General features: G+C 39.3%; 3 protein-coding genes across 3 annotated transcripts in view; 2 read left to right on the plus strand and 1 right to left on the minus strand.

Moving 5' to 3' along the window:
* Positions 1-11,492, plus strand: part of LOC139708738 (cytochrome c oxidase assembly protein COX18, mitochondrial-like) — a 12,403-nt gene extending 911 nt beyond the window's left edge. Inside the window, exons 2-6 of the mRNA XM_071620674.1 lie at positions 629-1,222; positions 4,738-4,888; positions 6,256-6,377; positions 9,856-9,963; positions 10,937-11,492. Coding sequence (XP_071476775.1) covers positions 629-1,222; positions 4,738-4,888; positions 6,256-6,377; positions 9,856-9,963; positions 10,937-11,113 — 1,152 coding nt within the window. The 3' untranslated portion in view covers positions 11,114-11,492. The remainder of the gene's footprint in view (positions 1-628; positions 1,223-4,737; positions 4,889-6,255; positions 6,378-9,855; positions 9,964-10,936) is intronic.
* Positions 11,493-40,002: 28,510 nt separating this feature from the next.
* LOC139709010 (monocarboxylate transporter 9-like) lies at positions 40,003-57,483 on the plus strand. Its single transcript, XM_071620981.1, has 7 exons — positions 40,003-40,313; positions 43,414-43,619; positions 45,700-45,996; positions 49,781-50,406; positions 52,723-52,948; positions 54,732-54,869; positions 57,197-57,483. Exons 1-7 carry the CDS (start codon positions 40,003-40,005, stop codon positions 57,481-57,483), a joined length of 2,091 nt encoding a protein of 696 aa, XP_071477082.1.
* Positions 57,484-79,894: 22,411 nt separating this feature from the next.
* On the minus strand, positions 79,895-103,793 carry LOC139709021 (galactose-3-O-sulfotransferase 2-like). Its single transcript, XM_071620992.1, has 4 exons — positions 103,729-103,793; positions 87,922-88,562; positions 83,400-83,639; positions 79,895-80,670 (listed from the first exon to the last, which is right to left on the minus strand). Exons 1-4 carry the CDS (start codon positions 103,791-103,793, stop codon positions 79,895-79,897), a joined length of 1,722 nt encoding a protein of 573 aa, XP_071477093.1.
* Positions 103,794-144,179: the final 40,386 nt, after the last annotated feature.

Raw genomic sequence — 144,179 nt, forward strand, 5'->3', positions numbered from 1 at the left:
ATAACACATATCAAATGGGCTCTTCTAACATATCTAAATGTTGCAAAGATAGCACACGTGCAGGAAAAGTGTGAACTGACAAAAGAGGCTCTGAAGCACAGGGTCTATTCAAGTGTTCAATCTTTACCAAGCCGTGCTATCTGTGCTATGAATGCGACAAAAAAAAAAAATGCAAAAACACAAAAAAAAACCAGGATGTAAACTACAGGAGGAACAGCAATGAAGAGTTATCAGATTAAGTTGAAATTGAGCATGCTTTAGTAACACATTCTGTCCATTATCCTTCCTAAAGTTATTTGAGTTGAAAGTGAAGAGTGTGTACAGGGTTTTTAAGAAATACAAAGGGGACTCATAAGGACACACTAATCACACTATTCTAATGAAAAAACATTTAAGATAAACTGCCAAAAAAAACCACACACTTTCATGTTCGTTTTATGATCCCAAATTTTAGCATGATGTAGAAGAAGACTTGATCTTTCAGGAAAATTTGAAAAAGTCATAGGTTGACCCATTTCACCTATTTTCAATCCTCGCACAAAATCAGTGCATGCAACTTTTTGTTTGTTTTGTGATGCACAGTTACATTTAAAAAAAAAAAATCTCTTTTGAACTACTCTATCTGCAGTTGTCATGTATAACGAGAAGCAGGTTTGCCGTGTATTCCCAGCTGACGAGGTCATGTGCTGCGTGTCGACAAAAAGGGAGGAACGTCGACCACCAGGTCAAGAACAGTATTGGAACACATTCTCATGTCAAAGTAGCTTGGCATGCTCTAGAACACACTAAATGTGGTATTAAGAGTGGTCTACCGCCCTTTTATCGCTCAGCACTTCTGGGATGCACCAGCACAGGACTGTTACAAAGTTCGAGGGGCTCTCTTTACCTCGAGCAGGTTGCTGCATTTTCAATTGGAGTATCCGTCTCCGAGGGGAACACAATGTACATCCCAACACCGACGGAGAAGTGTTATGAGTTCCTGGAATACATCCATGATACTGCAGGGCTACCGTGGTGGCTCACCATCCTTGCCACGACACTGCTCTTCCGTGGTGCCATCGTGTTCCCGTTCACCGTCTGGCAGCAACGCATTCTGGCACGGATAGAAAATGCGCAGCCGCTGATCAATGCCTATGTGGAGCAGATCAAACAGCAGTTGGCAATCATGGCCAAGGAAGAGGGTTGGTCCCAGCGGAAGATGGCCAAAGCTTTCAGTAATGAGGTGAGGTCAAACTATTTCCTGTGCAAACAGTTTGAGCTTTTAGAAGGGAGCAGTAGTAGTAAATACTACAATTATGCATATTTCTCTCTCTTTAAATCAAGCATCAAATCAGATCAGCAAATCTGCAAGCAGCTTGAGCTAAAGGGATCAATAATCGAAAGCATCACAGTTACGCGTATATCTCTCTTTAAATTATACATCAAATCAGATTAGCAAATCAGCTCTTTCAATATGTAAGCTCCTTTACTAGCCCAGTAGGACAACCTGGAAATGTGGTGAGTTATCATGCTGTCCTCTGCAGTATGAAGCAAAGCTCTAAACTTACTGTGTTTAGGTCATGTAATGGAAATGTTACATGTGATGGAACCACAAAGAGGTATGCTAATTATTTTTCGTCCCACTTGTGGCAAAATGCAAACTAGTGCGAATCATATTATCCCACATGTGCACGCACATACACACACAAAAAACAAACAAACAAACAAACAAAACACCTATTTCAAAGAAGGCAAAAGATTATACAAACAATACAATCGTACCTTTTTTTTTATGGGTTAGTCTGGCTGACAAGCATTTTCAGCAAATGGTATCATCCAGGTACATTGCCCCATATGGAAAGAGATACACTTGTCTGGACAAACAAATACTGTAAACGTGGAAATTTTCGCGGATTTCGCGCTACGTTCGGCTAGCGCGAATTCAAAAACGCGCGAATATATCTTCACAATTTTCTATGCACATTTTGAACGGGATAAATTGTGTGCACTTCATCGATGATACTGCTACGTAGTACAATGTACAGGCATGTTTACGCTACTAGTACTGTGCGAAGAGACGATAGATTGCTGTGTACTGTAGCATGTATGTGTGCACCGCACGCACCGATGCTACATTCCCCCGTGACTACGGTACTACAGTCACAGCTGTACTACGTATTTGAGTGCTTGTACTCGCAGTCGAGCCGCTCGCTACGTCGCTTGTCGTACGCTGGCATAGCAAGCTATGTAGCAGAGGCTTTGGATGAAAGAAGTGAATGTGTACTACCGTAAAGTAACCTGCTGCGGAGCGCGAATTTAAGAACCCGCGAATACGTTTTCGAGCCGCTCAGCGCGAAAAATTAATCGCGCGAAAATATTGACGTTTACAGTATCTGGTTTACAGATTTTAAATGCTAGCCAACTCTGCTCTATGAGAACGCTTAATCGCAATTGTACATGTCCGTTTGGAATATGATCTGGTAATCCCCATACTACAAAGATTTTGCGAAAACAAAGGCCACAAAATAATAGTTATTGATATCTGACAAAGTTTGTTTTTTAGCTCACCTGAGCCAAAGGCTCAAGTGAGCTATTGCGATCGCCCTTCGTCCGGCGTCCGTCGTGCGTCGTGCGTCGTCCGTCGTCCGTCGTCCGTCGTCCGTCGTCCGTCGTCCGTCGTCCGTCGTGCGTAAACTTTTTACATTTTCATCTTCTTCTTGAAAACCCCATGACCGATTTTCATCAAACTTGGCAGGTAGCATCCCTAGGGGGTTAGGAACTCAATTTGTTAAAATGGGCACCATGCCCCACCCAGGGGGCCCCCAGGGGGGCCCAAACCCCCCAAAATTAAGGAATCTGTAAAAATCTTCTTCTCTAGAACCAGAAGTGATAGAGCGAAGTTAATACTATGAGTTAGTACATTGATGACTGTAGTTTCAAGTTTGTTCATGGCAGAATCAGGGGTGCCCCCCTTGGGACCCAGGGGAGGGGGGTGGGGAAGGGTTCTAATGGGGCCTAAATTGTACATTTTCATCTTCTTCTTGAGAACTCCATGACCCATTTTCACCAAACTTGGCAGGTAGCATCCCTAGGGGGTTAGGAACTCCATTTGTTAAAATGGGCACCATGACCCACCCAGGGGGCCCCCAGGGGGCCCAAACCCCCCAAAATTAAGGAATCCGCAAAAACCTTCTTCTCTAGAACCAGAAGTGATAGAGCTAGGTTAATACTATGAGTTAGCACATTGATGACTGTAGTTTCAAGTTTGTTCATGGCAGAATCAGGGGTGCCCCCCTTGGGACCCAGGGGGGGGGGGGGGTGGGGGTGAGGAGGGGTCCTAATGGGGCCTAAATTGTACATTTTTATCTTCTTCTTGAGAACCCCATGACCCATTTTCACCAAACTTGGCAGGTAGCATTCCTAGGGGGTTAGGATCTCAATTTGTTAAAATGGGCACCATGCCCCGCCCAGGGGGCCCCCAGGGGGCCCAAACCCCCCAAATGAAGGAATCTTTAAAAATCTTCTCTAGAATCAGAAGTTATAGAGCTGAGATAATACTATGAGTGAGTACATTAATGACTGTAGTTTCAAGTTTGTTCATAGGAGATCCAGGGGTGCCCCTCTTGGGGGTAGGGGGGAGGGGGTGGTTGGAAGGGTCCAAATGGGGGCCTGAATTGTACATTTTCATCTTCTTCCTGAAAACCTCATGATGGATTTTTGTCAAACTTGGCAGGTAGCATCCCTAGGTGGTCAGGATCTCAATTTATCAAACTGGGCACCATGCCCCACCCAGAGGGCCCCAGGGGGCCCCAATTCCCCCAAATTAAGGAATCTTGAAAAATTGGACCCTTATTGTACATTTTCATCTTCCACTTGAGAATGCCTCGTCAAATTTTGGTAGAGCTGTGAATAATTTAGATTAGTGACTGCGTGAAAGGTGAACTTGCGATACTCAGGTGAGCACTAGACCCGCGGGTCTCTTGTTTAGTATAGATATGAGGTGTAGGTTATTCACTATCAGAATGGCACTGGTGTTTAATTTCAAGCAATGCACAGAGATTTGACATCAGCTCAAAAAACTGATATGTCCAAATTCACTCAAAAGTTATTTGTATAGAATATTTGAAATGAGGTCTTTTATATATATGCATGTATATATTCAGTGTTGATATTAATTGTTTTCATGAACATTTTTCTAAAATTTTTCATCAGCTAACAAGCAAAAAACCAAAACAAAACAAAACAAAAAAAGGCCTTCAGCGGCAGTTTTCTGATACAACTTCTAGGGTTAATCGGCTTGAAAGCAAAAACAATAAAAGCTTAACAACATTTTGCTGGTGCCACTTCCAGGGTTAAAAAGTGAAAGACCCCAGGTTGTTAGACCTTATGTATTCCTATGTATTATATTTAAAAAGAGGGGAAAAAAAAGAAGATGGTTGCACCAGACCTGATATGGGTCCATTCCCCTCCCCCTTGACCTCCTGTATTACTTGTGATCAAGGGGTTTGTTTCATGAAAGTCTTGTGAGAGACTTTTGCTCATACATGAAAGGCTCACTTCTTTCTCTTTTTTCTCATAAACACACTTACAAGATATGTCATGAAATGGATTTGAAAGTTTCTTATAGCTATCCATGAGCGACTTTGGCCATTTTGAGATTCATTTAAAGAATTTTATGTGATGAATTCATGAAATAGGGCCCACATCCAGTAAGTGACTGCGACTGACAAATTGCTTTAAACCCTTTTGCTGACGCAGGTGCGACTGGTGGTGTCCAACATTCATTTTCGGAATCGCTGCAGCTCCCACAAGCTGACATACCTCCCGTTCTGGCAAGCAGGCATCTGGCTCTCCATGACAACGGCCATTGGGCAGATGACTGGAAAGCAACCTGACTTATTTTCCACAGGTGCAGCATCACTTACAAGGCATAGTTTAGATAATCTTTCACCTATCCCGAACACAGAGTAAGGAAGATAATTTATTATTTATTTTTTGTGTGTGCAAAGAATAGAAATTGTTCCTTTCAGAAGCAGTGAGAATCCTCACATGAAAATCATTTCCTACATCAGAAGACACATTCACTAAGTGAAGTATATTGTACTTTCGTTAATGCTTCATCCAAGAAAAAGTGAATGAATAAGTGAATGAAGAACTATAAGTGTCATTGACAGATCATGCATGACCTGTGATTTTTTAATTGTTTCTTTGAGGCTCATACGTGCCTTTGAAGTCCAGTCACAACATGAGAAAATAATTTCCAGTATTTCTTGGCTTTGTTCACACTCTATTAATATGACTGCAGGCTAGTATAGATAGGAAGAGACATTGATTAGTGCTATCCATGAGTGCAATAGTATTGTGTATCATTGCTATCACAGCATGATCACTGATATACAAATAAAAAAACAATACCTGTTCTGTTAATGATGCTCACCCAGCATTGTCAAATATCACATTTTGTCACTTGCACAGTCGTTCAGTTTAAAGGACAAGCCCACCTTCATAGGCATGTGGATTGAGTGAATGGAGCAACATTAGTAGAACACATTGGTGAGAGTTTGAGTAAAATTGGACAACCCATTCAAAAGTTATGAATTTTTGAAGTTTCTGCTCACTTACTGCTGGATGAGAAGACTACTACAGCTTGTGATGTCACATGTGTACAACAATATAAAGAACATGTAAAGAAAATGCAGCATATTCTCACTTTTCTCGTACAATAAAAGAACACTTGACTTGCCTCTTTCAGAGGGCAGGGGGAATAATATTACCCTTAACATACATCAGTGACAGAGTTAGGAAATGTGCACTTAAAAAAAAAATTGTGAAATTCTCTTTACATTTTCCTTATATCATTGTACAAATGTGACATCATAGACTGAAGTAGTCTTCCTCATCCAGCAGTGACTGCACAGATAACTTAAAAATCCATAACTTTTGAATGGATTGTCTGATTTTCCCAAGACTTTCACTTGTGTGTTCTAATAATATTGCTGCATCCACTTAATCCACATGTATATGAAGGTATATTGTCCTTTAAATTATAGATACCAATCTTACATACAAGTAGCTATAGCATTTCTAAGAAAAAAAAATGTTGGTTTTAAAAGCAGGGTATGTAGTTGGGTAACAGCTTTACCATAATAGTGTTACATGTTGCAAGTATGCAAATGTGATTGAATGCAGTGAAGGACTTTGGTTGAAATTAGGTAATGCTAGCTGCTCATTGTGTGTCACTACGAATACCTCCTTGTGATACCCTTATCAAACCAGAATTGGACATAGATGTTCTACCGGCATTGGCCACAGAGGGCGTGCTCTGGTTCACGGATCTCATGCAGACAGACATGGCTCTTGCTGTCTTACTGGGCATCGTCAACATCACTTTAGTTGAGGTATGGCAAGTCTTGTGATGACATTTTGAAGTGATGTGACCTTATTATACTATTACAGGGAGAAAACTGCTGTCGAGTTGAAATACACTTAAATCATTATGGGGTGGGGGTGGAATAAAGGAAAAATCTCTATGGCTAAATATTATTTAGTCATCAAGAGAAAGATATCAGGATTTGCTATTGTCCACATTATATGATAGCTTGCCACTGCTACTACACATTAAACCATTAGAATAAAAAAGAAAATATACAAATTATCATACTTATACACCTGTACTTATATTTCCTATGCAATGGCCATCTACACTTACAGTGAAAAAAAAAAAAGCTTTTAATAAATTCTAAACATTTACATGTGGGGGAATGTTCTTTTCTGTCATTAGTTTGTGTTTTTCTTCTTTGAAGTTTAAAGAAATCCATAGTTTTCTCTCATTGATTTCCACTGAGGACTGGAAAGGGATGATGTCAGCTCAATACCTTTTTACAGGCAGTATATGACAGCTCCTATATCTTTCTGATATACGATTTTAGTGAGCGGATAGATGTGGTGCTACTTAGCATAGGTTCATATTGTGAGCAAATTGGTCCTTCCTTGAATACCCGGGCTGCTGGGTCTTTAGAATTCCCCCAAAATTGCCCGCTGAAACAATATTGCCATCTGTAAAACTTTGTCCAAGGAATGTATAACCACCAACACATTTTGAGGTGGTACATGCCATCAGATTTTCAAACATGTCATTTCTACAAGTTCTTGCCCATCGTGTGAAGCTGATATTGCACATTATCAAGGTGTACTGTAGACCTATTTGGAGACTAATGCGATATAGTGGAGGCATACCAGCTGCCATAGCAGTATGATAACCTGCTTCTAAACAATTTCAAAAGCTGTTAAGCCTCAATTCTCTCGGAAAGCAGCTTTTTCATTGTGTTACCAAAAATATTTACATATAGAGAGAGAATCACAAACAGTTGCATTTAGAGAGGAGCCAGAAACCTAGCTATTATGATAATATTTGCGCTTATGGAGGGGGTTCGTACGTATAAGTGAGCTACATTATTTTATTGTGCCTTTTTTCTTTGCTATCTTGACTCCAATCAATCTCAAGTATCATTTACAATATTTTTTTTGTGTGTGTTAAGTACTGGCATGAAGAGGCCTTGAGAATCATTTTGAAGGTATTTTTAGCACAATAACCAAATCTACATCTCCCTCATTTTATGGTCATTTCAAGCACAACTTAAGCGCTAATCATCATGTCGATCTGATGCCCTTTTTGTCCTTGAAAGATGTAGTTGTTTTAGATACATCGGGTAGCACTCTACACGCTATGTTGTATGTGAACACAATCATTAGGTTACTGGTTTCTTAACCTGTTGAGGACAAGTTCCGAGTATACAGTCAAACCTGTCTATAGCGGCCACCCAAGGGAAACGGAAATAGTGGCCATTATAGACAGGTGGCTGCTATAGACAGGTTATCCAACTATATGTGTGAATTGCCTATACATGTGCACGTACATGTATTATTGTTGTATACATCTATAAGTACTTAGTGTACATGTGCAGGGCTCGACACTAACGGTGGCCCGGTGGCCCGGGGCCACCAAAATTGAAAGTCGGGCCACCAAATTTCCAAAAAGGGCAAATTTGGTGGCCCGCCTCGGGCCACCAAAATTTTTTGAAAAGTACGTCAATTAATTCGTAACTTTTTGCGCCGGAAATTAGCAGTTATATTTGTTTAAAGGATGGATGAAAAGGACTGAATGAGTGCCTGAGAGTGAGTGTTGCGAGTTTGTTGAGGTTTATTTATGAGTAGATGTATGTCCAACTTCCAATTCTTACTACGACTGGATAAATCTTAGATATTTGACTCATTAAAAAAAACAGGACTTTTAATGTTTTTTAATTGGTTTTTTTTTTCGGGGCCACCAAATTTTTCTCTCGGGCCACCAAAAATTTGAAATTGAGGATTTCGGTGGCCCAGTCGGGCCACCAAACAAAAAAGTTAGTGTCGAGCCCTGATGTAGGCTACATGCATACGTATGCACATGTGTGTTTCATGCATTGAACAATGCCCTTGTTTATGAAATTGTGCACAGTAGCATATTATACAGTCGTGAAGAAGGCTTAACACTAGCGCATTATTATGACTGAATAATTGATGAATGCAGCGGTGGTGATCACTTAACGTTGCCCATGAAAAACTGGAACAGCCACAAATCAGAAAAACACGCTGAGTTTCTCGTAGTGTTGGTATCTTATCCAAGTTACGTCTCTATTTACCAAAAGAAACCTTAATTACTCTGTATAATGCCATAGTTATGCCTCATTTAATGCACTGTAATGTAGCTTGGGGAAATACTTATAAGACTCATATAGATAAGTTGATTGTTCTTCAGAAAAAAGCTGTAAGGTATATTACAAATTCAAACTATAGAAGTCCAAGTGTGCCATTGTTTATTCAACTTCATATTTTGCCATTTGAAAAATTAGTTATCTTGAGTTGCTTGATTTTTATGTTTAAGACACAAGGTGATCCAAAATCTTTCATGAAGGATGCGTTTGTGTTAAATTCTACCGTTCATGCTTATAATACGCGTAAAAGTAATCTCATTCATCAACCCTTTGTAAGAACTCAAACTGCCCAAAATTCATTTGTATATGTTTGTATTAGAGAATGGAATAATTTGCCGTTGAGAATTAGGTCAGCCTCAACACTATCCAACTTTAAACGTACATGTCGCATTTATCTTGAGGGAAATTTGTAAAACAAGAATTGATCAGGGAAGCTGAATTTAAAAGTATAGTAAAATCTAAAGTATCTTTCTGCAATTTCATGTGAACTACATGTATGTGCATGAGCGTTTTTGTGACACGTGTTTGTGTGATTGAATGTGTGTGTGTGTGTGTGTGTGTGTGTGCTTCTGTTGCATCTGTCCTTGTGTTGCATCTGTCCTATGTAAATATGTTACTATTATACTTCTTGTTAATATGTTTAAAACTTTAGTATGTTTTGTTTTATATGTTTATCCGGGACCCCTTTTTTTTTACAAGCTCTGCTTCTTTTGGGGTCCCAAACCATTCATTATTCTTAATGCTGTATCTTTTTGTAAAATGTCAAATGTTCAATGAATTGGTTAGATAAACTTGAACTTGAACTGAACTCTGTGGCCGCTATAGACAGGTTAGAATCTACCGCGGGAAACAAAATTTGTGGCCGCTGGCCACGTTAGACAGGTGGCCGCTATACACAGAGTCTTTAATAACAGGGCCTTTCTCTCGGGGGGATTTTTCAGTGGCAGCTATAGAGAGGTGGCCGCTAGAGATAGGTGGCCCCCAAGGCAGGTTTGACTGTATTCAGGCAAGTGTCTATGGGAAATTTGTGTTGTAGTAAAAAAAATCAGCCCATCCTCAATGGGTTAAAAGAGTGAACTCTAGGCTGTGTGATGTTCCTGATGATGTACTCTTTTCTCTTCAGCTGTCGGCTCTTAGAAGAGGACCACTCACACGTACTCAGCACTATCTGCAGAATGTTTTCAGGGTTGTAGCCGTCGGGTCTATACCAGCAGCTGCTCTGATGCCGGCTGTGAGTTTCACTTGAGATTTGTCCACCATATAGCCACCAGTTGTGGAATTTGTACACTGTTCATGTAATGCAGCCCAAAAGTGAACTGAGCAATTTTCTGTGCTGTTTTCAGTATTCTTTTGTTTCTTATGCTGTTCTGTCATTTCCCTTTAATGGCTGATTTCATTTTCCGACTTTTTTTCTTTTCTTTTTTTTTCGTGGGGGGGGGGGGGGGAGTTGGGGGAATGATTGTTTTTTTAGAAAATTGATGTGACTACCAATGCGCTTACTTCAAATATGAAAGGCTCAGTAATGGCCTGTGCGAATACATACCTGTAACACAACAGTTACACATTACACATAGCAGGTTCAGTTACTGCACAGAGAATAGCAGGTAGTTAATTTTGTTTTAGAGAAAATGAAAAAAAAAAAATCAAAAAGAAAACAAAATATATTCAATGGAATATGAGTTTTCAAGACAGACATCAGAGTTGGATTCTCTTTTATTGTAGTTGAAAAAAAGATACTGTTACGACTGTCATATTAAAAGAAACCCCTTTTTGTGTTGTGTCATGGTTTTTGTGTGTTTGTGTGTGTGTGTGTGTGTGCATATTATGTGCAGTGGAAAATTCGGAACATTTCTAATGCTTTTAAAAGATTAAGGTTTGCCCTTTGTAGCCTTCAGTTTCGTTAGTAATTCTATGGATTGTTTTAAGCTGGGGAGAAACGCAGTTTTGATCCTTCAGGATAAAACCATGTCATTATGTTTGTTTGAAGTTGCCTCAGTTCAATATTATGATGTAGATAATTGTAGTGGATGAATGGAGTGCAGTTCTAAATCTAGTTCTGTATTAATGCCTTGTGGGGTCAGGATGTGGTGATTTAAGTTATGACAGGTCAAAGAGGCTATAGGCATAGGCACTCATTTTGAGTAGTGGAATGAAGCAGCCAAAAGTAAGTTAAATACAAATTCATTGTTTTCCATCCACTGCAGGCTGTGAGCTTTTACTGGTTGGTATCCAGTACCATTGGTCTCGGACAGTTGGCCCTCCTGAGAACACCAGCCATCCGGCGCGCTGTCGGCATCCCGCATGCCCCGAGCGAGATGAAGCACCCCCTCCAGGAGATGCAAACTGCACTGAAGGCCAAGTACGCCAAGAAAGCCTTCTGAGGATAAAATGACACGATCACAGCGAATGTCGTCTGGCATGAAAGGACAGTGAAGAAAGTCCGGACCGAATCAAGAGTGCGTGTGTAGAGTGTAGTCACCTCAACTCCACCGGCTCTTTTGATACTCTTTCTAACTCCTGTGACTACAAGATGAGATTGTGAATAGATCTAGATACCATTGAAAACTATGGCAACGTGATGTTTGATGGTTCTGTGATGTTATCAGGGTTGAGTGAAAAAAAAAAATGGAAGTGAGTCTGACTTTTGACATCCTGAAGGTGACCTCTTAAGATATTCAAAATTAAGGCACCTGTGTGGAGTGGTGTTGTCCAGCCCTTGGTGTTGGCGGACATTGCATGCATGGATTTGTCAGTGGCGGATCAAGGGAGGACCGCAACCGGCGCACGCCCCCCCCCTTTATTTTTTGTTGAAACAAAAGAAATAAAGAGAAAAAAATGGGGGAGGGTTGCGTGCGCCCCCCCCCTTTAATTTTGTAAACGCGCCCACTCTTTATGGAATTCCTGGATCCGCCCCTGTTTGTGGCCATGGCTAATTATGATGCTGTTTATAATTGCCAATGAGGACCAGTGGCAAAGTTACTTGTATGATGTACCCTAAAATTGGATATTTTTGCGCTGGTTTCTGATTGCACGAAAATTTCAACACAGCGAAAATGTCCATGTTTACAGTGTTGTGTGTAGTGCTATGGCTTCAAGGTCGTCGATCCTTATTCATCTTTGGAAAACTTACTGCAGCTATTTGACTGTTTCATCAAATAATTGGTGATAATTTCTTGCAAGTTGCATCGTGAGAGATGTGTGCATGGAATCGGTAGGGGAAGGGTGGGGAGGGGGAGGGGGTTGCCCCTCGGTGCGATCTCTTGCACTCCCTTGATACAGTGCACTCCCGTTATAACGAACACGGTTATAACGAAATTCCGGTTATAACGAAGTAAAAATTTGGGCTGCAATGACATCCACTCTATGTATTTCTATTGTTTATTTGTTCGGTTATAACGAAATTCCGATATAACGAAAGAAAACTGCCGGTCCCGAGGACTTCGTTATAACGGGAGTCCACTGTATAGTGAATTGACACAGACAGAGTAAGGACAATGATGCTGATTATAAGTATTTACTTTGCTGCACTTCTATGACTTCCATCAACTAAAAACTTGGTCGGGCTTGGAGCTTTCCATAAAAGGTTTCTTGACCTTTTCATAGTGCTGCTTACTGGTAACACTGAGTTATGTGGCTGTACTGGGTAAGGGTCAAAACATTGTCACTGTGATTCATATTGTTAAATTGAGAGACCCATAGAAATGAATCCCAACATGAAATGGCTCCATTGCAGCTCATAGAAGAGATGAAGATCTATCTCTGATTATGCATGCTGTATGGTTTGTTACACTTCATGAGGCACTGAGGCTCAGATTTACCGACAATTATAGGTCCAGTATTTATCACCATTGTTAGCAAACTTTCTTACTACAGTGCATTGTGATTGAAATGGGTAAGATTGTTTTATGAGGGTGCTTTAGTGTATGTTGCTAGGTGAGGCTGCAGAGATTTTAATACAAGTACCATGCATAAAATGTTAATTGCTTCTAATGGGAAGAAAATCTATGAAAGAATGATACCCTATATCATGTGTGAGGGATGATTCTCATTGTCTTATATGACCCCCCAAAAAAGAAAGAAAATAAGTTGTGACACGGGTTCAAATTCCTGGGTTGTTCCTTCTCTGTAATTTGGTGTTCATAATGATAGTTATCAAATGTACATCTTATTCATGGAGAGGGACAGCAAAAGAAAGTCTCTGTAACTACACTCACTCCACAAAACAAAAATTCCCTTAATTATTTCTTGTTGTCATCATTGATGTTAATGATTATTGATACTGAAATGATGACAACAATGATTGTATGTACAAGGAATCACTGTGCAAGAAAAGTCATTCATTTCACAATTGATGAAGTAAGATGAAGTACATATTCCCACACGTCTTGCATTTGACCATTTTATGATCTTGTTGATGCATTAAATCTCAATTTGCAAATAATCACATGGAAGCAGATCAGTTTTTCTTCAGTTTGCAGTGGTATGTGTATTAACCTCATCTTGATAATGGCAAGTATACACCGTTACATTTGACACAAGTGGGACTTGAGGTATGCTCTATTATGGTTCAGTCAGAAGAATTTATCTGAAATCTTCACATCCACGTTCAAACGCAGACGAGAATGAAGGAGAGTACATGTGAGTATTATTCTGTTTTTAGAGTCTTGGCTACAACTCTTGTATGATGTCTTTCAACTTTAAGGGAAATTGTACCCCAAGTGAATGTGTGGATTCAGTGAACGCTCTTATGTTAGTACCGTGTAGAAACATTCTGTGAAGTTTAAGGGAAATGGACAATCCGTTCAAGTTACAAATTTGAAGAAAAAAAACAACAACCAAACATTCAATTAAAACAAAAAAAAATCGAAATGCCATCAATGAGAATTGAGAAAGCTACCACAATTTATGTCACAGTATGGGAATAATAAAAATATGAATAGAATTAAATAGAGTATATTCAATATTCCCAGCATAGAGCGCACTTAACCTTTCTCTTTTTAGAACACAGGAGGAATAAGGTTATAATTACCCGCAACATATGTCTGGAACAAATTAAGAGAGTGTGCTTTTCTGAAACTGTAAAGAATTAAGTGAATCCGTGTAAAATTTGTTTAGGGACAATTCCTTTTCGAAAGCAAATGCAGGAAAATTATTTGAGATGGCTTCCATTCTTCAATTGTCAATCAGGGTGCTGTCAACCCCTTGAAGACGAGTCCCAAGAATGCTCGGGCAGGTGTCTATGGGAAATGCGTGGTATACACTTTAGCAAAAATCAGTCCGTCCTCGATGGGTTTTGAGTTCGGTACTAGTGCATAAAGTCGAGCCCCTTCCTCGACGGTCAGATATAAAGCTATTTTTACCACAATACTTGATTCCAAACACTGATGTGATCCTTGGAAGAGCACTCAAGCTTAGATAATAGATCTTATGATTTACTTATAGTGAATGCCTTGAATACCTCATAGCAGATCTACCCCGGGGGCTTGCCCTGTTAATGACCTCCATTTCAGGTCCCAGGAGAGGGTATTACTAATTGTTATTGCTCTCTTACTGAATTTCAACGTTATATGGGAGTGAGAATTACCAGTCATTCACAGTCTTTTGATGTTTTAACTCTATTTTAACTGATTGACCCCCCCCCCCCCCCTCGACATTTCGCGCCGCGATTCCGTAACGCTCATAGATTTTGCCGCGTTGTTTCATGACTTTTTCATTGAAGTCTCCCGCATATGTTGAGACCAAATTTGCGACGTCCGGGTACACTGTTCTGAAGTTACGCAATGTTTTGCATATGCGTGTCAGCCCAAAAACAGCTCAAATTCATGATTTCGTGTGCAAATCCAATGCAAATTGTTTCTTTTTTAATTGATATAAATTAGATTATTTCAACTTTTGAACATTGAAATTAATCAATTCTAATGTAGATAAGCTTGAAAAAGTGCCTGCAACAAATTTTGGCAAAAAAAACAATAGAAAACAAAAGGTCAAAACACAATAGAATACATAAGAAATTAACAAAACAAAAAACAAAAGAAACTGATTTTGATTGCACTATTTTTTTCAAGAAAATTGTTTGATGCATCTTGAACTCTGACACAAAAATTTAGCAATCCTTCATTCATTTTGATGGAGTTATAGGTGAAAATATGATTTCATGCATAAATTTGCATAATTGCTTTATTAAGAAAAATAAAATCAACATTTTTCTATTGTATGACCCAACGGCGTAAATCCGTACTGAGGAGTGGGGCGATGATCGGCGATAGTCACCATCACCACAATTACAAGCCCATAACCGGACCGGCGCAGCCCTTGGGGGGGGGGGGGGGGGGGGGAAGCTTGCCCCCCCCCCCCCCCCCCCCCACACACACACACACACACTTTATGTACAGGGATCAATGTCCCACTCTTTTCCATGCAAAGTGGGAGGGTAGTGGCAGCAAAAATATGAAGACTTTTTGTTCTTGTTTTTGTTTGTTTGTTTGTTTGTTTGTTTTTGGTTGTCAGCCGACTTTCGGCGGGAAATCGGACCTTAAAAGTATGAAGACTTTTTTGTTGTTGTTTCTCTTGTCTTGTGTTGTTCTTTCTTCTTGACTGACAGGCGATTTTGACACCCCTCCCCCCCCCCCCTTTCAAAAACGTAGCGCAGCCCTGAATAATGGCCAAATAAATTCAATAAAATGCTAATATGGATATCCATTTCTTTGTATGTAATAACGCAGTGGATATTTTCCTGTAGTTATTGATTGTATTCTTCAATTTTTTTGATTTAAGTCAATAAAGCAATCATCCCAGGGGCATCGTTCCGTTTTAATGATGGGGGGTGGGGGAGGGACTTTGAGTTTAAATATCTGTGCGAGGGAGCGGAGCGGCCTAGCGGTTGGAGGGTGTGGGAGGGGGGTATTCCACACGAGGAAAATTTGACATTTTCAGACCTGAAATTCAGCGATCTGGTGCACACTTTTGGTGAGATTTGGGATTTTTTCCTATCATAAAACAAGTAAGAAAAAGAAATATTCATAGATAATTGAATGACTACATGGTGGTATTTCAGCTCTTGGTCCGCCTGTGCGACATCACTCTGAAGGCCTACTAAATAGTGGGCCTATCACCGGCGTAGCCAGGATTTGATCTTCGGGGGGGGGGGGGGGGGGTTAGATGCGAGGGAGCGATGCGAGCAAGGGGGGAGGGTGTGGGAGGGGGCTTTCCCCCTCCCACAGTGAGAACTTTTTGCATATTGATGTTGTAAATGGTGCAATTTGATGCATTTTTTTGCGTGTTTTATCGACTTGAAACAGTCCAACATGTTTAAGGTATAGCAGTACATTTTATGTATTATTATTGAACAATATTTTGCCTAAAATAAAATCATGAACGCGATCATGAATTTTGACATTGTACAGTCCCAAAACGGCTGTTTGTAGCTATATTTTTTCGCTTAGGAAATTAAGGGGGTGGGGCGCACCGGGCGCAACTGCTGGCAATTACTGGCAGCAACATCAGGAGAATGACGTAACGATTAAATGCGAGCGAGCGAAGCGAGTGAGCTTGAAAATTTTGACATTTTACGGTCCCAAAACTGCCGTTTGTAGCTTTTTTTTTTTCGCTTTGAAAATTAAGGGGGGGGGCGCACCGGGCACAACTGCTGGCAATTACTGGCAGCAACATCAGGATCGAGAATGGCATGACGATTAAACAATGTTAAATACGAGCGAGCGAAGCAAGCGAGCTTGAAAATTTTGACATTGTACAGTCCAAAAACGGCTGTTTGTAGATATATTTTTTTGCTCTGGAAATTGGGGGGGGGGGGGGGGGGTGGGGGAGCACCGGGCGCAACTGCTAGCAATTACTGGCAGGAACATCAGGAGAATGACATAACGATTAAATGCGAGCGAGCGAAGCGAGTGAGCTTGAAAATCTTGACATTTACGGTCCAAAACTGCCGTTTGTAGCTTTTTTTTTCGCTTTGAAAATTAAGGGGGGGGGGGCGCACCGGGCACAACTGCTGGCAATTACTGGCAGCAACATCAGGAGAATGGCATGACGATTAAACAATGTTAAATACGAGCGAGATTTGGGATTTTTTCGTATCATAAAACAAGTAAGAAAAAGAAATATTCATAGATAATTGAATGACTACATGGTGGTATTTCAGCTCTTGGTCCGCCTGTGCGACATCACTCTGAAGGCCTACTAAATAGTGGGGCCTATCACCGGCGTAGCCAGGATTTGATCTTCGGGGGGTGGGGGGGAGCGGTTACATGCGAGGGAGCGATGCGAGCAAGGGGGAGGGTGTGGGAGGGGGCTTTCCCCCTCCCACAGTGAGAACTTTTTGCATATTGATGTTGTAAATGGTGCAATTTGATGCATTTTTTGCGTGTTTTATCGACTTGAAACAGTCCAACATGTTTAAGGTATAGCAGTACATTTTATGTATTATTATTGAACAATATTTTGCCAAAAATAAATCATGAACGCGATCATGAATTTTGACATTGTACAGTCCCAAAACGGCTGTTTGTAGCTATATTTTTTCGCTTAGGAAATTAAGGGGGTGGGGCGCACCGGGCGCAACTGCTGGCAATTACTGGCAGCAACATCAGGAGAATGACGTAACGATTAAATTCGAGCGAGCGAAGCGAGTGAGCTTGAAATTTTGACATTTTACGGTCCCAAAACTGCCGTTTGTAGCTTTTTTTTTCGCTTTGAAAATTAAGGGGGGGGGGCGGCGCACCGGGCACAACTGCTGGCAATTACTGGCAGCAACATCAGAATGGCATGACGATTAAACAATGTTAAATACGAGCGAGCGAAGCAAGCGAGCTTGAAAATTTTGACATTGTACAGTCCAAAAACGGCTGTTTGTAGATATATTTTTTTTTGCTCTGGAAATTGAGGGGGTGGGGGAGCACCGGGCGCAACTGCTAGCAATTACTGGCAGGAACATCAGGAGAATGACATAACGATTAAATGCGAGCGAGCGAAGCGAGCGAGCTTGAAATTGTAGACATTTTACTGTCCAAAAACTGCCGTTTGTAGCTATATTTTTCGCTTTGAAAATTAAGGGGGTGGGGGAGGCGCACCGGGCGCAATTGCTGGCAATTACCCGGCAGCAACATCGGGAGAATGGCATGACGGTTAATGCGAGCGAGCGAAGCAAGCGAGCTTGAAAATTTGGACATTATACAGTCCAAAAACGGCCGTTTGTAGCTATATTTTTTCGCTTAGGAAATTAAGGGGGTGGGGGCGCCGGGCGCAACTGCTGGCAATTACTGGCAGCAACAACAGGAGAATGACATAACGATTAAATGCGAGCGAGCGGGGCGAGCTAGCTTGAAAATGTTGACATTTTACAGTCCAAAAACTGTTGTTTATATAGCTATATTTTTTAGCTTTGAAAATTAAGGGGGGCGCACCGGGCGCAACTGCTGGCAATTACCCGGCAGCAACATCAGGAGAATGGCATGACGATTAAATGCGAACTAGCGAAGCAAGCGAGCTTGAAAATTTGGACATTGTACAGTGTAAAAACGGCCGTTTATAGCTACATTTTTTCGCTTAGGAAATTAGGGGGTGGGCGCACTGGGCGCAACTGCTGGCAATTACTGGCAGCAACATCAAGAGAATGACATAATAATGACCGGCGACAACGGTTTCAGGCAAAAGTCGGGAATTTTGAAAATTCATTTTTTCATTGAATCACGTTGCCCATTTCCTAAGCTTTACATTGATATAAAACACTTGTATTTTCCGGTACTGTAAGTGGTCATATAAAGCGAAATATAACGCACTTTTTGATTTGTTGGCCTGACAAAATTGCGAGAAAACGGGCTTTGAAGATTTCCCTCATGCTCAAAAACAATGCCCATCGGCGATGCGAGGTGAGAATCACCCATCCGTACAATGGTGCCAATCGAGATTAAGCTCTGCCTCTAGCAACCATAGCGGCTTCTGATTGGCTCTCTGAGAGAGTCAAATTTCCCGGGCACCGGGCACCGGGCACCGGGCACCGGGCAGTGCATGGAGCCGAATGCACAATGCGTTTTGCTCGGGTTTGTTTACCAGTACGTCTTTCAAGATGGCGGGCACGATAATTACAAGCTGCTGGTTGCATGTGTATGGTGCACGTATTACTCAATGGCATCCACACGCTATGCCTGTGTGTATACGTCACGGGAGCGGGTTGCACTTTCCACATCTTCCCTTACGAAAAAGTCCTGTGGTACTCCTGTGGTAATTACCACAGGACGGTACCACAGGACAGTACCACAGGAATTGTCCTGTGGTATTTTGGGACATACCACAGGACAGTACCACAGGAATTCCTGTGGTATTTTGGGACGTACCACAGGGCAGTACCACAGGAAAGTACCACAGGACCGGTACCACAGAACAGTACCACAGAACAGTACCACAGGAATTCCTGTGGTATTTTGGGACGTACCACAGGGCAGTACCAAAGGAATTCCTGTGGTATTTTGGGACGTACCACAGGGCAGTACCACAGGACTAGTACCACAGAACAGTACCACAGGAACTGTCCTGTGGTATTTTGGGACAATACCACAGAACAGTACCACAGGAACTGTCCTGTGGTATTTTGGGACAATACCACAGGACAGTACCACAGGTCGATCATTACCACACAGCATTACCACAGGGCAGTACCACACAGCATTTCCATGGCACCACAGGAGAGTACCACACAGGATAGATCGAAAAAAAAAAAAATCTGGGAGAATTTTAGCCACATATCAAGGAGTATTCCTGATAGGTGAGTGATGGATTTCAGGACAAACATGGCCCTACTTAATAACCTGTCCTACTCCTAACATATAACCTCAAACGAGAGTCTAATGGCCAAGTGCCTATCTAGTCCTATAATAGATCTATAACTATTCCTAGGTAGCCATCGACCGTATCAGTACATATATATATGGCCGTCTATCCGTAAAGCATTAAGGCATGGTTACTAACTCGATTATGCTTTATTATCAAGATATGAAATTACACTTTCATAACAATATCTATGATATTGGGAATAACATAACATAATTAGGCAATCTTTCATAAAGTTCAAAGTAAGTTCCATCATTAATACTTTGACTTTTTAAGTCATATATGTATTTTCTAAAATCTAGAGTGCTTTTTATGAATATTCATGAGCTATGTAAAAATTTGTACCACAGGAGTACCACAGGAGTACCACAGAAGTCCTTATAAAATTTCTCATGCTTTACATCAGCACTTTCACTAAATAGGTAATACTGTAGGAGTATAGGACAGGATAAGTAATGGCAAATCAATTGCTATGATTCACAGCATAACTCATCTATCAGTTAATTGAGGAATATTAATATGTGCTTTTTTGTTTGTATTTTTGTTATAAATTTCAGTTGATTCTGCCTTACAATTTTCCTGTGTGGTACTCCTGTGTGGTACTGCTGTTTGATATTCTCCTGATGTGATAGTCCTCTGGTATAAAATGTTAAGAAAAAAAAAAGAATATCCTGTAGCATTTTTCTGTGGTACTTACGAATTATAATTTGCTGTGTGGTACTTCTGTGTGGAATAGCACAATATTATGATTTTCTTGTGGGATTTTGGACAGTTCCTGTGGTACTCTCCTGTGGTATACATAAAAAATTACCACAGGAATTCCTTTCGTACTGTCCTGTGGTACGTCCCAAAATTCCACAGGACAATTCGTGTGGTACTGTCCTGTGGTACGTCCCAAAATACCACAGGACAAGTCATGTGGTACTGTCCTGTGGTACTATCCTGTGGTACTTTCCTGTGGTACTGTCCTGTGGTACTGCCCTGTGGTACTGTCCTGTGGTACGTCCCAAAATACCACAGGACAAGTCGTGTGGTACTGTCCTGTGGTACTGCCCTGTGGTACTGTCCTGTGGTACGTCCCAAAATACCACAGGACAATTCCTGTGGTACTGTCCTGTGGTATGTCCCAAAATACCACAGGACAAGTCGTGTGGTACTGTCCTGTGGTACTGTCCTGTGGTACTGCCCTGTGGTACGTCCCAAAATACCACAGGACAATTCCTGTGGTACTGTCCTGTGGTATGCCCCAAAATACCACAGGACAAGTCGTGTGGTACTGTCCTGTGGTACTATCCTGTGGTACTTTCCTGTGGTACTGTCCTGTGGTACTGCCCTGTGGTACTGTCCTGTGGTACGTCCCAAAATACCACAGGAAAAGTAGTGAGGTACTGTCCTGTGGTAATATCCTGTGGTACTGTCCTGTGGTACGTCCCAAAATACCACAGGACAATTCCTGAGGTACTGTCCTGTGGTATGTCCCAAAATACCACAGGACAAGTCGTGTGGTACTGTCCTGTGGTACTATCCTGTGGTACTTTCCTGTGGTACTGCCCTGTGGTACTGTCCTGTGGTACGTCCCAAAATACCACAGGACAAGTCGTGTGGTACTGTCCTGTGGTACTATCCTGTGGTACTTTCCTGTGGTACTGCCCTGTGGTATTGTCCTGTGGTACTGCCCTGTGGTACTGTCCTGTGGTACGTCCCAAAATACCACAGGACAAGTCGTGAGGTACTGTCCTGTGGTAGTATCCTGTGGTACTGTCCTGTGGTACTGTCCTGTGGTACGTCCCAAAATACCACAGGACAATTCCTGTGGTACTGTCCTGTGGTATGTCCCAAAATACCACAGGACAAGTCGTGTGGTACTGTCCTGTGGTACTATCCTGTGGTACTTTACTGTGATACTGCCCTGTCGTACTGTCCTGTGGTACATCCCAAAATACCACAGGACAAGTCGTGTGGTACTATCCTGTGGTACTTTCCTCTGGCACTGTCCTGTGGTACGTCCCAAAATAACACAGGACAATTTGTATGTATACTGTCTTGTGGTACTTTCCTGTGGTAATGTCCTGTGGTACTGCCCTGTGGTACATCCCAGAGTACCACACGAGCCTGTGACACAGTACCACACAGTTTCTGTGTTAACATATATTTGTGTGGTACATTGTGTGGTACCAACCAGTACCACAGGGAGTACCACATGAGCCTGTAAAACAGTACCACACAGTTCCTGTGGTAACATTTATTTATGTGGTACATTGTGTGGTACTGACAAGTACTACAGGGAGTACCCTACAAGCCTGTGGTACAGTACCACACAGTTCCTGTGGTAACATTACAAGTGTGTGGTACATTGTGTGGTACCGACAAGTACCACAGGGAGTACCACAGGACTTTTTTGTTAGGGTTTACAAATCACGTTTTCATAGCGGTTGATTTGTCTAGTAAATTTCGTCATTGGGACCCTTTCGAAGGCAGAAACATGAAAAGGGTCACGCTTCCTTTTTTTTTTCAAGCCGTGAATGTGTTGCATTGTGCGGTAAAGCAAGCAAACAAACGAACAAACAAACAAACACGACTTTACTTAGTTTGGTGCAATTTTGACGTTTACTACAGTGTATTATTTGAATACTGGTCATTTATGACCACTCCTTTTCTCTCTTCTGCTGTCTTTTTGAGTCAACCTACTGTCATATTTACTACAAACACAATTAAAAAGTCAGTTTCCGATTGTATGTTGCACGATTTGTGTGGCGATTTGTCACTCTGATTACGCTTAAACTATGTTCCCTATCGTATCTATTTTTCACGTTAGTGTTGCCTAGCGTTGCTGTTCACTTTTTGTTTCACTTCCGTTGTTGAACATTGCGGTAGAAAAGCTCGGATAGAAAGCCAAACGAAGAGCATACACTAAAAGACTGAGCGTACTGATATGAATTGTAGCAACAACAATGGAGCATGCATGCGTGGACAAAACGTTTCCGACACGCTGCGAGGCGTATCGCCGAAAGCCGAATTATGTAAATGTGTGCGACGCACTATCCAATCGCACGCGAGATGCCTCGCCGCAGCAACACTGGGCATAGTGGCGCGGCGTTCGAAAGAAGATCGAAACTGACGAGTGCGATCCAACATAGGGTGTTTAAAATTCCATTTTTTGGTAGGAAAAACTTAGTGTTATGCTGTGAAATTTAGTGTAGATGTACAAAACATATCAAAGATTTAATTTCTGAAAAACCCAAAATCGACCAAAATAATGGTCAAAATCTTTGTACCCCGCCTAGGAGGGAATTTGCTTTTGCTACTTTTGCCTGAAACCGTTGTCGCGGGTCACATATAACAATTAAATGCGAGCGAGCGGAGCGAGCGAGCTTGAAAATTTTGACATTTTACAGTCCAAAAACTGCCGTTTTTAGCTATACTTTTTTCGCTTTGGAAATTAAGGGATGGGGGCGCACCGGGCGCAACTGCTGGTAATTACTGGCAGCAACATCAGGAGAGCCGCGAGCTAGCTTGAAAATTTTACAGTCCTAAAACTGCCGTTTGTAGCTACATTTTTTCGCTTTGGAAATTAAGGGGGAGCCAGGTGTGCTCCCCCCGCCCCCCCCCCCCCCCCCCGATCTGCCACTGGTAGTCAAGGGTGTCGGTTTATGTTCATGCTTGGGGGAGGTATGACCAGCGAGGTGGCGTCGAAGTGACCAAGCGGGGGAAGGATGTCCAAAATCTGCACTTTAGAGCATCCCCTTATTGTTTGTGTTTGTGTGTGTGCGTGTTTTATGTGCATGAAAAAGTTAGGAAATAGCCCAGGTCAAGTGTTATTATTGACAATGCAAGACATTTTGATATAGACAAGTATGTAAAGCAACACTGCAAAATCATTGATCTAGCTTTGATTGTTTGATATAACGAAGCGTAAGGTACAAAGGTGTACATATACATTACATTGCGCAACATTACAATTGCAGCGACTCTTTTTTTTTTGCCGTTCGGATCGATGTTCTGAGTACACTGCGCACATCCAACCAGGAATCACGCTGAATCACAATCTTTTGTCGGCTCCGGGCTTTTTGAACAATGTTTTACAGTATATACCACTTTAATTATGGTTAAAAGAAAGAAAAATATCTTATTTCTTTGATCACCCTTTCATGTCGATTTGAAAAGCAGTTTACTAAACCCTTGAATTACCATTTTGGTTAGTCTTTATTTTTTACCAGCGGATGGGGGGGGGGGGGCACATGCCCCTGCATACGAAGGTGCTTTTGCATTTTTAGAATTCAGATGAAAATATCTCATAAACACATTTATGATGTAGTTTGGGAAAATTTCAATCCTAGAAGTGTATACTATTTTTTAGGGGGGGGGGGACCCTCCGTTAATTGAAAGTATCTAGATATCTCCTCCCACCCTAGGAACATTTGCATTTCTTTAAACTGAAGAAACAGACCTGGTGCACACTTTAGACGAAACATTTTGAAATCTGTCAATCTATAAATCATGATCCACCAATAGTCAATGCCATGCATTGAAATCTCGCTCTTTAGGCGCCGTTAGAAATGACATGGTGATCAAAATTCAACACATCCAGCATCTATCCATGTGAGACGTACCATGATGTCGCTTATTCGCGCGTTTATCTGACAAACAAAAGCATTGGCAAGCTATAATTGAATGCGTGTATCGTGAAGCCATCGCACCCAGGATCCTCAGATCATGGAGCTACCAATTGGTAGCTCCATGCTCAGATAATACTAGTACTGTACTTAGCAGGCTTCTATCGAGATAACTGAATCAACACCGTTTTATGCGCAGCCAGGAGCTACCGTATACTCATGGCATCATTTCGCATTGTGGTTGCAGCCTGCACAGCCCTGGTTGTAGTCACACGTGTCATGCGCAAAGTTGATAAGCAATCTAGCATGATCATAGAGCTGTATAATCATGATCCACCAATAGTCAATGCCATGCATTGAAATCTCGCTCTTTAGGCGCCGTTTAATGGTGATCAAAATTCAACACACCCAGCATCTATCCATGTGAGACGTACCATGATGTCGCTTATTCGCGCGTTTATCTGACAAACAAAAGCATTGGCAAGCTATAATTGAATGCGTGTATCGTGAAGCCATCGCACCCAGGATCCTCAGGCAATACTAGTACTGTACTTAGCAGGCTTCTATCGAGATAACTGAATCAACACCGTTTTATGCGCAGCCAGGAGCTACCGTATACTAATGGCATCAACAGTTACTGTGTCAATCTGTGGCGTTCTTCCCCAGATATTATGTTTGAACAGTCGCAAACTGACTACCAATATCCATTTCTACACGATATAGGTGGTGTCATCCAGTGCGGTAAGTCAGTGTAGATTTTAGGAGCGAACTGCTTCATTAGTGCAAAAGCATAGTAGGCCTACCAGCGTCGAAACAGATTGATTGTACATCTTTAGCATATTCCAAATCATATCTCAAGTGACTTTAAAGGCAATGAGTCAGAAAAATATAAGAATTGGTGTGTCATAAAAAATTAGTATTGTATATAGTAATAAGCCTTTATGGGAGTTTGATTTCCAGTTTTTCCCAAACCGGCGGTGAACTATAAGTCGGAATAACAAAGTACTAAATTTAAGGTGATAGTGTCATCACCTCTAACGTTATGCCTTGAGCAGCTGTGTGCAGTTTTGTGTTGTTTTCTTTCGTGTGTACATAAATATGTTTGAGTCTGTGTGGTGTGTAAATTTTCTCTGTTTTTTAATCAAAACTGAATAAGATGTTTAATTTATTCTGAATTATCATTGTTTTGTAATAATTATAACCTATCAAGAATGACTTCTAGGGGAAAGCGCTTGCAGGTGGTGAAAACATCAACCAAACACATTTTTAATGCTATTTATGCAATAAACCATGATGGAGGTACTGCCATCATGACTGTCGTCTTTAAGTGTCATGAAAGTATAACTTCTTATTTTTGGTCAAATTGTTATGAAACTGTCATCAATTCTTCTTGTCTTTTTTGGTGCATTGTACGGAGAGACATAAGATTGGCACCCGCAACAAATTATATTGATTCGATCTTAGTTTCTCCAAGGACTTAGGTTTAGGTTTGTGAGAGGGCTTTTACGTTTAATTTAAAGTGATGATTAAAGATTAGAGTGAGAGCTATGTTCATAGGTAGAATTTATGTTTGACTTAGTGTGCAGATATTTCACGGGAGCAGGTGTCTCAGGAGCAAATATCCTGGGACCATTATATACAGATAAGTTTGTCCTTTAAATTACGCAGAGAAAGACTTCCACTAAATTCCGGTAATGAGTCCTGATAGATAATTTCAAAAAGATCTGTGGAAATGGCGAGGTAAAAGCGTTGAGGATGGGGACATGAGCTGAAAACCAGCTGCAAAGAGATAACAAGAAATAGGCGCTCCTACGAGCTCGGAAACATGAAAAATGTCAGTCAGTAGGCCTATACATTCAAGAGTTGCATTGATGGAGAACACAACACGAAGGGGCACACTCATACAACGCATGAAGTCTCATTAATCGTCAGTAGGCCCTATTAATAGGCACATCTTGCATTGCACCCTATCCACATTATTATAGTCACTGCTTTCCACGCTTACCCCCTCAAGCAGTTTTTTTTTTTTCTCACAAAGTTGTAAGACTCAAATTCATCACGTGATTCCTGTTACATTCACTGTTACTTGCTATATGCTTAAGTATAGCGATGGATTAGATTTGACTGTCAGGAGCGATTATTATATATTTTCATGCCATTTGCGCTTTCGTTTCGTTTCGGGTTTTTTAATGTCAATATTATAATCATTTTGGGTGGTGCCGATGTTTCAGGGGAGGATGGCAACTGAATATCCTCAGCGTCACTCTCGGCAGAGATCCATTCCTCATCCGAACAATAATCTGCAAAGTGCTTGGACTTGCATTGATCCTCTTCATCTGCTGACATACACAATAAACGTCGAGCAAAGGAATATTCTTTTTTTTTTTTCACTAGACTTGTTTATCTCCTGATGGGGACGTTCGCTCACAACGGAAACGAAGAGCACTTTATAGAACCATAAAGATATTATATTCCTTAGTATTAGTGGCTTTGCTCACACTGACAAAAGATCGCGAAGTTCACGATCGCGATCTTTAAAGCTCGAAGTTTTGCCAGGGTGATCGCGAACTTCTCACGAAACTTTCCACGGATATTTGAACGCTCGCAACTAAAATCAACGCAAAGGTTGTCACGTGACCACTCCACCACTTGTTTTGCGGCATCGATAAATGGTTTTCTGGCGGTGCCTCAATGTGATGCACCTGTGTGCATTGTTACCTCACTATCATTAGAGTTTCGAAGGTGAGCTAACAACCACGAGGTCATTCAGGTCAAGCCCAGGGGAACGAACTCAAAAGTAAGCAATACCTCTCCGAGTTTGCCTGAAGGTCAACCTCAGATTCAACATTTGCTATAACAAAGTACTTGTGTGTGTGTGTGTGTGTGTGTGTGTGTGTGTGTGTGTGCGTGTGTGCGTGTGTGTGTAGTAGTAGTAGTAGTAGCAGTAATTGTAGTAGTAGTAGTAGTAGTAATAGTAGTCTGATAGATAGAGTCTAGCCAAGTAGGCCTAATGTTTTCGAACGTTTTTTTTTTCTCTCTCTCTTTTAGACATAAAGTAAAATATTATGTGCTTTTACGTGCTCTTATCATTATTTTGTATAATTCATTGATATTACCTTATTTAACATATTGTGTGGTTGTTTGGGGAAATTGTACTCAGTCTAAAGTAGATGCATTGATAAAGTTGCAGAAGAAAGCAGTTTATATTTGCACATTCAACCCCTTTATTTAAAAAGTTGAATATTTTTAATTTTCACAATCTATTTTTATATTATACAGCAATAATTGTATTTCTGCATTTTCAGAATCTTTTACCTCCTGATATTTCTCAAATGTTTGGCGTAAATAACAGCATCAATCATTATGATACTCGTAACAGTAATTTATTTCATATGTTTAAGGTTAATACAACTTTTGTTTAAAAATCTATCCGTTTTAATCTCCCTGTTGTTTGGAATTCTTTGTGATATACGCTGTCAAAAATATTTAAAGATGTTTAAAAAACTCTAAGAAAGTACTTTCTTGACAAATACTGAACCATATCTTTTCTCTGCGCATTTTCATATGATTGTTACACCTATATGTTTTTGTTTTGTTGCTTTATTCTTGTCTCGAAATTGCGAAAATATCAGCGTGCCTCCATATTCTTGCACTCATACATACCTGAAAGAACTTATTTCATACAAGGCTTCAAGACTTTCTCTGCGTTTATAGTTCTCTTTTTCATTTCCATGAACTGTTTGATATGGCAAATATGTTAATCTAATTTTGTTTGTCTGTATAATGTCATTTCAATTGTTTTCGTGTGTTTTGTACCACCGATCTTTTTATTCGAATGAATAAACGAAACGAAACGAAACGAAACAAGAAGAACTGACACAAGATTTGTAATAATTCTTCCGGTAAATTTATGTTATTAACACCGAATTTGTAAAAATAATTCAAGTAAATTTGTGTTCTTCCAACCTACCCTAAGCTCTTACAAGTAAACCCTTTTTATCAACGCTATAAAACTCAGTGCAGCACGGTTTGTTCTGGCATGGAAACCTTCAGTCCCGTTTTGCGGCCTGGTGCATCACAGTTCACTCTAACCAAGGAGGTATCACGATGCCTCTTGCAGTGACGTGAAACTCACAACTCACGACGTGGTCCACTACGATGACACCCATGGCTTTGGCAACATTCTGCTGCAAATTGAGGTTCACTTTATTATAGACAGCACTGCTGTGCAAACTTTAGAATTAGAACTGGATTAGAATTGGAATGGGGACATCATTATTCACCTTTCAGAAGAGAGGAGGAGTGACACGTTTAAATTACTTTGTTTCTGTTTCAGTACAGGATGTAAATTCGAGGGATCAATTAAAACTAAAAATAAAAGTCGTTTTTCAATATCCAGCCATACTGAGAGTAATATAGGTTTTCCCGGTCAATTTCATACTTTTGTCACTCAAATTCATTAATGTGCATTCAAATTCACGCAGCGCACGCACGCGAAAATATTCGGGCATTCAAATTCAGAATCCGAGCGATCAATTTCATTTATGGGCGTTCTATTTCGTGTTCGTGAAATCAAATTCACGATTGGGCATTCAATTTCAAAATGCGAGCACCGACTTTCCTACTCGTGCATTCAAATTCATGCGATAGTCACGTGATAGTCCCAATGAGCTTGTTTGGAGCGTTCAAATTCATTTCTAGGCGATCAAGTTCCTACTTCGGGCAATCAATTTAACGAGGAAAATGGAGTAGACTTTTAAGAAAGGGAAAAGGGCCAACACAACCAACAAAGGCTTGCATATACGGTGATTATGGTTGTTTACAGGTTCTACATTGTTCTCTGTTCATGTATTCTTTGTTTTTCATCTCAATAAATTTCAAATTGCAATGTCCAATCAGCAGTGCATCCAAACAACACAGCGACTAGTAATCATATTTCTTGGTGATACTGCATGCTGACAATGCCCCAACACCAACCACATAATCATGATAACGACAATTCATCAATTTAAAGACAAACTGACACACAATGATCTCACATAGTCCCGCAAAAGTAAATCAATAAGACAGCAATACACAACAAACAATACGTATAAAATGTTTAAGTATCAGTTTCAATATAATCGAAATTGTTGTTTTTTTTCCTCGAAAGTGTCAAACAACCCTCCGTATTATGCTCGTCTGTGGGCCTATACAGCGCCTAATTTTTGTTTGTTTGTTTCGTTTTCCATCAAACAAGATGGCTGGATAACCCATATTCAGCTGCAAAAGCTGGTCTTCCATAATGTGGGGTCAAGTTTGATGTTCTGCTCTTTGCGATGAATAAATAAAGTGGGATCTTTTACGTGCATGAGTGGTGACTCTCTTACACATGGGACCTCCAATGTCCAATCCGAGGGACATGTGCCTGTATATTCCTATTTGCTAAGCGCGAGTTCAAAATTGTCAATGAACAGGTGGACCTCTACTGCAAAATAATAATCATCATAAATCTCAATATATTCAAAGCCAAATGAGAGACACATGCATACACGACCCCAAACTAACTATATTCAGGACTTCTTTTAAATTGAATGCAATTATTTGGAACATGGTTGCCTATTCACGAATTTGAATGACCGACGAGATTCCGTCGCCAGCTTGACATGAATTTGACTGCTCATTGATGAAATGCGTGCTCCTCTCTTAAATATGAATGCTCCGATAGTGAATTTGAATGTTCCGATAGTGAATTTGAATGCTCCGATAGTGAATTTGAATGCTTCGACAGTGAATTCGAATGCTCGGATAGTGAATTCAAATGACCGGATTTTGAATTTGATTGCTGATTCAGTGCTGCGAGAGTGGAATGCGTGAAATCGAATGCTCGGAATAGGAACTTGAATGACAAAAGTATGAAATTGACCGGGAAAACCTATGCAAAAATACTGAGAGGTAGGCCCCCTATATGCAAAAATACAAGAAATCATTAATTTGAAAAAATGGAATACTACTAGAGACTTTGCTGTAGATGAGATGCCCTCGCTTCTCCTTTAGTTTTCATTTCATATCCGAAGAAAGTATATACAATATGACATTTGCATATAAACTAGGCAAACTTTGCATGCTTGACTGTGTATGCCTTAAAGGGACTGTACAGTAGGCCTACTGATTGAGGTGGGGATTCATGTTTTGAACATTCTTAAGTGAGATAATGAGAAACCTTTTGAAAGCAACTGGTTAAAAAGAAAAATAAAGGAAGCACTTTGGATCAGAAGGGTCAGTCCAGCTCTCAACAGAGACTCGTGCTATACCCTTTCACCAATCTATGGTCCAGTGATTAACAAAGACAGGCAACGGCAGCAAGACAACACTCCACTGCATAAGGCTTGAGAAAGTCCTCAGGAGCAGGACGAAAGCTTGCCCTTTACAATCCAAGGTTGGTTGAAGCTCAGTCATTTAATTTAATGAGAAACCTCTTATGAAATGTGAAAGAGCATTTAATTTCATGAAGGATTCAACGTTTATTTGATGAAAATTGGTTTTCAAATTGCTAAGATATCCAAAATGTGATGATAATAAAAGGCGACAGGCCACAACTTTATTAGAATCTCTTTGTTTCACCTTGTTTTTGTATATCTCAGCCATTTCAAAACCGATTTTCATCAAATAAACTTTTGATACCCCCTTAGAATTGCATGCTCTTTGACATCTCATAGAGTGGTTTCTACACTGCAAAAAGTCCTGTGTTAAATATGAAACACCGAGCTGGTGTTAAATTTCCGGTGCTCATTCATGGTGTTAGATTAACACCTCCGGGTGTCATTTCAAAATGAAAAATTGTTTTTTTTTTTGATAGTTTCTTAGTTACTGAATTTCTTGTTAATTCTGAACTTCAACAAGACGATGAAGATTTTTCCGGTAAAGTTCTTGATTTTTTGAAAAAATGTGTAAACAAATCTACACCACAGTAACACCAGTTGGTGTGGTCTCCTATTGAAGCTGGACGGGTATTAAACCATTGAAATTAACACCGACAATATCAAATCAACACCATGCAGTGTCATTAATGAATTAACTCCAGCGCAGTGTCAAAAATAACACCAGCTACAGTGTCAAATTAACACCACGAAGTGCCAGGTGAACACTTTTTAACACCATCACAATACATTTTCTACACCTGTGGGTGTGGTCCTCTATTGAAGATTGATTGGTGTTAGATTTAACACCCATGGTGTTAAATCTAACACCGATGTTTTTACAGTGTAATATCTCGCAAAACGTTAAAAGCTAAATCCTCACCTCCACCAGAACTGTACACACCCTTTAAATTTGCATTGCCTTTAATTTACATTTCGTTTAAGTTCATATTTACCACTAACAAACGACTACCTTTTAACCCTCCTTGCACAAAAAAAAAAATCATTCATTTCAGCATAATACACAAAATGTTATATTCTTCATGAACTTACCCTGAATGAAAAACGAAAATAGAGGTCAAAAAATGCATTTATCTTAATTGTTGTGGTCTTTGACCTTTGCGCTTTCTCACCCCAGTTAGTTCAGGCTACTAATTGATGATTTAGTGCTACTCTCCTTGCCAGATAAAATTACAATTTGACATATCTGTAAAGCTCCAGTAGTGTCTGGATATATTTTTTCATCCTATTTGCAAATTTACAATGACATCTAACCTTTTATCGTTATCATATTCATGCAAATTATACAATTTGTTATATTGCTGGAACAGGGTTTTGCCCTTTAGAGCTGTGTCCTTTACCTTTGTTCTGTCACCCTCAACATTTACTACAAATTACTGTTTATTCTTGCTACCCCATAGACAACTGGACATTTCTAGATGCAGGGAAAGCTGAAAATTTTCTTTTGAAGGATTTTCAAATAATGGGAAATAACATGGCTGCTTCGCGGAGGTCTTCACTCTCCGAGCACAGCTTTCTTGTTTTAATGCACTGCAATGCTTAATTCTCCAAAGGGAGGTGAACTTCCCTGATTCTCCAGCATGTGGACACTTCTAGTGAACTGATTACTTGGCCAAAATGTGAGAGAACAATTCTTTCTGCTGTGAATCAACAGACCAAAAAGGTTGCATAAAATAATCTTGAGTGAGGATTACTTGACGAAGGATAAGAAAGTTATGTACACATAATGCTATGTGAGTGTGTGCGTATATACGCATATATGCATGGGTCTATAGCCGATTCCTATGCCTATACTACCAGTATGAAGCAGCTGCAAAATCCATCGAAGTTAGTTGTGCATTCAGTCATGAGGCCTTGAGGTCTTAAAGGAAAGTATCACCCCAAGCCCGACTTGACTTTAAGATCAAGATCAATCAAAGCGGAGCTGTGTGAAAGGGTCCTGGAAATCAAGATAACAAAACTGAAGCTTTCGACGTTACAGAATTTTCAGGATCTTCTTGGTTAACGAGAAAGAAGTAATGAGAATGTTAGCTAACATGATGTGCGCAAAGTATAGATGATTTGATAAAGTCATTGACAAGTGTAAACTATCAATAGGTTCGTGGATCTTATATCGTATATGATATACAGTACTATATATATTATTGAGAGAGAGAGAGAGAGAGAGAGAGAGAGACAGGCAGAGAAGGAGAAAAGAGATTATGCAGGTACATAGACAGGGATGTATATACATGTATATATATTGTAGCAAAATGATATCTATTTTGTGTAGTGTGTGGTGCATTTCATTTGGAATTCGTGCGAAATCATTATTGGGGAGAAACCATTCATGCGGCGAAATGTGTTCATAGCAATTCAGTAACACAAGTCGTGGTTACTTTGTGCTGATTTATACATGTAACAAGCTATGCATTCTAAAAGAGTGTTTGAATTGTTCCTTTAAGTCAGTCTTCTGTATTGATGATTATTCGTCAATTAGTGGTTTTTGTGGAGATTCAGATAGTGATAAAAAATATGGATAATAAGTGCAGCGATAATTCCTACAGTTCAAAGTTTTGTTACAGAGGTTTGACACATACATTTAACATTGTGTGTGTGTATATACGTGTGTATACAGGTTGGCAAGATGACACATTTTAGACAATTAACGTTGATTAATTAGTAAACATGATCAGTTATGGGACTGAAAATAGTGTTGATGTTTGATTTAAATAATTCTAATCAAACTATGAAGAGTTTAAAGGGATAAATTAACTTTGTGTAAAAATAAAGAAAGAATAAAGGAAATTTTAGGGGAAATTGATAACCATGCTCATAATGATTACGCACAAGTAATATAAACAACCTCATGCTTATATAAAGTACCTGCATCTCTTTTGCAGGATTAGGCAGATGACATTATTTCTGGAACCCTGTCCCCTTTTACTTCCTTTGTAAATACACTGTATATCACTTGTAAATATTAAAGGAAATGTCATTATTTTTTTTTGTAAGTAATTACTGTAGTAGAAATAGCATAGGTTTTGTAATTGAATTTAAAGGTATATTTGAATAATTATATTTTTTGGAGCAAATTGCCCACCCGGCAGAGAGTTCCAATAAATCTAAAACAACAACAACAACAGAGCAAAGTCCCCTGTCATGTCTTTGTAACAGACATGCATGCTATTCATGCCCTCAGTGCTTAGCAGTTGAGAAGAGAGACTGATCCTCGCTCGGGATAGTATTGTCTTTCTGTATTGTGCTCGGTACGAAGGCGCTGCACTGTGGCGACCACCACTGGCTTCTTTTTATGTTCCTATTTCGTGTTCTGTCTTTCACTCTTTGTTGACTAAGTTGTGGATTTGTGTCTTAAAGGGGAAGGCTAGTAACTGATCAGTGGGAATCAGTGGAAATGCTGGGAGATGATTGTTCCAATCCTTATGGGATTCATTCAAGAGTTCATTGTATATCTATTGTTGTGTGAAAATGATTTGCTTCAGAACGGTCTCATATTCAAGTAATGTGCAGTTTAATGCTTCCAGGTTAGCGTCCCTGGTCAGTGACGGAGCATTAATCTGCACATTACTTGAATATGAGACCGTTCTGAAGCAAATCATTTGCACACAACAATAGATATACAATGAACTCTTGAATGAATCCCATAAGGATTGGAACAATCATCTCCCAGCATTTCCACTGATCAGTTACTAGCCTTCCCCTTTAACTGTTGACAAAATGGGAACTGTATCATCAAGACCTAGCTGGATGCTGTTTCTGGTGAAAATTTTGCTCATTTTCGAAGTTTTTTACAACCACGAACTGTCTCCCGAGTGAGGACGACCACGCCCATGGAACACGGATTTCGTTCACACGGGCGGAGCTCTTGTCCTACCGCCCATCGGAAGCGGCCAGCAATCCGAGCGGTTTCGAGAGCTTTCCGCGGGAGATTAACAATGGGTGGTGCAATAACTGGTCAGTAAGGCTGCGTTCAACATCAGAAGTATACTATTCGGGTATTCGGGCTCGTTTTTCGAGGGCACGCGAATAGCTTGAATCGAACGATAGGATTTCCTCACACCGGTTCACATAAGAGGGCACTATTCGAAAGTACCGAATACCTGCGAAAAGTATAGCAAAGTGGGAATCGAGCTTGTTCGATTTTCTTGCAGCGTATACCATCCCTCGTTTATGAAATAATGACAATTTTGGTCTGGATTTGCCCGTTATCAAAAATAAGCATTGTAGATTGACATTCTGATGCAGTTTAGAAATTGTTCATAAGATTTGCTGCGATGTAGCAGGAGGAAGAAATCCTCACTACATGGGATGGTGAGTTGACGGTGCGGGTGATGGTGTATTCGGTGCTCGAATAGCGAATAGCGAATACCGAATTGCGAATACCGAATACCAAATACTTCTATGTGAACGCAGCCTAAAGGATAAAGTATGTACTCCGGATTATGAGCTGCTTATAGTAGGTCTTCGTCCATTTTATTTACCAAGGGAACTCCATCAAATTTTTGTGTGTGTTGTATATGTCCCACCACAGGGCAACGTGAAAGTGGCAAGTGAGCAAATAGCGGCCAAGGTCAACGAACTTGAAAACTCATCTCCAGACTCAGCTAAAATCATATTGGGTGATTTTAACAAATGTAACCTGCATTCTACACTGCCATCATTCACTCAATATGTACAAGGAAATACGCGAAACGATGCCTTACTTGATCTGTGCTACTTACGCGTTTAAAGCCAGTATTTGCCCCCATGCAACTTGGGAAATCTGACCACTACAATATTCTTCTGCGGCCACTACCGTACAAAACTTAAAAGGAGTAAACCGGTGACTGGCGAACGAGATGTTTGGAGCCCAGATGCCATAGAGGAACTGCGCGCCAGCCTCGAATGTACTGACTGGGATGTCCTGCTCGACAGTGCAGATTCCGTGGAAGAGAAGGTTTCCGTTGTCAACAGCTACATCCTCTTCTGTGTTCGCTCCATTGTTCCTGTAAAGAAATTTAAAATCTATCCTAACAATAAACCATGGATCACTAAGGAATTAAAGGAACTCTTGAAGCAGAAACGTGTTGCTTTCTCATATGGAAATGGACCTTTACTGAAAGAGGTACAGAGTAAGATTGAGAAGCAGATACGTGTATGCAAAGCTGATTATAAGAAGAAATTGGAATATGATTTTCAAAAATGTGATGCAAAAGCAGCCTGGAAGAAGATGCAAAACATAACAGGATATAAGAAAGGACAGAGTAGTATTCAGGTAGATGAGAACTTTGTGAAGGCCGTGTCACACCATATTTCATTGCGTGCGACTTGCAAAGAACAATTTTGACTACCCGGAGGTCCCCGTAGATATCCGCACATGACAGTACCTAACATGTATCTCAAAAGTAGTCGCTCGGAGGTGCGCACGCATATTTTTTTACCCGCAACCGTGTTTAGGCCCTGTCACACCTTTCCGGGCAAGCTACTCGGGCTTGTTACGTGTAGGGATTTTCTAGCATACCGGACATTCCTGAGGGCGGAAAAGGATTTGTGCGAGTCAGCGCATGTGTCTTACTTGCTGGACGCGGTATACTTGCGAGTATAGTGTGTGACCTTTGTACCAGTCGCGGGGGGGGGGGGGGGGGGACGCTGACAACTTAGTGAAGGAATTCCTCTAATGGAATGGCTGAAATCTCACAGAATTTCATTATCTTGGCTGCATACGGGACTGCAAAGTACCTGCGTGGGAATTGCCTGGGAAGTACTGCCGCTAAGGGTCTCCTACTGGCGTTCTGCGTGGACCTCTACGGGCATTCCCGCCATTCACGCGGAAAAAGTTTTGGTCATGCTCAAAACTTGGATGCGGTTAAATTGGACTTGCGTGAGCACCTCCGGGCAACTACGCGCTAGATACTGTCGGGTGCGGACCAACTGCGGAGAGCTCCTTGGAGTAAATTTGTTTCCCCGCAAGTCAAGCCGCAGAAGTTCCCCCGTACGGTATGACAAGGCATGAATGAAAATTGCAAACATTCTTGTACGCCCGCTGAAAATCTTCTACGTGCTGGAAACTACCTCCTCGCAACAAGCCCGCATTATGGTGTGACACGGCCTTTAATGAGCTATGTGAATTTTATAGCAGATTTGATACTCATGACTTTTCAGCCGAAAATGTTTCTTTACTGGAATTGTTGCAAATCAAAATCAATGAATCAGAAGAGATATTATCATTTGATGTTCAAGATGTTCGTAATCTGTTTGCTAAGGTCAAAGTCAGCAAATCTAGTGGCCCTGATGGAATTTCAAACAGGATTCTTAAAACATGTAGTCAACAACTGGCTGAGGTTTTTCGAGACATTTTCCAGCTGTGTGTGGACACTGGTTTCATTCCGCAACTGTGGAAATCGTCAACCATCATTCCGATTCCCAAATCAAGTAAACCCTCGGAGTTGAATCATTATCGGCCTGTTGCCCTTACATCCTGTGTAATGAAATGTTTTGAGAAACTTTTGGTTAAAGCCCTCAAGGTTTATACTGGCAATGTTGACCCTGCTCAATTTGCCTACCTAACAAACAGAAGTGTCGATGATGCTGTTCTTGTCTTCTTGCAAAATGTATTTCAACACTTGGAAACCCCAAAGGCATTTGTGAGAGCTGTATTTATTGACTTTTCAAGCGCATTTAACACCATAGTCCCACACAAGCTGGCTGGATATCTGCTTCATCTCAATGTTAACCCCCAACTTGTTAGGATCATTTTCAACTTTCTTGTTAACAGGCGACAATGGGTAAAGTGCAATGGGATATCTTCCATTAAGAAACCCACTAGTATTGGAGCACCACAAGGCTGTGTACTATCTCCAATTCTTTTTTCCCTCTACACCAGTGAAAGTAGCTCGCTATTCACAAACTGCTCTGTCATCAAATATGCAGACGACACTGTAATAAGTGGTTTCTTAAGACACGAGTCACATGATTACTTCAATGAAGTTCAAAGCTTTGTTGATTGGTGTGACAGGTCTCATTTGATGCTTAATGTTCAGAAGACAAAGGAAATGATTTTTGACTTCCGCCGTTCCCCTCAACCTCATGACCCTCTGATTATCCATGGGCACCGGGAATAGAGCAGGTACATGATTACAAATACTTGGGGACAAAGATTGATGATAAACTGAACTGGAATGTTAACACACAGGTCATAGCAGGGAAAGCAAAGATGTACTTCTTAAGGAAGTTAAATGACTTTTGGGTAGACAATACCATTCTTGTACTTTTCAATCGCAGTTTGATACAAAGTATTGTGACCTTTAACCTTGTCTGCTTTTGTGGTAATTTATCCAAGGAAAATTTGAAAAAAAAAAACTGGAAAGAGTAAGGAAGGTTGCTCAACGAATCACTCACACAGACTTACCTACGGTTACTGAACTGTATGAGAAGCAAGTCTGGTCCAAGCTTCAAAGAATCATGCATGATTTCTCACATCCCCTTAATCATCTATTTAAGTATAACCGGTCAGGCATTCGTTTGGGTGATGCTAAAACAGTACGTTCTAGATTCAGACAGTCTTTTGTTCCGAATGCCATTCACATCTTCAATGGTTCTGTTAAACGGTAAAGGATATGTCTTTGCATGTACCCGGTACTTCCTGCTAATATTCTTCTCTCTATCAGTACTTCTTTTCCTGATTTCTCTTACTCTACTCTACAAATTCTGTTGTTCTCGGGTACTTGTGTGACTCTGGTTCCTTAGCTTTCAATGTTATTCTGGTATTCCTTTTCCATGCTGGTGATATTGTTAATTGCATGGTCAAATGATTTTAACCTGTTCGGTTGATTGTTTGTGGAACCACTGATGAGGTGCACTGGTTCTCGTTCAATATTCTGTTTTGTTAATTCCAATAGCCCATCTGTTTTGATAGATTTGAACTTGAATCTGGAAAGTTTGTTATGATACGGTATTTATATTGTACAAATGCCTTTTATGATAATTATGTTGCATGTGTGCCCGCACGTGTATTTCTTTGGAAGCTCTCAACCCTTTTCTTCTATCTTCTGTTTTCCTCTCTCTCTCTCTCTCTCTCTCTCTCTCTCTCTCTTTCTTTCCTCTCTTGGTTCCTACTAGTGGGAGCATCACATGCAGTGTGCTACATGTATATGGCGATTGTGCCTTATTATTGTTTTTCACCGTTGAACTATAAGGCTGTTTCGTGAATGACGTTAGAATGTTATTCATTCATGCATTTCAACTGCATGTACATTGTATGCTGCATTCTTTGTGAGTTTTGATAAACATCTCTCTTGAGGGGACTACTCCTTTCTTCCCTTTCCCCATTTCTCTTCTTTCCCTCGGATCCTGTGCTCTTTTCTTCATGGTTCATGCTTTTTCTGGGCACTTATTGAGTGCAACTAATGCAATATTATTATTATAGGATAACACTGTTGTATTGACAGGTTTTCAAGACAGCTCATCATGTATAAGCATGCAATTCTATGTGCTTTTATCGAGATGTCTCATTATGCAAGTTATTTACAGCCCTTTATGAATTGACTAATGAATCTTGCGTAAGGCATATCACATTGTATGTGTGCCCACTTATTTAGGCAGCTTTTCCTGGAAATCCCTCCCCCCTCCCGTTTGTCTTCTGCTTCCTTCCCTCTATCTTTTCTATTTTGCTTCCTGGGCACACATGGACTGTGATTTACTTTTGCATTATGCAGCATTCATTGTTGCACTCTGCTATTTTATTGGAATGATCACGGAATGATCACGGAATGTGTGCATGCATATTTGCATAACAACACTGTATTACAATGTGTGCCCATGGGGGCAGCTGTTCTGTGGAACCCTCTCCATCCTTTTCCACCTCTATTCTTTTCTTCTTATTCCTACTCTTTTTGGGCACACATGTGACATGTGATCCCTGGGTTCTGTATAATGTACATTATGTACATCACACATGTTTCACTTCCAACAACATATTAGGGCCTGTGCAATTTTGTATTTATGACTTTGCATTTTTGATATACGGTATATTTGTCATAGTCAGCCGTCAGCATGTTGGAAAGATTCAATGCATCAATAGTATATTTTAATGTCCTACTGTTATAGTCTCAAACATACCTTTTCATTTCATTAGTATTTCACTTTAATTAGTTATAATATACCGTTTGATGATGTGTCGAATTGTTAATTGATTATCATGTATTTATATGTGCATGCGCATTTATATGTGATCTGTTTGTTATTCTTGTCGTGTTATGCTCTGTTATCTTGCCAGTGGAGGAAGATTTTCTGTATTTTTAAAATCAGACAATAAATGATTGAATCTTGAGTTCTGAATGTGAGTATGTACACACTATGCCTGTAAATAAACAAGTTTTGATGCATTCGTGTTCAATGTAAAATAAGCATTGGTTGGAATGAATGCTGGTGAGACTAGGATGGCAACAACCGGTGGTTCTGGACCAGAAGACAACTCATCCAGCAGCCTTTGCGAGCATTCTCGAGCGGGTTTTGCTGCACCGTGGGATAACTGAGTATCTGGACGGACGTCGGAGAACGAAGTTCAGTACTTTGGAAGGAACAAGTGCGTCAGCCGTACTTCCAGAATGGACGTCGGAGAACGAAGTACAGTACTTTGGAAATGAAAAGTACAAACGACGCACTTCCAGGGCGAACGTCGGAGGACGACGTACTCTAGAAACGACGTCGGGAGTGAGAGTGAAAATTCACTTGTCAGTGTGTTGGGTGAATAACAGATGTGAGAAGTGAGAATGTGCCTTTGAATCAGATGGTGTGAAGTGCAAGGTGTAGACTGGTGACGTACAAGTGGTGGGAAACTTACGGTCTTATCCTCTTCATAGAGTGATCGTATATTTCGATCAAACAGACGGTCGGCTCGGTCTGCATAAGTGCCAAGGCCCCGTTGTTCGCTACATATATATATATATATATATATATATATATATATATATATATATATATATATATATAACTTCAGGAAAACTGTCCCTGTTTTATACCACGTATACTCCAATTCTGTTCAGTTTAGACTTTGATATTATTTCCAATATCAGTAATACAATAGTACAGGAAGTGAATGTAATACATCTATAATTAACATTCAAAAAGAACAAGAAGCAAAGGCATGACCTATTACACTATTTGAACAAAACTGTAGTGTTATTGGAAAAGAGATAATAGAATCAAGCTTGTTGATAATGGGTCATGTGATCCAAAGTACCATGCATTTCGAAAACCGTGGAGTGTGAGACTCTAATGTAATAGCCAGTGAGGTGAGAAGAAAACCTCCCTGGTGTAAAGGATACATATTATTATCAGGAAGTTATTGATCTATTGTGCGGCAGTAGAAATGCAAACCTCTCTCCATTCCTATTTCGAGTTGTAATGACAAGATATCTGTACCGGTATTTTTTCATGAAGTAAGATCAAATCAGCATGTCGCGTCAAACGCAACAGATAGCCGTATTTTACCTATAACTGGATACCTTTCTTTTCCTGAAACATGATGACCGAAAGGTCCTATTGGGCACGAATGAAAAGATATGCGTATACTTTGAAATGAAACCCAAATATAGCCGCCATGTTGGCTGAGAGAATGCAATGATATTTGTTGAACACATCACAGAAGTTCGAAGAACATTGAACCATCCATTGAAAAGTTATTAATGTTTAAGATTGCGGTGCAGCCATCGCTGGATAAGAAGACTACTACAGATCCTGGCGTCATGTATTTGTATCAACGATGGTAAAGGAAACATTAAGAGAATTCCTCAAAAATGTTTAGTTTTTATGAAATGCACACATTTCCTTGACTTGCCACTGACTTTATGTTAAAGGTAATGAGTATTCCCAGCTTTTTGAAAGAGGCGAGTCAAGCACTCTTTTATAATGTTAGAAAAATGAACACTAGATATGTTAAATTTTCTTTGAATACTTCACATCGTTTTCCATACGTGACGTCAAGGTTGCAGTCTTCTCATTATGCGATGGAATGGCTACACCAGCATTTTACACTTAATAAATTTTCGATTGTCCGATATTCCTCAAACTCCGCTGATGTGTTCAACTAATATTTGTGCATTCCCTCAATCCACATGATCATTACATCTAGATCAAAATCTCCTTTAATGAGCCACATGATGCTTTAGAAACACTCCGGACTAATGGTTGGCGAATGAAAGCTAAAGCTAAAAAAACACCTTGTCCAGTGTGCCTCGATCAGCAATGTTTAGGATGTATTACACCCATTGATTGGAGAGTGAAATGTCACTGATGTGGGGGGGGGGGGGGTGGGGAGGGTTATCACAATATTGGCGTATAATCAGTGGTCAATTCAATATCAGAAATGGGGCGGGTGGCGTGTGGATCATCAAACCTTCACGGATAGCACAGCAATTAAAGCTCAGAAAACGGAGCGTTTTAATCTCTGTGCATGTTGGGATGTTATAGGTTTGCCATATAAATGATGATAGGCTTAATGTCATAGGATGTAAACATATCAAATCCCTTTTTTATTGGAAAAAAAATCACTAACTTTGGGATTTCCAATACGCCGTTAGCTGTCAGGGGCGAAAGAAAAGAGAGATGATAATGTAACGTCTAGATACACAAAAGAAATCCCGAGCAAAGGTAAAACAAAAGCCTCATTGGATAGTGTCATTTTTTTCTCGCTGTGGCCATGAACTTCGAAACAAAAGGGGAAAAAGAGAGAAAGAAAGAAAAAAAAAGTATAATACATCAGGCTGCTCTTTTGTGAGTAAAGGCACATAGTTGGGGCAGGTACCCCGCCCCCGCTTACTGTTTCGTAAAACCTGGCGTCCACTAGGGCGTGAACAAGACGCTAGTCTGCATTCATCAGGCAACCTTTCTTGAAAGATGTGTTTGAAGCTCCTTGAAGATTCGCTGCATTCCTAAAGATGTCCGGGCGTTTCCGCAACCTTAATTGCGTGCATGTGTGTGTGTGCGTGTGCGTGCGTTTGTGTGTGCATGTGTGTGTGTGTGTGTGTTTGTTCGTATTGGAGAGAATGTAAGTTTTATGATTGTTTTATACAGGCAAAGCTCGAAGTCCTTTCTTGAATGATGAGAACGAATAAAAGAAAAGCAATCAAATAAATAACAACATACTCTAATCGCTTAACCATGGTTGATTAAATGTTATCTTTAAACTGCTTTTTTAATATTATGAATAATGTGTTGTGTGTGGACTGGCAAGTGAGTAGTTCAGTAGTGGTACACTTCATTCACTCATACGTCACCAGAACAACACATAAACTACGCAAGAATGGTTTACTGCTCTATAGTGTCGAACCACATTTGGAGAAAAAAAAATAATGTTACGCTTTGCCATTTTTTTCGACATTCGCGATTTTCGCCACTCATTTAACTTGTATATTGAGGAGTGTCACCGAACTGCACACGCTTTATTTACACCGCACAAGTGCCTATCTAGCCTGTTTGCAAATCATTATGGTGACATTTTGCTTTAATGGGGGAGGGGGGAGGCAGGCATCAGTCACTGTCAGTCCGATGACTACACCGTTCCCAAAGGATATTCGTGTTCCCTTCCCCTCGCTTAATCGATAGAGTATGATACTACCACGCGTGCGTTGACAAGGGCACGTATAGTCAGGGCATGGAGCTATATACTATAGAGAAGAGTATAGTAGCTCCATGATTAGAATCTTGACTCGCTCGGATTTCCACTATCATCGAGGTATTATAAAGTTAGTAAACATGACGTTTGGTCAACCGAGGACATCATTGTTTCTGTATCGAGTGCTTATCAAGTATTTGTCTTTATACCTTTTATAGGTGGGCACAACGGAACCGACAGGTTGAGATGAGATCAGCAGCAGCAGACAGGAGAGGGGTCTGCGGGTGCCGCCGCCAACTGTGGGGCTGGGTGGTCACGGGAGCCTCTTTCCTATTATTCGTCCTCCTGTACGGGCCGCTCTATGCCTACAGTGTTCTCTTCGTTGCTTTCCAACAGGAATTTGGCAGTAGTGCCACAGTGACCGGTAAGACCCTATAGCACAGTATTAAAACTTTTCACAGCCGTTGCCGCGCGTTTACAGCCCCCACTCTTTGGAAAGGAAAACATTACAACGAAAGGAAACATGAATTTTAAGACTTTCCCAAGAGATTATGTCGTAAAAGCGTTCCGCGGCCCTTAATGGGTAAGATGATGACGTTTTGTTCTAGGACAGAATCCTTCACGAGCCATTGAGGAGGCGAGACGTCACATCTCGTCTTCTCGGTGCAGGGATCTTATACAGTTTATTTCATCCTTTCGTGTCATATTTCATTTAAGGCACAGTGATCTCGATGAGCAAGGAACTGATTGCAGACAGAGGGATGCTTTTCGATATCTTCCTTTATGGCAGGATTAATCACAGACAATATATCACATAACGATCATTTTTAATGGAAGGTGTAACCTTTCTATAAAGGTGTCGAGGGACTCTATCGGGCAGTTTAGCAGTATCGCGAATAATCCCATCCCCCTATAGCTGCCCCCCTCCGAATACATTAGAAATGCCAATGACTAAGAAAGTAGTCTGCTGAAATAAATATTTGACTTAGTATGAGGGGAAATCGTTCCTTGATTACGTTTTGAATCACAAGGATAAAGACATTATTCTGACCGAATATAGAGGTAAACTCAATTAAATTCCAATTTCAGTTTTCATTATGTATTTGGAAAAGTACTAATATCGTTTCAAGTCTTTATGAAAGCATATTCTCAGTAAAATATTTCACATAAATACAATCACAAATCATAGGACATGTTGTGTCTGAGCACAATTTAGACACATCATGCAACATAAAATTGTACAGTGTCAAAAGATACACCGAACCAAAGAAGCTTAAGCTTCAACCATGAAACTCCAATTCGAACATTACACTTGTGTGAATATGAGCTAAAAATAAATAATTCAATAAAATTGATTTAGAAGATGTGAAACTATTTGTAAAAGGCATAATTATGTTCATATAAATGGAACATGACAAGGTACTGTACAAGTGAGGTTAAATGACACTTGCTCCTGCGACAATTGCTCCCATGAAGTATCTGAATGCCGATAAGCCAATCTTAAATTCTATCCTATTCGCAAACAAGCTAAACCTAAAACCCTATCAAAACCTAACCCCAACCCGAGGTTTTTGAAGAAAATAAGACCGGGGCAATTGTCTCAGGAGCAAACGTCGTGTCACCCCTGTTCATGAATGCCTACAGTGTTATACTACCAAAACACCGAAATGGCTAACTTTGTTTTGTATAATGAGTCAGTTTATGTCAGTTTAGTTGAATACATCGTTACAATGATGGAAACGTTGTCTTTCCCCGTGGTAGCCTTTTCGATGTAAGCGTTGTTCTTTTAGAGGGTCCTTCATTGTTATTACCCATTGTATAGAATTGAGATATTGGTTGAGAGCTATCCCTTGACTAGTCTTTTATTTTACCTACAGGCTCAACTTTACTCTTTATTGATCGTTAGTTTAGTGATGACCAGCACCACGCAACGACAGGTCGGATACAGTGCCTGTGTATTACAAGTACTTTGCAATTATTGATTGTGTGTGCGGTTCACTTCGCTTGGAGCTAGTGAGCCTGGAAATCTTTGCGAATATTTCTGCCGCGGAAGTCGGATAACGTCCCCATTTAATAGTTATACAACATACATTTCACAAAGATTTTTCTAGCATACCGATTCTATTCTACGGTATCTTTGGAATCTTTCGGAAGAGCATAAGCGGCTAGCGTGTTTTTTTTAGACGGCACAGATTGGGGAAACTAAAAATCTATCGGGGACCCTATCCCTAAACCTAACCCTAATCCTAATCCTAACCCTAACCATCAAACCCTAACCCTAACCCTAACCCTAACCCTAACCCTAACCCCAACCCTAACCCAACCCTAACCATAACCATAACCAAAAACCCTAACCCAACGTTTTTCCCATAGGTTTAACACGCGCCATGCCCCAATCTGTGCCGTCTTTAAAAAAACGCAAGCGGCTAAGGCGTAACTGTTGTTATTTTGGCACAGCGAAATCTCATGTATATTTACTATTTCTTGCTTTTCTTCTTTAACAGGCTGGGTCGGTTCGATCCCTATTGGTGGTTCCGTGCTTCTGGCTCCGGTGGTCAACATCCTCGCGGGGCGCTTCAGTTACCGAACCCTCTCTCTGATCGGCATCGTGCTGTCGGCCGTCGGCCTGGTCTCATCCTCGTTTGTCCGCGGTATCGGTCCGATGTTTGTGACCTACAGCGCTATCTTCGGAACGGGGGCAGGGCTCGTCACTGTGTGCGCTCTGGCGCTCATCCTACTCCATTTCCCCCAAGAGAACTGTATGCGCGCCACAGCAATAGCTCTTTGCGGGACGAGTACAGGTGCGTCCTCCGGATATTAATGGGCCGCGGAATCAGGCAAGGGAGACATTGCCGCTCCCCCGTATAAAAATACTTAAATTATTAAATACATTCTTTTTAAAGTAGTTGCATGTCTTTGTAAACTTCTCACTTTGGCGGGTCACTCCTCCCCCTCATCCCTCCCCCCCCCCCCAAAAAAAAAACCCCCAACAACAACAAACAAACAACAAACAACAACAACAACAAGCAAACAAAAAAACTAAAAACGAACAGCAACAACAACAACAACCAAACAAGCAGAAACATCATTCTGCGCCCATTGTCAGGGATAACCCAATATAATACCCTTTCTTTTCCCCCATAACTATCATTGATCAAATGTGATGTGTTTTGTAATAGGTCCTTTTTTAGATTTTCTATCCATTGTTACTTTAATTTTATCAGTCAGTTTTGTTTTAGAAAAACAGTATAATTACATCAACAGAACGTTACAATATAAAGTGCACTTAACTTGGTATGGCTTTTTCACTGGATGGCGCCGTGCCTGTACAAAATGAAGATGTCCAAGTAGACGGGAAAAAGAAGAAATGAACAAAGCGGAATTGCGCACTGTGTACAGCAGGTACTTACCCAAACCAACATTGCCACCCAATATTTTACAAATAATGCTATTTGTGAAATGATGTAACAAAAAACAAATATGTGTCATCATACAGCAATGCTTACGTCGCGCACTTTGTTGTACGGTTACACAATGAATTTAGTATTTAGTATCACAAAACAATAAATGGTACGGTTACTGTAAGATCCTTCTGCAATATCGCATTCAGCCCATGACTTTTGATCCCAAATATAAAACAAAAATACTTAGCCTAATTTCGCGTTTCTGTACTCTAAAATTACCATTTTGGAGTGACCGACCTGTGCCCATAGTCTTAACTAGAAATTCTCAAGGCAAACTACACTTTGTATATCTACATAGGCCTAGGCCTACTGTATGTCTATCGTAAGTGTCGAACTAAATGCTTTGAGAAAATTTAGGGAAATACTATTAGTTTCTGGCAAAGAAGCAACAAAGACAGTGTGGAAGCATGGAGCATTGTGGTATAGCTCCATGGTTGAAGAGAGTTGTTAAGTTGTGATTCAATGATACTGTCCATCCAAAAGCAAGCCTTTATTTCTGCTGTCCTCTGTTGGTGCAAATTTACGTATGATAAGCCAGTTGGTTATTAGCTCATATTGTACATGTTGTTACAAATGGCCTGTCTGCTTCTTATAGCCAGGTCATGTGAAGAATAATGATCGATGAGTATACTAGTAAGGATGAGTATGAGATTGTAAAACTAGTATTTAGTTTTCAGGAGCAAGATGCCTAATATTTCATCGCATTCAAATCAAATCGCATTTAGTACATGAATATCAGAACGATTTCAAGGAATTCACTTAACCCATTCAATACTGAATTCTGACATCCCCATATAGACTTATAGTATTATACACAGGCCACCAAGTTCCCGTACATGGAACGGGTTAACATTCTTTGTGTTTTAGCACATGGACTTTATCCAGTTGATAGAATTACAAGACTAAAAGAAAACCCTTTGCTGTTGAATATGCAGAACGGGTGAGGAGTGCCCTATAAAACTGTTTTTTCCATGGTTATTTGTAATATGAAATAACCATCAGATTAATAAACGACAAGTTGCAGGCGAAGGTTGTTATCGGTCAAGGTCGGGGCCTCAGGGGTCGCTGTTTAATTGTTACCAGTGTGCATGATAATAGTGGAAGTGAGCGTCTGTTTTGTGTCACAATCTGCTTCCCATCCTCTTGCCACTTTTCTCGAGATAATGCTCCTGGTAAGATTCGTTATCATTATCGCTTCGGAGTGGATCACAAACACCGATAGGCCTCTAGGAAGTAGCATCTGCTCCTATAATAAAGGAAATTCATCTTTTACTCTATGACCGTGGTGTTAGTCGTTTCCGAAGAAAAATGTGAGCTTTTTTTTCTGAATACTTAACCATGCGGAAGAAAAAAAAACATCTTTTGTTCAGGACACTACGCTTGGTCATGGTGTAAAAATAGATCGGTTCGCCATAGCTTTCGCTCCTTCGTTATCATATCTTACGTATTACCGGTATACGTGTTCTGTATAGATAATCTCAATAGGGATGGCATTGTTCATGCACCATGGATTTTGCATAGAGAGCTGGAATGTAGCTATGTCAACTGAAGCACAAAGTTCTGTGCTTAATAACAAAATTTGAATGAACACGCGGGGGCAATCTTTGCATTTACGGTATTGTTCATCAGACTGTGATGCTGTTTTCATGGTTTTTGGTATTGCGCGGTGCCAAATGGAAATCCGCCATTTTGTTGAATTACTCTGGGTAAGTAAAAATGGATAAAACTACGTTTTAGAGATTTTATGGAAGATTTTGTTGTTGTCGTTGTTGTTGTTGTTGCACCAATGAACTCGGCATTGCAGCAGCATCATAACATCATCCCTCATGACAAATAAGAATATACACCAGTGATCTCTGTGCCACACACAGACAATCATCTCCACTGCACCAGTGCCGTAGGCCTATATATTTATATAATTATGACAATGCACTGCGCTATTATAGGCCTGTAGTGATGCATTATCAATTCCCGGAAGACGGAAAATAAGTAATCATGATGACAAGTTCGTGGATTGAAAAGACCTTATTTTGAAATACTTTTCAAAAACTGCAATCACATGATCTGAAAACATTAAATGTATTGTTATAATTACATGTAATTACGGTCAAAATCAAACAAACAAACAAACTTCATAATAGAATTGGCATGGAGATATCGATGACTGCTCTGTTTTGGCCCCAATGATAGCAGTGTGTACATATTCACTGAACTCTCTCGAGTCTAGAGAGAGAGAGAGGGGGGGGGGGGGGGGGGGGAGAGGTCAGTGGCAAATGTACATCTTTCGAGCACGAGATGGCGCCATGCAACGCGCTACGCGGTGGTATGACCAGAGACCGCGACGTTCATCACGATAATTAAAGCGCTGCAGGACCACTCTTTGCAACCAAGCTCAGTTTATTGTCGTAGGAAGATGAACATAAAGCAAAAGATTAAGTCCACACAGAGCGTGCACATTATCATGTTCTTCTTGGATAAGATGTTTCAAACAACATTTTTACATTTTCTCTTGACCTTGATAGATATAAAAGACGGGCAAACTGGAAATATTGAGGTGCTATTTTATCATTTGAGCGATACCCAGAAATTATCATTATCAACAGTTGCAGTGGTAATAGTACTGTTGTTATTGTCGTTGTCAATTTTGTTATCAGTATTATCATCAATACATAATATTATTCTTCATCTTTGTCGTTATACCATCATTATGCTTACACGCAATATCAAGGATAATGAAACGTTATAATAGATGATGACTGGCGGGGAGGGAACGTACCGAATGTTCCACCCGAAGGGTTTGCAATGCTATTGAGGGAGGTTATAAGTCCCGACACGAAGTCGAGGGACTTACAGCCTCCCGAAATAGCATTTCAAACCCCGAGGGTGGAACGTTTGGTACATCGATTGCGTGACAAATATGATCGTGTAATCGTTTGGTATCGTTTTGTCATTTGTTACGTGAAAATATTTTCCCATGGGAGAATATTACAAGAATGTTCTGCCCATGGGCGAACATAACCAATGTGCCTCCATCACGTGGCTGTGTTTAGCCAATTACTAATCGGTATTTGACTAACCTATTTAATGTGATGCAATTTCTGCTTATTCCACCTGTCCTCAGGTATGCTTGCAGGCGCTCCCTTGATGTCCCTCATCATCTCCACGTACGGCTGGCGGACCCTCCTGCGTATTCTTGGAGCAGTCTGCCTCAGTGTCGGTCTCCCGTGCGTCCTCACCTATTCAAACCCTTCTCAGGATTCCCGCCAGGAAAACCCTAACGAGAAGGTGTGCATCGACACTTCTGCAGAAGAAGACAAAAGATTCCGCGTAGAAGGCCACCGCGAGTACGTTGCGCTTGCGTCCGAGGCAGACGATGGTAAATGTAGTGATCCTGAGAAGTTTGATGGAGCGGATTGCACGGACTCTCCAGGATCGCCCTTGGACATGAATTGCCGGGACTACTTTCTCTGGCAGGAGAGGTCAACCACCCCATCCGGCGGCGCCGAGGAGCCGCTGCAAAGTAAGGCGAGCAGCAAAGAGCTGGCACGTAGGCAAAGGAAGGGCGGCGTCGGCGTCGTCGACGACCCGAACGAGAAGGATGTCGGTGACTCCGATGAGGATGGCGAAATAGATGCAGCAAAGATGTGGCGGAGGATTTGCGTCGTGCTGGCGTATCCAGAGCTTTGGTCGTTCACCATAGCGGTCTTCATCTATGGCATCGGAGACTGTTTTTATTTTGTGAACATGGTATGCTAACTACCAAGTAGATGTTGACTGTGACATTTGCCAACTATTTTGTTGTTGTTATTGTTGTTGTTTATATGCGTGTGTAGTCGTTTGTTGGTGGTCATGAGGCCCTAGTTTACTACCTATTTGGAAGTATTTCATCATTGCCTGCCGCAGTGAGTGGGCGAGATAATGAGAAGCGCGTAAAATCATGGAATCACATAAATCAAGTTACTCGAGATGGCGCGATTCACCTGACATCATAAATCTACAATATCACAATGATAGCAGCGCAATGAGTGAAACGCTATTCCGATATCCCGTCGACTTTGTTAATGTTTGGTTGTTGTTGGTTTTGTTTTTCTAGAGAGAGGTTATTGTTTTACGAAAAGAATAAAATCGGGAGTATAGAATAATGATAGGTTTCATACAACTCCCGTCATAGGGTTTTTTTTTTTTTTCTAATGCAAAGGGTAATTATGATCTTTCCTTTTGATTTTTTTAAAATGCCTCCGCCCGAAGGGTGCCGGAGGCATTATGTTTTCGGGTTGTCCGTCCGTACGTGCGTCCGTCCCCATTCGTTTACGCGATAACTTGAGTAATATTGAGTGACATTTTACCAAACTTGGTCCAAGTATAAAATATGATGGGGCAATTACTTCATGATATTTCGTGTAAAATCGGCCCGAGGCCAAAGGTCAAAGGTTAAGGTCAAATCATGAAATTGTGTCCGTTTACGCGATAGCTCTGACTGGATCAAGCAAATTTCACCAAACTTTGTCCGAGGATGATGTATGATGGGGCAATTACTTGATTAGTTTTTCAGTGAAATCGGCCACAGGTCAAAGGTCAAAGATCAAGGTCAATTTCTAAAATTTATCTGGTTATGCAATAACTCAAGACTGGATGAAGCAACTTTCACCAATTTTTGTCCAGGGATGACGTATGATGGGGCAATTAAATAAGTAATTTTTAGTAAAATTGGCGAGAGCTCAAAGGTTAAAAGGTCAAGGTCAAATGCTAAAAGTTTTGCTATTTCTCCCATATCTATGCAATAATTGAAGGTATTTTCTTCAAACTTAGTGTAGACATGTAATAATGAATAAAACTTCTCTAGAGAGAGTTTCAGGTCATCTGGTCAAAGGTCAAAGTTCAGGTGAAAATGTTAAAATTTCACTTTATTTCCATATTTCGCAAAGGGTTCAAGGCATCTTCAAAGAACTTGTCACATATGCATGTACTGACTAGTAGAGATTATCTAAGGAATTTAGGGATCATAGTCAAAGGTCAGGAGTCAAAAGTCAAGGTCAACTCCTCAAAATTTCAATATTTCCCTCATTAATGTACAATGCTTGCAGGATATTTCTTGCCACGTGTATGTATTACCTAATGGGGATTCTCTGGGACATTTACTGCCAAAAACTCAAAGGTCAAATGTTAATGGTCAAATACTAGGCCAAATACAAAAAGAAATCAATTCTATACTGAAATTACACTTTTTCTTCATACCATGAAAATTACTCAATGCTGCTCAATGCAAAAACTTATAAAAGGTTCAAAAGTCAAGTGAAAATCCTCAAATCCCCAAATACATTTACCTTCACTCTTAGACAATTATATAGCAAACCTAAATCAATGAAGGTGAACATTCAACAAATTTGTGACACTCTTGTCATTTCAGTATTTTGCCATTTATGTGAAACTGTCATCACACTCTGTTAAGACATTGCACTATACACCTATTAGGAGAACCATACATTATGGCGGAGGCATACCAGTCGCTATAGCGACATTTCTATAGTTTTGTAATTTCATTTCTTAGATTTGGTTGCAAGCAATAATATTATTCATTATTGGGAGACTTGCCCGAACCCGTCATTGCTTGCATAACTTGATGGTGATCGTTGCCACTGTTCTATTTATTTGTCCTACTTATAAATACGGATATGATATTTATTACAGCAATTCTATAAGAATATCTCTTTTTGAGGTTAGAAAAACCTATCACTAGTAAAGATTATGGACAAAATATCTCGCGGCAGTAACCTACTTTGACTGATTTTAGTATTTCAACTCAAATTGTAAAAGAAAATAGTAGCTTGCATCCTTTTGTCAACCAAATTTTTAAGATATAATCGATTTCGCTTGTAACTTTAACTAAAAAAAAAATCCGTCAGATGTTCGTGTGTGTGGGTGTGTGGGTGTGTGTGCGTGATTGTATGTGTGTGTTTGTGTGTTTGTGTGTCTGTAAGTGTCATCTCAAGCGGTGAGTAAGCAAACTTTTGTTTTTTCTCTGACAATGTTAATTATCTTGTGTTTGTTACCATCATTAAACAGGTGAGTTACATGATGTCAGTTGGCTTCTCGGAGCAGGACGGTGCCAAAGTTGTCTTTGTCATAGGCATTTCCAACTTCGTCTGCAAACTCACGTTGTCCTTTTTGGGCGAGTACCTTCCGTTCCCCCGGCTGTTCCTTATGCCGATATACAGCGCCCTCACCGTCAGCATCATGGTTGCCATACTCTTCATCCGGTCACTAGTTCCGATGATAGCTGTTGCAGTTGGTGAGTTCTCTCCATTTTTCTTTTTACACCATATTTCACTCAAGAAGCAAAAGATGAATTGTTTGTTTTCTTAACCCATTATATTTCTCTTTTTAAAAAAAAAGAAAAAAAGAAACGAACACATTTACAGCACAATATCGCACACCGAAGTGTTAGGTAAATACAACACGACATGAGCCTAAAAAATATATTTCTGATGTCACTGATATCAACGTTTCTAGTCAGTGAGTTACAATGATATAGACCTGAAATCTTGGACGTTCATATTCTCTGCTTCCTCTTGAAAAGATTTTCTATTCTTTGTTAAAGATGAGATAAAACCAATAATCAAAAGATCAAGATGGAGTGGGGAGTCGGGTGGTATCATAATTCGCTATTAAAAGTGATGACTGTCACAATTGTGTGTATATCGGAATGATGATGTCGATACTGGAATGATTCATTTTTATTTTTTTATTTATTTATTTCCATTTCAAACGTAACATTTACAAAATTCAAAATACAATTGCCTTGCTACAATGTATATATTTTGAATGGAGGGATCATAAGAAGCACACACGAGGCTTTTTGGAAATTATCCCCTACAAAGTACAATCATTATTACATTTCAACGGAGCAAAAATCAGACAAATGATAAAACAAAGGTGGAAGATAGAACGAAAGGAGAAGAAAGAGGCAGAGGAGGAAACATTGCATACTTATACATGTAACTTCAGGTTCATTTCATCAAAATACATGTATGTATGCATATACATGCAGGGCTCGACACTAACGGTGGCCCGGTGGCCCGGGGCCACCAAATTTCAAAAAAGGGCAAAGTTTTTGAAAAGTATGTCAATAAATTCGTAACTTTTTGCGCCGGAAATTAGCCTTTAAATTTGTTCAAAGGATGGATGAAAAGGACTGAATGAATGCCTGAGAGTGAGTGTTGCAAGTTTGTTGAAGTTTATTTATGAGTAGATATGTCCAACTTCTAATTCTTACTATCATAAATCTTGAATATTTGACTCATTAAAAAAAGGGACTTTTAATGTTTTTTATTGTTTTTTTTTTTCGGGACACCAAATTTTTCTCTCGGGCCACCAAAAATTTGAAATTTAGCAATTTACCATCGGGCCACCAAACAAAAAAGTTAGTGTCGAGCCATGATATAATTATATATATATATATATATATATATATATATATATATATATATATATGTATATATATATATATATATATATATGTATATAAAGCCTTTTAAATTGACATTTAGAGATGGTACAGTTTTGGTTGAGATGGGGCTTCAGGTTTCCAACGGTTTTTTAAATGATAATTCTTTAATACAATGAAAAACCTCATGGAATATGAAAGAGCATGTTATTCTGAGAGGAATTCAAAGTTTCGTCATGAAAATTGGTTTTGAAATGGCTGAGATATCCAGCAAGAGCGATCCTGGTAAAAGGTGGGACCCACCTCTTTATTAGATTGCTTTGTTTTTGGATATCTCAGCCATTTCAAAACCGATTTCATCAAATGAACTTTGACTATCTCTTAGAATTGTATGCTCTTTAACATTTCACAAAGTGGATTCTCAGTATCTCGCAAAAAAAGTTGAAGGCTGAATTCTCACCGCAAACAATGCTATTCGTACCATCCCTCTACACTCTCATTGCTTTTGTTTGATGGGAGAAGTGTATTCCAAAGAAATGAGGAGAATGGGAAACTGGTAACTTCCGTGAGACTTGTGATAATCGGGAAAATGTTCACGACATTTTTCTCTACAACTTTCTTTCTTCAGTGATTGGCGGGGTACTGAATTCATCGCTCACCTTCTTCACCATCCCAAGTGAGTTCTTTGGTCCCAATAGAGCTCTGGAGACATGGGGCGTTATCCTCTTCGCCTATGGGACTGGCTACTTCGTCGGTTCGTTCATTGGTAAGGCGGGTGCTCGAGGACTACAACTTCTTTTCCTTCCTCTCCCTCCTTCCCTCTCTAACTCTCTCCCTCTTTTCTTATTCCACTGTTGCCTGTTTTGTACCTTTTCTCACGCCGTATCCCTCCAGTCTCCTCATTAATTTCCTCCCTCTCTTCTCTTAGCAATAACAACAGTTGTTGTTAGCCATGGGCCTAGAAGCGATATATCGAACTCTTAATGACCAATATAATATGGAGAATAATCTATAAAGGATTATATATATATATATATATTTGTATAAATCATATAATCCTTTTACCCGTTTCATAGAGATATCCGTAGCAACGAAGATGCAACTACTCTTATGCTGAAAAAAACAAAACAACAACATACGATTACACAGTGAGAGACGTAATAATCTGGGGTGGTATTCTGAGGTCGTAATTAACTCTATAATTAACTTCGTGATTAAGTCGTGAAGTTAATAGGCCCTTAATCATGGGCAAAATCGGTATTCTGAGGACGATTAAGTCCCCTGTAATTATCTTAGGTCCCTCCCATCTAATTGTTATTCCATCCAATCAGACGCGTTGTTAGAAGCCAAAATGATGATTACACGCGCAAATATGCCCTCAATGCGCGCTCCTGCACGCCCCCTGCCAAGAGCTCCGTGTGCACACTCCGGTATTTGATTACAACCCCTCACCTACGCACGCGAAGATCTCAACCTCTTTGCTCACATAAAATGACAAAATTCCTCGAAGATCGGCTATATTTCTTGTTTTCTCTGAATTCTACGGATACCATGATAACAAGATTCAGCCGCTCCTCGGTTACCGAAGACGGTAAGCATCGTTGTGGCAGAGAAAACACAATGTAATGCGTGATATCGGAGTAGGTTAATGACACTCTTTGGTATCATTAAGTTTTCCATTAACTTCCATACTTAATTACGTAAAAAACGCGTAGGTCCTTCCCCGCCAAAAACGCTTGTTGCTATGGTAGTTAATATACCCCCCTACTTAATCATGCTTTCAGAATACCAATTCGGTAATTAAGTGCTAATCAGACACTTAATAAGCTCTCAGAATACTGGCCCCAAGACTAACAGAGTTACGGTAATCTCGATTGTCAGGTACATGACCTCGACCCCCCCCCCCCCCCCCCCCAAAAAAAAAAAAAAAAAAAATGTCAGAATGATTATGGCGGGAACCCGAGAAGAGAGTAACGTAATGAAAAACTACCCGGAGTAAATAAGATCTTATAATTAAATTAGTGTTGTCACGATTTGAGTGGAAAAGACAGCTGTGATGATGATGATGGTGGTGGTGGTATATTGCTAGTATAATGGTGGTAGTGGTGGTTATGATAACCAAAATGGTAGCAATAAGGCGCGGTCAGACTGGCAAAAGATCGCGAAGTTTGGGCCATTGGTACGCGCGCAAGCAAGAGTGTGCCGTCCGCTATGACTCAGTGATTGTGACGTAACAATGCACATCTGTACATGACAATGGCCTCGCGTTTCGGAGGCACCGCCCACAAAAAGATCGAGAAGTTTCGCGGGAACTTTTACGGGAAGTTTGCGGTCAAAACTGGTAAAACTTCGAGATCTTAAAGATCACGATATTAAACTTCTCGATCTTTTGCCAGTCTGACCGCGCCTATAGTGATAATTTCAATAATAATGATTGTGGAAATAATGACAATATAGGCGCGGTCAGACTGGCAAAAGATCGCGAAGTTAGATCGCGAAGTCTTCCCGATCTTTTTGGCGTGCGGTCACACTGGCAGCCAAACTTCTCGATCTTTTGGGTCGAGAAGTTTGGGACATCAGTGCGCGCCGCGCGACAAAGAAGAAAGAGCGCGCCTTCTGTTGGCTATAGCGATTGTGATGTAACAATGCACGCATGTACACTATTGTACATGACAATGACCTAGCGCTTCGGAGACACTGCCCTCCCGCAAGGAGGTGGTGGACTGGTCACGTGACAAAGATCGCGAAGTTTCAGTTTCTCGAGGTCACACTGGCAAAAGATCGAGAAGTTTGGAGGGGTGAGGAAAAAATCCCTAGTTGATGTGGGAAGTTTCGCGAGAAGTTTCGCGGGAAGTTTCGCGGGAAGTTGGCGATCACACTGGCAAAACTTCGAGATCTTAAAGATCGCGATCTTAAACTTCGCGATCTTTTGCCAGTCTGACCGCGCCTAATGATAACAAAGACTATAGATACGAATACATTTCTTATCAGTATTGTTACTATTGTTATTACTGTCATAATTTATATCATTATCATCATTACCATCGTCATCATCGTCATCATGATCAATAATACTGTTATTATCACTACTAGGTCAGAGCATCGACGCCACGGGGTCGTATAGGAACGCAATTTGGGCTTTCATCGGTTTGCACATCGCATCGGGGATGCTGTTCATCTCAGCGCCGGTTTACCAGTACTTTTTCGCCAAGGATCGCCTCGTCACTTTCGACTTTCACCGCGAAAAGCGAGTGGCGAGGAATGCCAAGAAGAAGAAACCCGGGAAGGAGAAACTGACCGTCGCCAAGGAGCAGGCTGCCGGCAAGTTAGCGCAGCCGATTGCCGTGGAGCTGGTGTACGATCGAATTACTTCAGTCTAGCTGCATCTCATTATCTACCTTGGTGTTTCAGGCGTAGCTTATTTGGTGCAATATTAATCATTATTACCTATACGGGGTAGTTTTGCGAGGCAATTGCAGTTGGTATTTTGCAGAATCGGGAGTTCATGAGGCGACATTAGAGCATATCACGAGCATCCGGGGTTTTACATATACAGTGGACTCCTGTTATAACGAAATCCTCGAGACCGGCAGTTTTCTTTCGTTATATCGGAATTTTGTTATAACTGACCAAATAAACAATAGAAATACATAGAGTGGATGACATTACAGCCCAAATTTTTGCTTCGTTTATAACCAGAATTTTGTTATAACCGTGTTCGTTATAATAGGAGTGCGCTTTAAAACAGGGAGGTGGGAAGAGAAGGAGTGGAATCTCTCTTCCCACCTCCCTGCTTTACAGGTAAACATTCCGATCGACCACGAAGAGAAAAAATTCAAGGAGGTCGCTGCGTGTTGATTACACGCACCGCAGAAGAACGCCGATAAATCAACTCATAACAAGGTCGACCACTTCCAGCAGCACTACGCGTCAAACGATGAATACAGTCCATTTGTGCTCAATACAGTAACTGCACAGTGACCATCAGTTATTACAACGCTCCAAATTGAAACAGAAGCAAAAATAAAGTGTAAAAGCGTTCAGATGTTTGAAGTTCGCCTGTTACAACTACATATGTATCTTTGAATTTGGAGTTGAATGATATACATTGATGAACAATTTTTCAATTATTCGGCATGTTGGCGATGATCTACAGGTAGTCAAATGTGGCTTGATCTATATCATAGTGTGTAGCCGTATTCACATATTTTCCTAATTTACCTAGGGGATAGATAATAATTATGATATTGAATGGCCTTGAGGGAGATACCAGATAAACATTGCCCGCACTGAAAGAATATTGCCCTCGTCTTCGACTCGGGCAATATTCTTTTAGTTTGGGCAATATTTTCTGGTATCTCCCTCGAGGCCAGTCAATATTATATAGATAAAAGCCAGTGTTAGAGGCACCCTCATCATTCTCAACCGACGGTATGTCGTCGAAAATGAATAGCGAAGGTTTATCGCCCAGTCTAACAGAAATTTTGATTCGAATTCGTGAGTAAGCATTCATGCTCGAAAGATTCTTTTCGCTCACCTTTTATATTTCCATGCTTCAAATTCGCGATCGAGCTCTTTCAGCTTTGCGTAAGAGAGTAATATTTATTTATTCATTTATTTTTTGTTTGCATCGTATCAGTCAAATCCGCGACTGATTCTTATATTAGGACAGTAGGAGCGTTTAAAACACAATAACGCTGTAAAAAAAAGGGTTTCAATTTTGTTTCCAACGCATGGTATTAAACAATGCAAGTTTGTATTTCCATTGTTCGTGCAGCATTGCTAATATACAGCCACTTTTTATGACTTTTTAGGGAATTCTGCTGGTTTTTTTTTTTAGAGCATTCTATTTTCCTTTAATCATTTATTGTCTACAAATCGTAGTGATTCACCAGTTTTATGCAAGCTCGATGATCATGACACCCACATTGTACTTCATAAGTCTCAATTTCGTTAAACAAGTAATGTAAACTTGATAAATGTATGATCCACTCACTTATAATATACTTCGCAATCATAGGATCTGGTTTGGAATGCAAAATAGGGTGTGCATCTTCTTAAGCATTTTTTTAAAGACTCAATTTACAGGTAATATAATACCGATACTAAACATAATAATGAGCTTATCCTCGAAGTTAAGGATCTGTCACCGTCTGAACGTAACCTATTTCTGGAAGTGTTCTAGCCTCTGGCTGCACTTGGTTGCTGTAGACATAATTCGAGGAGTAATTACCAGACCTGTTATTATCTTGGCTTACATAAATACTCAAAAACGGGAAGCCTTATGGTAGCAAATTTGACAAGTTTGTTTGAATGACATTTGCAAGCACGCATTTTAAATCTGAGACCTCCTCCGGGGTCTTCCTGTTCGCATTTGCGATTGACAAAATCGTGAAATCGCATGACCATAGTTTTAAATCAAATGCCAGTTTTAGGTTTCTGAAATGTAGAGTCGGTGGTCATGGTGGTCGCTCGAATTCGCTCAAAATTGAATATTAAGACATTTTGTTGTAATGTGGGGAGGTACGAAATTGGGCGGGAAAACCAATAACTGAAATTTTCAGCTTCTCCATACCACTATTTCCAAGTCGGATAGATTTATTTAAATTTTTAGCTATCTGTTCGTCATCTCAGTTTTCTTCTTGCGATTTTGTTTTCCTAAACAAGACAGCAGTAAGTCGAAAGACAATGAGAACTTACTGTGGCTTTGGTACAGCTACGCAATGCAATATCAAACTGAAATTGCAGTAGCCTATACCTATGTTTCTTTCTATTCATCGCTTCCCACTTTTCAAGCCATTTTGTTTATAGTGTCTTGATCTTAGCGTTTCTATTTTGCATAACATGCGTATCGCGTTCATTCCTTCCAGTTATTAATTACCCTTATCTTTGCACATAGGTGACCAATGTATATCACCAGTATTGCCTATATCTAGGACTCGCCGCGCTACGTATTCTTTTTTTCTTTAAATACATATGTATATTGTAGCATCTGTATTGGAAAAATATATATATAGTCTGATTTACGTTTTATTTTACACTTTAATGAGTGCAGAAATAAAGAATCGATATACAGTGAAGTCCTAATAAATCTGAAATAGATGACTGTACTATTATATATTTTCAAAATAACATAGAATATATTAACGTATAATATTATATACATTCTTTCTTTCTTACTTTTTTCTTCTTTTTTTTCTTGTTGGTTGGGTCCCGACGAGAAAATTGATAGTCAAAGAAACGTACCTTATTGTCAATCTCGTCATTAGTTTAAATGATCATATCGGTGAAATAAATCTTTATATTTGATTTTATTTTAGACTGTAGACAGTAAAGTATAAACATCAAGGCTCCAATTTTATAGAAATTGAAACAGTGTAGGTGAGTTGTTGTTGTTGTTTTTGTTGTTGTTGTTCTTGTTGTTGTTATTGTTTTAAATATACTCTGCAAGAGTACACAAAAAACAACGAAAACGCCCTACTTGACCATGTTCATTGAGAAAAGCAAATAGTAGAATTCGACGATGAATCTGATGTTTGAAGGATAATTAACAGCGCCCCCTTGTGGTTCAGAATCATGACAGTCGTGTTGACCGTGTTGATGCGTTATCATTCTCTTTTAAATCTAAGGAAACACTGAAATAAAGTGAACAGAGAGCACACTTGTCATTTTATGAAATGAAAAAGGCTGCGGTAGATGTAAACTGCAATATTTCATGTAACATGAGGTGCAATGGGTATCGCAATGAAACATCTTGAGATTATCATCACAAACGTTTCTTCCATTTTGAGTAAAAAAAAAAACTCGCATGAACATGATTGACAATTTGGAGTAACGTACACGCACAAACACGTTCATTCAAGTGATTTCTGTGTCTGTGCAGCGATTCCATATAGTTGAATATATAATACGAGCAATATATATTTCAAATGCAACACAGATTGTGTGTCTTTCATAGTGTATATATATTTCATATAACGTATCGTTTTATTTTTGTCGTCTCATTACAATGCTCCACAATTTGTACAGAAATACTGATATGGAAAATAATATCTTTACTACTGTTCTTACAGATTTTTATGAAGCTCTTTATCGAATTGATCATAATGATTTTGATTCACAAATTACGAGTGAATGCACGTCCATGCGACTGCGTTGGTCTTCAGTCGTTGACTCTGTATTGCCGACAGCAGGCTGTAAAATGCAATGGCAGTATTTCAGGTATCAAAGATTGCGATGCTGCAGGTGTTCGGCAGGGAACAAAACTTGGCCTGGTGTTGCTTTGATTATGGTAAATACAAAATTAAAATCTGAAAGACTTATGTGTCCCTTAAAGGGTGTGTACAGTTCTGGTTGACGTGAGGATTTAGCTTTTAACGTTTTGCGAGATATTCAGAAACCACTCTATGAGATGTCAAAGAGCATGCAGCTCTAAGAGGTATCAAAAGTTTATTTGATCAAAATCGGTTTTGAAATGGCTGAGATATCCAAAAGACAATGTGAAACAAAGAGATCCTAATAAAAGGCGTGGCCTGTCGCCTTTTATTATTATCACTTTTTTTGTGTGGATATCTTAGCCATTTGAAAACCAATTTTCATCAAATAAACGTTGAATCCTTCTTAGAATTACATGCTCTTTCATATTTCATAAGAGGTTTCTCATTATCTCACTTCACAAAACATGAATCCCCACCTCAACCAGTACTGTACAGTCCCTTTAATCCTTGTTAGAAATGTGTGGACGACTTGACTCTTGTAGAGGCTAGGGATCGAAATCAGTCATCTCAGATCCAGTAAGAAACCGATTTATTAGCAACTTAGTCTTCATCTAATAACATGTACATGTACAATTAAGTTAATCCGCCAAAATGTGTTTTTAAGATAATCTCTTTTATGAAAGAACCAACTCGGCAAAGTTTTTGTACTGTTTTTATGAAACAACTATGCCTAACTAATGCAATGAGAATCAAAATGATTATATTGCAAGCAGGAACATCACATCAGGTAATATGATTCAAGAATTTGTCAAAGTTCAAAGCTAAAATTCAGGTGCTGAAGATGAAGTATTTACCTGGTGGCAAGTATTGTGTGTCTAGTTCAACGTTTATATGAAATATTTCATATCCTTTGTACAAAATGAGGCCAGTATGACTGGGCTAGCCTAGTACCTCCTTGGTATAAGTGGGTGTTTGCCAATGTTCCAGCAATAAAGTTCTTTGGAAATGACTTTCACAACATTATATGTGTATTGCTACTGTGCTAATTGATCTCTGCATATATATTTAAATACACTCTTGACACGAAAAGCAGTAAAATTTCACAATCTCTCACTTACAATTCACTGTCGAGTTGCAGTGGTTTGTCATCTATATCAAAAGCAAAGACAGGGGGGGGGGTATAGAGAGAGGGAAAGAAAACCAAACTACTGATTACAGTGTATTTAAACTTAGAAAAAAACTTTATTTAAACTTAGAAAACAGTGAATCAATCCGTATACAATTTCAGGGTATGAAGCTATAACTTATTACCCACATCTTACGGAAAACCACATCCGATTTGCTTCAGTGGTCAAAGAGAAATGAGGATCTTTGGAGAGCATATCAGGAATCCCTTCCCTCCAAGTTCTGTCCATTGTGTTCACACATTAATATGCAGTTCCAAGAGCATCCAAGTGCTAAACTTGGAAGAAACAGACTCTTGACATGCTTTAAAACGATCCACATTTCTCTGTGACCACTTTAACCAAATTGAATGGGGTTTTCTGCAAAATATAGGTAAGATGTTATATTTTTTGACCCTGAGATAGCATTCAGACAGTTCAATCATATTGAAAGTTTTCAATGTGGAAATCCGATTGTAATCTTTTTTTTTTTTTGACGTACTGTATAATGGTGGTTTTTGCAGAAGAGAACCCTTTGTGTGCAAAGAATGATTATGATCCAGAGGAATGTGTTAACATCAGCATTAGACAAACTGGACAACCTTGTGATATGTGATTAGCTATAATTTGTGTTTTTTTCCTTGTCAAATTCTTTTGTAACATTATGATATCAAATGTGTAAAATCATCTGCTTTATCCAATACCAATGTGCACAAGAATCTTAAGTGGCACAGATGCTCGGAACAAAAAATACCACACTACAGGTAACTAGAGATTGTAATTTGTCATCACTGACAAATTAAGGTGATCCGATTTTTTTTTTTAATCAATGATTCAAGTCCTGATCGCAATAGGCATGGCCATGCAGGTTTCATCTGTGTTCAGAGACATTGGCCGTGTGATGTTTGGATTCTCATTTAGAAAAGGGAGTCATATCTGTCATCTTTGGTACCAAATCTGTATACACTATAACGAAGATACAGCAACAGGTACATATGACCTTTGACCCCACTTTGCACAACCTAGATGGCATCTGAGCAAAAATTGGTTATTTTGTGAAATGATTCTTGTAACATGATCTTTGCGTGTGCGAAATATGGGAAAGATAAGACATGTATTCACCAAGATACAGGATGAAACATTTGTGACCTTTGACCCTAATTTACATACCCAAGATGTTGTCCGATCAAGTAGTTGTTATTTTATGAAATAATGTACGTGACATGAACTAAACATGTGCAAAATATGGGGGTGATAGGGGCTGTTTTTCTTGAGTTATTGCAAAGAAAGTTGCAGAAACATAGAAATAGCTCAATACATCGAAGATAAGCTTTAATTTCAACCTTGTAACATGATCCCGACATCATATGAAAAAACAAAGGGCAAGGAACGATAGCGCAAAGTCTCAGTTACAACATATTAAAATCTGAGAAAAATTCACCGAAGGGTAAGTGAGCTAGTGCTCGATAAAGACAATCATGTCAATTTTCACATCTAGAAAAATTCCCTCCCGTAGAGATAACACGTCATAACGAAGAAACAGAAAGAAGTACAATTGTACATATGACCTTTTGACACCACTTTGCACAGACAAGATGGCATCTGAGCAAAGAGTGGTTATTTTGTGAAATGATTCCTGTAACATGATCTTTGCGTGTGCAAAATATGGGAAAGATAGGACATGTATTCACCAAGATACAGGATAAAACATTTATGACCTTTGACCCTAATTTACATACCCAAGATGGCGTCTGATCAAGTAGTTGTCATTTTATGAAATAATGTTCGTGACATGAACTAAACATGTGCAAAATATGGTGGTGATAGGGTATGTTTTTCTTGAGTTATTGCACATAAAGTTGTAAAAAGAAAGAAATATTACAATACATCGAAGATAAGCTTTAATTTCAACCAAGTTTTTTCACGTGATCCCGACAGCGTATGAAAAAACGAATGGCACATTCACGATAGCCCTACGTCTCAGCTACAACATATTAAAATCTTAGAGAAATTCACCGAAGCGTAAGTGAGCTAGTGCTCGATAAAGATAGTCATGTCAATTTTCATTTCCAGAAAAATTGCACTCCCATAGAGATTACACGTAAACTGGTCAAATTTGACAAGGTTACCTTCAATCCGTTTTTTAGAGGTGATGTCGTCATCTAATCAAAATTATGTAATTACATTTATGAAAGAGCATTTCATAAGCCACAACATATTGAAATTTAGGTGAAAATTGGCAAAGGATAAGTGAGATACGCTCGAGCAAACTTGAAATTTGATGACGTCATTTTGAAAATTTACTTTTTTTACTTTATTAAGAAATTTGATATCTTTTAATCATTTTGTCAGCATAGCCAGCCCATAAAATGACATGTACAACTCATCAGCTTTCAGAATATGTCAAGAAAATGGGGGGTCACAGCCCATCCTGACAAGTAAAATCCGATTTAAAATTGGCGTTTTTTTGGCATAGTTGCACTGTGTATCCCCATTGACGCACGCGCGGAATTTTGAATTTGACGGGCCCGTATGACATCATATTGAATCGGATCGACTTGAAGCTTGGTATAAATATTCCTTGACATTTCGGACATCCGATCCGTGTGAAAAAATTGAAAATTTCTATTTCATATGAGCTGTGCGTGCGAATATGTGCGCGCGCGTACGCGTCCGTCCAATTTTTTCAATTTTTCAAAAGATGCTCCAAATGGTCTGAAACGTGTGCAAAAAAATTTTGAGCTTGATTTGAGCATACAAATATTTCAACGCGCGCGTACGCGCGCGTTTTGAGATAAAAATGAATTTTGAGAATATGAGTAGAATTCGCATGACTTGAAATATATGTGACGTAAATTTCATTGAAATATTCTATTCCATTAATGAGATATGCATGAAAATGTGTTTTCACATAATGACGTCATAGTGACGTCACGGTCGACTGATCACTATGATTTTACTTGCGCTGTCGTCTTTGCGACATGATACATATATGGTATAAGTTTGACATTGAGAGGCAGTGCACTTTCTGAGCTAACCTCTGCACAACTTTTGAGGAGAAATAAAGAAAGAAACAAAGAAAGAAGAAAGATTCAGTACAGATACAGAAGGTGATCCGAGAGGATACTCGGATCACCTAATAAGTGACAATGAAACTGAACACTTAAGGTATCTGATCAAGATGTATTGTATCTATTATACCTCTGGTATTTTCCCCCCTTAGCATTGAATTAGCCACTTAGAGATTCACTTGGTGCATGAGCCGAATATAAGGTGAAGTTGTACCAACTGGGTTTGTTGGTTTTTAAATTCATTGAGATGAGCATCTGTGATGTAGCGATAATTCAAGCAATCCTTACAAATGGTGCTTCCCAGCACATCAACCTCACAGCAAGTCTGGGATTTGGCAATATTCATAGAAAGAGATTGATAACACATTCAATGCAGCATGTTATGAATGCTTTCCGAAATGTTAATTGACGGACCATTCTGGTCATCTGGTCTGTGCAAGTTCATCCTTTGTTTCGACTTGATTGATGAATTCTGTACATCATTATGTCATGCAAGCTTATGCTGTATTATATGGCTTGGAAGACGAGTGAAGTGCCTAACCAACTGAGAAAAAAAGAAACGCCATTTGTACCACTTCAGACTGGCCACGACGTCCGATCATTTACCATGAGCAGCTACATGGGGTGCATACTTCTCACTCTTCCCCTTCCACTGACGTATGGAAGACAAAATCACTCCAAGAAAATAGTCAAAACTATTAGTGTGTTTCATTCACATACGTGGTAATAATTTAATGGAGACTATATCAGGCATCATCACAAATATAATTCTAAAAACAAACATCTCAAAATCATAAATTATGTTTTTGCATGTACACGTAAGTCATGCTGTCAATATCGGAGGTGTGAAATAAAAACCTTTTCCCTCTTATAAAGGTGCAAACAGACACCACATATTGTAGACACATTCAGACTCTGGAAAAATTGCTTCTAGTGCACTCTGATACATTGAATTAATGCATACTTCATTTCTTAAATTAGCTAACTATATTTTCCATGGAAACCTAAAGAACAGACATCACCCTGATCAATCCATCAATTCCATCAATATGTCATAGTCCTAATTGATAAACATCCTCAATCTCGGGAAGATTAGTTTAATCATTTTTTCTAACACCTGTTGTATTAAACAAAAAAATCATAACATTTAAAAATATGTGCTCAGATATCACAGTTCAGATTCATCTTCCATGCACTGATGGAAAGTACTCTGTGCAGTGGACTCCAGATATAATAAAGTCCTTGGGACCAGAAGTTTTCTTTCATTATATTGAAATTTTGTTATAACCAAACTAATAAACAATAAAATACATAGAGCACATAATGTTGCAGCCTGAATTCTTACTTCGTTGTAACCGGAATATTGTTATAACCGTGTTGGTCATAAGAGGAGTGCACTGTATAGCCGGAGAATTTCAAACATCTTTAATTTTTCCCTCTCTTTCTGTCCCCAAGTATGTACCTTGCTCTTTTGTGCACACTTCTATAAATGCAGTGAAGCCCAGTGACAGTGGCTTTGCTACAGATTGTAACATAGATCCCCCTTTGACCTCTGATCTCACATTTTTGAAATTCAGATTGGGAATGGTTGGTAGCACATGTCACCAGGGTTGACATATTTTGATAGGGTAATAATTCAGATTCAGAGACTTTTCAAATGATAGCTCCTTAAATGTATAAATGTGGAGCACCAAATACAATTTATCTCAGTAAAATATATCTTTATTCTTTCTGCCTGTGGGGGAAAATTAAAGCTTTTTCTCTTGGCATACTCGGTGGGGAAATGTGTTCTATTCATTACGAAATTTCCCTTCCACTGACGAACACTCAGTACTGCACGAAACATGCGATGATATAATATTTTCACACATCACAGCATAGCTTACAATGGAATGTAACAAATACATTTTTCATTTTAAGTCATTTTAATTTGGGACAAATGGCACTTTTTTGCATCCTAATGCATTGCATAAAGGCAAAAAAAAAAAGCAATCTAACATTCATTCCATATTTAATCTGTATCACAACCAAAACATACTGGGTTATAAATGCTGAAGATGGAAACAAATATCGCCTTTTCAATGTACACTTCACTTGACACAATAAAGGGTCATTCACGGTATGCATTTTGTGTGAGAGAAAAGTAATGTAACCTATGCAATGGGACACCAGCACTTCACTGGGAAAACTGTATAATAAACCAAAGTGCATATGTTTTTTTTTTTTTTTAAATAAACAAATAAATGGTGAATACATACTTCAACAGAGAAAATAATCCAACAAAGTTGTAATGGTAAAACTGGGCAATAATACACAAAGACAGCAGAAAAATGCGTGCAGGACAATGAAAGGAGACGCAGACTCCAGTGTGTCTAACAAGGGTCTTGTGACTGTCACTATGAAACTGGACATTTTTGTGCACTTATGTAAATGGGATGGCTAGTAACTGATCAGTGGGAATCAGTGGGAATGCTTGGGGATGATTGTTCCAATCCTTGTGGGATTCATTTAAGAGTACATTATATATCTATTGTTGTGTGAAAATTATTTGCTTCAGAATGGTCTCATATTCAAGTAATGTGCAGTTTAATGTTTCCAGGTTAGCATGCCTGTACGGTGACGGGGCGGTTGCTAACGGCCCATTAACGATCGCCCCATTACCGTACAGGCATGCTAACCCGGAAACATTAAACTGCACATTACTTGAATATGAGACCATTCTGAAGCAAATAATTTTCACTCAATAGATATATAATGTACTCTTAAATGAATCCCACAAAGATTGGAACAATCATCCCCCAGCATTCCCACTGATTCCCATTGATCAGTTACCAGCCATCCCCTTTAACTCTCCGTCCCTGGCCAGGACAAGAGAATTTGGTCAACTGCAAATTTTGCAGACCGTCAAACAACACATGAAATCAACTCTTTAAAACTTTGATAAATTACAGTGTGACGTCTATTACACATGTGCATACTAGCACTGTGTACCCAAAACTGCAACTCTAGCATGCATTCAGTATAGACCAAAATGCATATATTCACATGCAGGGAAACTGAAAAGACAAATTGAGTGAAATACTCCTAATTTCATTCCCTCCGTACCCCAAGGAAAAAAGTGCAAAAATGTTCACATTCTAAGATATCATTTATTCATTTCACACATTTGCTAAGTCACTGCACGCTAGAAGGTGGCACTACTGACACAAGCCATGGTCCAATGTGGGAGAAGTTACTTGCTAACGTGGAATATTCAACACCAGCTATTCATTAAGTGCAACATTTTTGCCCAATGTGTGAGAGAAGTTACTTGCTAACGTAGAATATCCAACGCAAGGCACATCATTACTGATGTTTTACATCTTTTCTTTTTTAACATACTCTTGCGCAAATAAAATCACAATTGCAAAGACATCAAAATATTCTAGTGCACCAATATTACAGTACTGTTCAACCATCAGTGCAAAAAAAAGCACCCAATCTGGGTTGTAGTCAAAGCACAGCCTCGTGTCTAAAAATTGGATAGAACGCTGAATTTTACATCTCTGGGCAACCTCCACTGACGTGCACACTGCAACACAAAAATAATAAAAGTAACCACACTATGTGTGCAAATTGGCTATCCCTATGCTAATGATTGCCTGAATTAAACAAAGATTGTGCGTGAAACTGATTAATCCAAATTTGTATAGCTTCACAAACAGTAGCATCTCCATCTGAGGCAGCAACGAGCGATTTATGCATGCATTGAATATTGTGTATTCCTCATCAGTATCTTGTCTGAATAATTCAGCATTGATAAACATACCCTCGAACATAACTTACATGGTCATGATTCTCTTTCAATGTAAATGATTGGTGGACCCATTCAGCAAACACTGCTTGCATACATGTTGTACATGTGTTTCTGCATGTGTCCTGCCTATACAGCTTCCATAATACCCCCTCCCCCAGCCCTGCCCCACATCAGACTTGCTGAGGGCAACAATTCTAAACGTTTTGGTGCTTGTTTAGTTTCAGCACTTTCCCTAAATTGAACTGCTACAAAAGCACTACCAGGACTGTAGCATAATTCGCACATTTCTAGCAACAAGCACACCTTGCAACTTCATTTAGAATCTTTGCCATGCACTAAATTTGGTACAAACTCTGTAATGGACAAAAAGCACCACATCTATCATCTGGACATTTTATCTATTTACATCATCGCACCATAGCGGGTAAAAGAATATCATTTCGAGCACCAAAACATTCATCATGGAAGAAATTAATAGCATGCATCTTCCACGTCTAATAGCATCCAAATTTTCTTGCACTCTTATTGGGTACTAAAGTAAAGTTTACTAGTTAATAATACTGACAGGGAATTGTTGTTCAATGGACTGTATCAACATTAGAAGACAATAAATGCCACGCAATGCATTTTTTTTCCTTCACATAATGAATATTGGCAAAGTATATAAACTGTATTAAACTCCTGGAAGATATACTGTGTAATACTTACTCGCACTTGGGTACAAGCACATGTAAAATGGTTACGAGCAGGGGCGGATCCAGGAATCCGTAAAGAGGGGGCGCCTTTACAAAATTAAAGCGGGGAGCACGCACCCCTCCCCCAATTTTTTGTCTCTATTTCTTTTGTTTTGACAAAAAATAAAGGGGGTAGGGGTGCCCCCGGTGCGCTACCCCCTGGATCCGCCACTGAGGAGGAGATTATGCTTTTCTTGTTCCTCCTGTTGATTAAAAATCATATGTTTTTCCAGTGGAACAATAAAAATATGCATTTTTTTCCTCTATAGGTTGTGTAATGTGACAGCATGGCCCATTGCTTGGCCGACAGGACATTAACAAGTGGATAAGCACCGACATGATTTCTACCACCACGTATAATCCTTTCTGCTAAATCTGACACATCACACGTCAAATTTTTGCACAAAAAAAAAAAATAAATCTTCCCCCCTCTGTATAAATTGGGGAAATCTAATGCACTCTGGGATTTGTCAAACTATTAACCCTTTGAGGACGAGTCCCTAGTATACTCGGGCAAGTGTCTGTGGGAAATGTGTGTTGGAGCAAAATCAGTCCATCTTCAACGGGTTACAGTCAAATGATTACAAAACAACAACAACAACAAAAACGAACTACTGTCATCATGCATATTTGTGAGATAGCACATTGCAAGCAAGTGGGAAGATATTCTTTGAAGCAAACTGGCAATCCTTTCTGTCATTACAAGATTTTCCATTTGAGAGATTCAATAATGCTAGAGCAGTAATTTGATATTTGGTTCATGCTGTACCATGCATAACACCCAGACCAGCTAAAAGCAAAAGTTATTATGAGAAAAAGAATTAAAGAAATCCTTCTGTGATAGATACTGACTTCTCTTCTCATTTGATTTGAGATTATCCAGATGAATTCATAGTGTCACATGGGTAGGAGAATAAAACTTAGTTTGGTCTGAATTAAAGATGTCAAAATTAATACAACAGAGTTGGGCATTCACAAATTAAAGGTGGCATCATAATTCCTGGATGATATCGATCTGAACTGCGCCCTACTGTACAGACAGACACAAATGCAAAGATGCAAACATCCTTTGTGACCTTGGACATAAAATCATTACACCAAAATATCCAGAGGCAAGTCTAAGTTCCTCACTTTAACCAAGCCAAACACAGAAGACCCATTTTGCTCACAAAGTGTGGCCCATACAATTATTATCATCAGAGCATGATGTTCATTATACATTGTACATGTGCATACTATCACTGTGTACTCAGAACTGCAACTCTAGCATGCATTCAGTATAGAAAAAAAAGATGCATATATTCACATGAAGGGAAATTGAAAAGATAAGATGAATGAAATACTCCTCATTTCATTTCCTAAATTCCCCAAGGGGAAAAAAAGTGCAAAAATGTTTACACTCTGAAATATTATTTCACACATTTGCCACGTCACTGCATGCTAGAGGTGGCACCATTAACACAAGTCATGAATCAATTGCAGCAGTTTAATTGTCCAATGTGAGGAGAGTTACACCAACTGTTCCTGCTAATGTGGAATATTCAGCACCAAGCACATTATTACAGCTCTTGGGTTTTTTTTTAACATACTCTTGCACAAACAAAGTCACATGTGCAAAGAAAACTTATTCTAGTGCACCAATATTACATTGTACATGTACTGTTTAACAAGCAGTGCAAAAAGCACCTGATCTGGGTTGTAGTCAAAGTACAGCCTCTTGTCCAAAGTGGGATACAATGCTGGGCACACTAAATGTGATCCGTACTCCTACTTACTATTATCATTTTCATTAGTAGTGTCAGTAGTACTGCAGTAGTACTTTAATACTAGAAATAGCAGCAGTTGTAGCAGTAGTGTGATTACTATCATCAAACTAGCATCAGTCTTTTTAATCCACTGGTAATCTCCTAGTCTACCGAGGAGTAAAATATCAACTTAGCGACTGTGACCACTGGAGTAAATCAGCTGCTTTTTGTGTGTTTGATCACTTTTACAGGATTTCTTAAAACTCTTTATGACAGAAGCAAAGTGGGTTCCTTTACACGCAGATCATAGGGCATGACTTCCTTTCACACAGGATTGACAGTTTTACAAGCAAATGATGAGTAATGACATCAAACAGTATAGATTTACACAATAATGTCCGACAAGCAGTTAAATGGACCTATTACTTCTTTATAAATTCAGTAGTCATCACAACTTTGTTTTTGGACAATCCAGAGGAGTGCAAAACCATTATATAAGCCAGGGTCAGACTGACCAAAGATCGCGAAGTTTTTGCAATCTTTGGTTGTCCGTTCACACTGGCAGCCAAATTTCTCGATCTTTGGATCGAGAACATTTGGGTCACTAGTTGAAAGAGTATGCCATCTGATGGCTAGTGATTGTGATGTAACAATGACCACCCGTAAATCACAATGACCATGCGCTTTGGAGGCACTGCCCAAAAACAGGTGGTGGACTGGTCATGTGACAAACTTCGCGAAGTTTCAGTTTCTATCGTTCGCTCAAGCAAAAGATCTACAAGTTTGGCAGGGCTGGGGAAATGTCCCTAGCAAGAGTGAGAAGTTTTTGCGAGAAGTTTCGCAAGAAGTTTCACAGCAAGTTTGCGGTGACACTGGTAAAACTTCAAGATCTTAAAGAATGTCATCTTAAACTTCTTGATCTTTTGCCAGTGTGACCGTGGCTTTTTTTCTTCATTATCATTCTTTATCATTATCATTCTCTTCCTAGGAGACTGCCAAGACAAAATGGAGCTTTAGTGAGAAAGTATCATGACTGACATTCTCGTTTTCATGTTAACCATAAAAAGTGTATGGCCTTTTGGACAATGAATGCATCACATAATTCATGAATCATTTACTGTAACTTCCGATGTATACTGCAGCATTGCATTCCCGCTGCAAACTATCTCGACCTCTCGTCGGTGGGAAAAGATCAACTCATGAGTGATATCCACGACACACGACTTTCAACTCGACTACATAGCACCCATTAACATTTCAGACAAAATAACCAATGACCAACCATTAGTGACCAAAAAAACAAAAACAAAAACAAAAACGCACACAGAAGAAAGCATGCGGTTCACAAACCAAGGCACGAACCATTGTAATGCCATCATAATAAAGCATCCTCATGCAAAGTAGCAGTAAACTTGGTATAATAAGAGCATAGCATGAACTGGCCGGTACAAATGTTTATCATGCTCTAAGGAAAAATGGCGGTTATACACTACCATTTACATTGATCCAAACATTATGAGACAGAACTATGGCAGGGGACGATTATGAATGTAACAGCATGAGTGCATAATTTCAAACTTCTATCTCTCTCTTTAATTTTTTTTTTTTTCATTTTCATTTTTGGCAGATCCTAAATATTGTGTAGTAAAATACACTGGATGGAATCACACAGAGTTAACAAGGGATGTGGTGCAATGATGAGATAGTGGTTTATGCAATGATACAATGTAGAGATCACACTCATTGCTCTTTTTTCCTTCCATATCAGGGAAGCTGGAAGAAAATCTACATCACTAAAACTAGTTCTATGCAGTTTTTGAAAAAAATATTTCTGATATTCAAAATCCAATCTTTCTTTCTTTCTTTCTTTCTTTCTTTCTTTCTTTCTTTCTTTCTTTCTTTCTTTTTTTTTTTTGGGGGGGGGGGGGCAATTCAAGCTGTCTTTTCTCCCTACCTCATTCTCATACACTTTATTTAGTTTGATTTGCATGCAGTTGGCTTTGCAAAAAAAAAAAATGAATTACAAGTATTGCAAATTAATACCTTCCTCCAAAGGCTACATATATTTGTCGACGGAGATTGTAGTGGACCAACTTCACCTGAACAAACTGCAGTTGTTTGATCAACACAGTTGACATACTCTGAAATATCTAGGCCTTTTTCTATGTTGTCAAATACACCCATCAATAAATATCAACTTTAAAATATCCATATTAAATTAAACTATAATACAAGATTAAAATCCACTCTGCAGCTGTTATAATTAAAACTATGTATGTCAGTCTGCATATGAGGCATGGCAAAATACATTACCAGAATGAGAGAAAAAAAAACAACAACAACCTAGAAGTGACGTAAAAAATATAACTATCAGTCCTACGCCAAATACAGACAATCAGCAAGATATTGAATCCATTCGCTCATACATTGACTCTTGGACATTGAGTCGTGGAGTGATGAACAACAGGTATGAAATTAATTAACTCTATCAGCCTCAGAGGCAGCACATGTTCACATACAATCTTAGCAGTGATTTAGATAGTGGTGCCCAAATGGTTAAATTGGCTGATCTCACCATGCACTGACTGAACTCACAAAATTTCATCAGAGAAGGCAGTGTTGTGAAAGAAAACATGATCTCATCACTTGACACATGAAATTGTATGCAATTTTTACTTGCACAATTTCATGCTATAAAATCAATATCAGTAGGAGGCCAGATCAAAAAACAACAGAAAAAACAATATTGCCTTTGCAGTACAATCAGACTAGATCCTCCTCCAAATCCAACAAGTCATCAATGAAATTAAAAATATCATATCTGATACATTTGTTTTATCCTCTCTCTTTTTTTTTGCACCTTTTATTACATATTTGAAAGTGTGGGTGTCCATGCATGTGCATGCACTATTCTTCCTGTTCATTATTGACTACCCAGGGGGATATTGTACTATACAGCAGTATATCTCCAATGATCAAACTGGGATTTGTTCGGGGGGAAAAGAAAAGAAGTTCTATATCATCAAATGTGGAGTGAACTGCCACAAACTGTATGCACGAGTCTTTCCCCTGGTTTATTAAAGCAGTGTTAATGAAGATTCCAAAACCATGAGCCAGATCCACACACTCTCAACATCACTGTAAAAGCAGAAATGTTCATGTGCATTTTAATTTAATGAAGCTCACAAGAGTCAAGATTAGCGAAATAAAAATGCACACGAAAGCTCTTGTCTACACTATATGCATTAAATGCCAGTGGCAGTTCGCAAAAAATGTCATGCCGCAAGAAAAAAGGCCATTACAGTACATGTAGTTGTTGAAATGAAGCTTACATTGGGAGTACAGTGTATGTGAATACAAATTTGGGGTATGCTAAACACCACCTTCCCCCCCCCCCCCCCCCCACAACAATAATAACAACAGAGTATCTCAACCACATCAAACTCCATTTCCATTTCACATACATGTATTTACAGTATGAAACTATTTTCCCCATAAATAATCCAAACTTTTCATCAGGTCACCCTGGCAAATAAAGGATAATCTCATTTCAAAGTTTGGATACTCCCCTTTATTTGCTTTGGCATGCATTTTTGATCGATAAAATTGCCTGATTACGGACGAGACTTACGAACAATTTTGAATATTGTAATTCATGTGTATGTGGATGCCTCTTGTCTTATTTTCAAAGTAGAGTTCTAGCCAGCTAAACCCCAATACACTTTAATCAAAATTCGACAAGAGACTGTAAAAAAAAAGAAGAAAATAAAATAATGGCAGCACTATAAAATGGATTATATGGTACACTTACTACACATCTTATTGTACATTTGAGTTTAATTGGTGATATACATTCTACACAACTTCAGGACAAATCTCTTTAGGCAATTATGCACTAGCCTTGTACTAGCTCAAAGTGATGGATCATAGTACTGCCTTGCACTCTGTTTGATTTTAAAAAAAAGTACTTTCTGAATATCACACGCTGTGGCATTTTTTTGATACGGAGCAGAGTAATCTAGGAAGTTTAAACACAAAGAAGCATGTCTCTTGTACAATGTGCTTCGTATACATTGATAATGGCGATGATACTTATATTCTCCTAAGCAACCAAAGTAGATTTATATCTATTTTTTTTTCTCAGTAGTCTGTTTTCCTAAGTGCTCAGAGTCATGGCTTTGAACCCATAAAATGAAGGAACCAAGGAACCACAATTTTGAGGTTTGGTGCTGTAATCTTCCTTCTATAATTTGTACTACAGACACAGTGCACTCCCGTTACAACGAACACGGTTATAACGATATTTCATTATAACGAAGTATAACTTCTGATCCCAAAATTATTGCCATTAAAGTCTATGGTAAAAGATTTGCTTATAACGAAGACGGTTATAGCGAAATTTTCGTTATAATGAAGTCTTTTCCGAACACCACCAAAAAGAAATACAAATGAAATGTACTCCATTATAACGAAATACGGATCGCTTTTGTAAATATGTGGCGGAACAAGCATTTCCAGGGTCTCTGCATGGGCGAACGCTTCCATCACTGTGTGTTCGCTCCGTGTGTACGCTCCGTGTGTCACGCACAGTTTTTTAGGGAACTTGCGTTATTGTAATACAATAATCTGAAATCTAATAAGGTTCATTTTATTGTTCCGAAGGTTCTTCCTACAAAACACACAGATTCTGATACACCTAAATGTCCGTTAGTTTGGAAATGAAATAGGGTTTGTTATTACAAACATTTTCATGCTATTCCAAAGGTTCGTTATTAATAAGGTTCGTTAATCCGACAATGAAATAATGTTCTTATTACAATGGTTAGTTAATCTGAGATTGATAGGAATTCCAAATGTTCATTAATCAGAACATTTAAAAAAAAGTTTCGTTAATTCAAAGTGAAAAAGGTGACTCCACTAACAAAACTTATGAATTGCAAACCATATAATCGTCTTTAAAAGATAACCGATCCTTCGAAATAACTAACCTTTCTCATTTTTGTGATTAACAAACCTTCTTCAGAATAACGAACCTAATTCATTTTCAGATTAAAAAAACCTTCGGAACAACGAACCTTGGGAATAGTGAACCTTTCTCATTTTATGATTTCAAACCTTCAGAATGACGAACCTCATTTCATTTTCCGATCAACAAACCTTCGGAAAACGAACAATATATTAATATCTAAATTATGAACTTTCGGAACAACGGATCTTCAGAAGAGCGAAGCTTCAAATGAACAAACCTTCGGAATCCCGGGAATGGCGAAACTTTGGAATAAGGCGCCTTCAGAGTAACAAACTTTTGCAAGAAATAAACCTTTGGCATAGCGAATTGTAACCGAATCCTTAACCGTCATTTTCTATACATGTGTGACAACAAACAACTTTATATGCTCTCTTTCAAATGTAATATTAAATGAAATTAAAAAGGTAATATTCCATTTCACATAGCTTTCCAGTGTATGATGAGTATTCAACAAACAATATATGATATATGCGTGGTTTCCTTGCTTTCGTTATACATTGTATTTGTTCGGTTATAACGAAATTTCGTTATAACCAAAGAAAATTGCCGGTCCCGAGCATTTCGTTATTACGGGAGTGCACTGTATTCATTTTTGGTATTGTATTTTAAGTTTGACTATAAATTCTCTTTCATAGAAATTTTGAGCCCTTTGCTCTTCATATAAATTTTTTCACTGGCAAAATATTTAGAGCCTCTTAATTGATCAATCTATAATTGACTCTGAAATTGGAAACACATTTTGGAAGAATGAAGTTTTTGCTTTACTGTCTATTTGGCAATTTTGGTATTAATTCTAATTTGTGCAGATTTAAATACCAGTAGCACGGGGAGACACGGATGGCCTGATTGATTCAATCTTCATTTGCTAGCCACTTGCGTACTCTTAAAAACCATGAATAATGCCCATCAGATAATAATTTATGTGCATTGGAGCGTACGCTAATGGATAACGGTCGACTTCAGTCAAGATTCTTCAGATTTGTGTGGACTTACATAGAGATCAGTGATAAAGCTGCACATAATTCTTAATAGGGATTCTCGAATATACAGGGTGGCCAAAAAAGAACGGAACGCTTAAGATCTTTGATTTCAGCAATATCGTTGCAAATATTTAATCATATTGCATACTATTGGAAAGGCCATTCTTTTCCCAATAGAATGACACCAAGCTCTTTAATTTCAGTTAATGTGTTATGATTTTAGGCCCATTTTTGTCAACCCTTGCAATTTTCAAAATGTGATCATTTTTGCACTCTCAGAGATACAAAAACCAGTGAGAATTCGGCTTACCGTAGAAGCAATAGCGTTCGCAATGTGTGGAATGTGGGGCGGACAGTGTTATTGTCGTCAGGTCGTCTCATTCACAATGGTAACGGACAATGACAGCCACATTCCACACATTGTGAACGTTACTGCTTCTATGGCAAGCCAAAGTCTCGCGGATTTCGGTGTCTCTGAGAGTGCAAAATGATCACATTTTGAAAATTGCAAGGGTTGACAAAAATGGTCCTAAAACCAAAATGCATTAACCAAAATTAAAGAACTTAGTGTGATTCTTTTGGAAAAAGAATGGCCCTTCCAATAGTAAACAAAATAATGACATATTAGGAACAATATTGCTAAAATTAAAAATCTTAGGTGTTCCATTCTTTTTGGGCTACCCTGTATAACCAAGTGGGGCCAGTCTTACCACTCCATGATATCCCCTCGCTACCGAGTCTTTAACGAATGTGTCGAGTTCCGTCATTTCTATACTATTCATTACATGTGCTGTAAAAGGTCGAGTACAAATTCTCTTTTATTATTTGAGCCCTTGGCTCTTCATATAAAATATTTCACTGGCAAAAATTTTTTAAGCCTCTTAATTGATCAATTAATAATTGACTCTGAAATAGGAAACACATTTTGGAAGAATGAAGTTCCTGCTTTTCTCAAGTTGCCAATTTTGGTATTCTAATTGTGCAGATTTAATGACTGCAACACGTTCCATCAAATCTTTCTCTAACATTACATACGCAGAGATAATTATTAAGGTGCACATTTCGTGGTGAAAGGATGAGCATTTCTGCAGAAAAAAATGCATTACAACTGTAGAGAAAAGTGACACATGGAAAGTTCGTGGCTGGAGACTGTTTTGGCCTTTCCAATGCATCTTTTAAAACTGGGAAAATGTCATCAACCTGCTGGGAATGCTTTTGCAGTTGTTGCTGTTGCTGCTGTTGTAGTTGGTTGTCAATAGTGTACAAGCCTACTCAAATAGGTAAATGATACCATCAGGGGGGCATTTCGTGAAGTGGTTTGTCAGACTTTCTTTCAGACAAACTGTTATAAGCTACAGAAATCCTTGCATCTGATTGGCTGAGAGCAATTTTGTCTGACAAAGTTGTCGGACAAAATGCTTCACGAAAAGCCCTCCAGGGGGGTGTTTCATGAAGGAACTTGTCGGATAAAATATCTGACAAGTCAATTATATCTGACAAGTTTTGAGAAATTCTTCAGTCTGATTGGCTGATTTCTCTGAACTTGTCGGATATGATTGACTTGTCGGACATTTTATCCGGCAAGTTCCTTCATGAAATGCCCCCCAGATGTCTATCTACATATAAAGCACACTATCATGCAAGTCTATTTTCCTGTTATCTGCAAAGGTATCATAAAGCCAAATTCATCTCACCATTCAGCTACCTCAAAAACTACTTTTACAGGTACGCATTCAATAGTAGCATTAGCACTGGCAGCATATGGAGCAAGCTTCAATTCAGGGTCCTTTGTGCATAAACTCTATTCCTCTGTAGGCAGCTCAATTTTGAAATCTTTGAATAACATACAATTCTGAGAAACATTGCTTGTGAGGTACAATCTTCAGTCATGCTGGGAAATCTTGTGGAACCTGCCCACATTTAAAAATCACAAGAGGAAAAAAAAAGGAAGAAGAAGAAGAAGGAGAAGAAGAGGAAATGAAGTGTATTGCAAATGACGTATAATGCTGTGTACTGCATACATTCAGTTGGAAAGAGATGGCAGTGCAGGAATTCACTACCTCTCTACTTTCTGTTGTCTGTCACGACTGATCTGCTGAGATCTCAGGACTCCAATGTAAGTGAGTTCAGGCCGTGTCATTTGATCACATAGCTGGTTCCCTTTCGCACTGGAGCTGAGAATAAAACTGTTTACACTTATCCCCGGGGGATAATACACACGCCTGTCACCTTGCTCCTTGGTGGCACCAATGCAGAGGCGAGACAGCTCCTCGTTGCGCCTGTCGAGCTCAGCAATTTCGCGGGCCATGCGCTCGTGGCCAAACTCGGCGATCCGCTGCCATAACGTCCTATTGAAGTACTGGTATAGTGCGTTGTCCGCACCGTTCCACTGAATGATACGCTGCTGCAACTGCCCAGAGAGCTGCCGCACCGACGTCTTGCTGCGGGCATTCTGGTTGAAGAAGACAATATCCTCAAGTGTCCAGCACAGCTTCTCCTTCAGAAGAATGAGGGATTCCTTGAAATGCTCTGCCACCAACACCAGGTCAAACCTCTTGTCGATCTGCTCTATGAAGGTTTTGACCCTACCGTCATCCCTCTCCATATTGCGGGCATCCAGGCCCATGTCAAAGAGCATTGGGTTACGGCCGACGTGCCTAGCAATGCGTGGTTCCATGAAAAAGAAGGCTCGCGGCCTCTTCATGAATTGATCCAGTGGCACCCGGAACCTGCCATCAAAGCGATAGTAGCTGTACATACTCTCAAACTGGGATGCAGGGTTTCTCACCAGTGTGATGTAGATGGAGTCTGCTGGCATCAAGTCTTCCACGGCTGAGGGGGAACAAAACAGACGAAGAGATTTTATTTGAGATAGCCATCAAATTCCTTCACTCATCAAACTTTGTTTCAATATACAGTGTTAAAGGCATATTTTACCATTTGCAGATGAAACATAAACCAAGCATTAGTGCTTTAAAATAGTTTTAAAATGTTAGTTAGGGGTAGAAACAACAACTGTGAAAATTTGAATCAGTAAAATGGATGCTAAGTATTGTTAAATATAGAAAATGTGAACAATAGCTATAATGAAAATGTTTCCAGACTAAACCGTATACTGCTACGGTTTATTGAGAAAAATACTGACATCTCCTAATAACTTGGGCTTTATTGCAAAACTTTTATATGGAGGGTGTTTTGTGGTACAAGAGACCTACACATATGCATGAAAGGCGATATCTTGAACATTTTTCAAATGACTGCTCCCAAAGGTAAACTGGACCTTTAATGCCTACAAACATATGGTCAGCTGAGAACTAGAAGGGCATTATCACAATTAAACCACAAGGGCACTGTTCTACCCAATATTTGGAACAATGCTTATAAATCTACCCACTTTTGATTAAGGAAAATTTCTATTTCATGAAAATTGATTATTTCATTTAAATTTATGCTCAAATCATAGAATGCCATAGCACGCTTGTAGTTCTCAGCTGATGATATGTTCATGGTGAGCCTGTTGATGTACATTGTCTTCTGCAACAAATCAAGAACAAGTCTACTTCAAACATTATGCAACAAATGAAGAGCTTATTTGCAAAAGGGGTTAGATCCACTTTTAGTACTTTAGAGAAAAACTGGTTTGTTTGTGAGAATTTGTACACAAGTGTATGGAAAATCAAAATCTAATTTAGCTATAATTTCTGTTCAAATGTTTGTCTGGATTTGAATTTTTCACTGTAACTAACTCAAATGGAATTCTGTGCAGTGATGCTAATAACTCAATTTTCGTCAAAAATGGATCTAACCCCTTTTGCAAATGAGCTCTTCAAATCGAGAACAAGTCTACTTCATACATTTTCACATTACATTTTGTATGTCACAGAACCACATTTCATATAAAGACACCAACTGCTAAAACTTCAACACCTTGCAGAAATAGCTACAGTGATGAAAAGACACCTACTGATAGAGCAAGACCCCTTCATAGTACTAATGAAAAATTTGCATGCGCTCAAAAACACAGGTTAATCAGTCACTCATCTAAATCACTGAAAAAGGTTGTGATACGCTTTTTCTAAAGATTTGTGCATAATTTCCCATTTGCAGATGAAACAAAAACCGAGATTTAGTGCATCAAAATAGTTCTAAAATGTGAGTTAGGGATAGAAACAAGCAGCGTAAAAATTTGAATCACTATAATTAATGTTAAGTATTATTAGATATGGAAAATGTGAAAAATAGTTTCTAAACTAAACCATCTACAGTAATGGTTTACCGAGAAAAATTGTGATATTTCCTAATACAGTATCTCACTACAGACTTTATCCAAAATGTTTACATGATAGGATGTTTTGTGATACAACTGACCTAAACATATATGTATCAAATGTGATATCTCGGAACATTTTTTCATCACTGCTCCCAATGGTAAACAATACCTTTCACATAATATATTGACCGATTCGGGTTCGTTGAGGGCAGCAGACATTTCACGGCACTGGGCGCAGCCATAGTGGGTGTCTGAGCCGATCCCCCCTGCTCTCCCCCACCCCGGGCAACATGTTTATCACGCACTTGTAACAAAGGTTCGCGCACTAAGCAAGCATTCGCGCACTCAGTACGAGACGCCCATTGGCTAAAGCAGTTTTTCATTCTGCACGCTAATGTAGAGAGAGGGGTGGGGAATGGGAAGGGGGGGGTCGGCTAAGACACCCACTATGGCTGCGCCCATGCCAAAAATACACATAGCGCGTCACAGAATCGGTCAATAGAGAAATATGGCATACTGATGGCCATGTGGATGGGGGCATTCTTGTGAAGTGTGTATACCACCATGTGTGTGTGTATGTATGTGTGTGTGGGGGGGGGGGGGGGAGGGTGAAAGAGTAGAATGCCAATATCCTTAATGAGTAGGAAAGCACACTGCTTTTGGTTTATATAAAATATGTGATAATGAGTACATTCACATCAAACCAGAGGCTGACGTAAGTTAAAAAGATAGTATAGTTCTGGTAGAGATGGGGCTTCAGCTTTCTAACTTTTCTGTGAGATAAAGAGATAATGAGAAAGCTCTTATAAAATATTAATGAGCATACAATTCTCAGAGGAATTCAAAGTTTATTTGATGAAAATTGTTTTTGTTAAAGGGCTGAGATATTTAAAAACAAAGAAATTCTTTAAAAAGGTGGAACTCATCATTGACCAGGACCACTTTGTTTTACTTTAGTTTCTGGATATCTCGGTCATTTTAAACCAATTTTCATCAAATAAATGGTGAATTCCTCTTAAAATTGTATGCTCTCTAATATTCTATAAGAGCTTTCTCATTATCTCACAAAAAAAGTTGGAAATCTGAAGACCCACCTCGACAAAAACTAGTTAATCCCTTAAAAAAAACAAAAAATGGTGTCCAAAGGTATCAAAAATGTCTTTGATTGTTGAAGAGAAAATCTTGCCAGACAACAGCGATGTCCCATCATCTGCAATAGATCACTTTTAGGAGACAGCCTGACAGGTTTTAAGAGTTTGGGTCTGGCCGTCGCCGATGTGCGTTCACTAACCTTGCTTGTCGTACCGCATGTGATTGGCCAGGATGTTGTAGTGACCCCCGTTGGCTGGCATGACGTACCTCTCATTGAAGAGATCGGGACTCCCAAGGTAGACGCCCTTCCATGGGAGGGCAAAGGTCAGATTGTGATTCTCGCCCCAGCGGAAGAGGATGTTTTGCATGGTGGAGCTACTGCACTTGTGTGTCTTCAGCATGACGATATTGTTCTTGGGACTACAAGTCTGTTGTCGCTCTGCACACAGAAACACACACAAAACAAAAGGACAACATCGTAAGCTAGTTGAATATAGATGATGTACAAAACCATTCAGGCAGTCATCTGACCCACGTGTTATACAGAATTAGGATAAGGCTTAGGGTTCATGTGTTATTATTCACATTAAAAAAAAAACATACACACACACACCTACATGTACCATTCTAGATCGATGCATAGGTATCCTACAGTCAGTTGAATGTAGGCAAGGGAATAGGATGTGACCTTCACATTACTGATGGTGCAAAACATACCCATCCCCCCCACCCCCCACCCCCCCCCCCTCCACCTGCCCTGGGTAAATACCATTCCACCATCCCCCCTCCCCCAAACATATGTGGTGCATCATCATGTTACCCGAAGTTGGGGACAATAAAAGGAGGTAAAATGTGCGTAAAGTCAGCCTACATGTAGGCAATAAAACCTTTACAGTTTTTCTTTCAAATTTAGTTGTTGGTTTTTTTTTTTCATATTTTCTTTCTAATGAAGTAGGCAAATTACATATCAATCTAAAGCTAAGCATCTGACGAATTCATATCTGCAGAAAAGCAAAATACCATTTTCCCAACATTAAATGGCTTTTGTGGTGACACATCACAAAGACCTACAGTTGGCCTATATGTTTATATAATGGCACATCCTGCTCCGTAACTCTTATCCTTCTAATGACATGTGGTATTACTTCATCCCCTGTCATATGTGTGAGCGACTTGGTAATGAAATCAAAATATCTTAACTCTCCTTCCACTTCCATTATCATGTATTGAGGCATCTGCCCTTCCGGGGGAATCAAAATCAAACAAAGATTGAATATTAACGTCTTCATATCAATGCTACAAGGATGTGACATACATTTCCTTTACACCCCAAAGGTTTTCATTTTCCATGATAGCATTATGCTGGAACACTGTCACTTCCAATCTGTACACATTTGCATACAGTGTATATGGCCGTGGATCAAGGTTTTGCTGCTGAAACGACTGTCTGTGCTTTCAAATTAGCTGTCAGCACTCGTTACACAGCCAGTAGGGATTCTTGTTGTTACTTCCATTGCAATCATGCTGCAACCATTCCCCCCCCCCCCCCCCCCCCCGCCCTTCTACGACCGACGTGAGAACAGACATTGGTACTGTCTCGCTAGTAATCAATGTGCCTGGCGATCAGAATGTGAGCCTTTCCTTCATTTCCACCGACATCTTCTGGTAGACTTCATATTTTTGAAAGGACATTTTGATTTCAAAGTTGCCATTTTTAGATTGGCTTTGTCACTGGATTAAAAAAAAAGTTGTCAACTTTCCCGTTCAAGGTCCAATTTCAGTGAAACAAGTTGTACAATACCATGCCATCATTTATTTGACTGCTACCATTCATCTTACTCAACATGATAAACTTGAATATGCATGTAGAGTGACACTATACTTCATAGATGAATATCGTGCTTATAATTTCAAAACAATCTACCCTGAAAAGATTCAAAGAACCAAGGTTTATATCAAGGAACATGTACACAGTATAAGAAACCCCAATCCATAGGCCTATACACAATCACACACAATTATACAAACACACACTGTAGCTGGGTATACTGTATCATGTTTTCAATCTTCAAATGATTTTTACGCTACCAGCATCATAGGCCTACTTGAATCAGGCGGGTTGGGGGGGGGGGGGGGGGGGGGGGGTGGCATCTCCAAAACTGATGCCACCTGCACTTGGAACCAGGAAATGTTTGAGGTCATGCCATTACCTCTAAACATTCAAAAAGACCATTTTAATACCATCAATCCAAAGGGCAAATAATTCACTTCCTGAAACTCCACATACTTGTGTGGGGTTTCTTACTTCACCCAGTGAAAGCAGTTCCAGACAAATCATGAACATATTAATGCATGTCTAGCCAATCACTGAGAGCATATATAACTGAGCCTTTATGTCAACACTTTCCAGCCTACAAAGCTGGTCTATATCACCTGCTTTCTAATAATAGAACTTACCTATAGTTCTAGCTTTAGGTCGTACACTTGACCTTGTTGAGACAATTTGTGTCTCCTTTAAAGGGATGGTACAGTATTGGTGGAGATGAAAAATGGGCTTTTAACTTTTTGCGAGATACAAAAAAAACACTTATAATATAGTACAGAGCATAACATTTTAAGAGGAATTCAAAGTTTCTTTGATGAAAATCGGGTTTGGAATGACTGAAACATCCAAAAACAAAGTAAAACAAAGCGATCGTAATAAAGTGTGGGTCCCACACTTTATTAGAATTACTCTTTTTTGGATATCTCAGCCATTTCAAAACCAATTTTTGTCAAATAAACGTTGAATTCCTCATAGAATTACATGCTCTTTCATATTTCATAAGAAGTTTCTCATTATTTCACCAAAAAATGTTAGAAACCTGAAATTAGGTCTCAACCAAAACTGTATGTGCCCTTTAAACGTTTCAACGATACCATATCCCATTCAACTGCATGATTTACAGCTGACATTGCTTATTACACATGTCACACACACTGTCTCCCTAGAGCTGGATCCAGAAATATGTATATTAAAGGGATGATACAGTATTGGTGGAGATGAGAATTGGGCTTTTAACTTTTTGCGAGATACCAAGAAAACACTTATGATATAGTACAGAACATACATGTACCATTTTAAGAGGAATTCAAAGTTTATTTGATGAAAATCGGGTTTGGAATGACTGAAACATCCAAAAACAAAGTAAAACAAAGTGATAGTAATAAAGTGTGGGTCCCACACTTAATTAGAATCGCTCTTTTTTGGATATTTCAGCTATTTCAAAACCAATCTTTGTCAAATAAACGTTGAATTCCTCATAGAATTACATGCTCTTTAAGAGGTTTCTCATTATCTCACCAAAATATGTTAGAAACCTGAAATTAGGTCTCAACAAAAACTATACGATCCCTTTGATCATATCAGCAGTATGATTCCCAGAGATGCATGTAGTGTAGGTAGTGTATAACAAAAGGAATGAAATGAGAAGTGATGATGCTGTCACTTATACTACATTCATGATAAGGGTGATGATTTTTGGGCCTGAATTTTTACTCTAAATTAAAAACCTTGTTCGTTGTAACAGGAGCGCTATTTTAACAGATTGTGAATTTTGCTGTTGGGACTAAACAGTAAAGATCTCAATGGATTTGATGTCAGGGAGGTCGAATATATCTGTCCACTTCATCTCTTCCCTCAATAACAATTAACATTAAATAAACCCTTCATTTACTGCAGAGACTCCATCCCCCCCCCCCCCCAGCACCTTCTGATCTGGAGATTCTCCTGCCTGAAACCCCTAGCAAAAGGGAGACTCCAAGTTGATGTGCGCGAAGCGCGAAATTCCTTGTGGCCGGGGTCCAGTCTAGGGTTCTAGATGCTCTCTCGTGCTATCTAAAGCTTATTTTTCAACATGCGATATGGCAATAAGTAAGAAATCCTTTCCAACAGGAGACACAGAGCCAGGGCGGGAGAAATCAAATCTCAAGCGGGAGAACGGGAGATTTTGCAAAAATGGGCTGTCAAAAGCGGGAGAGTTGGAGTCTCTGTTACTGTATGTTCCTTCCCTCTTCAGTGATTATCTATGCAATGCTCTTCCATCACTCAAAGGGTACAGAAGTCTTCATAAACTCTTACCGCTGGGAATGAATCTTTATCGCCAAGAATATTAACTGTAAAATTTCCAACATCATACACCTGTACATTAAGTATTGTCAAAACAAGAAAGAACATCTTGCGTTTCCATGATTTTGGCCATACTGAGCATACAGTACAATATGTACATGATCTCTACCCAATTTCCTATTTCTATCTAACCTTAAATTGTCAGCATGACACAAAAAGCATTTGCACAACCACACAGTTGCAAACTTGTATCCAACTTCACTATAAATAGTTTCTCCCACAAATAGTTCTAGCCGAAGGGAACTCAAGATGTATAATACATTTTGAGCTGTTCATTCCAGGTTTAACAAAGAAGGCCCCTTTACAATTATACTGAAATTTATTGACACACACTCACGTTGTTGGTCCCAAGGAACAAGATTGTGGATGCATCTGTTGTAAAATACATGCCAGTGCTTGAAATCAGTTTGGAATCATGCATGAGATGTTGCCAAATGTCATATAAAACAAACCTAGGGCCAGTCATTTGTGACAGCCTGTGTAATGAAGTTTTGCATTAAATATGAATACATGTTCAGCCAATTAGTCTCGAAGAAGGAAGTGTGGAAGTTACCTTTTCCTGCATGTGCTTCTGGATGTCTAAGGATGTCTTGGATGCCAGCATTGTATTTCGGTGGGTAGAGGCTCCTCTCGCTGGCAATCCTCATGTCTGCCATGTCGCTGCCGTCTTTCTTGGCAACGTCAGCCACCCTCCCTTGGTCATTCACTGTGGAGAGCTGTGCCACCACACCACGTTGCCCACTTATATAACCACTTCTTCTCTCACCCAATGTGTTTCCAGGTTTTACTTCATCCCCTGCGTTCAGGTTGGAAGCCATCTTTATAATAATCGGCGAATCCATGACATGCCGCCTCTCCCCCACACCATCGACGCCAATATTGGTTCCCCTGGCAACAGCAGGTTTCCTACCGTCTCTTTCTTCTTTAACACCATCAGCCTGAACTGGACGTGGATCAGTGTCGCCTTCGTCATCCAGCCACTCATCATCTGAACTTTCACCTCTACTTTCCCATGCACGCTTTTCCTCTCTTCCCTCCTCCTCTTCCAAGTCATCTTTCTCAGCTTCTTCCTCCTCAGTTTTCTTCGTTTCAATCTCTCTAACACGAGCATCCTCTCTCCAGTCTGGCAAGATTTCAACATCCTCTGCAGTTCTCCTGTCATCTGCCGCCCCCTTGATTTGTCGAAATGGTCCCCTGGGGGAAAAGAGGAAGTAAATCAACAGAAAATTATTCCATCTGCATTTCCAAAGAATCCTAAAGACAATGTCACAAAATGATATCCCGGAAGTACTCATCCTGCATCTCGAATGAGACATGCAAATTTTCTGACTGCATCTACATCATACATCTTGAGAAAAACTGTACCATGAACACACTTTAGGTACAGTAAACCATCACATTAAAAGCGAATTCCAAGCCCCAGTTTAAGTTAGTCTGAGAAGAAAGAGTACAAGCCCAACTAAGAGTGTAAATTTGATCAAAACAGGATTACCAGTAAAAGTAAGGAAGTTATTATGAAGTGTAAAAAATTTGCCAATCTTTGCAAATGTGTTGGAATAAAGTAATACTCCTACACTGTAGCTTATCATCTGTTGATCTGTTTGTGCTGAACAATGTGACTCCTACAACTGACTGGAGCTATAAATGTTTGGTGTACATGTAGCTTCACCTTGTAATCTATTCAGTACTGATATTAAAGCGCATTTAACCAACAAGTTCGTATTCTTCACACAAACACATTGGAGTCGCACGCTTGATGTGACAGAGATCATGAAACAGCTGTCAGATGGAATGTTGACAGCAGTCAGCAGACTGCGAGGAGGATATATAACAGCATCTTTACACTACCGGTACGGTACAGAGCTCTATGCACATGCTTAGAAATGCATCTCTGAAACGTAAGTACATGTACCAACAAGTTTTCTTGCAAATGAGAACCCCTATCATTCCTGCAAACTAATTCTCCACACAGCATGTTCCCCTTAGGTGACATGACATTTGCTCCTATGACATTTGCTCCAGTCTTATTTTCTTGGAGGATTTACAATGTAGGGTTGTTGTTGTGATAGGGTTTTAGGTTTTAGCTTGATGTGAGGATTGGGATTAGGGTTAGGGTTATGTTTGTGGGTAGAATTTAAGTTGGCTTAGCATGCAAATATTTCATATGTGTAGGAGCAATTGTCACTGGAGCAAATGTCCTGGAACCTCCCCCCCCCCCCCCCCATGATAATCTGATGAATACAGCTGCATAATCATATGAACCACATTTGGGGGCATAATATTCATCTAGCAAAGAAAGCAAGCAAGCAAATTCCAAGCATAGCTAAGAAGATGTGAGTGATGCCTCAACTGGGACCAACCCACCTCTGGAGTCAATTGAGATTTACCCTTAGAAAAGAAGACTGACATCATCTTTAATTCTCTTAGCATGTGTGTGAATGTGTACATGTGTAGTTCATGTAAAATATTCAACTTACACTTGGCTCTAAATGCTTCAGTTCACGTTCAACTGCAAACAGACTGGACAATATAAAATTATGATAAATAGACACAAATTATAAAACCCCTGGAGACTTTATCTCTGAGGAATCACTCACCTGTATGTTCTCTATAGATTGTTTCCCTCCCTGTCAGATATTCACATCTTTAAAGGATATACAGGTGAGCAATCATCCTGCTATTATAAATATCTCTGAGGATAATCATTTACAGAGACTCCAACTCTCCCGTTTTCGACGGGAGATCTCCCGCCGAAAACCCATTTTTGCAAAATCTCCCGTTCTCCCGCTCTGGCTCTGTGTCTCCCGTTGGCAAGGATTTCTTACTTACTGCTATTGTATGTTGAAAAAATAAGCCTTAGATAGCACCAGGGAGCATGTAGAACCCTGGGAACTTCGCGCTTCGCACACATCAACTTGGAGTCTCCCGTTTGCTAGGGGTCTCAGGCGGGAGAATCTCCAGATCAGAAGGTGCTTTGGGTTGGAGTCTCTGCATTTACATACATGTACACTGTATGTCCATTAGAGATATGTGCAGATGGGTCTGAGTCAAGGGAAACAGCATCTATTGAGGACATGCAGATGGGCGATTATCCTGATGATAGATTTACTGCTATTCAAGGGTAGCCCTGCAGTGCAGATGACAGAATAGGGGACTGGCTGGATTGCTTTGACACACACATATGTGGGAACAATGTACTAATCGTTATTTTTTTTTTTCTCTCTCTCTAAGTGGCTGCAAATGATATAAGAATGGTTGGTAGTGGTGGTTTGACTTAAACTGATTACAGTTATTTCCACAGATTCCAAACTGCAACATAATGCATCAGATCATATGATACAAACACAAACATACTTTCACATGAATGACCCGACAGAAATTGATTTTGTTGGCATTGGTCAAATTGTATCTTTTCTCATCACTTCCTTTTTGTTTGTTTGCTTTTTGCTGTTGTTGTTGTTGTTGTTGTTTCTTCTTTTCTTTTCTTTTTTTTTTTGGGGGGGTGTATCATCATGCAAGTGTCTACACTGTTTTATCATACTACTGTTTCAATCTACGATGTAGACCAATTTGAATAACAGGAATTTAAGTGATGAATAAAATGGATATATGTCTTGAGCATCTCAGCAAATGTCTAACTCCATCCTTTTAAAGTTCTGCTGATAAGTACACAAAATAATTTGTATCAGGATTGATCAGAACTTTTCTTTCTAACTTAGCACTCATCATTCTTTCTGAATTATACACAATGGCCCAGGGGGCATATTTCCCTGCTGCCAGTATACAGGAGTAAATATCTCTCGGTACTCTTTCAAACGCCATATAGTCTCTGCTCAGACTCAGATGTACAGGTATGAAAAATGACTAGATACCAACAACACTAACAAGAAATGAAATTTCTGTCTTAAAATCAGTGGGCAGCTTGACCACAATGGCCAAATGTGAGATCATCAGAACAGCAATGACATGTTGATAGAGTGGTCGCCATGGTCAATCCATCCCCATGGCTGCGCCACATACAGACCCATTGTTGCCAGGACTGCCGCATTTGATCCGTTGCAGCAACTCAAGCAACTTGAGAAACAGAAAAAAAAAAGGCCTGTGCTCTAACTATAAAGGCAACTCCAGAGCAACGTTCAAGACCATCTCAAGACAAGGTGACAATCAACTAGTCAAAGAGACGACTCACCAGTTGCAGACCAGACCTGCTGAGGACTGGATGAAATCTCCAATGAAATTCAATGGCCCAAATTCACAAAGGTGGTACAAATTTACACCATGATTTATGCAAATTTCTTCTGCGTAAATACGATAACAAATTGCACAAGCCAAATAACAAATGTGCATTGATATATGCATGTCAAAAGTATGCTTAGTTCACTCTTATTTTACACCATGGTCTCAGTGTAAACCAGGTTTAAATCACCTTCGTGAATTTGCGCCAATGTGTTGAGTTTCCTGCAACATCCCCGAGACTCAGTTCGTCTCTAGGAAATGTCGTAATGTAAAAACATCTCTGCAACCAGCAAAGACTCTAACTGCCATCTAATGAGATACCCACTATTTGGATGAAGATGCAAAATATATTATATTTGCCACCATTCTCACATGCCCACCCCCCCCCCCCAAAAAAAAAAAAAAAAAAAAAACTCATTTGGCTGCAAGCAAAGCACTTTAGACCTCCAAATTGTGCACGTCTGAACAATGACCACAGCATAACTTTCCACCTACATGTAGTGCAGTTTGGTGCATTATAGGGAAATACAAAACATTTTTTTTTTCTCTCTTTACTAGTAATACTACCGATACATGCCATTCACACACTGTACAAGGCTAATCATCACGAGAGTTAAAAAAAAAAAAAATCAAGACAGACTGATTTGGGCATCATGGTAAATCATAACTAACAGCTTGTGATTTATTTATTTCTTGCTTAAACAAGTATTGTCTGTTTTTGCATCACATGAATATATAGGCCTATATTTTTTCTTTTAGACCACTAATTTTGGGTGTGTGTGAGCTGGCAGACAGAATCATGGCTCTGCTTGTCTTCATTCAACCCTCCCCTCAGGACGATTGCTGACAATGTCCTATGTAGGCCTACTGAAAAACAAAAACAAAAACAGGGGACCGTAGACAGCAGGGAAAAAACTTCCCACGTCATCACGCTTTCATCAGTCATGTAATTGCAATCATATTACACATAAAGAGACAATAATGTAGTTAGTACTAGAATTGGTGAACAAGAATATCCACCCATAATATGACACCAGTACTCGAGTTCATTCACAGCTCACAAATGTACCTGAAAAAGAAATTTAGAATGACATCATCATCCATAAAAGTATTCATAAATCAAGACCTACACCAGTGCTTTCTGGGGAATTTATTGCTCTATATGGACACTCTATAGCTTAATTAAAACAGTTGCATGCATGTTTCTCAGAGGAATGATAGAAATAAAACAAGGTTTAGCTACAGAGACTAGCGTACACTATCTGATGGATGAAGCCACTTGCTAGTGCAGCTCTCGAAGTGTATGAATGTCATAAATCTTATGTACAGCCCAGAGGCCCCTGATATGCCACTGAATAAAAGAGGGTCCCCCCTCCGTGGATCTGTGAGGGTGTGTTCATATTCAAATCAAATTCAATCATTCTGTGTTCTACAGAGTGTGAGGTATGCCTCAAAAGTACTCCAATAGCTTCCACAAACCAGGTTAACCACGCATTACATACATCCACACTGCGAAATACTGCTGTATTTTGTGCTGTATTTTATAATTTTTATATGAATGTAAATACACCACAAAATGCATTGCAAAATACCATGGTATTTAGGGTGATAATTCAAACTTCTTCCAACATATGCATACAATATTTGAGTGTGAATTGTGCCATGAAATACCAGTCTCCAGCTGGTCTCAAAGATGTCTCCATGATATCTCCGTGACATCTCCACGACATTTTGTAGTCAGTCGCAGCAAAGTTGCAGAGGCTAATTTCGTCCGCAAGCTAAAGTTCTTATTGTAAATGATTTGTATTTTTATGTCAGTTGAGCTTTCATTTATTTTTGGCAAACTGGTATAGGATAGAATGAGGTGTCCAAATGAACTAGCCAAATTGTTAAAAAGGGATCCTTCATACAGCAACCGTCATTGCTCCTAGACAAGGTGCTGCAGCAAAAGTCAAGCAAAGGTGACTCAAAATTGATGCCAGAAGCAGTTAAAAGCATTATTTACCATTTGCAGATGGAACAAAAACCCAGCTTTAGTGCTTCAAATCAGTTCTAAAATGTGAGTTAGAGACAACCAATAAAAAATTCTAATCAGTAGGCCTACAATCAATGTTAAATATTGTTAAATATACAAAATGTGAACACTAGTAATAATAACATTCTTTCTTCAATATCAAAACTGTCTACAGCTATGGTTTATTGAGAAAAATAGTGATATCTCCTTATATTTTACGCTTTATTTAGGTAGGAAGTTTTGTGATACAACTGACCTACAAATATGCATCAAATGTGATAACTCAAACATTTTTCAAATCACTGCTCCCAATGGTAAGCAATACCTTTTATTCCTTTTTCATGGCAATATGCCTTGATCCGTGCAAAATGTGCTAGCCCTATAAAATGCATGCTAAAGTGTGTCACTGCGGCATGGTGGAACCTGGCACAGTATCGTACGATGTCACACAGCAAAGTATGGTTCATTATCTCCACAAGCTGAACATGCTCACAGAGTACCTTCAACGCTTCAAATATCAAATACTCCATCATTTTGTGTATGATTGATGGCTAATCCCACTTTAACACCAACACTCATCAGCACACAGGGGGAAAACTTTGACACCTTCACATCCTCCGGTCAGCTCAAAAGGTCGCACCTCCTGAACTCAGCTATTACAATGTGTATGCCCTAAGCTGAAAAGTTCAGAAAGGTCAGCCCTTAGAGCTAGAGTGGTAATGAGAGCAGAATAGTCTGTGTTCAAGAAGACCTTGCAGCAGTCAAAACAGTCAAAATAATGAGTCCTTATCAACTTATCAATCACTGACACCACCTAGCTGATCCTGATTGATATGTCAAACTTAAAAATGGAGAAGGAGAACGAGGGCATGAAAGCCCCCCTGCCCCCCCCCCCCCCCCCCCCTCTTCCTCACTAATGCACACCTTTTTCACTGACAATCTAAATAAAGAGATCTTGGCAATATGTTACTGATGAGACAATGATAATATGACTCAATATGACAACGAAAAATGGTTTGTACAGAGTACACTCATGGTATTATTTGTCATCAAGTTGTCAATTTGCCTGTCTCTCTCAAGTTCACTAAACAATTTCATGTAAGCATACAAGTAGGCTAGGTATAATTTAATTTTTTGTGCACCTGCTTGTCAGGCTTGTCTTTACACATTGAAAGCACTGTGCCCTAATATATCTTTATGTCATCACATACTACATGACACCAACAGATTTTTAACATTACTGACATAATCATCTACAGGGAGCAAATGTGAAAGTTTTGTAAACACAGTTGAGCATCGTACACAGTAAGAATATTGTGCCATTAAAAAGGATTCATTTGTTCATGGACAGTACAAACACTGCAATTAAACATCAAATTGACTAATTCTGTTCTGTGTAAAGAAGGAAAGACTGTTTAATTCCTCACTCCTCAAAAGTGGGATTCACTCAGATGGTGCAAATTAGCAGGACACAAATCTTAACACTTCTTGCCAGTGTGGACATTAAAATCCCACTGAACAGCGCTATCAGCATCACCATCCAAATGCCAAAAAATCTTATGATGATTTCACAAGTATTGCCATAATTTGAGAAATAGCACAATCATTTGTACCATGACATTAGTGTGAACCAACACTGCAGCAAAAAATCTCCTGGGACCCGTTTCATAAAAGACGTTAGGATGTCAACTCTTGCTGGAAGGACAACTTCCTACAGCAACAGCAAATCAGGAAGCTGCATTCATGTCGTTACCATGACAATTGACATTCCAGCAAGAGTTGTTATCATATCAACTTTTTATGAAACAGGGCCCAGATCTTTTGTTTTGTCATTCACACTACACATCATGACAGCACACAAGCACAAGGTCTCGCACAGTATATATACTCATCTGCAAAATCATTAACATGCAAAATTTACTTTAAAAATTGCCTCATTGTGAAGAAAGTGTGTCACAGCTTTTACTTTCACAGTGAACCCTTTATGGGCCATTACCACCAAACACCACTGATAATATTTACAAACAAATCACCTTGGGTAATAACAGCATGAGGCCAGGTTCAATAAATTTTCTTCAATAAACAATTTGTATATAAAGTAATATGGGACAAGAAAAGAAAGAAGAAGGAAAAAAACATACACAGTGCAGGCCTTGTATATTGAGCATATTACGTACATTGTACCTTGTGATATATGTAACATAGTTTATATATATACATTTTTTTTTTTTTTGGGGGGGGGGGGCCCCTCTGGTCTCTTTTCTTCTTTTTCTAGCCTATGATGTCATTATAGCCAAAGCCAAGGTAAGAATTTCCCATTGTGATTGTCTTGTCATTCAAACCACACATCATGATGACAGCACACAAACACAAGGGCAAGGGTCACCATCCCAGTAATTTCGGGTATGTGAAGTTTGGTCGACAAGTTATTGCGATTGGCAATAGTGGGATAGTTCTGTCTGTTTGAACGAGGGAAAAATATCTCTGTACTTGGATCACAATCAGCATCACCCTATTTCCTCCGCGTGAATGCAAATACAGGAGTTGGGTGGGAATTACCCAAGTGTTGACTAGTTTTAGTAGTAAGATTACAGCAGATGCTGCTTCTTTCACCTTCACCATCCCCCATATCTTTTCAGACAGAGTAAAAACATCGTTGGTTGAACCTTGAATTATCTCTTTGGTTTGATGAACAGATTTGAAAATACCACTCAGAGTACTAGCAGGATAAAGTTGCATTGACTGTCAGCTTGTTGAAACATACAATTACTTCGTTCACGCTACTGGAATCGGGTCTGGCATAGAGACATACTTATCTGCAAAATCATGCATTAACATGCAAAATTTACTTTGAAAATTGCCTCATTGGGAAGAAATTGTGCTACAGCTCTTACTTTCACAGTGAACCCTTTATGGGCCATTACCGCCAAACACCACTGATAATATTTATCATAAAATGGGTTCAAGAATGTAGCCAATTGGAAGCGCTGAAATGAGTCGCGTGTGCGTGTATTAATTTCTCACTAACATGCACGGCCTGACGTCACAATGTTTACACTAGCAGTGCGCACTCGATCAGTTGTTACAAGTGCGTCGCGCGCTACTATATGCGCTGTCAATCCTGTAAACAACTTCTAGTTCGGGCTGCCGGCCAGCCGGCCTTTCTTGTGCATAACATGTGTGGCGTACGTATACTCTTATACATACAGTACTTATGTGCGGGATTTCCGAGTGCGACGTGCGTAAATGTTTGGGACGAACATCTTCGGACATCTTGATTCTTGAGCGACTGCTACATGTAGCTGACTGGTACTGACCCACAAAGGTACGTGAAAAATGCTGTTAGTTTTCGACCCATTTTATAAAACAAAAACAGGATTAAGTGCGCTCATCTCCACTAATGTATCCTGTGCATCATTTGTATATACACAAATCACCTTGGGTAATCACAGTATGAGGCCAGGTTCCATAAATTTTCTTCAATAAACAATTTGTATAAAGTAATATGAGACAAGAACAGAAAGAAGCACACACACACACACATACACACACACACAAAAAAAAAACATGTTGCAGGTCTGTATTGTGCATATTACTTACCTTGCGACATTTATATATTACCTCTGCCAAGGGAGGAAGTTATGTTTTTGGTACCATTGGTTTGTTTGTTTGTTAGTTAGTTAGTTAGTTTATAGTTAGTTCGTTCATTTGTCGGTGTGTAAAATAACTCAAAAAGTAGTAAACGGATTGGAATGAAACTTGCAGGAAAGGTTGAGAATGACATAAGGAACAAACAATTAACTTTTGGTAGTGATCCGAGAATTTTTGGGGAATTTATGAAGGATCTTTTATATTTTGGCCGGCAGGGTCAATGAACTTGAGAGTTCAGGCTGCGCGTATTTGAGGTTTGCATGCACGCACTAAAGTGTGTGCTCTAGTTTCTGCTAGGGCGAGGCGCGCCATGCAGCTGAGGGTTTATGACGTAACAAAGACTTATATATCGGGCAATTTTTCAGCATGTAAACTTATGGGTGGAAATCACTGATCACTATGGAAGAGCCCAAAGAGCTTTTCCCCAGTGGTAGGGGAGAAAAAAAAATCTCTTTGGGAAAAAAAAAATCTCTTTGGGAAGAGCAAGATCATGGGTGGAAAGTAACTGCTTGGTGGAGGTCTGCACTCTCAGAGTGCTTTTCTAGTTGTTGTTGTTGTTGGTGGTGTTTTTTTTTGTTTTTTTTTTTTTTGGGGGGGGGGGGGGCCTCTGGTCTCTATCTTTTTCTTCTTTTTCTAGCTTATGATGTCATTATAGCCAAAGCCAAGGTAAGAATTTCCCACTGTCCCTGTCAGCCAAGCTCATCTATTGTACCATGCAGCTCTCTCTCTGGAGATACTGTCTCACCTTTGACTTCTCACAGATTTACACCACACACATCTCATGGAGAAAAGCCAAAGGGCCTTTCACACTGATGGCAATTGCCACAGTACAGGTATTTGAAATACAGCAGTACGATGTATTTTGCAATGTGAACACATACCTTGGGAAACACCTTGCAAAATACCTCACAAAATACCAAGGTAAAATATATTTACAGCTATTGGTAATTCAAAATTCACATAAATTATGCATGCAACACTTGAGTGTGAATCCTGTCACGAAATACCACCCTTCGCACAGCGGTATACAGGTTGTAGTTCTCACGCAACCTGATGTACTGCTGGTCTCCTCCCAATAGGAGATCATATGTGCTATGCTTACCTCAGAGAGGTGTGCTTTCTGCTCAGAATTACCATGGTATTTTGTGGTTGAGAATGGTACCAACTGAAATACTGTGGTATCTATTGCTATGGTATTTCGCCATTGAGAACGGTGACAACGAATATTAAACCGAGGTATCTATTACCATTGTATTTAAATTCCAATGTGAATGCACCTCAAGATGCACTTGGTAACTTGAGAATGCTACGCTCCAGTCCACACGAATGGCATGGATGATGGACGACGTGCTGTGGTGAGGATAGGACAGGAGACGGCCAGGAATTGATGCATTTTTCAACTCAATATTTGCATAAAGTATTTTCGCCATCTAGGCATTCCCATTTCCTACCTGCATTTCAAACAAATGTTTCACTCCATCGATGTCTTCAAAATTAGTCTTGAGAGAACTGATGTCAGTGGAATTAGAAGGCTATCATACATGTACATGTACATAACAACATTTTCCTTTCCCTGTATTGGAGGTATTACTAATGATATGTCCTACGATGTACTACTTAGACTAGCATAATGAAAAGGAGAGTGCAAAGACAAACACAAACAAACTTTAACAATACATCCGACAGTAAATCATAAGAAATGGCAATGAAAATCTTAATAAATACCACCATCTCGACCACAGACAGTCACATGGTCTGCAGCATACTGTATATCGTCGCTGGGGTGACAAGACCTTGTATATAGAATTTTGGTGAAAATGACTTTTTTGGATTAATGGTCAAATAATGGGATAAGTGATGTCCTGTCCAAATCCCAACTGTGTTACTCCAAAAATGAAGCCACCACGGCCTGTCAAAGGAAAGGCTAGATCCCACTTGCCACAGTGCTTTGGCCGCCATGTTTCTTGGCTCTCCTGAACATTCCACATTTTGTAGATATGAGGTCTTGTCGCCCCAGCCACGATATGCCATATCTTGAGAGGTTTTTATTTCTTTGCAAATTTCGTGGGTCATGTCTTAGATATCTATAATTCAGTCACAAAGTTTTATTGTAGTTGTATACAGCCAAATCTAACAAAGAGTTTTGCAAAAGGTCAATTGCAGTTCTGCAAAGTATATTAATAATAATACCACATCTACTTTGCACACAGTTACCCAACTGTGACCAATATTGTTGTCTAGAAAAATGCTGTGAAACATTTTGACACTCATTTTATTTCTCATTTCATGTCTCATTTTAGTGAAACTTCTACTGCTCGGTTCGTTTGATCTTATACTATAAGAGTCAACTTACATTTGTATATTGTATGTTGTACATGTGGGGTGGCATTTCACATTCACCACCTCCAGATTCAACTAACTGCTAAATGCATAATGTCTTGATGTGCAGTATATATGTTACACTTATTACCTCCGCCAAGGGGGGAGGTTATGTTTTCGTTACCGTTGGTTTGTTTGTTAGTTGGTTCGTTCGTTCGTTTGTCTGTGTGCAAAATAACTCAAAAAGTAGTCAACGGAGTGAGATGAAACTTGCAGGAAAGGTTTAGAATGACACAAGTAACAAACGATTAACTTTTGGTAGTGATCCGAGAATTTTTGGGGAATTTATGACGGATTTGTGATATTTTTGCAGGTAGGGTCAATGAACTTGAGAGTTCAGGCTGCGCGTATTTGAGGCTTCTATTTGCAAGCGCGCACTTAAATGCGTGCTCTAGTTTCTGCTAGGGCGAGGCGCGCGGTGCAGCTGAGGGTTTATGACGTAACATTATTAACAAAGGCTTCTATATCGGGAAATCAGGCGGCTTTCAGCACACATTAATGCAGTACGTATGGGTGGAAATCACTGATCTCTGTGGAAGAACAAGATCAGTGCGGGTGGAAATGGGCTGCATGCTTGGCGGAGGTCTGCGCTCTCAGAGTGCTTCTCTAGTGAAATATGATATCGTATTTCAAATGAAGTACTATGAAGTTCATGTTGTGAACTTAAACCTGGAACAAAACATCATGCATGGTACAAAACTGTACATGATCTATGACTGCATTTCACTTCTTCAGTTTATCTCTGAAGTAAAAAAAAAACCAGCAGTTCAATGACTGGACATAATCAACTTGCACACAAGCCAATCAAGGACTAAGAGGCATTTTTTTTCAGGACGACCATATCTTTAGAATGCTCTTGTCTCCAACAGGCACAGTAGACATGCTCTTGTTTTGAATCATCAGTTTCTTGCACCAGACATTCTAAAAAGTCAATTAATTTGACAACTCTTTCTACTGGGTTCCCATTTCCGGGCTGAAACAATGACAGAAACATCTGGAGAGACTCGCATGGGAAATAGCGGCTTGTTTCCTTCCTGTTTGAACGGTTTCGCACAGAGCTGTTCTTGCCTTAAAATTGCTCAAACATAATTATTTCCTGAAGAAAAAAAAAAAAAAGGGGGTGAGCTCTTTGTATGTTAAAAAGGTCTCTCCTGTCATTCTGATCTGGAGGGAACAAATTTAGAGCAACATAACAGCTCAAATGTCAAGCACATGTCTTGTTTCGTTTGTTTTGTTTTGTTTTGTTTTTACAGCCAACTGACTAAGGGCTGATTAATTTCAACCCACACACTGAAGGCATACACAGTCTAAGATGCAGTGCTGCTGACATTTCGAACATCAAGATCAGACGGATACCCAGACGGTAGGTACTTGTGGTTACATGCATGTCAACAGAGTAAAATAATTACCCAAATTAGATAAATTTTCATATTCTAGTTATCCAGACAAGAGATAATGAAGTTTTCTGAGAAGTTCCTGCAGAATAAGAACAAGGCAGCTCTGAAGATGCACTGATCAGTATAAAAAACATTGACCATTTCATAAGTTTATGCACTGAGTAATTTTCAAGGTATGGAGAAAAAGCGCAATTTCTGTATTGAACAGTAAATTGTTATCATTTTCATCTGGCCTTTGATTTATAAGAGAATCACTGTCAGGCAGAACATACATTAATTCAGCATGTACTAGGTTTCAAGATAACTTGAGCCACTTCCGAGATATGGAGAAAGAAGTAAGTTCAGCGCTTTCACTTGATCTTTGACCTTTTGACCTTTGACGTTCTTGGCAAAAAAAAAAAAAAATCCCAGAGAATCTCTATTGGGTTATACATGCATACATCGAGTTTTAAAAAAAAATCCTGCTGGCATTGCATAAATATAAGGAAAATAGTAAAATTTTGAAGTATTGCCCTTGACCTTTGACCCCTGACCTTTGACCCCATGAACCCTAAATTCCCTAGATAACCACTGCCAGTCAGTAGATGCATATATACTATGTTCCATGAAGATACCTTGAACAATTTCCAAGATACAGAGAAAAAAGTGAAATTTTAACATTTTGCTTGACCTTTTGACCTTTGACCTTTTGACCTCATGACCCCAAACTTTCACCAGAGAAATTTAATTGGGTAGTACATGTATACACTAAGTTTCAAGAAAATATCTTCAGGCATTGCATAGATAAGGGGGAAATAGTAAAATTTTAAGCATTTGACCTTGACCTTTTGACCTTTGACCTTGAGCATGTGCACCCAAAAGTTGATAGGCACAACTTCACCCCCTAATACACATACATGCCAAGTTTCATTAGGATACCTCAAAAGGTTTTGGTAGTTACCCTGTCCACAAAATTCATTACGGACGGACGGAAGGACGGACGGACGGAAGGACGGACGGACGGACGGAAGGACGGACGGACGGACGGACAACCCGAAAACATAATGCCTCCGGCACCACTTCGTGGCGGAGGCATAAAAAACGACAAAAACAGTACCCATAAATTGATTGAAAGATACAATGCACATTTGAATATAATGACGTAAAAGGATTTTTATTAAACTTCTTTAAAAAAAAATATTTATACTGTATGCTGAAAACAGTAGGCCTACCAAAGAAGGCAATTTGGCTTACAAATTTAAATAAATATTTGTATTGCCATGCGTACTGTGAGAATTAATTGTCTTTTGTGTATACACACAAGAATTGCCATGTTGCAAAAATTGATTTTAAAAAAACTGTTCTTTTTTCGGTGAGAGTTAATGGGACTCTTTTTATATATACTGTAGCATGTTACTGCTGTGTACTTTATACTGTAGAGTCAACATATAAAATCTCTAGCATGATTTCAGATTGCACAAGAGGCGCACAAAAAAGTTTGGGGAGGTCGAATCATGAAAATTGCCAATTTACAAACAAAGTAGAGTTTTGAATTAAAAAATATATTTTGACTTCTTTTATATGTTTATTGATATCATTTATACATATAATCATTATTCATTTTCTTAGATTCAAAGTTACATTACATTTTCATAAAAGTCGATTAGGTAAAATAATAACATTAACAGTTGTGCACACACACAATGTAAATAAACAGAAGAACGATCAGCTCGAATACTGCCCTCGTATGTGGTTTCGTGCGGTGTTAATCCGCTTCAATGTGAACATGTACATAATATGCTGTTGGTGCTCAACTTGTGCAAGACCGTGAGCGCACTGTGAAGACAATTTAAGCCTTGACTGATGCTACATGTAGATTATTGCAGAACACCGCCTCACATCAGTTGCCACTGAAATCTAATAATCAGTGTGAACGCGGTAAAAGTGAGATTTTTATGCCCACACTGGCATTGAAATATATGGTTTGTGATGCAACTCTCAAGATTTGCGCCCCAATAGTTTGTGTCAGTGCGAATCTCACTACAGCAAATTCTCTTCACAACTGTGTTTATTTACTGTGACAGCCCAATTTCTTTGATAGCACTGCTTCCTTTACACATCACTGAAAACCCGAAGGTCATGAAAGCTTATGAGAATGAAATCAAGATATGAGTGATCTAAAGACCATGTTTCCATGGTGATTGTTTACATTTAAATACCCACTGCAGAATTATGATCCACACTCAGTATTCTAACAATGATCAATCCGATCAGGGAGGTGGAAGAAATATCTTTCTTCCACCTCCCTGATCTGATCTTTCTCTAGGAATGGTCAGTACTAATGTTTTGATTTTGTTTGCTTTTTGAAGTATTTCTGTCTCTAGTGAGTTTTGACAAACACTACTCAATTACATACAGTTGTATAAGCTGAACACAATGAACTTTCAAACTTTGTTCTAACATGTGGTTATCACATTTAATAGATCTTTAGCAGTAACCTGTACCTATTGCCTTCTCAGACATACATGTAGGGATGTGATTTGCAGTAAAATGCTTCTGTCATCTGTTTTTCTTGGACTGGCAGTTTTAAAACACAGGTCTACCTTTAAGTCCAGGTTGTAACCTGCAGCAGATGCTATAGGGGAAAAACATTCATCACTCTTCGCTGGTCACCAGTCATCCGACGGAAATCTCATGCGCTCACAGATTTGGTTCATCGCGTTTATAGGAGAAATCTGGTGGCCCTTCGCTAGGGGCTGTTATAGTCATGTTCGCATCACCTGCACCACATTGGCAGTCATATACTACAATCTGAAAAACACACTGTTCGAGTAAATCTCCTTGGTTAATTGTCAGAAATTACATGTAAATACATGTGAGGGGGCAAGGGTGCAGTTGCTGGTGTGTGCGGGGGGGGGGGGGGGGGGGGGGGGGGGGGGGGGGGGGGGGGAGGGGGGGATGGTGCAATGCCAGGTCCATGGAATATAATGAGCTTTGATAAAGGAAAGCGTGGAAGAAATACATGACAACAGCCAACTTTGTGTTTCTTCTCATGACTTATCCATAGACTGCTATGAGGCAATAGCAGTATGGTTTAGAAATTAGATGTGTTGGTTTGTTGTTACTTCTTTGGCAAAATAATCTGTTGACTTTCATCAATTTATGTCCTTTAGATTTTTTTTTCGTTAATTTATCCACAACAGTAAATAATGTATCATAATAATTGTCATCTGGAGGTTAACCTTCATGTGTAAATTATGAGCAACTTCTTGCCAGTGTTAACTGTGTGCTCAATGTCTAGATCTGCTCTTGAATTCATGTCTCAGTCTGAATAGAAATGAACCTATAAAAATATGCCTTTCTGCAGAAATATCCATAGCCATCAATATTGCTTTCTTCATCATGATCCAGTATTTGCAACAAATGAATAAAATCTGGTACAAAATTTATTTATTGTGATTCTGAAAATAATGTGATAGGGAGAAAATGGATATCAACCCATCATCACGAAAGCATACTACATAATAACAAAACATAAATCCCTATGTAGATGACTACAGACCGTGTTCGAGAACCTTTTATTTTTGGCCTAGTAACATTCTCAATTCTAAATGCCACAGCTTGGTGTGGGTTCCTATGAGCAGTCAGATTTGCATTTAAAAACCTCATTGAGCCCCCGATGAAGGGAAAGGCAGTGGGTTGCTGCATTTCTACTCTCCATTCCGCTTTATAATTCCCACTTTATGCTCCTGAAGCTGTAAAGCATACATGAAATGTAAACATTCGAGGGGACACCTCACCAGGCCTTGCTGCTAGCATGCATACACAACGTTCTCTCTCTCTCTCTGTCTTGATTCAAGGCGCGTACCTTCCAATCTGGACTCTCGCTTGAAAGATCACGTGGAGAAAGGGCATCCCTATATTGCTCAGCATTATGCAGGATCATGACCACACATTGTCCTGTATCATACAAATTTGCAATGAAGGATGGTTCATCACAGTGCAAGGGAACTGGATTCTGAACTTATCAAACCAGAGATGCACAATGTATGAGTAATTATCATATCTCACAGGCTTTGGGATATGAAGGGTCTTTTTTTCCCATTTTAAAGCCACAGAAATAAACACTTCAAAGCACTAAAGAACGTGCAATGGATAGGCCTCGGGGCTGCCAACTCTCACGCATTGAGCGTGAGACTCACTCATTTTGGTCCTTTCTCACTCTAAAACTTTATTTCATTTGCATGCATTTCTATTGATCTCACTCATTTTGACTCCTAAATTATAGCATCGGCCTACGGGAGTCTCACTCTCAACTAGTTTCCAGTGTTGGCAGCCCTGAGGCCTACAAAAATGGACTGCTTCTCACCCTATTAAAACTGAATCAACACAAGACATGGACTGGGGTAGATGACAAACGTGATTTCATTCAGATATATTTGTCATGATAGGCCATTGAAATGCCATGTGTCACTGTCTCAATAAAAGCCAGAGAAATTGACATTGCCTGCATCAGCAAAAGCAAGAGCACAGCGTGTGTAAAAGCCTGTCACACCACATGGCATATGCACATCAACCATGTCAGTATCTAAATAAGACAAGAGACCCGCGGGTCTAGCGCTCACCTGAGTATCGCAAGTTCACCTTTCACGCAGTCACTAACCTAAATTATTCACAGCTCTACCAAAATTTGACCAGGCATTCTCAAGTAGAAGATGAAAATGTACAATAAAGGCCCAATTTTTTTTTTAAGATTCCCTAATTTGGGGGGATTGGGGCCCCCTGGGGCCCTCTGGGTGGGGCATGGTGCCCATTTTGATAAATTGAGATCCTGACCCCCTAGGGATGCTACCTGCCAAGTTTGACAAAAATCCATCATGAGGTTTTCAGGAAGAAGATGAAAATGTACAATTCAGGCCCCCATTTGGACCCTTCCAACCACCCCCCCCCCCTACCCAAGAGGGGCACCCCTGGATCTCCTATGAACAAACTTGAAACTACAGTCATTAATGTACTCACTCATAGTATTATCTCAGCTCTATAACTTCTGATTCTAGAGAAGATTAATAAAGATTCCTTCATTTGGGGGGTTTGGGACCCCTGGGGGCCCCCTGGGTGGGGCATGGTGCCCATTTTAACAAATTGAGATCCTAACCCCCTAGGGATGCTACCTGCCAAGTTTGGTGAAAATGGGTCATGGGGTTCTCAAGAAGACGATAAAAATGTACAATTTAGGCCCCATTAGGACCCCTCCTCACCCCCTCCCCTGGGTCCCAAGGGGGGCACCCCTGATTCTGCCATTAACAAACTTGAAACTACAGTCATCAATGTACTAACTCATAGTATTAACTAAGCACTATCACTTCTGGTTCTAGAGAAGAAGATTTTTGCAGAATCCTTAATTTTGGGGGGCTTGGGCCCCCTGAGGGCCCCCTGGGTGGGGCATGGTGCCCATTTTAACAAATTGAGTTCCTAACCCCCTAGGGATGCTACCTGCCAAGTTTGGTGAAAATGGGTCATGGGGTTCTCAAGAAGAAGATGAAAATGTACAATTTAGGCCCCATTAGAACCCTTCCCCACCCCCCTCCCCTGGGTCCCAAGGGGGGCACCCCTGATTCTGCCATGAACAAACTTGAAACTACAGTCATCAATGTACTAACTCATAGTATTAACTTAGCTCTATCACTTCTGGTTCTAGAGAAGAAGATTTTTACAGATTCCTTAATTTTGGGGGGTTTGGGCCCCCCTGGGGGCCCCCTGGGTGGGGCATGGTGCCCATTTTAACAAATTGAGTTCCTAACCCCCTAGGGATGCTACCTGCCAAGTTTGATGAAAATCGGTCTTGGGGTTTTCAAGAAGAAGATGAAAATGTAAAAAGTTTACGCACGACGCACGACGGACGACGGACGACGGACGACGGACGACGGACGACGGACGACGGACGACGGACGACGGACGACGCACGACGCACGACGCACGACGCACGACGCACGACGGACGCCGGACGAAGGGCGATCGCAATAGCTCACTTGAGCCTTTGGCTCAGGTGAGCTAAAAAGGTTGGAGATCAATGTCAGAGATGTGTACAGGGAAGGGGTATCCCAGGGCTGCCAACTCTCACGCATTGAGCGTGAGACTCACTCATTTTGGTCCTTTCTCACTCTAAAACTTTATTTCATTTGCATGCATTTCTATTGATCTCACTCATTTTGACTCCTAAATTATAGCATTGGCCTATGGGAGTCTCACTCTCAACTAGTTTCCAGTGTTGGCAGCCCTGGTATCCTGCACATACAGTGGAGCAAAGAGTGTGTAGGAGGAGGACTCTGGCACCATTTGGTGGAGGTCACTGAAGGTTAATTTCACCAATCGCAAAACACTCCCCTGTTTTTCTCTCACACAAGTGAGTAGGATGCGATATGAGCTGCCCTGTGAAAGCTTGCTAGATGGAGTAGTATACTGTACACTATTTTTTACAATTTGAGTGATGGTCATGAGACTGAGCCATTCCCCACAAAGTTTGCCCAGTCCTCTTTAATGTCACCTGCTGATAGTCATCGGCTTAAGAACAGAGCAATAGTGATGAGACTACGTTGTCTCTGGCTAATGATGTCAGCAATAAAAATCAAATGTTCACTGCACTTCTTTCATTTTCTGGCATGTTACACACCTAATTCCTACCATAGAACATTCCAAATAGGTGTGCGTCGCTCTGAATGCACTTTGTTACTCAAGTCAAATCAAAACAAGCAAGCTAATGACAATTCTGTCATTTCCACCACCGGTACCAGTTCTTCAGACAGGGTTCTACAAAACCACAAACTGCTTGCCCCAGGGAAGCTAAAGGTAAATATTGGGCAAGTAAAATAAATCTATAGACATTTACCTCTGATTAGAGTATAACAGCCTTACATTTGTAGCTGTACTAATACATGTTCATCTGTGCTGTGGGCAAGTGGAGCAGTCTTTTTTTTTTTTTTTTTTTTGGGGGGGGGGGGGGAGGGGGAGTTCCTGATGCCTTGTGGCTTCAGAGAAAAATCATTAAATATTCATAGATTTGAGCACCATTAGTAAGCCAGCCTCTTGCCACAGTAACCACAGACAAGGAGACTTGCATCCAATTTGAATGCCTTGATAAACTTGCCCATTGATGTGAACAGCAAAGACCTTTAAAACATAAAAATGGTAGACAGGCATATGATCAGATTTTTTGCAACGATAAACAGTATCACTGGGATTTAGTGATTATTTTACTGATCACATCATATCACTCCGTCCATTTTTTCCTAACTCTGTGATGCTACGGTATAGACAGTTTTATTTCCATAGTGACTCTCCTCCATGTTGTCCCTTCAGTTAGGCCTTTATAAGTACATCAACATGATATTAAATACCACAGTAAATTATTGGCACCATTCTCATTGGTAAAATACCATGGTAACAAGACACCACGGCAATTCACTTGGTATACTTCTTGTCCAGGAAATACCTTGACAGTCCTGGCCAAAAAGTACCACTCCGAGTTACATATAAGCACTGCACATGCGCTTGCTACTGTATGTACACTGTCTCTCCTACACTACGGGAGAAGTCAGGATAATATATACATTATGTCCAGTATTACCTGAGATCTAGACAAAAAAAAAAGGTGTACAATTTGTGTATTTCATGACATGATTCACACATTAATGCATATTTCGTCTTTTTTGATTGTTTCTTCTCTTGTCTTGTGTGGTTTCCCTTGTGGATTCCTTCCAGAAACTGGGAAATCTAATATGCTATCTAAAGAGCTAATGGGTCTCTTCTCTCCTACCCATGCATTTGTACTATCTCAGTCTAGCTTATCCTGAATGACACTAATAAACTGATTTTTTTTTTTTATATATATAATTTATTTTCTACAAAAAAGAAGTTCCTGTATGAAGCAAGACAAAGCAAAAATGCTGTTAATACTCGTACAATACCTACAGAGGAGACATTAACCACCAATTCAATGAATAATGAGCACATTATATTCTTGTATGCATCACCAGCACTGACCTTGGGAGGTAAGGGAAGCAAAGTTTGGCAGCTGTAAAAGGGATATCAACCCTTTGTGGTCTGGGGCACTTAGCTCTTTCATCAACTGTCACTAATTCATCCTGATTTGACCTACTTGTTAAGTTAGCAAGCCCATTCAGGTGTAGCAATTATGTGCCTTGTTGCCCCAAAATACCTCAAAAGTGTTTAGGAATAGGATTGTGATTCTGCCTCGCAATTTTTTTTTTAATAAACGCACCCTTAGTCCAACAAAGAAAAGGCCCTGGTGACACAATAGAGATTAGAGGGATTGAGAAATAAATACTGTTCACTGACAAATTGGTTTCGAGACATTTGTGCCAGTCAGTGAAAGAAGCATTCCTGTTAACAAAGAAAAGTAAGGGATAAACCATTAGTCAATGAAACGCCCAAAACTGCCCAACCACCTTTTTTTTTTCCATAGTTTCATGCTTCACCATTTTTTTCTGTTTTCATAATAGAGTATAGAAAGTGGTCAAAGGCTAACAAAAGTATGTCACAATTACTTCTACGACGCACCATTCTCTCAGTAAAGTCTTAATAGTCTTTCAAGTAAACATGAATTATAATGGGCAAAAATAAACATGCAGTGAGCTATTTTATATCATTGTCAATATGAAAGCAGTGTTTCTGTACCTTCCAGAAAACCATAGACCATTATGAACAGAATCTTTGGTTGCTAAAGGCTTTTCATTTTTGCATTAGCTACACAATTATGAAGGACAACACAATTTATCCAATATTCCCACTTGTCCATCAGATCAGCATGTAAATGTCTGATAATTGTAGTAAAAAGTAGTTTTTATCATTAGTCCCTTGTTTTTATTGATCAACAGAATGTGATTCTTCCTGCTGTCAGATTAGATTATTTTGTAATATGTCCCAGATCATGCGCAAAGTTTGACGCCACATGACATCCCCCTCTGAAGCTGTAGTATGGACACTCAAAGGAAACTTTTCCTGATGCTCCATGAAAAAAGCCTGTTCAGGGACAAAATTTGGCAGGGACAGTGACTTCGGGCTCATGATTCATACAATCCAATTGTTGTATTCATCCATAATGTGAGCATGTGTGAAATCTAGTGAAATAAAACAGTGTGCCTCTTCAGTGTTACACATTATATAAGGACATTTATGTAAAGATAAAGGCAAAAATAGCAACTGTGAGTCTGCCCCCACACATTCTGGGGCAATTAAGCTTTGGGATAAGCTCCAGGGACAGTCATTGGACGGTCAGTTAGAACAAAACAAACAAAAAACAAACAAACAAAAAAACAAGTATACAGTGTACAAAGTGTACTTGTACTTGTCTGCTCTCTTCTGACTTTCCAACAGACAGAGGACGTGTAGTTACTGAGGATTATTATATGTAAGTCAACAATGTGTCTAGTAGCTAAGTCATTAATTTCTAACTTGTATTATGGTAATCGCTTTTGCTTTGTTAACCCAGTACCAAGTTTTGGTTGCCCCAAGAAATGTTCACACCCACTGACTTTTTTACAGCCACTGGATATACTGTCAAATCAGAAATGTTTGTGTGCATTTTGATTTCCCATAAGTCAAGATTTGTGAAATTAACTGGCATGCAGGTAAAAGTTCTTGTCTACAGTATGTGAATTAAATGCCAGGGAAAATTTGCAAAAAAAAAAAATCATGCAGTGAATATTTTTGGTTTTATACAAGTCACTTGGACTCCTACCTAACATATTGTCTACATATGGATGCAGTATAGATAAGCAAGCAGATTGAATCCTGCTTAAGGACAAGAACTTTGATGTGTCTTATGCGAAAGAAAATCTTTTTGGTTTCTATTGTGTATATTTTAGATTAGAATGCCCCATCAACATATTTCCCCCCCCCCCCCAAAAAAAAAAATATATCATATAATACAGTATACATTGCAGTATGATGGTTGATGTCTGAGCTAAAGCAATGAAATACACACAAATAGAAGTGAAGATCTTCCTCAAATGTGCTCTAAACAAAGGCAGTCTTTGAAAGTGGTATAATAACATTCCCTTCATCCATTCAATCCATCTACTAGATACAATTTGTATCTACACATCCCCTTCAAGTATTATCATCATCGCCATGGCCCCAGTATACACACACACATGCATGGACACACACACACACACACACACACACACACACACACACACATACAACTGTACGCATACACACAGATAAAAAAATGAAATATCAATAAGAAATCCCACAAGAATTTCTTACCGTGCCGATAGAATTCCTAATGACACTCACTCTTTGTACAAGTGTGACATTTGAGAATGTTAATCATTCACAAAGCAGCAGTAGGGAAACGTGCATTTCCTTTCTCTGCTGAATGACGCACATTGAACATTGTGTTCATTATTTCTCTGTCTCAGTCATTAATGAGCCCAGCAAACGCGTCTATGCACAAACAGTCATGAATCACTTGAGATGTCATGCTTTGGTGACTGCGTCAAAGATTAAACTTTAAAAGCCGGAGAAATGCCCTGGGAATTCACAAACGGAAAAAAACAAAACAAAAACAAAATTGCTATAAACTTGTAAAGTAAAATCATAAATCATAAATGGAAGTAAAGCGTGGGAGAAAAGTCAGTTTCAGATGATATCAGAGATAGAATTTTGAGTAAAATTAAAGACGACGCTTCCAACACACCGGGAAATGTACAGTATACCTACAAATGTATAGTATATCTTTGAATTGAGAACTTTTGCAGAATTTGCAGTATACTGAATATCTTCAGCAGATATTCTGTGTATCCACATTTTGGTGAAAATATATTGGATTTCCAGTCATCTGAGCAATGATTTTAAGTTTCCTTACTGCTTTCAAATCTTTGTGGAGGATGAAGTACCCAATATCACTTGAAGGCATGAGATACAGATAACAATATTCTTCTGCTGCGAACTACTCATAGAACATGATGATTGGGGCTATCCAGGATCATAGCAACGGTCCCCAGAATATGCCACTCTATCCTCACTATCATGCTGCAAGCATTGCAACATGATATCCTGATCCCTTTTTATATCTACTACTCTATCAATATACACATAGTGAATGGTCAAGAGCGTGATGATTCAAAATTTTCGCACGAGAGGAAAGATTGAGGTGCTCTATTCAACAAGGCGAAGCTGAGTTGAAAAGTGTGCGTCATCTTTCAGCGAGTGCGAAGTCTTGTTCCATTGCACGAGTAAAGGCCATACATTATTTGTTTTATCCTACAACACCTCAAACGTTTTAGTTCTTTCAGTTTTGGTTGCATAAAATTTCAAATGGGAAAGGGGGTATAGAGAGGAAGGGGAAGAAAGTTCTGTATGCACAATAGGAGTATCAGATACTTTTTACATGTGAGCACTACATTTTGCAGATTGGAACAATTTTGCAAGTGGTTGAATATGTGATAGGGAACCTCACTGTCATAATAAGAGATTCAAGTACTATTCCGTTTTTTTTTTTCTGTGATTTTGCAACTTGGAGATAATGTTAAATAAAATATATTTGTGCTGATATGGATGACAAAAATTTTGAGTTGTTAATATAGCAAATATTGGTCCCCTCCACAAATTCACAAAGTAAACTAGAAATGTCGCTATGGCGACTGGTATGCCTCCGCCATAATGCATGATTCTCCTGATAGGTCTAGATAGTACATGTGGACAATGTGTGATTACATTTTCACAAAATTGGCAAAATATCAAAATGAAAAGTTTGTCACAAATGTGTTGGAATGTTCATCTTCCTTGACCTAGGTTTAATTGGATGAATAGGAGAGCATGTATTTGGGATTTGAGGACTTTACCTTGACTTTGACCCATTCATAAATTTATGCATTGAGTAATTTTCAAGGTATGGAGAAAAAGTGCAATTTCTGTATTGAATAGTAAATTGTTACCATTTTCATCTGGCCTTTGACCATAAAATTCATAAGATAATCACTGCCAGGCTAAACATGCATAAATATGTAGTACGTTTCAAGATAACTTGAGCCACATCCGAGATATGGAGGAAAAACTTAGCTCAGCACTTTCACTTGATCTTTGACCTTTTGAACTTTGAGGCAAAAAGAAAAGAAAAAGAAAACTTTCCAGAGAATTTCTATTAGGTTATACATGCATACACCAAGTGAAAAAAAACTAGAAATGTCACTACAGCGACTGGTTATACCCCCGCCAAACAACATTTCATAAGCTTTGGTCAAAACAACATTTCATAAGCTTTGGTCAAAAAACTGAGGAAGTAGTTAAATCCGCAAGATCTTTCCTTGATCTTCTGCCATTAATATGCCGTTACCATGGCAACGTACTTTCGGGTACTGTCGAAAAATGCGTCTGCACATCTACAACCAAAGGCACACATCTGTACCAAGTTTCATGGAAATTGGGCAAAAACTGAGGAAGTAGTTTGCAACACAAAATTTTCCATCATTTTGGCTCATAATATGTGAGCTGTTACCATGGCAACATACTTTTTGTCACTGTCAAGAAATGTGTCATGCTGACCTATATCCTAAGACAAACATTCAATATGAATTCCATGAGAATTGGAAGAACACTGATGAAGTAGTTTTGCCATGAAGCATTTTGCCCTATATTTTACCAATAACATGCCGTTACCATGGTAACGCACTTTTTGCCACTGCGGAAATATGTGTCTTGCACATTAACATATTCAGATGAACATCTGTACCTAATTTCATAAAAATTGATCAAAAACTGTGGGAGGAGTTTGCGACGCAAGATTTGTACCCATTTTTGCCCATAATATGCCGTTACCATTGCAACGTACTTTTGGGTACTGTCAAAAAATACGTCTTGCACATCTACAACCCAAGGCACACATCTGTGCCAAGTTTTATGGGAATCGGTTGAAAACTGAGGAAGTAGTTCGCGACGCAAGATTTGCAACGGACCGACCGCCCGACCGACCGCCCGACCGACCGTCCGCTGATTCCTATATACCCCCTTCAAACTTCGTTTGGCGGGGGTATAAAAATAATAATCCTGCCAGCATTGCATAAACATGACGGAAATAGTATAATTTTGAAGTGTTGCCCTTGACCTTGACTCACGACCTTTGACCCCATGAACCCTAAATTCTCAGATGATCACTGCTAGTCAGTACAGGTATATATACTATGTTCCATGAAGATACCTTGAACAATTTCCAAGGCACAGAAAAAAAAGGTGAAGTTTTGATATTATTACTTGACCTTTTGACCTTTGACCTCATGACCCAAACTTTCACCAGAGAATCTTAATTGGGTAATATATGATTAAACTAAGTTTCAAGAAAATATCTTCTGGCATTGCATAGATATAGTGGAAATAGTGAAATTTTATGTATTTGACCTTGACCTTTTGACCTTTGAGCTTGAGCATGTGCACCCGAAAGTTTATACGCAAAACTTAACCCCCTAATACACATACATGCCAAGTTTCGTTAGGATACCTCAAAAGGTTTTGATAGTTTCCCAGTCCACAAAATTCATTACGGACGGACGGACGGACGGACAGACAACCCGAAAATATAATGCCTCCGGCACCACTTCATGGCGGAGGCATAAAAAATTGCAGCAATACTACAAATACAGTAGGTTGGCATCAGTGGTACTGTACACTTATGTGTCAGTACTGTATCATACAGTAATTGCTTTAAAATGCAAATGATATTGAATACCAGTACCTTTAGTTGAAGCGCAATCTGCTTCTTCTACCACTTATACGATCTCAAATAACCTAACCTTGAATCAAAGGCTCACCAGTACCAGCAAATCTGCTTGACAACAGTCATATCTATTCTGATTATTCATACATTGTATTATGGCCACGTACCAAGGCTCAGAGTTTAAAGTTCGTCAGTGATTTTGTTCAAGGGCATAGTGAATTGTGCATGTATGAGATAAAACATGAGGGTTCTGTTACATATCCCATGGTACTAAAATTGTAGATGATTTCCTAATGGTGCTTACAAGTGATCCCAGTTTTAATATATACCAAAAATAGATAATGACAGCCCATAAAACATAATGCAATCACCTATGCTGACTGTTCCATCCGAAGGGATATCCATTACATTCCTGCAAGTAATGCAGGTGGAAACCTGACGCTCCATGCATTTTATATGTATGTGACTGTGCATCACAAAACAAACGAAATGTCGCAGCCCTTGATTTTACGTGAGGACTCAAAAAGGTGAAATGGGTCAACCACGTCAATGTTCAGTTTTTCATATTTTCTGAAAGAGCTATCCTTCTTCTGCATTATTCTTCAGTTTGGGATCATAACATGAATGGGAAAGTGTGTTTTCACCAGTTTTTCCATAACCCTTTTTTTTTTGGGGGGGGGGGGGGGGAGTAGAATGATTAGGTACAGTTGAACCTCTCTTATCCGGCCTCCCTTTATCCGGATCTCTCTATTATACGGACGCAATATCGCCGTGATTTTTTTTTTTTTTTAATAATTACAGGAGGAAAGGGGGAAATTGTTCACACACAGTACACACACAAAGAGAGAGAGGGAGAGAGAGTGTGGGGAAGAGAGCAACCCAATCGCAATGCGCTATCACTTTTTACCTTTGTTGGGCCCGGTACGGCATTAGGTAATGCAGCTGTCTGTTACTGAGTGTAACAATGAAAAGGTTGCCGTATGCACATTACTACATGTGGTACTACAATGGGCTACGTCAGTACATGTGTACGTATATGTACATGTATAAAGCATTGAATCTCCCGTATCCGGCCAAATCCCTTATCCGGATGAGCCCCGGTCCCGACTTGTCCGGATACGAGAGGTTCAACTGTACATGTACGTCTTAGTGCCCCTTTTCACTTCTTGAAATCCTTTGCACACTCTTCACTTTCAAGTCTAATAACTTTTGAATGGATAATACTACTGTTTCGAAAGTTGGCATTGATCATGAACAGAATGTGTTAATAGAGCATGCCTAATTTCAGCTTAATCTAATAATCCCGGTGGTTTACATCCTGTGTTTTGTCCCTTTCATCACACAGCTAGCATGGCTTGGTAAAGATTAAGCGCTTGACTAGACCCTGTACTTCAGAGCATCTTTTCTCAGTTAACACTTTTCAAGAGTGTGTGCTTTCTTTCCAGTATTTAGATAGGTTAGGAGAGTCCATTTGAGTTGAGTTATACATCATTTTTAAGCTTAGAGTCTGCTTTTTCGGAATCTGCCCTTAACTAGGAATCCATGTCTGGCGACTTTTTGTTGGTTTTGTGATGCAGGGTCACATATGCTATGACAGCATGTGAGACCTGCAATTTCCTCTGATTTAACCCATTCCATACTGAATTCTAAAATCCTCATAGACTTAATGCACAGGCAACCAGGTTCCCATATGGAACAGGTTAATACAGTATTGTGCTATCACTGCATATGCAGTTTTAAACAATGAGGCCTTTGGTGAAGTGCACCATAGTTGATTGAGGATCAGATGGAGATATGAAATCCTTGGTCTGGCTACGTACTAACTACAGATCAAGTCTCACAGTCCAGGCAAAGGAGAATTAGCATCATGTGTATTTAAGTATACAATGTCTATATATGACACATAATGTATGTATACACACACAAACACACACATTGTATTCACTTACTGTATACCCTTTCACACTTTACTGTAAGGCTTAAATCACTAATTCAAAAGAGAATTTCACTTTCCTTTTTAAAAAAAAAACTGAGCCTGGGTAATATGATTGCAATACAATATTATAGTACAGAGTCCTATTCATTTTTGAAGTGTAATTCTCTTTGTCTTAAGACACACTATTTGTACTGCTAATCTTGTGAAGGCAACTACAGCTGTATTTCCAATAAAGTACAGCCACAAGAACAAGTTTATTGATGGAGTTAAATATTCTTTAAAACTTGCACACAATTTCCACTCATGAGCAAATCACAGCTGTTACATAATGGTGACATGTACTAGCAAAGAAAGTTAAATTCAGTTGAAGGCTTTTGAAAACAGGTCTCCTCGTCTGGATTACAAAAGTCTTCCAACATGACAGGACAGAATACTCACAGGCCCTTTTCATGTGGATCAGCCACCTTCACGATTTCTCTGGTGTCCACCCCGTCCCCACTGTACATGATCATGAGGATGCACACCGTCACCACCAAGCCAGCGATGCATAGCATCATGTAGGTGCGTACCATGGCAGCCATGTTCTTCTGCATCAAACAAAGATAACGGGAAGAGAAAAAAAGGTTATAAAAAATGTGATATCTTGAAGAGACTACATTTGTACAATACAATAAGCACAAACATTACACCATCTACCGGAAAAGTACATGAGCTAGGAGAAAAACAGAAGTACCGGTTTACATATTTATATGCATATCTTTATGCTACAGACTTTTCCTGATAACCAAAAAGCTTCTAAGAAGTCTGAGACTTGCCCCATATAACAACTAAAGCCATCCTGACACTTGCGCACAATCATGTTTGTGCATTGTTGCACACTGGCATGTATGATTGTACCATTTTATGCCAATGCGGGAAACATTCATAGCAATGTGAGGGCGGATGGCTGGCCAATGCAGTCAATGCTCGAAATATGTTACAAGATTTTCAACACAACATGTTCGAAATTCTGGCACAACTAAATTTTGGGGGCAAGTTCTGTGAACCTTTCATGAACTATGTGCAACCTATCCACAATTTAGCCCTTCTAGCATGTGTCATAGTGCAGGGCAGTTCAGAAGTACACTGTACTTGAACCAGTTGGAACAAGTCTTGTGAACAACTGAAACTTTGCTGTCATGCAGATGTTCTTCATGACTATTTTTAAAGTCTAGGTAGTGTAAGATTTCTGTAAAATAGCATAGGACTATTTCCCTGAACAACTTCCTCTTTCTCATGATCTTAGAATTAGTTCATGAATAAATTGTGTGATTCAGCAGTGCTCAATGACATTATTTTCTCATCAGAAGTCGATGAATTTATCATCGCCCACTTTTATGGGCCCCAGACTAGTCTTGTTCGAATCTTACATCCCGTAACTCAACGCAAAATGTACAAACTGAATGCGCACATATCCCACTTTAATAATCGCTAGTATGTATTTGGTGAAGTCTAATCGACACCTTCAAAGACACACCACAGTGGAAAATATTTCATTTTGTGCTTTAAGAGTGTGATCTTCTCCCTTTCTTTTCTCCAATTTACAGTTGTGGTATGGGACGAGGCTACGCTCTGACTCTTGCAATGGGCTTCTTCATGAGTCATCATTGGTGAACTGATGAAGATTTGCCTTTTAGTAGTGGGATCCGTACCGACTGAATTAGCAGGATACAACCTCTCACGACTTGCATCATGATCCAATCTAAAGATTTTTGCCTGCGTAAGCATTTTAAAATAAATCCTAGTAAATAGCGCAAATGGCATCAGGATCAAAATCCTAAGAAATCTCGCCATTATTTCAGATTTATTATCACAATTGGAGAAACAGCCTGATAAATCACACCATGAAGAGTGTGCGAATGCTGGAGCAAGAAACCGCAAGATTTTTTGCCCTGTCAATCAAAACATTTATCACAACAGCATACAAACACCATGGGCAAGGGTCACCATTCCAGCAGATTTTGGGCATGTACAGTTTTGTCAACAAATTATCATGATCAGCAAATTGGCAGACATTTTTGTTAGTCTAAATCGGCACAAAATACAGTATCTCAGTATTTGGATCATGATCGTTATCCCACTATGATGTCTGTGTAAATGCGACTTTTCTCTCAAAAGTGCATTTCAACACCCATTTCATGTTGACTAAAATGAATAAGGTACAAAAAGACAAAGAGAATGGTACACTTTGTAGAAGTTTCAAATGGGACATAGTATACAAAAGTATTTGAAGCAAGAAAGTGATGGAATTTACAAATTCCAGCTTTCACCAAACAACAATAATATACTACCACTCATCAACTACACCATGATGCAAATAAGTGAAGGTGATGATGTAATGAATTGATAACTCTCCTACTAGTTTGTGTACTGAAAGAAAAAAAATTACAGTATTTTTTTGTGGGGGGGTGGTCTATGACTTGACAACTATAACCTATTCTCAAAAAAAAAACAAGAGACCCGCGGGTCTAGCGCTCACCTGAGTATCGCAAGTTCACCTTTTACGCAGTCACTAATCTAAATTATTCACAGCTCTACCAAAATTTGACGAGGCATTCTCAAGTGGAAGATGAAAATGTACAATAAGGGCCCAATTTTTTCAAGATTCCTTAATTTGGGGGAATTGGGGCCCCCTGGGGCCCTCTGGGTGGGGCATGGTGCCCAGTTTGATAAATTGAGATCCTGACCACCTAGGGATGCTACCTGCCAAGTTTGACAAAAATCCATCATGAGGTTTTCAGGAAGAAGATGAAAATGTACAATTCAGGCCCCCATTTGGACCCTTCCAACCACCCCCCCCCCCTACCCCCAAGAGGGGCACCCCTGGATCTCCTATGAACAAACTTGAAACTACAGTCATTAATGTACTCACTCATAGTATTATCTCAGCTCTATAACTTCTGATTCTAGAGAAGATTCTTAAAGATTCCTTCATTTGGGGGGTTTGGGCCCCCTGGGGGCCCCCTGGGCGGGGCATGGTGCCCATTTTAACAAATTGAGATCCTAACCCCCTAGGGATGCTACCTGCCAAGTTTGGTGAAAATGGGTCATGGGGTTCTCAAGAAGAAGATAAAAATGTACAATTTAGGCCCCATTAGGACCCCTCCTCACCCCCCCCCCCCCCCTGGGTCCCAAGGGGGGCACCCCTGATTCTGCCATGAACAAACTTGAAACTACAGTCATCAATGTGCTAACTCATAGTATTAACCTAGCTCTATCACTTCTGGTTCTAGAGAAGAAGATTTTTGCGGATTCCTTAATTTTGGGGGGTTTGGGCCCCCTGGGGGCCCCCTGGGTGGGTCATGGTGCCCATTTTAACAAATGGAGTTCCTAACCCCCTAGGGATGCTACCTGCCAAGTTTGGTGAAAATGGGTCATGGAGTTCTCAAGAAGAAGATGAAAATGTACAATTTAGGCCCCATTAGAACCCTTCTCCACCCCCCTCCCCTGGGTCCCAAGGGGGTCTAGAGAAGAAGATTTTTACAGATTCCTTAATTTTGGGGGGTTTGGGCCCCCCTGGGGGCCCCCTGGGTGGGGCATGGTGCCCATTTTAACAAATTGAGTTCCTAACCCCCTAGGGATGCTACCTGCCAAGTTTGATGAAAATCGGTCATGGGGTTTTCAAGAAGAAGATGAAAATGTAAAAAGTTTACGCACGACGCACGACGGACGACGCACGACGGACGACGGACGACGGACGACGGACGACGGACGACGCACGACGCACGACGCACGACGGACGCCGGACGAAGGGCGATCGCAATAGCTCACTTGAGCCTTTGGCTCAGGTGAGCTAAAAATCGTAATTCCGCAGCTCATTGCAACATACACACAAAAAGTTGATACAAAGCATAGTTTTTACTTTGATTCCAGATCAAAATAGGATATTAGTATTCATGTCAAAAAGATCTTATACCTTTTGGGGGATACAATGTTCATCTCATCTTCTACATATGTATATGTGGTATAAATGTGAGACCAAGCAAAACTAAAAAAAAACTGTCCCTTAATTTCAGGTCTGATCATAATGAAACCTCTACCATTGCTTATTGAATGTACTCTTAAAGTGAAAACTAAGTTTCGGTAGTGCTTGAGAACCCGTCTAGCATAATTTCATTTTTGCTTGCAATATATCGAAAGAGTCCACTAAGAAACTTACCTGGCTGAAATGATGAGTCAGACTTTTATTCCAGAAGGCTCCAGACTAACTCGGTCTCGGGTTCAACCCTACTTCAGACAATTCACACACAGTGATCGCCACATTCTACTGGCCACTGCATAATACCAAATGAGGCCTAACTGAATGGACAGGAAAGTGCGTCTAACGTAATCCTGTACAAAAAAAACAATTCCTCAGTTGCTGCTTTGAGTTTTTGTTGTTGTTTATCAAGCGCCTTTGATTGTTTTAGAGGTGCTTGATAGGCGTTAGATGATGTAACAACTGACCATTACTGCGAGTAGCCAGAACACGAAGCGCTAGTTTATACAGGCCGCTCCCATTGGACAACACTGTACAATCAGAGGGACAACCATTACAACTCATCCCCCGCCGTCAAAGCGAAGCCGAGTTATGAGTCCGAGTTTAGTCTGACGGGTAATCTGAGACTGAACCTTTTTGGTTAATATTTCGTTTTTTTCGTTGTTACCCATCGAATATCTTGTAATAACATCGTTATCCTGCACATTTCCTAAGCATACGTTCACATTTGGGACCGAAATTTGACAACTTTTGCAGGCGTACCAGAACTTTGTTTGGGCTTTAATAAAGTCAGCTTTAAAATGATGCAGAAATGAAGTTCATCTACAGTGTTCTCTTCTCCTCCACGAAAAAACAATTCCATTTGCTGGTTTTTTGTTTTTTGTTTTTGCTTTGTTAATATTCTGACTGCATGTAATCACCTCCCCCAACAGTCGGAATATGACCTACATCTACGAACATGACAGATGTCAACTTAGTGTCTGGCACGCTTCCTGAGAAAACCTTCCACTTTTCCCTTGTGGCAGGTAGCCTAGAGCCGCTGGAAGTCTTATGACAGAAGCCAGTTTTCCTGTCCTGGAAGATAAAACTCCTTTACTGGATTTAAAGGCAAAAACCTACACATCTGCACAATAAGGATTGTAGACAGGTCTTGCAGTACTACACAGTTTAAGACTTAAAGGGATGACACAGTTCTGGTTGAGATGGGGATTCAAATTTGTATTTCTTGTGAGATAACTAGATACCACTTACATGAAATATTCTATAGCATACAATTCTAAGCGGAATTCAAAGTTTATTTGATGAAAATCAGTTTTGAAATGGCCGAGATATTAAAAAAAAAGGTGAAACAAAATGGTCCTAATCAACGGTGGGAACCACCTTTTATTAGTATGTCTTTGTTTCTTGTTATCTCAGCCATTTCAAAACTGATTTTCATCAAATAAACTTTTAATTCCTCTAAGAATTGTATGCTTCTTAATATTTCAAGTGGTTTCTAACCATCTCAAACCATCTCACCCAAAGCTATTTAAAGCCATTCGTTTAAAGTGAAAATTCTCTGCAAGCCATCTGCATTTTCTTCTTTGCTAATCCACCACTAAACAAAGTATGTCATATGTCACAATTGATGAGCAAATTAAAAGGATTTTGCAGTAGTAATACACTATTCTCTTATATCACCCTGAATACCACAGCTATTCAGTCAAAAATAAATGTTTTTAAAAATTCCTTCCATGGCAGGCCTGTCACAAAATTTTGGACCTTTTCCGTGTCAGCAAGGGACTGCATTTCACCCAGATGGCATGAACATTCTTTTCTTTCTTAAATACTTTCAGCAGATTCTACTGAGCCAACTTACATAGCAAAGACCTACAGTATTTGCAAACATTTCATCCACATATAATATTTGCACCTGATTTCTATCAGGCCAGTCAGTAAAGGAATAGCCATAGTCTGTAATGGTTACTGTACAAGACAATAAATTAAAGTCTATGTATTTTACAATATATGTTCTCATTGCCCCTGATAAAGGAACTCCGTGGTATTCTACCGTAATTCTAATTTCATTCTATGCCTGATAAAACTATTTCAATTATGACAAAATAATAGTATCATTAAAGAAACAAATTGCCTTCAGTATTAGCTCAGAGCAGTTTATAGCTTGAGAGTAACCCTCTCCCCCCGCCCCCCGACACACACAAACATACACACAAGCATACCATGCTCGAAGAGCCAAGTATACATGTTGTACAAGCACTGTAGCCCTCTTACATGTACATCCTATGCAAAGTTTTACAAAAATAAAACAAACAAAACAAAACAAAACAAAAACGAATTGTATTTTCCACAAAATTTTGCACAAACATCTTATCTTTAAAGAACCTTTACCATTCAAACTGGCTATGTGTGGAGACGAACGAAATCTATTGTACTATATTTCTGTCCGATTTCTTTGACAGGTTAAAAGACACTGGTCACCTTGAAATAAACAAGTTTTTAAATCAAGTTTTCCGATAAATGTTGCCTTAACTACAAATTGAAAGGGGTATCATTTGTCACAAGTTTGTTGTTCAAAGCTAAAGACTACAGTGAGCTATACTTGTACTATGGGTTCTACATTTCAATTCCACATGACGTTGCAATCTGCTACTCTCTTTAACAACAAGCAAACCTTGAAAGACAGACTTATTTCAGATGCAGAGACGGCTGTGTGAGAGGCAAGTTGCTATGGCAGCTACACTGATGAGGTCTAAATTACATAGCATGAATCACCCAGAATGCTGAAATATTTGCTTCTTCCAGGACATAAATTCTGCCCGATGAGAGGCCATACAATGCAGCTTATGCAGCTGTATTAATAAACACATAGCGACTTCACTTCATTCGCTCAGCAACTGCAGATCCTCAGCAAACAGCGCAAGAGAAATAGAGCACAGCACTGGAGGGAAGGGGGGAAACAGTTCTCCTCTTGAGTATCTCATCTTCAATTGCCATGACCTCTACTTGAGTACTATATGTTCATGAACCTGCCACCAACAGGAAATATATTTCAGTTCTGATACATACTATTTCTGGTACTTCCACCTACAAGTCGTAGTAAAGTAGTATGATAATTTGGTATTTATAGGCCTAATGCATGCTAACAATAATGACCTATCCTCTTGGTTTCAAATTTCTTGATCATGTGCATTGTACCTGTTAAATGGATAGTATAGTTTTGGTTGAGATGGGGCTTCAGGTTTCCAACTTTTAAGTGAAATATATTAGAAACTGCCTGTGAAATATGAAAAAGCAGTCCAGTTAAAGGGATGGTATAATTTTGGTAGAGATGGAGGGATTTAGATTTTAACTTTTTGCAAGACACTTAGAAACCACTTATGAAATGTTAAAGAGCATACAATTCTAGAGGAATTCAAAGTTAATTTGATGAAAATCAGTTTTGAAATGGCTGATATTTGCAAAACAAAATAAAACAGAGCAATCCTCATAAAAGGTAGGTACCATCTTGTTTAGGATTGCTTTGTTTTTGGATATCTTAGCCATTTCAATACCAAGTTTCCTAAAATAAACTTTGAATTCCTCTTGAAATTATGTGCTCTTTCACATTTCAAATGTGGTTTCTCATTACCTCATTAAAAAATTGGAAATTCGAAGCCTCATCTTAACCAAAATTATACCATCCCTTTAAACACATAGCATCTTTACTTCATTCGCTGAGCAACTGCAGATCCTCAGCAAACAGCGCAAGAGAAATAGACCCTGGAGGGAAGGGGGAAACAGTTCTCTCTTGAGTATCCTATCATCAATTGCCATGACCTCTACTTGTGTACTTCATGTTCTTGAATCTGCCAGAACAGGAAATGCAGGTACTCTGATATATTATCTCTGGCGCTTCCAGCTAGAAAAGCAGTATGATAAGGCCAAGTAAAAAAGAAAAAAGAGAAAAAGAAATATTTTAGTTTTTCATTACCGCCCCCGTCACTTTTTGCAGCCGCATTACATTCTTTTATTTTTATGATAAAAAGATTACATTTTGCACATGCAAAGCCTACATATTGTGCCGTACTTAAAAAAACTGGAAATTGGACGACCCGAAGAGCATTGTGCAGTAGATCCCTCATTTTTACATCCATCATATCGACTGTATCTTGGAAAGACACATACCCACATACACACACACACACATACACACATACACACAAACACACAAAATAGTGCCTGCATCCTCTACAAAAAGTTAGGACGAAAAAATGATGTCGTTATTGTTGTTTTGTTTTGTTTGTTTGTTTTTTGTGTTTTGTTTACAAAGCCTATGATGCACTGTACGCTACTATTAAAGCCCAAACAAAGTTCTGGTACGCCACCAAAAGTTGTCAAATTTCGCTTGTGAACGTACAACCAACTGTATGCTTAGGAAATGTGCAGGATAACGATGTTATTACAAGATATTCGATGGGTAACGACGAAAATACGAAATATTAACCAAAAAGGTTCAGTCTCAGAACTTACCCGAACGGGGTCAGGCTAAACTCGGACTCGGGGATAACTCGGCTTCGCTTTGACGGTGGGGGATGAGTTGTAATGGTTGTTCTGATTGTACAGTGTTGTCCAATGGGAGCGGCCTGTATAAACTAGCGCTTCGTGTTCTGGCTACTCGCAGTAATGGTCCGAGTTGTTACAACACGCGCATCACCTCTTTTGCGCGCGCAAAATTAGTGTGCGCCTATCAAGCATTAACAATAATGACCTCCAATTTTTGTTTTGTTTTGTTTGTACAATGTACCCTGGTTATAGAATGTGGCGATCACTCTGCATTATGTCGTATGTGCATTCTACTTCTAAACTTTAACATAGCCATGCAAGCATGAGTCAAATACAACAGATTAACATTTCACCATTTATACAATGCCCATAAAATGGATAGTTCCATCAAAATGGATTTCCAGATTAATAAAAATCTCTCCTACCCTTGTTCTTATCTCCACTCAGTTATTTTTACACGGTGTAGGACTTAATACTCTCTGTGATAGCAGTAACAGGTAAAAATCAAAACGGAATATATGCACACCAGTTGTACTAGATGTTCTATTGTGTATCTGCAGGCAATGTGTGTATACGTGAGTGTACATTTACAACTAATTCACATATTTCTGCAGACTCGATTACATTACAAATGAAAACAACATGCAAACAACTCACACAAATCTTACGCTTACAATGAAACACAATTTTAGACACATTGCAAAGCTACCACATGTGAGGATATTGATGTCAATATGAAAGTTACTCATGTTACAACTCATTAGTATACAGTGGCAGTGTTTGTTAATAATGAATATGGGTGAAACTGGACATCAAAATGAGATATTCACTGTCACAAATGTTCACATATACCAGTTTGATGAATGGAAAAAGAATATCTAAACCAGCTATCAAACTGAGATTGAAAATGTGGTAAAACTTATTTTCAAGTTAGTAAACTAGTACATCCAAAATAAACATTTGAATCATTTTCATTATCATTAATTTTAATACATAAGCACTTGAAACAACAAAAACAGGGGGAAAAAAGTTTCCTGAAATGAAGGCTATTAAAGAGGGGAAAAATGGGGAAAAGGGAGAGTAATGACACCTAAGGGAAATCAGGCAGATGAGCTTACCAATGACAATAGGAGGCCAGAGAGTTATACTGTAGGAGACCTACGTTTATTAATGAGTCCTCAAAAGTGCTTTTTCAGCAGTCGCTTTCCTGTTTACGCACTTCTTTCTTCATCACCAATGAAAGCAGGTAATACAGGGTTATGAAATCTGATGTTTTTGCTTTTCTAACAACTCAGGAACAAAGGTACAAATCTCCTCCTCAATTTGTTCGCAATGTGTTAAAATATCATGCAGACTGCAGTTGAACTGAAAGTGTTAACACCCTTTTATCATACATTAATTGCAGAAGTCATATGAAAGGTCAAATATGTCAACAGCACCAATATCACCCCAGGCCAAATGAATAATGTCATGCAACATAATCCTGACAGCTATCCAAGTGGAATGCTTATTAGTAGCAATAGTACAAGCTGCATTTAAGCTACAGCACATGTACAATTGTATGTTACTGTAATACATCATTCTTCGTCTACGTGTATATATAGGAGACATGAAATGTAGCTGGGAAAAATAAATTTGTCAAATTGACGTAAAAATCAAATAGAGTATCACATTTTGATGGTGTGCTAAAGTCATATAAGGATATTTTATTCCATTTCAGCTTTGACATATGATCTTACTGATTCGAGGAAAAGTTAACACACCAAGATGTTCCTTCAAGTAGAAAAACTATGAAAAACTGTGAATACTGCAGTCTGAGTAATAGATGCTTTCATATGTGCATTGTGTGTTATATGTGTATCAGATTTGTAGATTTCTCCAAGGCCTTTGATAGTGTCCACAGGAAGGTTATGTTCCATATTCTTCATAACTATGGCTTCACAGAAGAGACAGTGCATGTGACTGTTGTAATAAACAGTACATTGTACATCGACTCCACTGATTATGTTCGAAGTACGAATGTGAAAAGGAAGAACAACATCACAACATCAGGTATCCTCCACATAGAAACCCTATAAGTTGCCCCTTTATCTTTTTGTTATAGCAGTAGATCAGATTCTTATGTAATCAATTGACGCCATTAAGGAGAAAGGAATTGTAGTCTTTTACCTACACTATCTCATCCCCTTTATAAACGATGTAAATGATTTTTTGTTAATGCCACAGTTACTATTTATATGAAAGGAAGTATGGCATTTTCATTTTTCTGTGCTACAATCTCTGCAGTGTTATAAAAGTACATAGGCTAACAAACAAACAAAGCTCTGTGACAGAATGGCACAATATGGTGTGCTAAAGCTGCAAATATTTTACTATTTAGTAAAATACACACACAACAGAAAACAACATCAACAACTCACACACACATTGGTCATATCAAGGGTAAACATTTGGGACTGAACTTTTGACAGGATACTTCACCTGAGAAGGTACTTCTCTCAGGGTGTGACATTTGGCACATAATGCAGCATCAGACAGGAAACAGGCTCATTTGGTAATAGAGCACCCATATGTCCCATAGATTTGTGATTTATGATCCATAGATTGTCGACTGGCAGGCAAACACTGGACACCTGGCAACGTGGTGGATCATATTTCTTACAGTCCAATTCTCCATAGACTACAACCATGGGCTAAAATGTGTTTGATCTCTTTTTAGGCCCGTTCACACACAACGGAAATCGAAATTACAATCGCGATCCAAATTTTTTTTTTTTACACTCGACCGTTCATACACAGGGTACTATCGCACTTCGCAGCAGGGAAACTGAACGATCAGTGGCCAAATTGCGCATGCGCGAAACTTGCATGACCGAAGACTGACCCCGCAGCCCAAGAGAGTTTCGCCTCGCGCGATTCAAAGAGACTCGATTTTGTAAACAAGCAAAATAATCGCGATTATTCTGAAAAATCGCACTAATAGTGCGAGTTGGATCGCAATAAGGATCGCGGTAATTAGTGAGATTTTTCTGTCCACACACGAAAAAATTTCGAAAGTGGGCTTTGATCGCAGTAAGAAAATCGATTTCTAAATCGCTCTTTTTCCCTTGTGTGTGAACGGGCCCTTTTGTTTTGGGGCAGGGTTTGTTTTTTCATTTGTTTTGTACAAATATGCATTTTGTGAAGCAACTCCTTTGAGGGGGTTTCCCAAGAAGCGGGTCGATTCACTGCTGCCTAGCAACAAACACAACAGATGAATGACTACAGACTTCTAGATAACTGAAATATTTTTATGACCAAGGAGTTATGAGACACTCCTTGATGGTTAAAGGAAAACGCTAACATTGCATATGAATGGATCAAATGTTTATTACACTTTGTGAAGAGTGTTTCAGAACAGTGAAAAGTGGACTGTATAACAGAGTTTCCACTTTCAGATTAATCTGACTTGAAGAAGAAATATAGGGAAGCCTTACTGGCTTTATACAAAGAGTATTGTATTTGTACACGGGTCTGTAATAGCCAGATTGACCAAAATGTGACTCAATAATATCTTGCTCACAAATCTGTGGGAGAACTATGATGTACATGTACATACCCCCTTTCAAGTATTGTCCCAGGACATTTTGTTTTTCTAAGTAATGTTAGCAGTCAAAACTAATTACTACCTCCAACTCTTTAGAATAATGTATAAGCCATCCTACATGTAGAGCTGTTGGGGTTTTGTTTTTTTCACACATGGTACCATTATTTCTAATCAAAATGACTTATCACTGCTTTTTTTTTCTTCCAAATGATGAAAATCACACTGAACAACCTCACACTGAATGTAGGCTAAAAGCAATCTCAGAATATCTCTTATCACAAATCCAATTGTTTATGATGCACAGCTTGACAATGAACACAAATTGAAAAAAAAAAAACAAGAAAAAAAGATTGTCACGTTCTACATCACTAACGATTTTTGACACTCCAATTTCAATTGACTTGCTTCATCTCACTGCAGCTTATTGAGCCATGAATGTTTCAAATATTGTATAAATACCAGACCCAGCACCCCCCCCCCCCTTCTCACCCTTTCAAGCTGTCGCCCCTGAAAGATCATTAGCCACACATCACTAAGCTCATAATACTACCTTAGCAGGATGCTGCAGGGGGGAAAAGTGTGACTGAATGGCTTTTGCATTAACCACAAAATGAGAAAAATGGCCTGCAGTTCGGATGGCAGAAATCAGGGCTGGCCTGGCATATACATGTAACATCTCGAAAAATTTCTTTGTTCTTATGGTGTACACTCTATATATAAAGAGACGTTTGTGACTTGAGCCTGAGATAGTTTACAAAACTGCATTTTCATTGGCAGAAAGATTCTGCCTTTTTGTCATACACTTCCATGTGCATTGTAGCTGCTACTTACATGTTTATACATCACATGTACAAACTTTATTTTTATAAAATAATAAAACAGATCCTAATCAAATGACTGGTTAAGAGAGTACAAATGACCAGGTATTTATTTTGCCAATCACACAATTTTGCATTTGACCTGTCAAGTATGATAAGTGAGCTTTGTAATGCATATAATTATGGCGCTTTATGATTTTTAGAATGCATAATTCAAGCTTGCACTGGCGCTCTGCAAATAAAACAAGCAAAAACTTTGGTCACTTTTAATTTTCAAATGAAAATTTCCTTCCTTTACACTGTACACATCACAGTGTAAACATGCATTTTATATCCTGAGGCATAACCATGCTGATGAAATCTCATCCTCCTTTTAGCAGGCAATGCAGTCACACTGGAATAAACTGTGCAGAGAATGTCACATACTTTTGTATGTACACATACATGTACATGTCCCAATCCCTGCATTTACACTATTAAAGTCTTGCATCACAGGGAATAATTTCTTCCTGAATATTTGTCAACGGACATACTGTATATTTTGAAAAAATATGGCATATTATTCTATGTAATGAAATTGCTACACAAATCACATTAGCATAGCAGTCATATCCAAAATTCAGAGCAAAATGTTACGCGATGGCAGGAAAAGTATTGCCTGCTTTGCAGGGAAAGTCCTGCATCACACGACTTTCCCCACCAAAACCAGAGTGTGGCCGCTCATTCGAATTTCCACCCGTCCCCGCGCATTGAGAACCAAATCGCATCCAGGAACAAAATTTAAAGAGTGACTTGGTCGTAATCGATGGTGCTAAGCTGTAGTGTAGGTCTATTCATCTAATGCGCTTATGTGCAAGGTCTGGTGTCAGTGGCAGGGCTCGTCCCAAGTCCAAATAGCTCTCGCAGCTCAAGGACAGGGAGGTGGAAACATCAGCAGTGTGGGCGGTCAGTCGTAAAAAGAGGTCAGGTCTCTCCTGACTGTCCCCACGACGACGTGGGGTCCAGTGTGAAAGCAGGGTGAATCTTTCTATCCCATCAGGAGGCTCCACTCAAACCACTTTCACACCAACAGTTGCTCACGGTATACAAATGATGCACAGGTCTAAGTGCATCTCCCGGTCAGTAGGAATTGTGTGCATAAGGTAACTACGAGGCGAAGCCGAGTGCGTTTAGGCTAAATTTCATAGTTGCCATATATGCTCACAAAAAGACACACATGTGCGTCATCTCTGTTATACAGTGTAGAATGGGGACAATTTTCTTGCCAGAAATCTCTTTTTCAATCATGTTACCCTATGGCAAATCTACAGGAGGCATTCCTTTTGGCTTGCCATAGACGAAAGCCCAAAACTCATGCATCCAGTAATTATTGGATGCATGGCAAAAGTACTAAATGCTTCGTTTTTAGCCAATAGGCATCTCATACTGAGTGCACGAACGCTTGCTTGGTGCACAAACTCGACCAATGAGATCACAAGATATTCCCTACCCGTTCTATAGCAGTGACTGACCTCCCTCGAGAGATTGTGAGTGAAATCTAAACAACAGCTGGGCACTCATCTCTCACAAAACAAAAGCAATCCCATTTACTGTCTGACATGGCCAATGTGCCCCCCAAAAAAACTATACATTTTGTATTTTATGCAAAGCATTGAAATATCTTGTAAGAGTTTTAGAAAAAAGTTCTAGATTAACCTCCACAAAATTTACAAATAATGCAACATCAATAGTGATTTACAACAACAAAATGAATAAACATGTTCAGCACAAAGTACAATGAACAATTCATGCATGTGCAGACCTGTCAGAATATGTGCATTTTCAAACTTCAGCTACTGAAAGGTTGGGTTCCTTTAAATTTTACCTGCTTGTTAAGCAAGATTTTCATCACACACTGTAAAAGTAGAAATTTTCACGGTGCATTTCGCGCAACCAGAAACCAGCATGAAAACTTGAGCACACAAATATTTTTCTTGCTATATGTTCCAGTAGTTCATATCTTGATTCCGCGGGATCAAAAACATGCGAAACTCATCTTACCCGGTTGGAAAAAAAATTACATACAGTACGTGAAAATATCCACATTCAGAGCATCAGGCAAGCACACAGTTAGGCCTCTACAGCAAGTTTTATTGGTCACTCCAGAATAATGACTGAAGGAAAAGTAAGCAATATAATTGTCTTGAGGAGGAACCCCTGGACAAATGCCAAATATAATAAATCTGCCTTTATTTTGCCATCACTGAAGATTTACTGTCAGCTTATAGTCAGTTTTCCTTTCCCCTGCGTATACAAAATTATCTTGTGACAAACTAAATTCAGGGGGGAGGGGGGATGAAAAACGCAAGTACGTAAGAAGAGTAGATGCTGTACATACTGTACACATATGACCAGAATTGTGTTGCAGATATGACAGGCTAGGTATGATTACCTTTCTCTTCCTTGAGGCGCAGCTTGGTCTCATCACCCTGAATGAACAGATACGGATAGCCATGCTGGCTGGACCGTGATGTTCTCACCATTGATCCCCAGAAGGCAGCAAAACTAATAATCACCCTTCCCGATTGCCCACACACACACGACTGCAAATCCTGGCGTAAGCATGCCTGCCGATCCTCCAGTCACTGACTTTTAATGAGAGGAGGGGATACCATCCATCTGCGTATGTTGACATCTGACAAGAATGGGAGCGAGGGAAAGACCGTTGTAAGAGTTCAGTAGAGAACGAAGGTCTGGTTATGATGGAACATGAGACGTGTGCGGCTACATGTAGCACAGTGTGTGCAATCTTGCCATTCTTGCTCCATCTCAAGTCAAGTTGTTGTTGTTGTTTTTAACGGCTGACAAGAAGGGTGCGAACCAGTCCAAGCTCAATAACTTGTAACCATGGGTTTTGCTCACACCATCTATAAAAAGTGTGTGTACTTGCCTTCCCAACATCTGCACAGTTAGCTCAATATGAAGTTAGATTCACAGAGATGACATACACTGCGCAGCTTTCCACTGCAGTTATTTTCTGGAAAACTTATAAGAAAGCGACTATATAGGCCTAACATGTAACCCTCAGCATTCTGAACATTTCCATTTGGCAAAAACAAAAAGGCATTGTATGTCTTCAACGTATGAAGATGGCTTCCACCTGTGTTCCAATATATACACATGTCATGGAAAACAGCTGTGTCTGATATCCACAAATGTAAAGCTGACTCATTTCTTTGGTTTGACAGTAGCCTCTTCAGGATGAGCTTTGCTTGCACTGAACTCTGTGACAAGTTGAAGTCTCGCAGTGACAGCTGACTGATAAATTTGCTATCAGTTGACGATCCCATGAATATTCAATCAGATGTATCCAACAACATCAATGCCAAGGTGGAATTCAGTGCGTCGATACATTGGCAGATACAGACAATACCATTTATCGTTGTCTTGTGGAGGATGCTATTTCATTCTCCTTGACTATTTCCTGCATGGCTTAGCAAACAAAACAACTCTCTCATCTGAATGTTTCCTACATCACAAGTAAGCCGGAAAACAACCCTCTGGCACCAGTGAACGTCCAGTCCAGTTCTTCTATCACTCCACTGGCAATCAGCATAAAATCAGTGAGCTCCATGGATGATGCTACAACTTGTAGGGAAAACATATGTCACAGTCTGTGGGGGTGCTATGATTTCTTCCCATGCCTTATTGATTTTGATGGCAACCTTGGCTTACTGCAGCAGCAGCAACGTTTGACATGCTGGTTAAACACCGAGTTCCTACCGGCACCTTTAGGAGTGAGTGCTCTCGAATCAATGCGTACCATGCCACTAGACTCTTTCCTGGGGTCACCAGAGGTGCCACTCCACCCAACAAGTTGGCTGATACTGCCTTCTACCCCCCCCCCCCCCCCCATCTCTCTCTCTCTCACTTAGGAGTACCAGAGAAAATACACTTGGCGAGACCACTTTCATTTCAGAGACGTGAAAAGAGTCCATATCAACAGAAATGGTGACGCAGATGGTAGTTAGGTGGAGTCAAAATATTGGCTGGTAGTACTTGCCTCTCCTCTCTCCCTTATCTCTCATGGGAGCACAGGGGAAAAAACACTTGGCGAGACCACTTTCATCTCAGAGATGTGAACAGAGTTCATGTAAAGGCACATAATGAGAATTTAGCAAACGTGTAGCACAGGTGGGAGTTGAGTGGGTGCCAAATGTAGAAACCAATCATGACCTTGGAGGGAAAAATTGCCAATCTCAAAGTGAAGAAGCACACCAGCAGGCTCAAATACAAACATACAAACATAAACACACTGAACACACACACACACACACATACACACACACACAAACACAAACACACACACATGCACATAATGTGTAATACGTCCAAATGTTTGATTGAAGTTGGGTGCAGTTCATTGGAGCATCAGTGTAGATGTCAAAACAGCTTCACACATCCCAAAACAGTATTTACTATCTTTTATGACACAAGGAGAACTTTGTTTTGCTTGTTTTTGGATATCTCAGCAATTTCAAAAATAATTTTCATCAAATAAACTTTAAATTCCTCCCAGAAATGTATGCTCTTTGATATTTCATATGAGTGGTTTCTAATTATCTCGCAAAAAGTTAAAACTTGAATCCTCATCTCAACTGAAACTACCATCTGGTGTCAATGGTCACAGATTTCCCCTATCATCTTCAATGAGACGACCATGATAATGTCCACTCTGGCATGGTGACAGAACACACGAGAAAAAAGTGCAACGATGCAAAATCATGGAGTAGACATCATATCTTGCCGTGCTGGTGTAATACAAGTACCTATGGCAGCAGATCTGATAATTACCATGCCCTTCTGATAAGTATGTGTGGAAAGATCACTTTACACACAGCAATTTTCATCAAGTTCTTGATAAAGCACCGCACACCAACAGCAACATGATATGACCAGCACACATATCATCGGAAGCCAGTCCGTAAGTTTTAAGCAGATAAATTGTCATCACTCATTTGTAAGACACAAACATCTTACTATCGCAGTAAAAAAAATATAAACAAAATCAGCTAATCTGTTAAGGCACTCAAAAACAAAAGTTTTGAGTGCTTTTTTTTTTTAAAGGTCACTACTAGGTCAAGCATTATACAGGAAAATATGTACTGTGATTAGAGTGATTTTTTTCTATACTAGAATTCATCTCCAATTAGAATTTGAATTCCTGATTTGCAGAATGGTTACACATGTCCTAAAAATCATAATTTCAGCATTTTTTCAACAGAATCATCATTCAAATGACAAATATCTCACATAGTAATCCCTCAAAGTCTTCCCTGACACAGCAAAAAATAAGTATCCAAATTTGATTTCATGCGCTGAAATACACTGAATATAGAATGAACTGGTATGTTGATGGAACAGCATGTTACCAGGTCCTCAGATAGAAAGATAAATTGAATAAACATGTTGTACATTGTATTTTCACCATGATACATCTGGATAAATAGTATACAATTTGTTACTAAGATTTACAGTGCAAGACTATGCTGAATGCAGTGTGAATAAACCCAATGGATAGGCCTGTGTGGTTTATACAACATCTATAAAAGGCAGCTAGAATCAATAGACCTTATCCCTCACTCAAAAGTACAATTGTACTGTAGGTACTTGCACTGGAGGAATTAAAGCATCTCCATAAAAACTTTGGAACAAACCATGCATATCAAAGCTTTAAGTCAGAATACAAACATTGGAAGACACAGACAGTGTACTGGTACAACAATGGCTGGGGAAAGGGATCCTGTTTGTCCAACCATTTAATCTGTAGAGATTTGAAAGGTTTTGATTTTGCTACAACACACATTTCCCATAGACACCTGCCTGAGTATACTTCGGACTCGTCCTCAACGGGTTAAAGGCCAGTACAATGTACTGGTTGTAAAACAATGTACAACTGTAGTAAGTTTCAAGAAAAATCATACAAGCAAATACTCTGCCCTCTTCAAACATTGGGGGGAGGGAGGAAACATAATATGGTGAAGATGCAGTTTCACAGGGCTGAAATTCACAGAAACAAAACCATGCACTAAAAAAAAGTAATGAAATTTAAAGCAACATGTCTATTAGAAGTCGTCAGAAGCAACAATACACGTGTTCCTATGGTACACATTGACACACTTGGCTTGGGTACTGTAAAAGTGGAAATTTTCGCGGTGTTCAAATTTTCGCGCATTTCGCGCAACCAGAAACTAGCGCGAAAATAAAAGCACGCGAATATTTTTGCTTGCCATATGTGCCTGTGCGTGATGTCTTGATTCCGCGGAATTAAAAACACACGAAACTCTTCCGACCCGGCCAAGCGCGAAAAATTAGTCACGCGAAAATATCCACTTTTACAGTATTGCACTCATCAAAACTCTGGGTCTAGAGTTTTTGCATTACTCTTTATCACTCTACACCTGTACAGTACATCTCTGTATTTAAAGATACAATGATCAATAAACTAAAATCAAAATTAGCCACCATGGCTGCACCAACTATTAAAATCCTGCTTAGTCCTGTCTTCACATAAGAAGTACTGTAATTATTGTATTGTATGCATCAAACATTTCACTGCAATATGAAATGTTGCATTTTTCAATTTTTCTTTTTTAATTTGCACTGCCTTCACAGGGTAAGAACTACAGTACATAACTTTTTTCACCACTTTCCCAGTCGGGCAAGCAGATTTTCAAATTGTTGCAGAAAACTTGCCTGGAAAGAAAGTCCAAAAATATAAGAAAATGATATAAAAATCACTTGTAAATCAAGCGCTTTGTAAAACACAATCACTGGATTTAAACAGCACATCTTGATTCCCATGCACACTGGAGTAACAGAAAAACTTGCTTCAATCGAGTGTTGGTTTTGCATTCCTTTGGGGCTTCTTCATGTAACATGTTGGAAAGTTACTCAAATGAAATTCAAGTGCTTTCCCAGTCATTATCTTCGGGTCTCTGTATGGTTGACTTCAAGGATTTGTGAACGAAAAAGTGGAAAACAAGTGGTTTCAAAACTTTTCGCTCGCCCAATTTGGGCAGGCATTTTTTTCTCATTGTTCCAAAACATTTGTTCGACTTTGATTTTTCACTTGCCCCAGGCAATTGGGCAAGCACTTGTGCAGCAACTCATATTTTTGTGTGTCTCTGCTCAATGTCAACATGAGGACACTGCTGTAGACCATTAGTATTGCATTGGTTCACTTGTCAATAATATCAAATTGAAACATTTTACAATAAGGCTCAACCACAATTTTTTTAAAGCTTAATGTAAACACAAAATCAACATAATGGACAAACAGTATCCTACATATGTATCCTGCATGTACATGTACATGTACACTTCACACAACCATGAAAAAAAAAAAAAAAACTACGGCAACATACAAACATACACAGGAAGAGCAATCTTAAATGCTATTACTAATGTTGCACATAACATTACACCCGAATTCTCAATCTAATATGGTGGCATGATACAAAAACTAATGAAGGTGAGTGAATTTTAAAGAAAAAGAAGGGCACAAGATGCAAAGAAAAACATAAAGAGAACATAGATTGATTTCAAATTTTACCTTTGCAATTACTGTATCCTTACATGGGAAAGTAAAATTTGTGCCAACACATGCAGATGGCCTCAACACTATTTTCTCACAAGAACAGTCAGGCTGTCACATACAGTTGTATTTACGCTCGAGTGGGTTCATCTCATTGGCATTATGGCCAAGGTGTCTGCAGTAGACATACTGTTTGTACCGCTGGACAATAAACAAGTGCAGGGGGGTGGGTGGATCATGAAATTGTCTCACTGATCTCACTGAATAGAAAGTATTTTGCACTGTAAGGCAAAATTTTTAGCAGTGGGTTTACATGCAATGCCCATGATCAATGGACAGTTTCTGACCCCTGATTTTTTTTTTTTTTCATGTATATTCCTGTGACCTCAACTGAAGCATTTGTACAAATATCACTTTTCAACCACAACTTCTGAGAGCTTCATTATGCACAAAATCAGAGACACTAGTTGCATTATCTGTTATCAGGCAGACTTGTTTAAGAAGGTTTTCAAGCTGGCAATGCCAGACAATGCCTACTGGTACGTTAAGTTACCCAAAGAATTTTGTTGTTTATATTCATAATGGCAATAATGGAATATCCTTCACTGAAATGGGTTTAAAAATATCTTTCATGTCACCAACCGTTAAATGACAGAACATGCGCTACATACATTGGCAATGCATACATGAACATGTACACTGGGCATCCGAAAAGCTTCCCCCCCCCCCCCCCTCCATTAAAAAAAGGGAAAAAGATATGAACTACATGATGTATGATGTGACATTAAAAACATATAAGCAAAGCTTTTTGTGTTTTTTCTATCAAATAGATGACTTACATTAACAAATGCATTATATGCATAAAACTTGAGATCTTTAAAGAGATTGTAGGTGGACAAGTCTCTGTCTTACGTAGTTTAGAAAGTGAGTCATATTTCCTATGGGTACCTGCTATTGTAACCACAAGCATCCCAGCCATTTCATGATGGCATTATTTGCTTAGAACTGCTATTACGTGTCTGACAGACAAAATTGAACTTTTCTTCCTCTTGTGATTAGTGCGTACAGCAGGAGGCTTCAATTTCCTCTGATTCTGGTCAATGTGTACGAAAATTATGAGTGGACTCACATGGGAGAGACAGGTGTAGAGAAAATGTCATGAAAAACACGGATATGTGAACATGTACATTTTTGTAGTGTGCATGCCAACAGCAACAAAGCCAGATGACCTGACAAATTTCAGGGCACCCACAAATACTGTACAAGTAAGTGAATTCAACATACAGGGATAGTGATATCATGATGTATATCACATGTAAACTCTCTCTTTTTTTACACTGAACTTTTTGTTGCACAGTCACTGTAAATTTAGCTTCTCTGCACCCATGCAATAAAGAGATCTTTAGGATACCTGTACATGTACTTTCTCTTTTTGCTGATATTCACACAATAGAGTAAAGAAGAACAAATTCTTTTGAATGAAATTGATAAACCCAAAGCAAAAAAAAAAATATCAACTAAATCCAACTCCAAGAAATACAGTTGTATGACCACTGAACTACAACAATTCTGTAGGTGTGAATATGGTTTTGATAACGTCAGTACACATCAGGGGGGCGTTTCATCAACGAGTTCGTCGGAGGTTTTCACCGACGAATTTGCTATCAGCCAATCAAACCAAGGATTTCATTAGCTTTTAACAGTTGTCAGTGTACATCCTTGCATCTGATTGGCTGATAGCAAATTCGTCGGTGAAAACCTCCGACGAACTCGATGATGAAACGCCCCCCAGGTCCATTGCATGGTGACCAGGAAAAAGACAGGTCACATTACCTTGACAATGTCTGCATTTCCAGATGAACACTCACAATAATTATGTTCATCTGGATACTAATAGGCCCTACCAATTGCAAATGATATGACATTGACATGATTTTACGGGGGAAATATTCCACATGTGGACGATGCGTTAGCATGCAATCACCAGGTATATTTGTGTTAACTGTTATCACTACGCTTGGTGATACTACACATTTTATGAATATCTTATTCTTGGTTTGCAGGTCACTTGGGAAGTATTTATAGTAGGGAAAATGCAAAGTTGGGGACATTTTACAGGCACAAGTACAAATTGTAAGTTTGGACATAAAAAGAGAGCAACATTATCTTGAATTATATCCTAGTTCTAGTCAATGTAATTTGCTGGACACAATATGTCACAACCACACAGATGACATTTGCAAGACAATCAAATAATAACCTTGTTCACTTCTGATCTACAATACTACGTACATTGTACATTGCAGAACTTCTTCAATACCCTACATCAATGTACAGTTTACTGTATCCGGTTGCAATCGCTTCAAACAGCATTTGTGCATGATTCAAGTGTAATTTTTTCTTCATCATCATGCAAACCGGCCCTCACACCGCAGCAACCCCCCCCCCCCCCAAAAAAAAAAAAAAAACTCACACACACACACACACACACACGCATGTGCAAAACACATGGTTATTATTTACCCTTAACGTTAGCTAGCCACATGGCTCTGAAACAAGTTTAGTTAGTGATTTGTATTGAATATAAAGCTAAAAGTCAGTACTAAAACTGTTTCTTCAATCATTGTTTTTTGGATTTTCAATTTGAGTAAATCAACAATATCAACCAAGAGGCGCAGGCCAATCAGAAAATTGTGATTAAATAAGCGCATCACTGCCGTCATACCGCCGCCAGGGTAGACAAATGAGTTTGACAATCATGTCCATTTTGATTGATTAGCATGCATGACATGGTGAACGCAACCCGAGGAAGGTTGAAATGGCAAGCACTGAATGAGCAAGGCATCATCATACATCGATCGCTGCTTTTTCAAGACGCCAGCTTTGGAAAACAACATCTCTCATACTCGTCTTGTATGACCTATCACTCTATGCACACAATAAAATGGGAGAGTGATGAAGGCCATGTATGTACGGGGCACCCGGTTAAATTGACAATCTTGAAAAGAATTAACATACCATAGGCAAAGCGAACATGATTGGAGAGTCCAGCGGGGAGATAAAGCAGGTTTCATCAATGAAGGCGACGCACCATCATGTAGAACTGAACTCAAGTCCCTCGGTAGACTTCTCGACTTGGGATGGGATGCACGCATGCATCTTCGTTGCAGATGAAATTTTGCGAAGCATTACCGCAGCATCTACGTTCATTCGAAATCAGCGGCCCCTGTATGATTCTTTCAGCTGTTTGGTTGCTGTATGCCGTCGTTGGCTGTGTAGATCTGGGTCGCGAAATAATACACACGCGTCAGCCGATTACGCTACACACAATACGAGAAAGTACCGTCAGAGATGCGAGAAGCCAGAGCTAGAGGTGCAGTTTTTGTGATGCAGGAGACGGTGCCATGCCCTGAAACGACACACGCCGATCCATGCCCATCAAGACTGGCAGATTCACTTTCGAACGGTACGCATACGGCCGAGCTTATCGGCTGGGCGGTGGTCGACCCATTGATGCAATTACGTAACATTTCACTTCGCTGGAATAATCAAAATGTGATCGTGCGCGCTGTTCAAGGGTGATAAGATACAAAATTACTATTGCACTCGTATTTCACGACGCTTCCTTCCGAGCGTTTTAGAAAATTGTAGATATCGTTTTTAATACAATATACATGTAACATATGATGCTAAAACGTCTTCGTGCTGAAATCTTAAAATGTTGACTCATCTGTTGGTCGCAAATTATATAGCACACTTCTGGCTTCCCTAAAATGTAAAAAAGGCCCAGAATCTACTTCTTGAGACAGTTCAGCCATAAAAAGATGAATTGGGACTCGTGATTCAGGCCTTTAATACTAGGCCCTCCGTCTACTGTTAGGTTCCAGAAACAGGTTTATTTTGTGTCCTCAAAGTGTATTCATATGAATTCCTGAAGGCCGCGCTGGAGATTGACACTGAATACTAGGCCTAAACTGTGCAGAGAGAATAAGACATGTATGTAAGACAAACCACCTATGTGCCATATATATACCTATATGCTTAACTGAGCTTTCTAGCTGTTCTTATCAATATCTTAGTGTTCCTTTATAATGCAAGATCAACTAAAAGTCTATTTATAGGGCCTAAATTGTATTTTGAGTTATCAGTTTGTCATCATGCAATTTTTTACACCTTATTGAATTTATTTTCAGTGCAGTTAATGGCTTATGTTGTAAAATGTTGTGAAATATCAATTGCATATCATTTACTGAAATCGCAGAAATAATCAACTTGAGTCTTTCCTAACAAGAAGGAAATCAAATCAAACTGTATTATGAGGAAAACGCAGATGGACCTCGTGATATTGCAAATAATACTAGATGAATATTAAAAACTATATACTCGACGAACTTAGAGCAGGAAAAATGAGATATCACACGAGAAGAAATTCAATTTAATTAAATTCAGTGGATTAAATTTTACTTTATTTCCATCAAACGTTGCATAGGTAATACATAATACAAATTATACATTTGTCAATTTTTCAAGTTATCAAACAATTTGAAAGAAGTACAAAATCATAAAGCAAAGTATGAAATATATTATGTGGGCCTACGGATAATTACATTACGAGAAAACAATGCGAACTTTGCAACAAAACCCTGCACAAAAGAAAATTAAATTAAATTAAAAGCCGGAAAACAGTCATCTATACTGATAAGCGAAGCTTTTGAATCACTAAATCATCATTATCATCAACAACCACCAACAACAACAACCAATATATGCACAAATGATCTAAATTTTGGCAAGTTCACCTTATAATGTGGATTGTATAGTCATACTAGTAGTTTAATGAAAATCGGACAATCCATTCAAAAGTTGTGAATTTTTAAAGTTTATGCGCAGTCATTGCTGGATGAGGAGACTGTCGCACTTTTTGCTGTCACAATAATGCGTAGAACGATCTTATCAGGAAGATATACAGAGAATTTCCCAAAATCTAATTTAAAAAAAGTACACATTCCCTCGACTTGTCACTGACGTAAACCATTGTTTAGGGTATACTGTATATTAACGCCGAATATTTCGCGAGGTTTTTATTTCGCGAATTTCGCGAGTCAGGTGCTATTCGCAAAATTAAAGACACGCGAAAATATTGACTCTGATCAGCCTATGAATGTGACGTACGCGTATGCATTTCTCTGTTCTGTCCTTAGGATTCCACGATCGCGAATCTAACCATACTCGCGAAATCGTCGGGAAGTTCTGATTCGCGAAAATTTAGACTCGCGAAATAATGGCGTATACAGATACTAGTAATATTATTCCCCCTCAATTCTGAAAGATGCAAGTAAAGTCGTCTTCCATTATGCGAGAAAAGTGATACAAATAATGTTGACTTTTCTTTGTATTGCACGATGATATGACAAGCTGAAGAAGTCTTCTCATCCAGCGATGGCGGCACTGAAACTTTAAAATTTCATAACTTTTGAACGGCTAATCCAATTTTTCCTGATTGATATTATCAATATTGCTGTGATGCATTCTCTCTATTCACATGTATATGAAGGTGAACTTGGATGGAGGCCTGCATCCATTTCAAGCTTAATCGCTTACGATGGTGGTCTCCTGCATTGATCTCTGTTACTTACTGAAAAATACTCTATATTTTACTCTCTAAAAAAAAATCGAGTGAAAATATTCACTCCTAAAAGAGTGAATACAAAAAAGAGTGAATTTAGAGTGAAATTGGAGTGAATTTTGAGTGAAAATGTCCATTTTCACTCGTTTTAGAGTGACCTCAGGGAGGTCACTCCACTTTTTGAAATTTGTATTTAAATTGTATTTGATTGAATGCAGAAATTAAAACAAATCAAATCAAAAAATCAAATGAAGGTGAATTTGTCCTTTAAAACATTTGATAATTGATCTATTCTCCAAAATCTTCGAGTGATCCCTGAGGTCACTCCAAAATGGGTGACAATGTTCATTTTCACTCAAAATTCACTCCAATTTCACTCTAAATTCACTCTTTTTTTGTATTCACTCTTTTGAAGAGTGAATATTTTCACTCGATTTTTTTAGAGAGTATTTTATGTTTCTGTGTATGTACACTGCTCAATGCAACTCACTATATGTGTATCTATTTGTGTACTGTTATCGATTTATTTCACTGCACTTGCTATTCTTTGTCTTTGTACTTTTTGAAATTTGTATTTAAATTGTATTTGATTGAATGCAGAAATTAAAACAAATCAAATCAAAAAATCAAATGAAGGTGAATTTGTCCTTTAAAACATTTGATAATTGATCTATTCTCTAAAAAAAATCGAGTGGAAATTTTCACTCTTAAAAGAGTGAATACAAAAAAGAGTGAATTTAGAGTGAAAATGGAGTGAATTTTGAGTGAAAATGTTCATTTTCACTCATTTTGGAGTGACCTCAGGGATCACTCGAAGATTTTGGAGTGATCCCTGATGAGGTCACTCTAAAACGAGTGAAAATGAACATTTTCACGTTTGTTTCACAAGACAAATTGTCTTGTTTATTTGTCAGGTTGGTTTTTTTTTTTTTTACTTTATATTGTTAAATTCTGATGGTGTTTGAAATCACTGAAAGAAGAGTTAAAGGCGCGCTGGCTTTAATTGATTAAATTATAATCTATTCAATGACTATCATTCTCTCTCTCACTTCTGATACACGTAAAATGATTCTAACGACACGGCGGTGTGAGACGTTTCTTCTCCAATTATTCTGATTTTAGTGTTTTACACAAACGGGCTCGCCCCTCTTTATTGCATTATAAGTAAAATCAGACGAAGTGAACACAAAATAATCACTCCATATATATAAAGTACAGTATATCGACGAGATGTTTTTACCCATTATGATGCCCCTCCTGTGTGTATCAATGCATGAGTACCTGGCAATGCTTGGGGTATGGTCTGACCCTGCGGAGA

This window comes from Diadema antillarum, unplaced genomic scaffold, assembly GCF_040938485.1.
Source record: "Diadema antillarum isolate AM-2024a unplaced genomic scaffold, OU_Dant_1.0 scf00000037, whole genome shotgun sequence".
Lineage (NCBI taxonomy): Eukaryota > Metazoa > Echinodermata > Echinoidea > Diadematoida > Diadematidae > Diadema > Diadema antillarum.

Excerpts from the sequence above, each read along its gene's own strand:
- LOC139709010 (XM_071620981.1), top strand. The coding sequence starts at position 40,003 with ATGCTGGTGAGACTAGGATGGCAACAACCGGTGGTTCTGGACCAGAAG. Across the intron at positions 43,620-45,699 it reads CAGTAGTGCCACAGTGACCG|GCTGGGTCGGTTCGATCCCT; the intron begins GTAAGACCCTAT and ends CTTCTTTAACAG. Across the intron at positions 45,997-49,780 it reads TCTTTGCGGGACGAGTACAG|GTATGCTTGCAGGCGCTCCC; the intron begins GTGCGTCCTCCG and ends ACCTGTCCTCAG.
- LOC139709021 (XM_071620992.1), bottom strand. The coding sequence starts at position 103,793 with ATGACTATAACAGCCCCTAGCGAAGGGCCACCAGATTTCTCCTATAAA. Across the intron at positions 83,640-87,921 it reads AGAAGCACATGCAGGAAAAG|AGCGACAACAGACTTGTAGT; the intron begins GTAACTTCCACA and ends TTCTGTGTGCAG. Across the intron at positions 80,671-83,399 it reads CATGCGGTACGACAAGCAAG|CCGTGGAAGACTTGATGCCA; the intron begins GTTAGTGAACGC and ends GTTCCCCCTCAG.